Source organism: Rhopalosiphum maidis, chromosome 2, assembly GCF_003676215.2.
Source record: "Rhopalosiphum maidis isolate BTI-1 chromosome 2, ASM367621v3, whole genome shotgun sequence".
Lineage (NCBI taxonomy): Eukaryota > Metazoa > Arthropoda > Insecta > Hemiptera > Aphididae > Rhopalosiphum > Rhopalosiphum maidis.
Window position 1 is genome coordinate 71942429 of NC_040878.1, and position 128872 is coordinate 72071300.

At 24.9% G+C, this 128872-nt stretch overlaps 1 protein-coding gene across 3 annotated transcripts; it reads right to left on the reverse strand.

The window, feature by feature from the left end:
• Positions 1-215: 215 nt before the first annotated feature.
• Positions 216-74011, reverse strand: LOC113551129 (probable G-protein coupled receptor No18). 3 transcript variants are annotated; one of them, XM_026953173.1, is made up of 4 exons: positions 73545-74011; positions 58216-58284; positions 23924-24020; positions 216-3203 (listed from the first exon to the last, which is right to left on the reverse strand). In XM_026953173.1, exon 4 carries the CDS (start codon positions 3175-3177, stop codon positions 1867-1869), a length of 1311 nt encoding a protein of 436 aa, XP_026808974.1. In that variant the 5' UTR covers positions 3178-3203; positions 23924-24020; positions 58216-58284; positions 73545-74011; the 3' UTR covers positions 216-1866. The 3 variants fall into 3 exon arrangements, with proteins under 3 accessions (XP_026808974.1, XP_026808975.1, XP_026808976.1); XM_026953174.1 differs by lacking the exon at positions 58216-58284; XM_026953175.1 differs by lacking the exons at positions 23924-24020; positions 58216-58284.
• Between the last annotated feature and the right edge of the window lie 54861 nt (positions 74012-128872).

A 128872-nucleotide genomic window follows, 5' to 3' on the forward strand; every position in this document is an offset into this window, starting at 1 on the left:
TTTTCATATCCATTATATTTTGTATAATATAATAAAAATTACATAGTAACATAAATTATAACTTGTATAGAATATATTTTATTGAATAAATATTTTTTTAAGCACATGGTTTTATTCTTATCTTGTATAGGTATAATAATGTAAACAATTAACAAACATGATTTTAACAAAACAAAATATAATAATACTGTAAACATATATCGGTACGTATTCATTGTTGAATAATTATAAATAAATTAATAAAACAATTGTGTATTGTATATTGTAGTATACTAGTATGAAGAGAAATATAAGTTTGTTTTCGTGCAGATGACCTTATTATTTTTTATCACGAACAGATTGAATATATTATTATATTTTTCAACATTTCTTTAGTCGATCACTACATATTGCATGATATATATTTTCAACAAATATCTCATAGTATTCTGATATAAATATGTTTTTATAATAGGTATACAATAGTATTTGTAAATATGACGAAGGCAATTTTAAACAACATGACATAGGTACAGTGCTGTTTATCTGGTTAAAAATTCTATGTAAATATTGGTTTGAAATCGCTTTTAATCTACACGAAATAATTCATAATATTAAATAGATTTTTTTTTTTATCATATATGACATACCAAACTTCTGCATAAAACACAATCGCTGTGTATTTCCGGTCATTAATTCAGTTTGGTTTTGGTGAAAAGTATAATATTATTATAAATTTATATGTAGTCATCATAATATTATATTTATGGTATTTGATGTTTGGGACGAGACACTGTTCGCCCAGATATGATACATTTTATGCTTCCTTTATCGTCCGCGTAACTACAATTAATATTTTTGGAATCGTTTAGGTAATAATTCAAAAACTATATATATTTAACGTAAGTTGTACATCATTAAGTTTAACTTTCACGAAATGTTATACTCATATGGAACAAGTCAAATTTCACCTCAAAGAAAAATATATTAATATGTGTTTGATAAAAAAAACATTAGAGTTACAAATGCAAAATAAAATCGTTGCCGATTTATAGTTCCAGCAGAATTCATTATTATCTGTGGCGAAGGGTTTCATATTTTTTCCTTACACGATTGTTCGTTACTCAAAATATAATCATATGATATTTATTATTTCATATTTCTACAAAAAAAAAAGTATCAACTTTCATACAACCTTCACGCTTTCTGATGGCATTCATTATTTTAACGGTTTTAAACGTCTTTAAATATTTTGTTATTTAAAAAAAAATATAATGTGAAAATAAGAAAATACGCAATCCTTGAAGTGTTATATCGCTGGAACGCGGACGAAAAGAGAAAACAATTTTTGAGCGAAATGTACAACTATGACCTATATTTATATTTTGTAAAATGGAATCTCAAAAGTAAAAATACCTAAATTATACAAAAATTCACTAGGTGTTTTACGTCAAAAACAATCTGGATGTCAATACTTCGTATACATAGTTATATAGGTACATCGGAAATACGAGTCGGTGTATCGCCATTGTCACGTACGACGACGACAAATCAAAACAATTTATAAAAACCGATAACAAAACATTATTAAATACATCCGTAAACACCCACATACATAAAATATATTTACACGTCGACTTGTATCGCGTAATATAATATTATAAAGCAATGGATCGATCAAACTGTGTCCGGTGTTATACTTCCGATTACCGTCCCGGAGTTACAAACAGTATTTCCGGACACTTCTGTCAAAGATCCAAAGACTATCATAATATAATCGTTACAAGACCAGTGGAGGTTGATGGTGTCGGCGGGGGACGCAATCGTTGGCAGGTGGAGGCGACACGGTATCGCAGCACAGTCATTCGACCGGCGCGGTGCGTTGATTCAGCGGTGGTGGTTCTGTTGTGGTAGGTGTTGGTGTTGGTGTTGGCCGTCCATGTGCAATATCTTCTTGAACGATCGCCGGAAGTCCATGTTGCACCGCGTGTATATGATCGGGTTGACGGTCGAGTTCAGGTAACCGAGCCACGTGACCACGTTGACGAGCACCTTGGACGGTGGACAGCACGATTTGCAGAACGGAAAGAACAGGTAGATGACGAAGAACGGCAGCCAGCTGACGACGAACACCCCCATGATGACGCCGAGCGTCTTGGCCGCCTTGCGTTCCTTGGACAGCGATATGCGCTGCTTGTGCTCCAGCAGTTGGTTGACGTGCTTGCCCATCGACGGCGCCGCCCGCACCGCCACCGACGCGCCTCGCCCCGCCCGCTGCTTGTCGCTGCTGGCGCCCGTGCCGTTGGTGGCCGCGTCCACCTCGTCGCTGCTGCTGGCCGAGTCGGCGGTTGCCGCGTCCACCGTCATCTTGGCGTGGCCACCGCCACCGTCGGCGTCCGCGTCCTTCCGTTTGCACGACGAACCGGCCGTCGCCGGCAGCGCCGCGGACACCGCCGACCGCTGTGGCCGGCTGTCCTGCGACACGGCTACCTGCTTGGCCCGGCGCCTCAGCCGCCGCCTGGTGGCCACGTATATTCTGAGGTACGTGATGCTCATCACCACCAGCGGTATGTAAAACGATCCCATGGACGAGTACACCACGTAACCGGGGTGCGTGGTGAGCGTGCACGGCGTGCTCTCGTCGAACACGTCCGGCCAGTCGTTCCAGCCGATGAGCGGCGGCGAGCTGATGACCGCGCTGGCGATCCACACCAGCGCCACCGTCCACATGACCCGAGAAACGGTTCGCTTCTGCGCGTACGCTATCGGCTGCGTGATGGCCCGGTACCTGTCCAGCGCGATGGCGCACAGATTCAGTATGGACGCGGTGCAGCACAGCACGTCGCACGTCAGCCACAGCTTGCACACGACGCCGCCGAACAGCCAAACGCCCGTCACGTTGTACACGACGTTCAGCGGCAGCACGCCGATGGCCACGGTCAGGTCGGCCACGGCCAGCGACACGATGAATATGTTTGGCACGGACCGGAGCGGCGGGTACTGCACCACGCTCATGATGACCAGTATGTTGCCGAACACGGTGACCACGATCAGCGCCGTGGTCACCGCGATCACCGCGATCACCGTCACCATGGCGGCCGGACCGGTCATGGTCCCGTTGTTGCCGGCCGTACCGCAGCTGTCTGCGGCCGCAGTGGCCACCTCGATCGCCGCAGCCGCCGACGTTTTGTTGATCATTTGTCACGCCGCCGCCGCTAGAGATTCTGTAACACAACGTCATCGTATATTATGAATTGTATCACCGTAAATTACGTTCAATTTTCAATTTTTTCTGTAAATCGCGACCCGAGTATATTTTTTCATACGTAATTTTGAAGGTCACAGATCGAATATATTTCTTATGTCGTAGACGGATAGTAAAGTCAGGAATTTTACTATATGCCCAGGAAAATGGTCAAAGAATTTAATTTTTATGTAATTTTACTGTTCGCCTAGATATTTAGTTAAGCGCCTATTTCAAGTAAGATAAACAATAAAAACGAAAGATTTTGTATTACATTAAATATTTAACTAAATTTTCTTATTAATTATTTATTGCTATTCTCTCTCTCTCTCTATATATATATACACATAAATAAAGCTATGTATTATTATTAATCTGTAAAATATAAAATACATAGGTATACCTATATGAAATATTTTTAATTTCTTGTCTTTCGGTACTATTATTTCATAATTGAAAATTATAAACAAATATAGGTAATGATTACTAATTATTCGTGATAGTACAAGTATAAAAAATGAATAAAAAATTATATTATTATAACAAATTGTTGTTAATTTTTAGTTATTACCTGCTTTATATGTTATTGTTTGGTTGCAATGGGTGAACAATTAAAATATTTTTTTAAATAACTGACCCGTTTACTTAAATTTATTTATATATTTAAATAACACGTAGTTTTGTTTCTTATGGAATAGCGATAAATAGTTAATAAAAAAATATAGTTACATTTTTAAAGTACTCGTAATACAAAACTATTCATTTTTATTATTTGCCTGACTTAAAACCGGTATTTAACTAAATACCTATTGTATATGAATACTAAAATTACATAAAACTTAAATTCTTTAACTATTTGTCTAGGCATTTAGTAAAATGTCTGATTTGACTATATGCTTACTACATGTACACAAACCTACTATATAATTATATTGTTTCTTTATTATAATTACTAGGTAACAAACAATTATATTTATTTGTTATTTGTTTTAAATTCTATGTGTAATTTCAAAAACGTGGCTGTTAACTTTGGTAGCATGTAGAAACTCAAGCATTGCAAATTTCTTATAATTAAGTTTACGTCTTGAGAAGTTAAAGTTTCAATATTAGCATTAGTAAGTTGACTGTACACTGCACACGGGCTACGATCAAATACACGCTAGCCGCTATTATATAGTTATATTATATCAGTGAACATCGTAGATTATTATTCATCTTTAAATTGTTTTGTCGACTGAAAATAAACAAAATATACGTACATTTGAATAATAACCAAGCAAAAGTTTATGTAACTGTGACCTTTTTTTGTAGATATCATAAATACTTCACATAAATTAATATTATATTTGATCATAAATCATTGGCTTTTTATTATAGATCTTATATTCTTGAGTATAAATAGTTCGACTAAATAATCAACTAACAAAATTTGTTTTTATATTCTTCCTGTGTTGCAGTTTTATTCTAAACCTTTGGAATTGGTTTGAAAAATCATAAATTTGTTTTTTATGAATTAAAATGATTCATTTTAAATATATAAATTTGAGATCTGCAATTTAAATATTCCAGTGCATATGTTACTAATATAATAAAAAAATATATGCGCTGCAGTTATTACATTTCCATTTATATTCACTGTTATATGGTTATAAAAATACTTTTAAGATAGATATCATGTATATAGTGCAAAATGAAATACGCGTCCTATAATATAATTTTTTGTACATTTTACACGATGCATCTGTAACATTTATAAAAACGATTACAACAACTTATGTAAATTATTAAACTAAAAATTATAATAATTTGAATGATAATTTTTAACGACTAAAAATCCGGGTAAAAATATATAAACTTAAATTACATTAAATATAATATATTTTTAATTATAGTTATTACGATTTGTATTTTTTTATTATACCGTATTAAAAAAAAAAAAAATAACATTATACACAATGTTGAGTGATATCTAGATACATTATCTAAATACGAATCAAATACCTACAATCTACATATTATCTAGATAAATAAATAAATTAGTTTTTAAGATTTAAATAAGATGATGAAAATCTACATAAATAGCTAGATAAATTTCTTTGTGTAATTCACATGTATTTTTTTTCAATAATCATTTACTTATTGTATTTTATACGTTCATTTATTCTTCGATATATTTTTGACACAAAATACATTTTCCTGGTTATGCCAACCATAATCACATTACTCAGCTAAGAATCTAATAGCATGTCAAGCATTAATACAAATTAACTATTGTAAGATGAAAATCTAGATAAAAAAGTATTGTCTACATACGAGTACATACCGCAGATAAAAATTGAATATTCTATCTTCATATTGATCTAGATACTTATTTAGCTAGTAATCTAATATTTATCTAGATTTTTTTTTTTGCTATCTGAACTCAACACTGATTATACAGATTAAAAATATTGTAAAAAATCTACCTATTTGCACGTTTTGTTTAAAATCCTATTAAAACAAATCGTATAAACTCTTATATTTTGCCGAATTAAACTTAATTAATTTAAACCAATTTAAATTTATTTACACAGTAACATATTTCGTCTTCCGAATTGAATATTAATACGAATGACGTCATATGACTTCTTATCTAATTGAAACAATTTGGCTTTAACTCATGTACTATCCTGTTTTTGTTCTTAAATTAATAAACACAGTTACTTGTAATTATCCGTATCATATGATTTAAATATTACTAACGTTTGTTGTAATATAATCTGAATATAACGCGCCAAAACTTAAAGTAAATATTCAATTAACGCAAAAAGGAAATTTGAAATTATCCCGCTATCGAAAATACTCAATGTAGGTATGTACCAATACGAAAATTGTATGGTTTCAAAGGATATTAACCGTTTGCTGTGGATTTCTATAACTGATGAACGGATATATTACACTCAAAGAGCTTACCTTTTGAATCTTTTGATCTTTAATGGCGGTGATACTAAGAAATTAAATGTTGCAAATTAATTAGTAATTGATATTGTTGTATTATATTATAATTAATAGTCTTTACTTACTTGAATGTTACAATTATTTTTTCTTGCTTTATGTAATGTATGTAGTTCCAACTATATGATTCTACGATAAATAACTAGTATTATTCATTTTTTTATACAGAATTGAGATATTTCATTCTTCTCAATTAGCAATAAGAATTAGTATTTTATCATTCTAATTTTTATTTTACCCCCTTAAATTTTCTCTAGGTATGTTATATTGTACAACTATATATAATGAATTATGATAAACTTTCAACAGATACTCATTGATAAATCTTACAAACATGTATTATTTTGTTATTGTTATATTCTTTTAGATTGGTATTTTGTTTTTATGTTACCTTTATAATTTCACTCTATATGTTATTGTAAATAATAATTACTGTATTTTGTGCTTTGGGGCGTGAATTTAAAATAAATATGTCGAAATAATTAATTATGTTTTTGAAAAATGTATTAAATAATTAGACATATATTAGTTAATATAATTGGTTATTATAATTTATTAAAATCAATTTAAAATTGTTATCATTTTATTTTTCTTAAATGTATTCAATGTGTATTGAAATTTTTGATTTCACACATTGTGAACACGTTTTAATAATTTATCACGTACATCTGTAATGTTATATAAATTACGGTATGCATTTGTGGCACCCGTTGAGTAAGCGATCATGTCATAAAAATCTCATTGAGAACTGAAATGAAAAATTACTATACTAGGAAACGAGTTAAATTAGATTATAAATATTAGTAACAAACTGAATATTTTTTTTTAATATTTAAAATTTATTTAAGTTTTTTGTATGAAAGTTATCGCTACAATTGTAATTTTCCAAGAGAATGAAAATTATCTTTTATACAGTTTTTTTTTAAAAAAGTAATTTAAAACAAATGCTTAACCTTACATACACTGTGTTTTAATTAAAGTTGTTGCACAAAGATTTAAGGTGTTAATCAAAATAAACGTTTCGCATGGTTGTGCATAATAATTTTTTAGATATTTTAAATTATAATTGTCCATCTTCTTCAATCTCGGAAATCTTGGATTTGTCAACAAAATGGTTAACAATAGTATAATATTATAATATGACTTATTATGGTAATTTTGTTTTGTTTTTTTTCTTTCTCATGTATAGGAGCGTAGTATTTTATAAACGATAAGATATAAGTAACCGATTTTTAAAATAGGTATTATTTAAAACCTATTTTAATAAATAACTTATAGAAATATTTGATATTGAATTTTAATTTTTACGTCATCAAATTGCGAAACCAAATGAAATGCATGTTGGTGAATCAATAATGGTGACTTAAGGATTTAGGAAACCAATTTATATATTTTTATGTGTGTTTAGTTACGTTATAATAATTTAATTATTTAACTGATCTTCAATTAATTATAAATATCATATTTTAACTATATTACTATTTGTTTTTATTTGAAAGTTTTGTTTCGGTATACATAAAATGACTGATTACGATGGACTGTCACCTGATGGTTAGTCGATAAATCGTATATGGCTCAGTGACGCAGATAACAAAAAGTAGGTAGCACAAATAACTTTACCTAACTTTCATAATATAATCCAACAAAATCTTTGTGAATCCACCACATAAGAGTTCAATTTTTAATTGAAGGTCACTTTAAAAAGTATGTCGTATAAGCCATATAACTGATGTTGTGTATGATATAAATTGCATGACATAAACGCAATCTTTATTAATTCAGATGATAACTGACCATTCAGTTATTATATTAACAATTTTGCAAGAATGTGATACCTAGAAACTACGTTAGGTTAAGTTAAGTTAGGTAAGGCTCAAGCCTAACGAGTGGTCTAATACAATTATTGTCTTCCCTTAATAATGTACCTACTTGTAGTTGATTTTTTTACTTGTTTTTTACTGCATTCAAATCCATACACGGGAATATTGTTCTTTCATTCTATATAAACGAAAAAGGTTTAAATTCGTTATAAACCAAGTTAAAACAGACGTTTCAAGTATAGAAATTCACTATTTATTATACATTTTCTAATACTTATATAAAACGTTTGATATGTATATATATATATATATATATAAAGATTAATACTAATGGTTGGGAGGATGATTGTAGATTTATTCAGTGAATCCTAATGGATTAGTTTTGATTTAAAGACCACTGGGACTAAAGTACGAAAACTTATTTTCTTACATTAAATATATAAGTACAGATATTTGTATCAAAGTTCTCAGTCTACCAGTTGTGAAAATAAATAATAGGACTACCTGGAGTAATGTAAAATTTCTTAGAATTCTGTAATATACCAAAGAAAAATATATTAAAAGAAAAAAAAAATGAAAAAACTCTTAAATATAATATTATTATAATCTTTAAACTATCTATAATACGCACTTTGTCATATTTTAACTTGTCAATGTAAACTATTTATAATAATTAAACATCATTTATTTTGATTGAAAAAATCTTTTAATTAGTTATTTTTTTTATTTAAAGAGTTAATTGATACCTACGTTTAAATTTAACAAACTCATTGAAAAACTTTTATTCGTGTAACACCGTTTACAAATGTTCTACAAAGTAACTGCTAACTAGGTAATCCTATAAAATTAATTTCGAAAAGCTGAAGCTCTTTTTAATAGAAAATTACAATGGAAACTGTACCATAGTATTTTCTTTCTGGTGGAGACCAAGATACGACGTGTGAACTCTGATAACTATGAAGTTATCTTCAAGGACGTACGTACTAGGTTAAACGTAATCAGTTTGTTTGAATAAAATATGTAAACATATAGGTAATTTACAATATAATGGTGGCTATTGATGGTTTATAGTTTTGGAATAAAATGTATACATTTTCAAACCAACTTAGCATTATATTATAATCAGTCACAGGCATTAAGTATAGTATATGTTTAAAATAAAACCATCGCAAATTGATGATTTTAATTCCATGTCTATGTATATTTTATAGCTGTGAACCATTGAATTAAGTTGCATTTAGATTCATTTGGATTTAAATTCGACTTATTCAACTCTAATAAATTTTGGTTATTTGATAAAAATATAGGTAAACGTAAATAATATGGTTAATTTATCTTTGAATAAAGCATGAATAAATTTAGAGTAACTTAATATTTGAAAAAATGAGAGAGATTTTAAAGTAAAAACTATATACATTGGAAAATCATTTTTCTAGGATACATTAGTTTACTTTGTATTCTACTGGTAATTTCTATTGTGTATAAATTTAATGAGTAATGTAATTTTATAGTAAAGCTGTATAAATAATAGTATTTTTTCTGAATTTAAATTGATGTTTTAAGTTGATATTTTAAAATGTATTCAAAAACATTTTTTATTTTATTTTTTACATAGTTTGATACTTTTGCATACATAAATTTAAAATATTATATTTTTTCAATCTATTACCGTAATATTTTTTAAGATTTTAATTTTTTTATTGACAATAATCATTTTTAAATTCATATTTAAAGCATACGTTTTGGAATGTTTTAAATGTGTCAATACATAAAAAAATGTAAACGAGTAGTTAATTAGTTAGAAGTATTTTTACGTTTTATATAGCAGAGTAATACTATAAGGGTACTCTAAAAAATATTGATCCACTGCTCTGCTTGTTTAAAATAATAAAAATATTGTATGATAAAATTATTGAACAAAATAATAGATTATTTTTCTATATATATATATATTATTTCGATGTCCTACCGGTTACCTCTATATAGGTTAGGTTAATAGTTATTTTATGTTTAAATAATAATTATGTATTGTGTAATATATGCATTTGTAACAGTATCATTATGTCATAATAATTATAAAACAATAAACTGTTCATTTATAAAAATTTAATACAAAGAAAAAAACTGTGTTTGTCACAATTACGGACGCCATAAGACAGAAATTACCAATTCTATAATATTTGAAGTCCGATTATCAAGGTAAATATTGATCCTACAAAATATATTGTTAGTACATTTTTTATAGGTATTTTTCTTATAATCATATTAATAACCGTGTTATTTGAGAAAAACTGATTTTTCTTGCATAAAGCGCGCTCTAGCGGAGGTAGCGGTCATCAAATCTTAAGGGGCTTTTAGTATGTTACTAAGTACCCTTCAATAAAGGTGTATATCAAAATTCAGCTTTCCTGTTTTTTTTCCCCTATTTTATTTAATTTGCCTGGACTATATGTAATACATCCGTTGTAGTTGATTCACTAGATATCTACTATACAGCAGAGCGGTACCCGCCGTACCTACTTGCTGAAATTTGTATTTTATGAAATACTATATAGTACTTATATAAGTAAAATATATTACTTTTAAATATGAATTTAAAAATAAATATTACCATTTCAAGTTAAAATATTAAAAATAATAACCATGATCACCAAATCAAATAAGCTGTTTAGCGATATCAAAAAATTAGGTAAAAATAACATACTCAAAAAAGTTCAAACTTATTAAAATAAATGCGTGTAGTCTGTAGACTCTTACAAAAATGATTTAGTTAATGCGTATTATACATTCATTTTAAATAAAATGTACAGTTTCATTTAGTAATTATAAAATAAAAAAAAAGGATGAAAGCGATACCACTCTGCTGTATAATAGATATCAGTGAATTACTGAGATGGCTATTATATTAAATTTAAATTAAATTATGTACTACACGGAAAAAATTTCTAAGCATTAAGCGAAAATAGTAAATCAGTTTGTATTACTTAGTAAATTCTATGTTATGTTTTTGATATAGCTTTTAAAGAAATTTATTTAAAGAATTTAATACAGTATGTTGAATACACTTTTTCCAAAAAGATTGTATTTTTTAGTATCATTTTTAGCATACGTAACAGTTTTATGTCTTCATGAAAAATATTTTTGAACCGCGACAAAATAATAAATATAGTTATTTACAGTTTATATAAGTGATTTTGTTCAAATTTAAAATTAAAATTCTATAAAAAAAAAAAAAATAATAATATATTTTTATATTATTTGGTTTCATTGTGAGATACTCATAAGAAAACTACAATACAATTTGAAAATTTTTGTAATTTTGCAGAATTTTGTTATAAATTAAACTTTAAATACTTATAAAAATAAATTATATCAATGTATTTTCAATAATTTTTTACATCTCCAAGAATATATTTTTATATGAGATCTTGTATTTTAAAATATTTTGAAGATTATGACATTGTGGATAGAACATGACCAAATAAATATTTTTTGAAGATTTTTAGTATTTACATTTATTGGTTATTGAATTACGTCAGAAAAAAAATTGATTTTATTTAATTGGATTTTTATAAATTCTTGTGTTTCTTAAACATTTTTCCATTTTCCCTCATTACTTTGCATTTAACCAAGAATTTTTAATGATGACCTCTCTTAGTACAAATTAGATCCAATTTATTATTCGAAATTATAATATAAAATTGAATCATTATTTTGACTGCTAATCGTGTATGCACACACACACCACACAAAACACATATTATTGCAAAATCAATACATTCTTCACTCCACCCACAATCTAAAATATACATCCTGACGTGATAACTGATGTAGTGATGTATTATAATTTGTTTTATCGATAAAATATTATACAAAAACTGACGTTCGTATTAAAATAATCGTTACAAATTATAATCAAAAATCATTTCATACATTACCAACATTTCATAAATTGAAATTTTAAATATTCAGACGTTATAAATGATGTTATAATATGCAATATAATTACTTAATCTTATTTATGTTTACTCAATTATGTAGTGATTTGATGTAAGTAACCATAAAACTTAAAATGCCAGGCAATTGTATCTATAACATTAATGTACCTAACCTGTATACTTTACCTTTGTAAACCAATGTATAGATCATAATTTTATTACAGGATTGCAATAAACGGTTATTATAATATAAGATTGATTAAATAAAAAAAGTACTGAACCTGAGTTTCATACTTTATATTGAACAAAATTGTTTGTGAAAGTATGTACAACCGTATTTAATAATGAAGGATGTTATGTACCTATATTATATATATATATTAATTTAAATTCAATGTTTTACCTAAATAATTTCAAAATATATACTGAAATGGAAATAATGTACATACATTTTAGTATTAGAAAATATTCAGCATTAAGACATTTTTAATACCTAAATGATTTATATTTTTATTTATCGAGTTTTTTTTTTTTTTTACCTCAATATACGTTAGGTTCTTAAAATTACAAGCAATAGTCATAAATATTCTAATTGATATACGTATATAGTACAAAATATAGTTTAATATTTTATTATTATTATACAGTTATGCTTGTATAATAATATAATGTAATACCTTCATCAAACCAATATATTTTCCTTTTGTTAAATTTCCATAATAATAAAATTGATTCATTGGGTTATAAAATAAATTATGTTAAACCATATAACTATATATTATAACGTGCGTATAATGCGATTATTTTCACAGAAATAATTTTATTTGATATCAATATTGAACGTTTAACATAAATTGATGGTACTGTTCAAATGTAGACGTCGCAACAGGAAGGTAAATTGCCATTAATAACTTTAGTAGCTCAAAACGGTTCATTTAAATTAATGTTGATCTATGCGACAGATAAATCAGCAGCCAACAGTGTGAATTGTACTTAATTTCAGTGTTATTTTATAACAGGAGTGACACTAGTGTTTGAAAAAGACCATCTAGTATTTTTTCGGAAACAAACAAATAGGTTAAAGAAGGATACACAATGAGCATCCTATACAGAGCCACCATGGTATACATATTCTTTCGAGAACCTTAGCAAATAGCAATATATTTCTAACACAGTATATCAATCGACAATTGTCTGATTTTCTGAAGTAAATATTATAGACTGTGAGTCCCCTCATAATTTGCCTACGGTTAGCGATTATTGCTCATTGAGATAAAGAGACAGAGAGAGAGAGAGAGAGAGAGAGAGAGAGAGACAGAGAGACAGACATATCGACCATAAGTTAATTAACTGTAGGTATAATATATTATAATACATATAACAAACTAAATACCGTTTATATATTCGTATACATTATATATATTAGGTAGCTTATATGCTTTCAAACTAAGTTACATCAGTTAAATATTTGATTTAATTATCTACTTGTGTTAATATGTTTGAAATTATGGATAAAAAAGTTGTCAAACCGAATGCTATTAAATTCTATGTTGTCAATATATATTACTGCAAGCGTTCCCAAATTCAAATAACTCGAGAGTGGAATTTCGGTCCTTCTTTTATCTAACATTGTTAACGATATAACAATAATATTATGTTCTTCAAGCATGAATTGCAATATATATATATAAACAATGAGTAATTGATGAACGATAATCAAAATTAATAATAATTCTTGTAAAAATACTTCAATAGTACCAATTAATAGGCCAACAAACAATGTACAAGAATAGGTGTTTTATACCATGTAACGGCGTACAGAAGATTACTTATATACTTATGTAATATAAGTTTTTTACATGGATATTATATGATTTCTACGTATCGTGTTAAGGAGAAATTTAACGTTTTATAAATTTACATTTTTTTACGAGTAGTTAGTTATTTTAAAGTTTCTGTTGAAAAAAAAAAATTAAAAATGATATCATTATAATATACTTCACTATACGATGTATTATCTATGCAGTACTTATTTATATTTGAGTGAAATATATATGTATAAATATAATATTGTTATGGTTATATAATTGGTTATTGTTCGAAATCATTGTTGATGTGCTGCTACTGATTATTCCGGAGTGTTCGTTGTTAATTTTACCGTTTGGTATAGAAGACAAACTCGCCGATGTAAACACAGCTATTTTTTGCCGACAATAAGTGCATACTTATATCTCTAATGTGACGAGTTATAAAATAAAATACAACGACGTCGCGAAGAATTCTTTTCATATAAGCTATAATATATAGTTTTAAACGAGAAGAATAAAATAATATTATACTCTGAAAATATATTGGTTGAATTTTTTATTTTTTTTTTTTAGGTAAATATAAAATATTAGGAAACAAACTCGTTTTTTATTAAAAAAAAATAATATTTTACCTATGTTTAATAATAAATTATATTTTGTTTGATTTGTTTGTTGAAAATATTATATATTTTATGTTCATACGACCAAATGTATCCTACCTAACCTAAAGTTGTCCTTTAATGTCTTATTTATTTTGATCTATACTAGTTATTTTCACAAAATAATATATTATGCACATTTAAATTTTTTGTAGTTTACTTTGAGCATAAAAAAAAAATGTTAGATTTATTTAAAATACAAATAATTATAGCATATAAAAAACACTATTTAAGCATGCAAAGATGTGTTCTTAAAAATTCTGAAATTAAAACAAGGTTAAAAAAATATTGATAAAAAAAAATCTTAATATTTTTGTATTGAAATTGTAACGTATAACAAATTTCCCATTTGTGTAACTATTGTTTCTTACGTTTTAATTACTACTCATACTACTAACTACTTTATAATCTTGTTTTAAAGTTTAGCTAATACGCTTTTAGAAATACCTGTAAATTACCTCTTGAAAGTTTTAAAAACTGATTATTAAATTATTTTAGATTGATGAGCAATATAGTAGGTGTACGTAGATTATTCACTATAAATCTTAACAATGTAATCAAAATAAAATAAATTACTTTTCACTTGTTTTGCATTATTGCGTTACTTGCAGTAACCAAATAATAACTTTAAGGATATAAAAAAAAAAATATACGCTTACGAATTTGTTTACCAAAGACGTATTCCTATTCGACGATACTGATAACTTTCACGACGTTGAGTAACACTTGTATATAAGTTTCTCGTTATAATATATAATTTAATCTAATATATATTGCCATCAAAGCTAATTTTGATATGATTTAGATAAAGATAAATACTATAAATAAATGTACAAAATGCACAATATGATTAAAATTTAATCTATTAAATTAAATTTATTTAATAAATTATTATAGGTGTTTTTCAGTTAAAATATATTATATACATGAGATAAATTAGCAATTGTATTCATTATACAATAAATATATTAATTTATGTTCACGCAGGATGACTAGTTTTCAACTTTTTCGTTCTTTAATAAGGTGTTATTTAATAAAATATTTTAATATGTGAACATTAAATGTGTTTGAAAAAAATAAATTCAAATTCACTAATAACCAAAATTATACATTGGACCACAATCATGTGCATCAGATATAATAATAGTAATATTAGGTTTCTGTTAATTAAGATTATTTCAGTGAAATATAGCAATTTCAATAGCCTGGAGTAAGCAACAATAAAGTGTCTGAAATTCGTAGGCACCTAGTTAAATTATTAAAACCAGCATAACATGTTCCATCAAAACATTTCATCAATGATACCACTTGTATTTACTGTCTTAAAATGTTTATGTTGTTTATTAATGTTTCCCATTTTCTTTCTTTTTTTTTTGGTAAATTTTACTAAAACTTTATATTTAACTACCATACTTGTTTCGTTTTAAATTAAAACATTATAATTCTGAGTATTTTTATTCTATTATACTTACGTATACAATACGAACAATTGATTAATCTTTAATCAATAAAAATACTTGTGTGAATGTTAATTTAATTAAATAATTTTAAAATAAAATTTTAAATGCAAGTCATACTGACATTTGAGGGAAATATATATTAAGCAAATAAAACAATACACTACAAGCAGTATAGATATATAAAAGTAGCTTACAATTAAATCGATTTGAAAATATACATTTTGAGTATTATATTTATAATTCATTTATAATCCGTATTAATTAAAGTAACTGATTGCTCTTAGTGTGTTTATGTTCTTGCTATTATTTAAGGAGATTTAAATTTAAATTTTTAACTTATTTGAATTTTGTATGTTACAGGTGTTAAATGTTAACATATGTTTTGTCTTGGATTACAAAGAATATATATGGTGGGAAAACTATCTTATTCTAAGAGGACTATGTTCAATTTATTTTGTTGTAATTCTAACTTTAGAAAGCACGCTATATCTGTTAGTGTTGTTTCCGTTTTACTTGAATTAATTACTTAATTATGTGATTATCTCTAATATAACTAATAAAATAAAACTGGTTGTATTTAACTCAAATTTAATATGTTTCACATTTGTAAAACGGTGACTACATACGTGGGCGTGATATCTCTTCACTCTTATAAGAGAGGCCTACTTAGATTAAGCCGATTTAGGGCTAATAGAATCTCAACTGTCAAATTTCAATAAGTTCGTTTTAGGCTGAATAACCCGTGTAACAAAGTTACGTATTCGTCCTTCTTAAGTTAGTTGACATTTATATTGATTGTTATTTGTTGTCGTTATAATAATAATAATACCTATCTCATTGTTATTGTTGTCAGACATATACAATTACTGAGATATAAGTTTAATCTGAGTTGTGACTTATATAAAAGTGAAGTTTGGAGAACATTAATATTAATCTTCCATTAAACTCACATTCTTAGATTATATTTATTGTTATAATACAAAAATAGTAGGTATTGATTAAGAACCAGATTAAAAGTTTCTACAATATTAAATTAAATAGAATAATCTAAAATATATATTATAGAATCACATTGTTACTGCAATTAAACCATATTTGACTAATATTGAAATAACATATATTTCTCTATTTATTATATAGTCACGTTTAGCATTATTATGTTTAGTGTATATAAGTATAATAAATGTTATTAAATGTATTATTTTAGATTTCGATATGAATTTGTTAAATTTGTATGTATATATATATAGTAACCTGTATACCTGTATGTGTATATGTAATAAATTATAAAAATAAATATAGTAAATCAAACGTGAATTTTTTGTCAAAATAGCTTAGGCTTTTAAATTGAGAATATTATTATATCAAATTCGAGAATTTACGAAATATCCATATTTCTTACTCTTACATGATTGATATAAAATTTAAAAACATTGAATGGTATTGCGTTATAATAAATAAGCAACAACTAGATATTGCATAGTGATAAATAGAAAATATTTATTGTTTATTATTTTATAGTTATGCTATTTTATGTTGTTATCAATCATACTCAACAACCATAAGTAAATTTACCTAGGATATACCTATTATATTATCAGCAACGCGTTTAAAACAATTTTAGAGATGCTAATTTTTTAACGTTTTATTTAAATGGGGTGTAAAAACAACGTCAAATAAAACGAAGTGCCCAATATTCTAACGAGTTTTAGTGAAATCCCTAAAAAGAGAAAAAAGTTGAATTATCTAAGTAAGTTCATCGTATTCCGTAAATCGATTATCGTGTGCACCAGCATGAGTTTGCGGTGTCATCATTGGTCCCCACCACTCATCAATTTCACGAAGAGTATTAAATGACACTTACTCGACTATATTACAATATTGCATACATGCTCTTACACTATCATCGTAAGATGGATAAACGTTCCGTTTATTTTTTAAGTAGTACGTAATATCGTATATATAATATTAATAATAATAATAATATAATGTATGTCATATTTTTTATTTTATTTTTTTTTTTAAGTTCTTAAAAGAAAACTTGTTACATTAGTTATTTGTGGCTGACGCTAATACAGTTTACCAAGACAATTTCGTCTGTATCAGCTATCCAAAACCTCTTAAAACAATATTACTTGACGGCTTTTTCTGGTTTAACTCAATTTTTAAGGAAATTAGTAATGATTCCATGATTCCCCAATATGATATAACCTATATTGTAAATACGAAAAAATTCAAAATTGGAGTACCTACTTAGCTCGATTGCACAGTCTTCAATATATAGATTGGGGCATTTCGTAAAACTGTTGGACTATTTTAGTACACGAAAAAGTGTTGAAGCTTAAAAATATTTTACCCATGTTTGAATTCCTAATTCACTAAGTAATATATATATATATTTATTGTACCGTCAATGTATATCATAATGTAGGTAATAGCTTAATCATTTATTAATTTTGTACGTTTGGAATTTATTTTCAATTTTTTTTTTTTATGTAAAATTGTTTTTATTTTATGAGTTTCATCCTAACAGTTTGAACGTTTGGAACAAATTTAAATATTTTTGTAATTTATTGAGAGTCAGAACTAACGCAAATCAGTTTTACTGTATACATATAAAATAAACAAATATTATTCTGTAATCTATAATAAATAATTTATTTTTAATTTTATCGAAAGTATTAAAACAACGATTTCTCAACCATTATAAAATAGTAATAGTTATTATAAATAGTATATAGTTGGTATTTTAGTTATAAAAAAAATGAAGATTTTCGTTTATCGGACCTTGAATTTTGATAAGTAGGAGAAAACAAGGAGAAAATTTATAACTGAAAAACGAATGTATTAATTTATAATATTAAAATACATTAATTTTATAAATGAAACATTTCCCATTATATTATTTCAAATGTTTTTGACTATGTTACTATATTATTTAAACAAAAAATATATCTGTATTATAAATTATTCGTTTAGCTTTAAACTAGCTATCAATAAAAAAATATGGTCACAATTGATGATATATCAATCAAAACGATATTATGTTACATTTAGTATTAATTAATATAAAACTATATATTTAACATTAAATAAATTAGGCAATTGATATCGAAAATATAGGTATATATGTATGTATATAATTATTTTAATTGCACTTGTTGTATATAATTGTGTTTTAAAGTTTAGATATTCATTTTAACTGTTATTATTAAAAATCAAATTAAAACAAGTAAATTTCTTAAACATAATCATCATAATTTAATTAAAAATTGTTTCTTAACTAAAATTAATATTATGACATAGGTGGAAATTATCCAAATATCCCAGTTATTCTAATTTTTTTATTGCACAATTCAATAAAATTATTTGAAAAATACGATAATAATTATCTGTAATTAATTGTTTAGATTACATACTATTATATTATTTTACTACCTTATGAATTTTGTAAGCATGTATATAAATAAAAATATAAAACAGATTATGTGGTTATCAAATACTAGTAAAAGTTATATTGGTGAGTTAAACAGATTAAAAAATTATGTAACGAAAAAACATTTAGGTGAACACTTAGGTATATTAAACAACTACTAAGGTTTTTGACGATACTATGGATGTGAGACGAATTTTGTATTTATATGATAAAAAATAACTTAGACTATTATGAGACGATAATTGGAGTCGTGAAGGGTATAAACGTTTTAAATGTATCAAAAAAACTACAAAATAAAATATGTATTTTTGTTCATCAAGTAGATGACGAAAAAAAGATATCTTGAAAATGTGATTATACATCTCCATACAACAATAAATTAAATTATAAAATAAACCTTGATTGTTAAAAAATAAAAACTTAAATCATTATTTGAGTTTATTTAATATCATATTCGTTAGCAAGTATTAATAATGAAAGTAATGTTAAACACCTGTTTTCAATCATGTACAATAAAGACGTATTCTATTCAAACAAATGTTGATCTTTAGATATATTATATGTATTTTTTTAACGAAAATATTTTTGTTTAAAACATTTTTTACTAAATAATAGATTTGTGTTGAGTGAATACTGCGATAAAAATATTTCTAATTACTCTGTGATTTTAAAACACCTGTATACAATGAATGCGAGACCAATTTGTCACAGAGAAATTACTTCGAAACTATTAATTGTTTGATGGTGGGTATTAATCAAAAATATTAACTGTGAAAAAAAAAATGTGAAAAATGATAAAATGTGATTTTCTGTTTGAGCTATATGCCGATTGAAAGTTGTATTCATAATTTGAATTCAAATATTTATAACTATAGACATAATAATAATAATAATAATAATAATAATAATATTTATATCATTGGCTTTAAATAGTGTTTCAAAATTAATTTTCAGTGGGAACTGTATAAATATATTATTATACATTTTAAAGTTTTATTCACCAGCCAGTAATAATTCAAGAGCAATATAAACTGTTAAATACGATATTGGACTAAAAAAACACTCTCCTTCATACAACAAATCATAGTAAACCCATATAACTTATAGTTATTAATACTATCTAATTATTACAATTAGAACAACTACATATCATGTGAATTTATTTTGAGGTTATAAAACATTATAGTAGGTAATTACGTAAAAAAATGACTAATATTTAAACAAAAAATGTAATATTGACTCATTAATATTCACGGTTTATTATGAGTATCTCACCCTATTTTCTACGTATTATGATAAATAATACAATTTCATTAGTTTTGTTTTTCTTTTGTTTCTATGCTGATTTTGAGTTTTACATTTTACAAAGTATTAATCTTACATCAATGCGACATTTATGATAAAAAATATCCATAATAGGTGAAAAATATATTTTTAGTTTAAAAGAAATATGTATATTTTGCCGATCAAAAGACTCTTTTGAATCCAAAACCTGCATAAACGACTTAGCAATTTTAGGACATTATTGTGTGTGTAAATAGTATAACATGCATAGTATTTTATTAAAAAAAAAAAACATGCAAATTTGCTGACCCTTTGTTGAAAGTGACATTCCTTAATAGCATTTATCCGTTAGATGGAGTTTGTTTTAAAAGGGTTATTCTTCTTTTATATTAGTCCAGAGGTGAAATCGTAAAGTAGAGAGGAGCCTAATTTCGTTATAATCTCCCGTTAGTAATTATTGGCATTTTGTGAGAGACTTATTAATTACAATGATAACATAACGATGTATTTTATTTTATAATATTGGTGATGATTTAAATACCATTTTTTGGTCTATGCATTTTTTTTAAAAAAAACCGCTACCTACTTGATCCAGTACCCCGGAGACTTTCTATAATTTAAACATGTTACTTCTTTGCGAGTAGAAAAAAAAATATTATTTCTTAATGATAAGTTTTAAAATAAATTATTTCTTCAAATTTCAAATACGATTGTCAACTAGTAATAAATATATGGTTTTGTCATTACTGATAAGTTTATAACATTAAAATTCCATTAAAATATATAATATTATAATCGAAAATAATTGCGATTTTATTTTAAGTAAATATATTAAAACTAAAATTTAATTTTAATTGTATCTCAATACGTAATTTCTTGGTAAAATACATGAAACGATTTTCAATTCCAATAATAAATTTAATTTACAATTGCAATAAACTTTATTCTGTTTGGAATTGAATTATTGTTGGTATGATAACCACAATATATTTCTAAAAGATAATTTATGTTTTTTGATCAAGCTAAATTTTAAATTATTTTTATTTATAAAACATTATTGTTCAAAATAATTATGAAAAAAAAAAATATATAAATTATTTATAACTATTTTTAATTCAATATGTTAAATATAATATATCACAAGTTTATATTCCTTTAGTTTAAACATAAAGTAAATTTATTAAAATTGTATATTTATTAACTGTATTTAAACTGAGTTTTACAATTACGCGATTCTATAGTTATATATACTATTAATTATCTAATCTATTGTATTATGATGATTAAATGTATTATTTTTTGACGGCTATATAAAATAGACATTCAATAATGTCAAATAAAAATAAGAACAATTATTTTGAATTGATTAGCATATACGTATACCATTTTTAAAAAAATACTCGCTGCGAATTAAATATAATGAAACTGAAATATTACACAGTTATTTTAAATAAGCTTAGTGGTTAATATATAATTTATTAAATACAATATAATGGAACAGCCTTATTCTTTCAACGTTAAGGTTTTACAAAAAAAAAATGAACTATTTTTAAATCTAAAAAATATCTATATCACAAAAATATGATAAATTTACATTATTTTACTTGGATATGAAAGCTGATTAAAAAAAATAATTTTCATAGGACGGTTTCATGTAGTATTGTAGTAAGAAAAACGAACATAAAATTATTTTTACTTAAAGAAATAATAAAAACATGAAACATGTGCATTTTAATATATAGTATTAATTTCTTAGCTGAATATTTTTTTTTTAATCAAGTACAGAAATCTAGGAACCTAGAACGCTAACCTACTTGAACCGTGCGTTTCTTCTATTATGTATATTAAGCTTTATTTTATGTTAGACATTTTAAAATATTAATATCAAAATATTAATTTTTTTTTTTTTAATTACTAAAATTTATAAACAAGACTTCATAAACATTAATGATTCTATTACGTATTATGTTCTAACAGTACAATTAAAATCTTAATTGTTTTTTTAATACTATTTAAATATTATTTTAGTGTCTGTGAATATATTATATATTATATAAATATATTAGTGAATTTTCTAAAATATAATATAACGTTAACGTCTATTTAACTTATTAAATATGATAATGGTAACATCGTAAAACTAGTATTATAATTATCATTACTATAGTAATGTACACATAGTATGCACGACTTGAGATCTTATAGCTTTTACTGAAATCAAACATAATATCTTAGTGGGCGTTATTATGTAATTAGGTAACATATATTCTATGCGTAGCTTCATTTATTAGCAAATATACATTGTTATGCATCATATGCATGTGGTTAAAACATACTATAGTGAAGTTATACTAACTATAAAATACTTAATTTTTCATACTTTATTTTCATTAAGTACTTTTATTCATGATTTTGAAAGTATTTTTTTATTAGTAACAACTTTATTGTTTATTTAATATGTGTTTGCCATATTTTAGTTAAATATTATTCTTGGTTAGGTCGTGAGGAATAGAAAATAAATTAAATAGAATTGAGTCTGTAAACGTAATCTAATAATGTAGTATATATTATTATATAATTTATACACTAAAAAAAATTTAATTTAATGAAAAAAATTATATAATTTAATCAACTTTTAGGTTTTTAACCTTGTAATCATAACTTATGTTAAACTTGTATAAATTATTGTTGAATTTTTAGTGATTGAAATTTATTATTTTTATGAGATAGCTCAAAAGTAGTCATTATAATTTTTTAAATGTTTGATTCACAAGTATAAAATTAACCATTTTTCAATTGTATTTTTACGAAATCTTTAATGTAATTCCAATTCAATGCATATTATTATTAATAACTTTGAACATTCATAATATTATATTTAATTCAAATTAATAATTATATTTTGAATTATTATGACTTTTAGATATAGTTTATAATGTTTGAAATATTTGAAATACTTTTTTTTTAAGTATTCTCGAATAAATGTTTAAAAATATTTTATTCATTCGTAAAATAAACGAAATTCAATGTCAAATACAATAATTGTTTTATATAAAATATGTATATAAAATAAGTAGTTTAAATAAATAAAAAGAACTCGTTACTCTTACAAATGATAATATATACAATTTTTTAATTCTTAAGGAAAGAATAAAAATAATAGTAAAATATTTATGAGTTCCTATTAACATAGGATTAATACACAAAATATATTATTGAGAAATAATATTACGCCAATATCGTACTCAGGAACAATCAATCATATTATAATACTATTAACACTGCATAGGTGCATACTCACCTAATTTTAAGTACTTGGTGGAGATGCTAAAGACTTCGTTGTAAATTTTTTTTCATAACGAACATTTTCAATGCTTATTTAGTACGATTCGCAATTTCTGTAAAAATATAATAATATAAATATATAATTTGTGTCCTACATTTTAAAATAATTTTAAATTCATCAAAAATCTACGCAGAATCAAGTATTATGCAGTAAACGTTATCTATCTCTATTTATACTCATATTCAATGGATTTTAGTAAAGGTAAAATCTTCAAATTTATGTATTCAGTGCGTAGTATGTTTATGTATTAAAACTTGTAAAATCATAAAAACATTTTTTCTGTAATTTTGAGAAAACGTGCTTTTAATATTAACTCAATATTTTGATATAAAATATGATATTTGAGAATGTAATGAGTTTTTTTTGTATTATTAATACAACAAGTGATATAGTTGATATTTTTTATCATTTGGTGTTTCTTAGATTTTATCATGTAAAACTCAATAGCAAAAAAAAGCTTCTCTAAACTGTCTAATATATTGAGCTCCGATTGATCATTACAATATAATTTGTTGTATCTAATAAGTGATTAAATCAAAATACATACAATAAATTAAATAATTAATATATGTATATTCTATAATGATAAATTGCATTATGTATTTATGATCCTTTTAAACTGTATATATCTAAATCGAAGTAAATCGAACTAGAACTATGTAATAATCCCCGAAATCAAATTGGTTTCGTCAAATTAAATGTGAAGTACACAGTTAAACTATTAAAAGCGGAATCATAATTTAATTGACAATTTATGAAAATGATCCAAAATAATAAAAAATAATCGTAATTATATAAATAATAATTAATATAAATATTTTAAAATTATTTAACTGACATTTTGCACCATTAAAATAAAAATTACAGCACATTATGTCGTCTGTCATCTCTTTTTATTAACAAGGTATCGCGTACACCATCATACATTTTACTACAGCCGTATAAAATACTTAAAATATAGGAATATATTCGGTGTTTCGAGCCATCTTATTGATTTCTTTTTTATATGGGTTTTTTTTTTTTTTTTACTTGAAGTGTGCTTATGTTTAGCGTAGAACCAATTTTGTACGTGTCTGTCGAAATACGTTCTACTATAACGAATAGTGTAACTCATTTTTTTTTTTTAAATTGGCAATAGTATAGTCTTTTTTATATTTTACATTAAGAGCTATAAGAGGTATAAAGATATCAGTGGCAGTTCTGGTAGTATTTCCTGGTAAGGTGACATATTTATCACACCGTTTGAACGTACACATAAGACAAAAAAATAAGAAAAAAACATTTATCGTTCATAAATAATAAAATAGTTTATTTTGTTCTTTGTCAGTAAATACAATCAAAAAGAAATGATAGGCTTCACCTTCTTATTAGGTTTTATTAGTTGTTTTAATTATGATTCGTCCGACGTCGAAAGTATGACGTTTCTAATAGGTAACAAAAGAACTGCGTTCATAACAGCGACATAATAGCTTCGTTATTATGAAAACTTAACTGTGGCGAAACTGAAGTAACAGTCGCCCCGTTGTCACGTCATTCAAAATTTACGAGTTCGTCTTCTATCGGTATATTTGTTTGATAAACAAGTAGTCACGCGTGTCCTCACGGTTGGTTGGCACGTATTATAGTCATCGTAACAAAATAATACTCTCATCTTAAATTAAATTAATTTGTTAACGACAACGCAGGATGCGGTTCTAAAGCCAACTACACGGCAATGTTCTAAAATTGCCTATTCACCACGCCGGTCGACGGATATCGACAGTAAACGTTATCAATAGTAATATTTAATAAAACAAAATTTAACACGAAAAATAAAAATGACATACTTATACAATAATTTTATTTTTTTTATTTACGAATTCAGAATCCATTTATGTCAAACGTAGTTTTTTTTTATATATAATATAATAATTAATTTGCCATTATTATAGTTTTTACTCAATACTTCTCGTATTTTATGTTTAAACCAATATTGGAAAATTAATAATGATTTTTTTTTTTTAATAATTTTTATATAAATCAGAAGAATTTCAAATGAACAAACAAATCTGCAAATCAAACATTGATTTATTTACCTCATAAACAAGTCTATTTCAATAAATTATTTAAAATATTTTTGAAACTAGTATACTATTCATGTAACTTAAAACGCAGAATCTTTCATTTTTGAAGAAGTACATACATTATAAATACATTATAATTATAAAAAACATAATTTACTAAATATCTTATAATTCTATTCAGTATGTGAAATAATGTATTATTATTGTTTTATATCTAATTTAAAAACTTTACTATATTTACACAACACACTTGGAAAATATAGCAAAGTAATACCATTTCGAATAAATATAATAAAAAATGTTATGATTAAGTAAATAAATATATTTTAATAACTAACATATATTTTACAAACACACTTTTATTCTCTAAGTAGTATATCTACCGAATACTATTAATATCTGATCTATACGTCATAATATTATTTTAATCACTAAATGTTTGCTAAAATAATATATTATACCAATTTATACTATAAATGTTATAATATGATGACATATGCTACATTATTTATATTAATAAAGCAAACTAGTGACATTTATTAGTCACTAAATATTTTCGAAGAAATAAAAATTCAAGTTGTATACATAATTATGTGCTGTAAGCTTTTAAATCTATGCAAATTTGAAGAGACTATAATTCCAGCACATTTCCCTAATAAAGCCAAAATACAAATGATTTTGCATAATAATTAACACATATTTATTTGATTTGTATAAATAGGAAATAACTGAATATTTAACATTATTATCATTATACCATTTGTATCGTTGCAAATAAGCCATACCCACGTAATTTTGAACTATACACATTATGGTATATTATATTTGTGTATATTTCAATGTTATAACGTTTATATTAAAATCAACTATATGAAGATATTTATCACTAGCATTAATGCAAACTCAAAATATCGTTCATTTTTACATTTAATTATAATTTAAAAATATTCAACATACTAAAATTATACAACGACTTATTTTTATCAGAGATAATATATTATACTTATATTTATATAAAAATAGGTATCATATTATATCTAATAACAAAATATGATGGTTAGGTACTTAGATGCATTTTATAAAAAATAAATAAATAGATAACAATAAAGGATTTCCACAACTTTTCGTAGAACCGTAAATACACACCAATATAAAGGATTTTTTTTTGTTTTGAAACTCAAAATTATGAAATTATAGTTACTAACATTTTATTTCTTTTACAAGGATTTGACATCATTTTTTTTTTTTTTTTGTAGTGGTTTGTGTAACAAACTTTGGTACTTACCTATTACAAATTGTAACATAATATAACAAATGAAATATTTTTTAAGGCAAAAAATATATTTATATATCTAGATTTAGGGTGACAGGTGAGTGACCCAGACGTTACTCTGACGAAAACCCATTTCCCGGAAAAATAATGTGTACATTATTATATTTGTTTTTCTTATAATTGCTAATAATAACATAAAAAAAAAAAAAAAATAACCATTTTGCTGTACAGTAAGTGTTAAGTGAACCTCGCTATTGAGGAAAAAATCACTAAAAGTGATATGTTAAATATAATAGTATTTTAATTCAATATAAATCTTTGTATATGAAAAACGATTCTGAGCTAAGACCTTCTGACAGCCTATATTACTAAGCAATATTTATGATTTATTTTATATTGCAATTTAAATAATTTATTTTACTACTTAATAATTAATATTGTAGCTTGAATTAATTTTTGTCAAATGTATCTGTTTTGAAAATGTCATTGTTCGTTTAAATTTTAATAATTTATTAAATTAAAATTTTCCAGTACCTATAGATAATATTTTTAAATTACAAGAAAATACCTATAATTTTTATTTATCGTTTTAATATCTAATTTCGTATGAATTTAAATTTAAAATGTCTATAAATAAAATAATGTTTATATATTTTTAAGTTTTTCAGATCAAAGAGAATTTTAACGTTTTAGAAATTGAATATAAGAAAAAAAACAGATAGTTTTAAGATCAGTACATTCATTGTTCCATTAAGAATTTAAGAATATTCAGTAATTTAGAAAAAAACAATTTATTATTTTTTATTTTTTATTTAAATTTAGGCTGTAATATGATTTGTATAATATACAAAATTGATTTAGAACAACTGAACAACAACTGGGAAATTTAAAACAAGATATAGTTTTCACATCCATAATTTGTATTCCGATTTTATACGTACCGATCATGTAAATAATATATTTTTTAGTATTAATCTTAGTTTTTCAATGATGTTTATTCTAAACATGAAAAATTTATTCTTTGAAAAAAAAAATTATTTTTGAATTTGAATTGAGTAAGTATATTAATTTTATTTACACTTGATAAAAGTATTGAAATAGTTATTTTATATTGATTTTTATCAAGTTTTTAAATTTTTACAAAATATTTAACTAAACAACGAAAATGTATGCATATGAACTTCCTTTTAACATGTTATAACACGAGCCACACTCAATATAACACACTCTATATGTATATTGATATACATAGAGTATTGACTGTAGCCAAAAGAAATGACCTTTAATCTTTTAGCACAAAAAAAGTTATGTATTAATTAAAATACAAAACCTTGACAGAATTATGTTTTGTATGAACCAAATTTCCCCTTCAATTATTCTCAAGCTAAACATTTAAATAAACAAAACATATTGAAATCGTTCTATTTCCATTAAATAAAATACAAGAAACCATGTAAAATAAAAATCATTTAAAACCGAAAAGCTACATTTCATATATTGCGTGCTATGGTTATTCTATTCAATTATAAAATAGTAATGTTACAAATAATAAAGTATTTTTTTTTTTTTTTTAAGAAAAAATTTAGCTCGTTATTAGAGCACATTTATAATTTGTATATTTCATACTGACCATGTTTATAAGTGTATTATTTATCCACAATAATGTTTCTATCTATAAATAACAATTAAAAATGAATACTATCTTTAGATGATATAATTTACTATAAAATACGTATATACATTTGTGCACGATAAGTCAAAAGATAAAACATTCAAAAATTGATAATAAAAATATAATACAATATATTTATTTAGTTTTACTAATACATAGGTACATACTTTAAACATAATATAATATTTTTAATGCTGTATTTCAGGAATATATGCATATAGTAATCAATGAACAAAACATTTCTTGAAGTTGTAGATTAGCGTATACTACCTACATGATTCAAATTAAAATCTATCTAAAATTATCTTATTTTTATACAAACCTTCTAAATATTTATAGATAACTATTATTGAATACCAATTATCAAACACATATTTAAAATAATTTTAATATCTAATAAACTTTAATTTGATTAATTTGATTATTTATATTTTTTCCATTATTTATCTTAAAAAAATATTTAATTCTACAATAATTTAATTTAATCTACTAATTTATTTATAATTAATTTGAAAATAAAATGATTAATGATTTCAAAATTAATTATTTAAGAGGACATAAGACCTACGTATATCTTCTCAGCGACGAAAACATAAAATGCAGCTAATTAAACGTTTACTATTCAGAACAATTCATTTTTTTTTTAACATTTAACATTTCACACTAAATTTAAAGATAAGATTTTATTATTTAAGCGTTAGTGGTTCTATGAATTCTACTACAAACCTAGTTTTTTTTTATTCATGACTATTAACTATGCTAATTATTATATTAAAATAAATTCTTATATCTCTTTTTTAAATTTTAAGTTATGCCTTAAAAATGTGGTGTTTAAATTGTATAAGGGTCAAATTATTCCTATAGTATAAATAATAAACTAAAATAGATTACTTTGACGTTCTATGTTAAGAATCATGTATAAAATATACTTCAGTATAAAAAACATAACGTAATGTATGAAATAGTTAATTTTTGTTTCATGTTATTATAATAACAGTGTTTATCATTGTACATTCTTTAAACCACTTGTAACTTATACTCAATTTTTTTTTAAGATAAACCACAGTATTTTTAAAAATTTTATAACTTTTGTTTTTATTAACATATTTTAATTGTTTCACTACGGCCGTTTTACCGTTATTTTCTACAATAAATTAGTTGTTGCTCAGCATAAATTGTCAGGCACATTTTATTTGTAAATACAATTAAAAGCGAGATATTTGACTGAATGCGCTCGTAAAACCAACGAGAGCACGTAATTTTTATTATTTTTTATTTCTATATATTACCGTTTTAATTTATTTTATGCTATTATGTGTTATTTGATATAATTAACTAATATTGTACATTTTTATTTTTTGATCTCATGTTTGAATATATATATATAAAATAAGTTAATTTACATTTACACATACTATTATTAAGTAACTATAATTAAGTTGAAACTTGTACTCAAATTATTTTGTTACTTTGCTAAATGAATAAATGGGTTATATTTGTATATATAACCCATTTATTTGTATAAACAGATAATAATTATTATAGTGCGGAAAATTAGATATTAATTCGTTTCAAAAAGATTGCGGGAAATACTATTACGTACCACGGTGTAATATTGGTTTGTAAAATGTAACATGGATATATTTTTAAAATGGGTATATGAACGATTGGTATCTGAATTCCTGAAAAAGTAATTGGACTTTTAACTTTTATCGTAAACTTATTTGAACACGGACTAACTTAAAATTACTATTGAAAACTTAACTAAAGTATGTGTATTAGTAGGATTTTTAAGACTTGTACTTTTTCTAGCTATTAAACAATTTTCAAGCAATTAATAAAGTATTAAGCAAAACAAAAACATCGTATTTCATCACAAAACATTTTTATAATCGATCTTTGTGCGTAACACACGTTTAATTGAAAATATTATTGCAGCCCCATTACATAAATATATAATATATAATATATACATTTTAAACTTAAGCATGACAATTTTTATATTTTTATATTATGATTTAAATGGAACTCCCATTGAAGGCATTTCAGGACTTTAATACAATAATTAATACAAAAATATATATACATTTTTCATAGAAACAAAATAAATTATACCAATATAGAAATCATTGTGCAATATCCATTTTTTGTATAAAAACGTGCACTTTATAATCAACGATAATATTATTGCAAGCTGCGTATGACAACTTGATATCCATCGGTATATTGTATTTTAGACTATTTAGTGGTTAAGAGAATAGTAATAATACATATTATTGTAATTATCACAACGGCATTGTTTCGAAAGTATATAACTAAGAAATGATCATCTTTTTGAGACATTCGATGATGTCCTTGCCAGAAAACGTTTGCAACTGACACGTTTTGCTAATCCTTGCCAAGGGTATTAAATTATATCAAAGAGGACGGTTTCAGGTAAGCAGTAGAATATAAAGCCTTTTGAATTCGTATTCGATATCACCCAAACGTGTGCTACGTTATAATATAATAAACAAAATAGGTGTTACCCACATAGGAAACAGTAAATTATTATAATTTCTTAAATTATAAAAATGTGCTTTGTGCTTGTGTGGTTCCATTTTACGAGAACAATTGACAATGCTGAATGGTTCGATTTTACGCGACCACCGTGATCAAATGTTGGTAAATGCCATAAATGTTAATGTCATAAACGTTTAAGAAATAATAGATAATTTTCAAAAATTGTATAAATAATATTATTACTTACATTTAATTTCATGTTATTTAATATTTAATATTCTAAACATGTAAAAACCCACTAACAAATAAGCACGACAAGTATCAATGAGCCTAGTCTTCTACATCAGCATCTCCACCAATAAATTGAATAAGAAACTATAAAATGCTACGTATGATTATTATTATATTTATTTTTATTGATCATAAAATAACATCGGCAGCAGTGGCCATTAGTTTGTTAATTATTATTATTATTATTATTATATAATATATTCATTTGTAATATATAAAACTAAAACAACAATAATACAAATAATTATAAATGTATGAATAATATTTTACAGTAAAATGCTTATGCGTTATAATATTAACCTTTTTTGAGTGCGCTGATCGGATAATATTATGTCTCTACTCTATGGTATTTTAAATTTTACAGTACACAATGCTCTCATATAGTGGTGTGCGTGTGTTGAATTTTGAAACTTCACGTATCACAGTAGTAAAATATACACCACACAGCCATAATAGCTGTTTCGTTTCTATCGAGGGATTTTATTTATTTTTACAACGTCAACCAAACAGCAACATATATTTTTTAGCGTATAAAAGTATTTTCTATACACGCACTCAAAATATAATAATACACTATTATATAAATAATGATTTGTGAAACATATTTTAACTTTATGGGTATATGTATTATTCATATTTTATTTTTAATTCGTTGTAAAATTTTAAAGGTGCAATGATGATTAATAAATAAAACTATAATAATTAGAATTAATTATACACGTGATTAAAAGTGTCTTTGTTTTCGAAAATCGCTATTACTATGAGTGATTAAAAGCCAAAATAAAATGTTAAGCTATATATATTTTAACTATTTAATTATAAAATAAAATGTACTATTATAATACACATCGTATAAAAGGAACCATAATATTTTATGGAACCTTATACCGTTTCATTAATTGTTTTTCTTAATCTTTTTAAACAAATTTTAAAGATTATCTAGACCAATGTTGTTATAATGGTTAACATTAACTAAAATTATAGAAAGCATGTATGAAGTACTAAATATCATAAAATAAAATATCATGTACTTATTTTGTGCAGTTTTTTTTTCTTACTCTCTTCTTCCTCATTTAATAACTATATTCACTTGTTAATTTATACTTCACTATCTATATTATTTATTTAGAATTTTTTCTACTTACTATATAAATTATAAATATTCAACAGGGATATGAATATATAGTATTATATTCTACATAAAATACATTTTGTTCCATATTTTTTTGTCAAAAATGAAAAAAACAACACTCAGCTCTTTTGAGTAGCATTACGTATTAGTAATCATACTAAGATGTTGACATGGTTTGAAATGTAACAGGATATTTATTTGGAGTAATGAATCCGTTTAAATGTTTATGTGTTGTTTCAAATATAATATAATACTTATACAATATAAGTACTTATATTAAATATTTTCATTATTATTACATAGTATATAATATGTTAGATAGGGACAATAATAAGTTAGGATAAATAAAGACATACGTTAAATCTAAAAAAATCTATATCCATAACATAAAATATGGGTACATAAAAAAAAAAAAACATTATTGTGATATTGTAATTTGTAGTAACTGTACGACCCTTAAAAGCTTTAATTATATTAATCTAATAAATTATTATTCTATGCACAATTAGTTTTTTATTTCGAAAATTAAATTGATTTGAGAAATGATTGAAAATTCTTTCAACGTTTTTGTTATGTTTTAGGTTAGTATTTACTCCATTCACATAATATGTGGTTGTAATGTATAGTGTGTTTCATTTTTCATTCAATATGTGTTTGCCCTTTTCTGTTTTGTTAGTACGATCAAACAGTAACATTTTTAACCATTTTTCTCAATCCATTCACCGTTTTACAGTACTCGTTTGTTAGATTTCAACACTTGAATAAACCTGATAGTTTATTTTTGAAATGAAATTGGATAATCATTCGTTAATTGAATTAAAATATATGTGAGATGTATAATATTATCGTATTTATGTCACGCCATATTATTACTGTATGAGATATTTTTCTCAATTAAACATGTTTTTTGTATAGTTTCTAATTTAGGTATTGTGTTTGTGTTTAGTGGTTTAGTTGAACGTATACCCACTATTTGTAATGTAATATACACTATAAATATGTTATGTTTGGTATAAATACGATCATCACTAAATACGGTAATATAGATAGTTGGATACTGAACGGTATTAGGAAATTAAAAACAAGTTTATCATAAATTTAATATGTTTTGCATATAAATAGATTTAAACTCAAAAACTTCAGAAAACAGAATGTGGTGTGAAACCTAAATTTGAAATTCCAGGAATCTCGATTTATTTAGCATATTATGTAATTATGCAAATTATTCTATATACGCAGATTGTTGTGGGAACATCTTGTAAAATAATTCGAATAGCGAATCATCCGTGGCGAATGTGGGTTGGTCGGCCGGACGTGTCCACTATTTGCCCACATCCGTTTAATCCTTCACCGCCACTGTAATTATTATAGATACCTTAATCCGTGTTTGCTTAGTTCAAAGAAAACTTTATTCAGAGTTATTTGCTAAAGAATTTTAATATCTGTTATAAATCGAAACCTGGTTTTATTACAAAGAACTTTTAGTTGGAGTACATTAGCTATAAACAAACTGCAAAATGTAACTGAATAATAATTATTGGACATTGAGAAAGATTTATCTATTATATGAACCATAATAATAACCAGAAGGTTCAAGAAACAGTATTTTCGTTACCTAATTTAATAAACACCAAAAGCACATCAATTCACTCTGACGGCACTTGATGGTATTTCCTTCACACCTTCAATCTTTTTTAATGTAAGTAAATGAATAAACAAATAAATAAAACACTTAAAAACTGTTGTGCCGCATATATACAATTTGTATTATTTTAGAAATTAAAAAAAATAAATAAATAAATAAATAAACATATATTTATATATAAAATAATAATTAACATAAGTTTTGGTTAGTTCAAAACCCAAGTTCTGTACTATAAATTAAAATACTACGTGAAAATGATTAAATGGTAACGCATAAATAGTTTTTGCTTGCACAGAATTATTTTTGTTTAATTTTATTTGAAAACGTGAGCCAAATTAATATAAAATATAAGAGCGTAAAGGGTTGATTAAAAAAAATAAAATAAAAATAATTTAATTAATACAATTCAAGTGCAGCCGTGTAATTGTATCTAGATTATTGGTTAACAAACACATTAGCCATATATTTAAATTAGAGAATTTATTCTCAATGAAAACTTGAACGGTTGTCTACATAGGGTAATGTTCAGTCGGTACAACAGAATTGTTACGACGAAAATGATAAAGAGACTAAATGTACTAGGTAATCATTTTACCGTTGACGAATATTTAATATTTATAGCATCATAAAAATGTGCATCATTCTTTAAAAATTTAAAATATAAGATAATATAAGTTTTTATGGTATAAATATTTATTATGTATTATTATATCGTCAAAAGTAGTAAAATATTTGCGAATAACGCGGAGTTTATACCTACCAAGAGAAACGAATACGTACCGTCATTGGATCTGTTTATTTTGTTACTCTCCCTCTAAATCGTCATCATACTATCGCTTGCGATATACGGCGATAGAATGCTATCAAGAGATTTATCCGACGAGAATCGAATCTCCGTGACTGCGTTTAATTTACGATACAGATACAGCACAACGACGTTTGACAATTTTCTTGAATATGGCTGTGCTCCAGACACAAAAACTGTCGTAAAACTAATAGCGAGATATAATATTATGATCATCTTCGAGTCAATGAGATGACTGCATGAACGGATCGGAAACGGGCAATATTATTTTCATTTCGATTTATCAGATCGCTGCAGTGCACCCATGATGCGTGCCGGTAAAGAACTTCAAGGAATGATAATAATAGATTATAATTGATTATGAACAGCAGAATTTAAGGTTATTTGATCTAACCAAAGTTTTATAATGTATTTGAGGATCTATAACATTCACCACCATAATAATATATTCTAAACCAAGAATTCACCTTTAGGTCTAAAACGACTAAAAATAATACAAATGTCCGGGATGACTACTATTAATGTTTTTTCTCGTTATTGATCCTCTTATGTTGTAAAATACTAAAATTTACACATTAACGATTATTACATTTAAATAAAACAACTAACGTCCGTATCACTTTTTTTTTATCAAGTATAATACTAATTAGTTTATCCTTAATAACTTTCTTTAATATCGAGTATACGATATTCTGAAAATAAAAATTCATTTGCATCCTATTTTAATGTTATTGTTTATGCCTTTGATGTGTTACCTACCTGTTTTTCCTTCGCTGATAATTCTTACTCTATATTAATAAAAGGTACTTTTACGCGTTTATTATTAATTTTCAGGAAACTTTAATAATGTTACAGACACTTTAATATAGTATTATTATACCTAGCAGACAGCAGTCTTTTATTAATAACGATTTTAAATACATCACAAGGACACAAATCGAATGAATTTAACCGATTTTTGAATGCAATTTTATCAATTAATTATACGTAATTTGATTATTTTTTTTAATCTCAACGTTAATTTTTTGATGAGTGATAATATAAATAATTTTAAACTGATTATCAAATTATTGGAGTTGGTCTTCCACGAATATCTGGAAAGTGTTAATCTAACTATTCCACGGACCACAATATATTTAGTGTTATTACATTAAAAATGGCTTTTGTGTCATATATTGATATGCGAATGATATATTTTAATTTTTTAAGAAACACTGTATTTCAAAATAGATAATAATTTCAATTTATTATCTTATCGAAATATGTTTTGCACACTGCAGGTATATACGTATTACATCAATACACCTAGGAAATAATGAACATTTAATAGGTATATCTGATTTACATAATATTATTAACTATTAAAAGTAAAAATACTATTTTTAACATGTATATATATATATATGAATTTATGTGTGTTTAGTAGAGTTTAATTTAACTATAAAAAGATTATAATCAATTAAAAATCTCTCAAAAACAAACACTATTAACCAGATTATTGAACTATTTATTAGAAATTTATATAGTATTACATAAACAAAAGTTTAAAATTTTAAGTTCATTTTAAATATACTAAAATGTATAGTTAGTATTATGTTATGGTAAATCACTTAATCTTAAGATTAATAACATAAGATAATTTAGCTAATTCAGTTATTTCTATATCCCATTTACCTGCCTTAGCTTTAGTAATTGAAATTATACATAGTCAGCGAAGTTGGTTTGTAGTAATTAAAATTATTCGTATACGCATGACAGTAATAATGGAACATCAGGACCTCGATTTGAGTACAAGCATTATAAATATGTACTATATTTTATAATATAATTTGAGCACCGTGTTTTGTATTTCTTGTTAGATTCCGTCGTTGTATACACGAAACACATTTTTAAGAGAATTTTTGTCCAAAATGGTCAAATCATTAGTGAACAGAATGACAAGTGAACAAAAATGTATAAATAATGATAATAAGCGTATGAACTGTCAGTTGTGACCGCACCGATATAAATACACGACACGTGGTAATGTGGTATACGCTTATATTTGTCATATACAATATAAAAATAAATATAAATCGATAAAACACTTCCAATAAAGTATATAAAATATAATGATTTACTTTATTATACCTCTATAAGCTGCCCAAAGTTTAGACGTTCGGCAGATGTTGGGAGATTAAACGTAGTTATAATAAGAATAGTTTTTGCCTTTCATATCTGTATATAACGCATTTAAGATATATTATTATTATTATGACTATAACTATTATTATAATAGCCACGTCTACTTGATAACAACTATAATAATAATAATAATAATAATAATAATAATAATAATAGCAACATATATTGTACGTCAAAGGCTTGCGTGATCGGCAGTAGCAGCTTCCGCACGAGATGTATGAACTGTCGGACAACGTCATCAAGGTATCCATAAAAATTGAGTGTTATCAGACTCCCGGAGAGAGGATTAAATTTAGGGGTATTCTGTACATTGTATAATAATAGTGTAATAAGCGAGTGCGCCATGGGGATATACCCGACAATTTACGATAAATCTAAACCCTGTTGGGTGACGATAATATAATAACTATTCGACTCAAGATATGAAACGATGGCAAGAGAGTCAGTCAATTATTTTCGGTTTGGTTTGATATTTGAAGACTAAAACCTATCGTAATAATATCACACGTTCCAGAAGAATGACTTTTTCTCACGCATTGAAACGATTCATTTAACGTTGGTTAATGGTTTAGGGGTAGATAGAATAGATAAAATGTTCGACAATAAAGAATAAGTAAAAATATGGACGTACGTCTACGAGTGTAGCTGGACTTAATAATTTGTTAAGATTTACGTAATGTTTCATAATATTTTCACATACCTACGCATAATTGCAAATTATCATTATTTATTGCTTGTTAATGTTCTTAAACACGTACCACTCCCTCCTCCCATCGAATAGAATCCGACCATTATATTTTCACGAAGGTTATTTGAATGGTTTTTAGGAAGGAATTCATCCAGAAAAGTACATACCTGACTTGGTACGCAGTGGTGTGCGTACCTTTATTACTCGAGTAGCGATAATATAGCAAAATAATACTTCCGATGATTTTTGTTGATAACTGACACTATTTAAATTTTTCCGTTCAATAAGTATACGTAAATAATTTGCAAGTTCAAAAATAAATCCACGATCGTTGTGTTTTATATTTTATGATCTATAGCATATACGAAATAAGAAACGTGAAAACTTTTAAAGCACTTAGTTGAGCACGATAAAAAAAATTAAACAAATATTTAATAGTCATTGTAGAAAACTCACGCATATATAATAGGACGAGGAAACTAAACGGATAAGCTGGGCACATATACGTTAGAGTGTCCATTATTTTAATAGAGCCAATTTTTTTTTTTGCATTTTTGCTGGTCTGGTCTCATAGATTTTTGCATACCCATAAACAAATAAACTACAAAAAGTTTTGGGTCGATCTATCAAGGTTAACTCTTGCCAACTTGAATTTTAAATTCGAGAACATTAATTTACTCATTATAATATACGTTTAATATTTTTATAAATATCTCGTTAACGGATAGGGAAATTGTAATTTGTTGTTTTATATATTTAAAAAAAAAATACAATTTCTCATGTATCCTTTATTTTATTTTATTAATTTACAAGATATTATACTGACTTAAATGTATAAAACATTGTTTTCTCAAATTGTTATTATGAAAGTATAATAATGTATTGATACATACATATTACACATAATTTCTGAACACCTATAGACAATTAGAAAATAATAAAATATTATCGTGCTGCATAATATTATCTTATAATCTCTATAAAAGAATTCCTATTAATTAAGACTTTAAATTTAAATAGGCTTTTATTATTAATATCGTGATAGTCATGTACTCATGTTTATTGTGGTACGTGATTATTTTGTCTGATTTCAGATTTTATTTTTGTTATTACTATCAAATTTTGTAGAAATATGTCTACGAGCTGATGAAAAATTAGTTTTGATTGTTTTCGGTATTTTTTTAAAGTGAAAGAACAGTAGGACCTAACATGAGAGAAAGTGTTTCATTAACCGTTCACGAGTGCAATATTTTTTAAGAAAAATCTTGAATTACTGTCTAAGCAATTCAACAAAGTATAAATTAACTGTGCAATTTGTACCAAGAATGGTGTAATCTACAAAAAAATGCACACAAAATAGGTGATTTATTCAAATTAAAAGAAATGGAATTAATTAATAAACTCGACGATTTATTTGATATTGAACATGATAATGCTTAAAATATAAAATAATCAGTTTTTAATTATTCAAAAACTTCGGAAGTTGATGGTTGATGGTGGAGACAAAAAAATTACGAGAACAAGAAAATAAATAAAAAAAAAAAGATGTAAGTTTAGTGAAATAGAAAAACTACTAAGAAATAAAATAAAATCTACATCAAATTGTAATCTGACAAAAACTCCAAGTCAATCATCTGATATATTTTTAATAAGTTCGCCATAATTATAGTCAGATTCTAAATACATACCTTACAAAGCAAACGTATACCACTGTCAGAAAAAAAGATGGCCGAATGAATTTAATTTTGCCTAAGCTTGTTGCTGAATTGTATCGATGCAAATTAAGTATACTGGAATCATTTAATATTATTCACAAGCAACCATCAAAGTTTCAAGTCATAACGTTGATAGTCTGGTTATACATAAATTATCTATACATCGGTGTTGTGATACTATACGTATAGTATAAGTAGTAGTGAACACACCAACAAAATCAGAATCAATTTTCGAAGTTCTTCTCAAAATTATATCACTCTGCGCACTAAGATGGAAAAATACTACCAACGTTAAATGTTATGGACCAAGGTATTTAAAGATTACCAATTATTATAACGTGTTTAGGGATAATATAGATTTGATTATTAGTATCCCAACACTTGGGAAAATCAACGGTCAATAACAAGCTAATGTTACTTATTATGCGTTAGAAAATCGGAGTTCATACTCTACGATTATGATATTTTGTTGATCAAAAATAATAATAATAATGAGAATAAGAAATAGTTGATTCACGCTGTGACACGTGTCGATTCCGCATACGTTTCTTTTGATACGAGCATGAAAAAAAAAAAAAAAACATTTTTGGCAAATTTGTATTTTGGTCGCATATTTAAAAAAATGCCCCTCCCCCTAGCTTAATAATAGTATCATAAGTTATATATTAATATATTCAACATTAGTTGATAGTGCTGATACCGACTATGATCGTGATAATATTATACGTTTGCCATAAATGCTATTAGTATATAATACCGCAGTACAATCCACCTCTTATTATTATTATTATTATTATTAAATGTGCGTATGTCTCAAAAACGCATTATTTTTTGTACACATAACACAATGACGATAAAATATAACGTTATTGTTACGCACATACACAGTTATAATATATTATATTATATATTATGTAAATGTCTCGTCCGCAAAATACTAAAAATGTCATAGGTACTCGTGTGGAGACGATTTCCAAAAGAAACCTACAACTGTTATACAACCACCCGAATATTATACCATATGCCGGTATAATATATGTTATGAGTTCTGTTCCGCGGAGAGTAGCTTTGAAAGGTTTTCTTTGAATGACTGTTTGATGTAAAATTAATTTATTGATAAACGGAGTTCACGAACTACCGTACCGTACACATTTAACCTACGTCAAATGTACGTGTCAGAAACATGTTTTCAGTTTCATTATTTCTGGCGCGTTAGTGTATATTAAAAATTATTATTTCTATTATTTTAAGTGATATTATTTTATTATCAAATACAACAGCCAATAAATTATACGAAAACGAAATTGTGTTATCATTACACGTTTTCGACAAGCATACAAAGAATATGGTTTTAATGACGCTCGACCATGACGTTACCGTTAAAATATCCCTTTGGATTACCATTATAATAATATAATATTTTTCGTTTTAATAATTTTTTTTATTATTCGTTTCGTGCATAATAATAATCGAATAAACGGTAATAGGTTATAACAAAGTCAATAAATACAACAATTACATGCAACATAAATCAATTATTGTTGAATCCAGCTTAATTAATATTGTTTATAACATACAATATTATAAAAAACTTTTATTAATATTATTAAATAATCACGCCATAGCTAAATAAACCAATTTTAGTGTATAACAATAGAATCGAATCTGTATTATACACAAATAATAAAACCATACACATTTTAATTTATATATTATTTTATAAATAGTAAATTTAAAAATGTCAAAGATAATAAAGATACCACGGTTTCGTAAATACATTCTTGTCAGCAAGATTATAATATTTGTTAAGATGTATGTTTATGCACACCAAATGTGTTTGTAAATGACAATCAATTATATTATCTTACAGCCTAGAAATGGCACAATGATTATCATATTTACAATTATAAAATAATTAAATTAATTATAAATTATTTTTGATTAAACTTATTTATATCATTTATAATAAAGTAATTAAAAAAAAAATATTAATAATAAAAAAGTTTTATATACATTAAGGAAATAAGGAATAATTATTATTCGTATAGTAATTTTTTACGGAAAAATAAAAATAAATAAATAAATATTTCAGTAATAATCGATTCCGTTTAATAGTATATAAGAATATTTAATAAACGACAACAATAAATAGCTGAGCTTATGAATTTAATAAACCGAATAATTATAATTCCAAAATCGATCGAACTTTTCCCTCATTAATTCATCCTTGTCTTACCGACTTACTTTGCTATATCCTACAAAAAGTTCAAGATATTATTATAAATTCATATTTTCACCCTTGTTTTACATGTCGTATAATTTTAATTATTAACAGTTGTAAGCTCCAACTGATTTCATCATAGGATTTTGAACGTGTACCGAGAAAAGTGTATATTATATTTTATATACCTAGTATAAAATGATAATGACATAGAATACATACTAAATACTTCTTTGCTTCTATACTTTCATCATACTTTTTTCATTAAAACGTTTAGTTATTAATATGGCACATGGCGTCTTGGGCGCAAACGCAGTGATGTCGGCAGCGGCGTCGCATCCCGTCTTCCTCAGCGCTATTACTTCGTCCATACCAACGCTTTTCAAACCATTATAAGTTCAAACTTTTTATTAAGTTCTAAACGATGGAATAAACCTTGGCGGAATTATTCCTTACCAACGCGTACGTTTACAATTTTAACAATCAAACGTCAGGTTAAATCGTCAGCTATGAATGTATAGTATTATATCGAACAACATTTTATAAGAAAAAAAATATCATCATAATAGACCAAAGTCACGAGTATAAATATAAAATATTCGTGAAATTAATAAAATAATAAATGTCATTATTATATTACATATTAATTATTATAGGTGTCTTAGATACGCGGGGAGTGTTAAAGGTTTTACCCCTCCCCCAAAATCAAAAATAAAGTTCCGATTAAAAATAATGTAATGTAATAGAGGTACAATAGTATTATAAGTTTAACAAATAAAGATATATTAAATTATTGGAAATGATCTATGGTACAAACAGTCTGCGGTATTATTGATATTGTTAATGTTATTGAAATGTCGCATATTACATTTTACTGTATACAAATAGGCTATGAATAAAACAAAATAAATAACTATATTTTATATAATATACATAATATGCATAATAGATTAGACACGCGTTAATTTTATTTCCGGGACAAGATATTATAACCTCGTCATCCGTATGTTAGTCAGTGGTTACAGGCTTACAGAAAGAATGGAAAATACATAACACTAATAATTGTATTATAATTGAAATCTAACTTTATCTTGAGAATACACTTCAGACTTCAGATATATTGTACAATGACTGGTATCGTTGTATCAATTAGTTTATTTAAATTGGTTTACATGTATTTGCATTAACTAAACTAAACAATTAAATATAATCCAATAGTAAGTATGATTAAAAGAACAATATTTGATACATGTTATATTTTTTTTACATTTTTAAAAATAAAATTAATATTATTATGTTTTTAAAAACTTTAAATTGACTTTTATTAATATCTTCATTCACCAGTTAAAACACACAAATAAATAGGAATTGTTTTTGACTGGCTTACTATGATTTCCAATAAAATGAGTGAATAAATACTGATAATAATACTGCACATAATAAAATATACAATGCTATTATACAATACGCTACTAATTAATAACTCAATTTGTTATGTATTTTATGAAGAAATTAAATGTAAATTGTTAAATTTATTTTATTTATATATTTATGTTTTCTCTTTTATTTTGTTTAAATATATTATTAAATTTATTTAATTTAATTATATATTAATAGAAATGCTTAAATAAAATAAAATATAAGACAAATAATAAAAAATCGTATCTATATCACTGATTATTATCTATAAATCAATGCACGGACATCCTTGATAACCATCTAAATGCGCTATTTTTAATGCACTATAATCACTATTTCCTAATTATTATTATTATTATTATTATTTATAATAATTATTGTTATTAGCCGCGTATACAATTATTACCTACTTCAATTAATAATGTCTGGATAAATGTATCCAGCGACTCACGAAATGGTAATAATACTGACAAAATAACGGTTTGTCTTTCACAAAAGATGTACACTAAATCTAGACTAAAGTACAAACTAAGTCATCAATTGTAATAGTAAATAAATAAAATATATTTTGTACGCAACATAATTTCTTTCATCGTTTCTTTAGTGATGATAAATATCATAGTATTCTCGACTATATTTACATTGCAAGTAGTAAATAATGATAATGAAACATTCATACCCGGAAGCTGGCGTGCGACGTACTAAATCGTTCCTCACCTACCACACTACTCTACAAAAAAACGGAAACAGAAATCTACTTCATTTTGAATATGATTCTCAAGTGTTTTTAAAATATTCTCATTGGGTATAGAAAAAGAATGGTTTCGTAAATACGATGATCCATTTTTCCTCTATTTTCGGTAAATGTAGTTAGTTTAACGTATCATACGAACGTCTTGGAGCGTAATAACGTGTACCGTGATTTATTTTACGGACATTTTAAAATATAAATGTTTACAATACATACAGGTTGATGTGCTTCACGTGAGGTAGGAACGTGTTTTGGATTGAATAATTGTAAGGGCGCATAAGTTTATCCGTTACCCCGAAATCAGCTCACATTTGTACATTATATAGCAATAATTTAAGTACACATTTGGTAATAGTCCTTTTCAAAAATATGAAATCCAAGTATAATAATATGACTGTTTGATATCCACATGTATCCTATATATGTGTGTATTATGTATATAATATGTACGATGCCGATGAAACGCGATTCTCCTTCGATACAAATTTACCTAAGTCAACTTTGTGTTTACGTAGCGACTGCCTTTCGTTACAGACAGTATAGTTATTAATTGTTTATTCGTTATTCCATTGCAAAGTTTATATTATTATACGCATTTTTCAAACATTCTAACAAAGTCACTTTATATTTTACTCGTAAATTCTGTGGTGTTACGTGGTGTAGGAATTCAACGGGCACATACCACTCCATTCTATTCATAGCTCATACGGTATACCAATTGCAGTGGGTGATTGATCCATCACATCTGTCGGAAATGGGATCGTGGTTATTTTTCACCAAATACATACAACAAACCATAAGAATTGCATGCTACCAACAGAGTCTATAACTCTTTTCGGAGGGCTCCACTATGCATTATTATTATTATTATTATTATTATTGTTATTATGTATACTACTTGAACGGCGATGATGCAAATGTGTCTATTATAACTACAGCAGACGATTGAAATGCTACAGCATCTAATGCTAAACATCAGTTCGGTGGTTTCGTAAAATATATATCGACACGACTTTACCAAAATAATGTGTGGGCTGAGTAGAACGATCCCCAAATACCTATCTCTTTGTGTCCATTTGGAAAAGAAGAAAATAGGTACCCTAGTTGTGGATTTTTGTGTGATTGTATGTTATTGATTTCTATTATCACAATACACAGATATCAACGTAACATTGATCAATAATGACACTACGTATCCGTTATAATATTATATAGTTACACAATTTTATCAATTTACGTAATATTGCACAATATTGTAATATTTACCATTCGTAAAATGATTTTTTTGTTCAAAACATGAATATAATATTATCTAATATACAATAACACTGGTAGAAGATTAGAATATATAACAAAATATATACGTACTTGAACCAATTGAGTTTCACTTCATATAGACTCTATTCAGTTATGTAATACATCTTACTAAAACATTTCATATCAAACTAAAGAATTCATAAAATACTGTTATCACAACATCTGTATCCTAAAATCTAATATCGCATCGGTTATTTATTTATACAGTGAAAAAAATATATTTATATGTATAAAAACTATGATTAGAATTTCAGCAGAATATTACATAATTTAATTATTTATTTGAAGATTGATGTCAGAACGTTGCATTATTTATGTCAATAAATAGTAAATTAATCAACTGTAGGTTGTGTATTTCTGTTCACCTTCAAAATACGTTTACATTAACATGGATCAATACATATATCTCTAACTGTTCTTTAAAATTCAATTTTTAAGAATTCGAAGTTATGAACAGACGTTAGATAAATTGAATCACATGCAAGGCGTTAACATTTCTAAATCTGTGTATAAGTTGAATTCCCGAGGAAGTCATCAATCATATTATGTCTATAGAAAATCTTTATTTAAGATGGATTATGCATCGGATACAAGTTGGCGTGACTTGTTAAACCTGAACTAAATTTAATTGCTAAGGTATTATGAAATTCAATAACAGGTATTATTGAATGCTTAATAAAAATCATTTCCACCAAAAATTAATTCATAAATCAATAATAATAATGTTTGGGTACATATTTTTTTTTAGTTTTTACACTTCCTAAGGGAATTAAGAATATGTACATGAAGTTTAAATTTTTTTTCTGAAATTTTAATAAATATTATATAATTTTTAAATAAAAAAAAAAACAGATTTTTACATTACATTTAAACTTAACGTATACTAGTTAAGTATAATGTATTCATAATGCAATTTTATTGGTGATTATTGAAATCCACCGTATGAAATTCACTACAAGTTATAAAATAATATAACACTACTTTCATACATGGATTCATGGATTTTTCTAGCATTTTGGTCTCAGTGAAACCAAACTGGTAAGTAAAACTACCTACTATTTTATAGCCTGTCACCTTACATAAAATATCGCGTTCGGCGTGGCACGCTTATCGTCGACCAGTGGATAGGTGGATCGTTACCTTATCTTTCTTTATTTTCTTTTTTTAAGATAACAAAACTGTCGACTCAACACATAACCTTATCCACACACCTCCACATGCAAACAAAACAGTTAGGTACACTGTTAAAAATAAAAATAAACTAGAAACAATAAAACAAATGACGAAATAACTTTTATTCACCTCGAACACCTTATAATAAAAATAAATTGCCGGAACATTCCTTAAAAATATTCTTATAGCCAAATCGTTATTATTTACTACAATAACAAAGCTCTTTCGATTTTAACACAGAAAATTCTGAAAATATACAACGAATTATTGCACTATCACTAAGTTTATGCAAACGATCACGTCAGACAATACTTCAGAAAAAAATAAAATACCTTCAATTTTTATTTTAAATCATAATCTCAACTAAAATCTACTTTTTAAAACTATTATTAACATCGTCAGTGAAAACGGATTTATCTAAAAAAAAGTCACAAAAATACGTAAAAATGCAATCCAAAATCGACAACTACCATCAAATAATTAAATCCAATCCAATACACAATTTCAAACCTATCATCTTCAAAGTGAAACACCTTTCAGATGTAATCCACTGTCTACATACATCAATAACATACAATGACTATGTTGCAATGAAATAAAATGCGCTTTAGAAATCGTATACATTTCATTACTCCAAATAATTAACGTAATCCAACGGCAAACAAAAATAGCTCTACAATACCATAACCCACTTTATCTTCCTCCTCAAGCCTTCCTGCTTAAATAAATTCTTTAACTAGCAAAAAATTAGGCGCAGAAACATTATAGTTACACACCAAATATTAATGAGAGAAAACTTGTCTAAACAATTTAATTACAGATTTAAGAAATTTTACTATCTAAATATAGAAACGAATCATTCATCAACTAAAAAGCTCCACGGTCCTTCCACGATAGTTTTATCCGTAAAACCACAGAAAAAGCCTTTAAAGAAAAACCTCTACATACTCCTATAAAAACCCAACATTACGTGGACTATTGGCGATCTAGAAAAAGCAAAACATTTTAAAACTCATTTCACCGAAATTCTCAAGTGCATAACTAGATAAACACAACTCTGTATTCTCCAATCAAATAGAACATTTTTTGTCATCCTTTTTACAAATGAAACTACCTCCAAAATAATTTTCCCCGGCCAAAGTTCAATAGGGCATCCCTACATTAAAAAAAAAAAACTCCTGGATTTGATCTAATAATTATAATATACAGAGTAGCCATAAAAAAACCCAAGAAAAACTTTAATATTCCTAACAAATAAAAATAATATAGGTATTCTTAATGTTATTCAATTACCTTATTTTTCACTTTAGTGGAAATTCTTAGTCTTAATAATCATACCAAAACCAACCTGAAAAATACCTGACTATTCCTCTTCAGATAGATCAATAAGCCTTTTTTTTTTATTTTCGAAGGTATTCGAAAAAATAATCCTCAAAAGAATAACTCCAATAATAAACAGCTCTAAAATTATCCTGTACATTCAATTTAGTTTTTGCAACTTCCACTTATAGTTCACCATATTAACTGTACAAAAGATACAATTACTTTAGCTCTGAAAAAAAAACAATACAACACATTAATTTTTCTCGTACTGTAAGATTTGACTGAGTTTAGCACGGTGACCTTCTCTATAAATTAAAAATAATCTTATCCTCCCTCATTGTAAACTATTTTTTTTTAAATCCTGCATCAATAACTGTCAATTTATTTTCCATCCTATACTGCTATAGATGCTCTTCTATTGCAAACCATTGTTCTTTTAAGGCATCCATATTATTTAACATCTAAATTGTATATCAACCCACTTCTTCTAACATTTTGTCGCTGAATATACTGACGATAAAGCATTTATTTCAGTTTATGAAAATCCATTCACCGTATTTAACTAATTACAATCTCACTTTTCTTGAACAGAAACTTAGTGTCCAAACTGGACCTTTTTTAAAATAAATAATTTAATTAAATCCACCCACATCACTTTTACTCTCAAACATAAAAATTACCTCCAGATTAGTGATTATATTCAGAAATATTACAATTTCAACTTCATTGAACATAAAATACCTAGGAATACATTTTTACGATAAATTGAATTGGGCCAACCATACACATTATTACACCAAACTCAAGCTAAAATGTCGACTACGTATCCTTAACTATTTCAATAACGCAAAAAAAAAACTTACACTTCGGAATAAACTTAACAAAACTCTTTTGCAACTAATATAATATGGTGCTGCGTTAAAAAATTAAATCTAAATAAAATACAAATAACCCAAAATAAATTACTCCGTTTAGTGAGAAACGATTATTTCTATGATTTTAATTACACAGATTTAAAAATAACCAAGTGCCTGAACCAATTATAAAATTCTAATATTAGTCGATTAGAATATTTATGTTCGATATTCTAAAGTCATAAAATATTTAAACAACACATTTCATTCAAAACGATCCCACACACCCATTTACAATATTACGTGATTGTTATTAATATTAGCTTATAAATATTGTCTTTGTTGTTGTTATCATAAAAAACATAAATAGGCCGATATGTACTACTTTTACAACACACGAAATGGCGAATAATCGCTTATTTGGTGTGATCAAATATAAATATACGATATGATATTGTGATATTATTACAGTACCGTTATCATTATAAACTATTGCTGTAACCATACAATATTGTACGACTATCTACCTATTCATTGTATTTTTATATATCATATAACTTTATCAAGTGGTAATTTATTTTAAAAGTCTAAAACACTCGTTTAGTTAAATATCGTCTTGCCAACGTAGTCTACCTGAATTCATTTCTTGTTAAATTTGCATTGATAAATTATTGCGGTAAAAGTAATTTTATTATATTTATATCATAGTTATAATTTATAATAGGTAGTGTAGTTATTATTATTATTTTTTTATTTATTTATTTAGGTGATCAACAAAAATTATATGAGTATTTAATAAATTTTAGATTTGTATAATTTGATTTAGTGAATAATTGTGATATTATATCTAAATCTACATGATACTAGAATATCACAATAATCACAATAACTCATATAGCATCTAAACAAAATGGCGGATTTTCACAATTTTACCTGGAGTTGTGCATGAGACTAATAATTTGGAGTGGAATTATTATAGAAAAACGTATTCACGGAACAACCAATTAATTAAAATACCGCGAAATTGTCAAATAAATTTTTTTTTAACGTTGGTGGAATCCAAAACATAAACCAAAAATAAGGTCAATTTTTATATTTACAGGAAAAAGTTATCATAGGACTTGGTCGAGCGTACACGGTGCTCTTAAAAGAAAAAAAAAACATAATCTTGAATTACTATTTGGAGTAATGGGAACAGCTGCCTTTCAATTGGTTTAACATATATAGGGTATTATATTATACTACCATGACTGTAGTACAACAGAGACCACATATAAATATATATATATATATATAAATTATAGTAGTGTGAGTGTGTTTATATGTATAAAGGAAATTTGGTGGTTCGTTTATGGAACAATCGACAACAGATGTGAGTGGGTGTAAGTGAGAGAAGGTTTGTGTGTGAGAGAGAGAAATAGAGAGATAGAGAGAGAGATAGAAAAAGAAAGATATATAGTGATAAAGAAAGAGTGTGAGAGACAGAAATCGGGGATGAGGATGCGTGAGAATAAAGAAATAGAGGTAGGTAAAAAAAGGTAGTTTTATAATACGAAGGCACAACTGTGCCATGTTCGTGAATGTGCTCAATTTATCCCCGGAAAAAATTTAACCGATTGCACGCACATAAAAAAAAAAATTAACCCCTAGAACCGAGTTTTATTATTAAACGGGTTTTGCATTGTTATAATATTGTGTTGATTTATTCTTCTATTTACAAAATACGGTGGACATAGCAAATGCTTATTCTTGTGATTTTATACTATGCCTAAACCTATTATAGCTTATCTAGAAAAACAATTTACATTCCTAAAACTGAAGTTTACGTTAATTTATTAAACGAAGACGCGACTAAATAGTTGCTAACGACATAAATAAATTTATTTATGTAATATAATAATAATTCCTTATCAAATATTCAAATGGACATTTAAAATGAAAAACTAATATACAAAAAATCTATAACAATGGATGAATAAAAAATACCATATTATATATTATTATATTTAATTTAATAATTAATAAATAATAATATGCTATTATAGAAAAATATTCTCGAGATCTTCAGTAGTAAGAATATTTTATTCTCTTCCGGGTTGACTAAAAGCTTTTTTCTAATAAATTCAACGATATTAATAAGACGACAGAAATAAATGTAGTTTTACATTAAAAATATACAATATTGTTAATTTAAGGAATATTAAAAAATCATTAAATAAAATAATTTGACTTTACAATCAGAAGTGTAAGTAAATAATATTATTATTATTATACTTTTTATTTAAAATAAATAAATATAGTATGCTACAAGATATTTTTCTTCAGCGAGGAAAATTGAGAAATCATACATATATTTTTATATATAAACCATAAATCATATGAAATCTTGGTTACTAGTAGATATTAAATTCATGTTTAGATTGCTGCTAACTGCTAATTCTAATTTTTTTTTTATGGATATTCAGTCACTGTAATAAAAGTTTTTAAATTATGTTATATTATATCGGTTACGATTAGAAAATAAAAAAATTCGTTACTATCCTAAAAATATATTTGTGTTAATGTTAAAAAATTAAATGAATAAAAATTGAAAAAAGAATTTTTTTTTTCTTATTATATTTTCAGAACAGCGTTTATAAATATTTTAGAAGACGAAATTGAATGTTTTATTTATTGATTGCAGAGTTTTAAAAGTGGACATTTCATAACCCGGTAAATAAATTGTAAAAGACTTTGAAAAAAATTGTTGAATTGTTACTTAAAAAAATTAATACTATTTGTTTATAATTCATCGGTATTTCAATTTTTATAAAAACTAATATAATATTATTTTGTATTTACCTATTGTTTCTTTAGCTTTTATGTTAAAAAGTATTTTTTTTTTTTGCCAGTACCAGAAAATTTAAACATTTTATCTTATTAATATTAATATTATTTGTGCATAAAGGTTTAAAAAAGCTAATAGCTATGCAAATAAAATTAATTATTTATATTTAATTCATTGAATTTCTTTAATCCAACATTCAACAGGTGTTAATTAAATATGAAACTGTCTATAATTTTTAATAATATCAGCTTAATCATTATCATAAAAATGCAATTTCTTTTGTGTCTACGATAATATATTTGAAAAATTTAATTGATAATACCTTAAACGAAATTGTATAGTGTAAATCATAATAATAACCTTTCAAATAACAAGTACTCAATTAATAATATTATAAAATGCTCGTAATCGAATATTTCATGGTGATTTGTAGTTTGATTAATATTATTTTTACAAATTAATTAAACAAATACGTACTATAAAAATGAATTCATTGGGATGTTATGTTACATTATGTTTATTCATATACTATAATTATCGATGTACTTTGTTTATTGTTATTATTATTTATTGATACTTATTAACAGCGAGTTAAACTATTCATTAAATTAAATAACAGAACATCAAATCAAACTGTTTAAAAAAATAATTAGATAATGTTTAATTATCTGTAATATCTCTAAACATTAATATGAATACACCATTTATAAGGAAATGATCGTATATTTTTTTAACTATCAACAATAAAATGAATTTTACTATTCGTATATTTTTTATAAAATTATTTAATAATTAAATTGCATAAACATTTTATAAAAATTAAATTTTTATTTCGATGTAGAATCGTTTGTGTTGTATTTAAAATAAAAGACGTTTAGTTGTCAACATGTTTTTTCCTTCCTTTTATTTATATACTCGTATATATATATACATAAATCTCTGCGTCCGTTCCAGTAACATCATTTATTCGTCAATTAAATACAATCCACCTGTATACAACTTAAGTTATTTGATTTATTAATTTACCGAGAAATCAGACATTATGTATAATAAAACCTATTCAATTGTATTCAACAGAGATTGGAAAAGTAAAATATATATTTTAATCGCGTGGCTAAATATCGCAACTCATAGCAGGTTTATAACATATACCTGGTTCACAAAGCATTTGTATATCTACACGTTATGTCGTTATGTGTGTATGTGAAAAAAAAAGAGAGAGATGGTGTGTGTATGTGTGTGTGTGTGTGAGTGAGAGAGAGAGAGAGAGAGAGAGAAAGAGTATGAGAGAAAAAGGATTGATTGCGAGTCGGTGCACGATTTAATGTCTCCCGCAGAAGAGAATATTACGCGCGGAAAACGGTGCTCGATGTGCTACTAAGATTGTATCATTCGTACCATAGCCGCATAGAATTATACGTGATCTCAAATCGTTAAGGTTATGAGATTGCCTAACGGAAGATGTTTCAATTTTCTAGTTATGTATACAGTGTGATTCGTTTTACTCGTTGATCGGTATAGTACATTATACAGCTATTGGTCTCATGCGGTGTGATGCGTCGACTCTACGTAGAATTCGAAAACATTATTCGTTAGGCCTTTTCGTCTGTATCGGAGGTTTTATTTTGTACTCAAAATAAAATTCATCAAACTACGTAGAATCGTAAAAAAATATTCATTGGACTTTTATGTCTATATATCGGAGGGTTTTTTTTATACTCAAAATAAAATTCATCAAACGTTTTTGAAAAGGTCATTCATAAATTTTAAGAAAAAAATGTTATTATAAATGTTATCGAATAAGCAAATAAATAAAAAAAAAAAACATAATGATTTTACTTTCTTTTTTTTTCAGTCGATTACAGAATAAATGAACTATCGTCATTAGTGGTGAAATGGCCCGTAATAATATCTTTAACCATTCGGGTGTTAACCATTTTTATAAATAATTATTTTTTTTCTATTGAAAAATCCCTTGCAGACTTTACAATATTTTATAACTATAATTAACTAACCATACACACTCACATATTATATACATTATACATCCGTATTACATTATGATCTAGAAGATATTTATTATTGTTATACCTACGTTGTATAGAAAAATAAACAAGCATTTGTGCTTAGTAAGATACATAAACATTTTGTTATTAATGAACAGTAAATAGTAATGAAAAATTACGTAAGATTTAGTTACAAATAATGACCATCTTAAAGTTCGTTATACTTAAAAAAAACTATCGAGAGCAAACCCACAAGTTGTGCAAAAATTATACATTTTAACGATTACATAAACATCGTATTCAGATGTATGGCAATCTCATATTATAATCTCAACAGTATATGTAGAGCTTCTCAAAAAATTATTACTATAATTGCACAATAATCAGTATAAATTCGAAAATTATTATTATTATTAAAATATGTCTGTGAAAATCCCAACATATAATAATTTATTATATATTATATATCATCACAAAACATGAAGGGACCCATACGCATATCAGAACGACAATCTATTGTGATGCACATCGTATGCTATTAGGAAATTGTCAATTGCTGCGTGACCTATATGAGTTTATGATTGACAAAAAAATTGTACCTTGTATTCCTGTCCCCGTTTATGTAATATTTTACACATTTAAAAAAAAAAACTTTCAATTCTAGATGTGTCGCTTCTATATAGTTACAATCACTGTAATCGATGGCTCACAACTACCTAACATTTTTCGAACCCTTCAGCTAACCTTCAAGTAACAACAATATATCATGGTATGAATATTTTATTTATACATTTGTATACATTTTTTAGCTGACCAACGTAAACGATAGATAGTTTTAATAGAAAGAGTTCGGTTCTCTTGACTTTAATAAGTCGAATATAAAACAATAAAATATATTTTAACTACCTAACTATAATTATTATTTATTCATCATTTTTTTATTTTAATATCTTATTATATATATTATATAAATATATAATTTACAATTCCAGATTATATACACATAATTTAAAAATTCAAGAGGTAAAATGTGAGGAGATCATATTATACAATATATTATTATTGTCACATGTATTGGATAAAGATAGCAATCGCCAAACTATTATAACAGTATTCATTATATTAATTAATAACACTTTTTTCAATATTTTTAAAAAAAATCCAATAATGCAAATGTGTTTTTTATTCATCGTGAGTATACATTTATTGTTTATAATATGTATTTTTTATTATTATTATATTAATTTATAATTTTAATTTTGATTAAAAACTCATCTACTTCAAGAATACAAATGAAAAACCAAACATATTAAAAATTATTTTCATATGCTTTAATACGTATGTCATAAAATATAATAAATTCATGACGATTTTCTTTGAATTTTTCGAAAATTCGTTTTTATTGTAATTGTTATGTTATATCCGTTTAAAGAAAACCTTGATTAACATCATTAAGTATGAAATGTTAAAAATAAAAATACGTTAAAGTTTCAGTTGCACGCAATTATACCAAACACTTAAAGAGTTTTACTCTTTGCGGTCTATTTGTTGTGTATATTTAATAAGGATAATCTATATTTTTAACTATTTGAAATCAAAATTATATTATTGTATGTAGGTAATATTCAAATGAACAATTTGGCTATTTGCAACTACATGGCTATGTCCATGTAAAGAATATAACTGATTAATCTGAAATAATTCATACACGTCTCAAGTAATTTATAAATACTCTGTCATGGACATTATCACGACACACCGTTTTGATGATCGCGAGAATGCGACCGATAGCCGGTTTGGTTACTTGTCTCGCCAACGGGTCGGCAACTTTGCCATAATTGCCATCAGCGTTACATTATTATAATTACTTTATAAGAGACTCAAATAAATTATTTCAAATCTCCACCTCAATCACCTCAACACCTGCAATATTCATTGCATATATTACTTTAATGGAATTCAAGGCTATTTATTGTATTGAGCACTGACGAACAATATTTGTTTATGCATGTTTATTTCAATATAATTTTGATACAAATTATGTTTGTATTGTCAACAATAATTGTGTATACTTTTAAAAATTATAATAATGATAATCTCTATTGTATTATTTTTCTAATTGACTATGAAATTGAATATGATATATAATTATGAATTATAACTTTATTACTAATTTTATGTTAATATAATTTTTACATTAATCACGATAGTAAAGAAATATTTTATTTTATTTTGTTTTTCTTTCTAGAACAGTGATGGTCGGCAACCCTTTTGGACTCTCGGGTCACATTAACAAAATTAAAAAGATTTCACGGACCAGACACAAATAAAAATTTTATATTCTTGAATTCTTTACTAAAAAAAAAAAAAAAAAAATTGTCTTAAAAAACTTTAAAATAATAAAATGTATAAAAAAAAATTCGTTCTAGAATTTAAAACGGGCCACCAGTTTCCGACCACTGTTTTAGAATGTAATAAGTCGTTACTATAAATCGTAAAATGAAGAAACAAAGTACATATTGTTTATTGTTTTAATATTTATATACTGTAATATGTAATTGTACAAAACAAATTTAATTTCTGTATTTTTTTTCAGAATTTGCAAATAACTTAAAATGTTAAGATGCAGGATCAACGGTTATATACAATATATTAATATGAAAATGAGTAAGTTTCTTCTCGAAGGATAAAAACAATATTTTTATAAATCATCGGTAACTTCTAAAGTCCGACTTACCTTAGAGAAAATTTGTTCAAACATTCACTGTTTATACAGTTTATTTTATTTTTAATCGATTTCATCATACACTCAACATAATTTATCACAAAAAATGTATATTTTTTATCAATTAGGTTATATTTATATCACTAAACTTAAGTGGAAATATATAACACAGTATAGAACTTTTAATAAATTGTAATACGGTAGCTATATGAAATAATTAAGAACATTTGTCATATATAAATAGGACTAAGATAGGTTTAATTATTCACAAAAAAAATGTGCCTCTAAATGTTAAGCTTTTGTAGATAGAAAAATTAATAAATGGATTTGCACATTTCCATGGCCATATATTATATTGTAATTTTATATTATTAGTTAATTGGTAATAAATATATTTGTATTATGCATAAATCGCTTGTAATTATTATTCGCCAATTTCCGATGTTCCAATAAAAAATTCTTAAATTCACTTTTCAAATTGTTTTATTCTAAACACTGAAATTGTATGGGAAGGATTGTTAGCCCTACCTCAACCTCCAACATTGAGAGATGGAGATGCCACTTTCCAATGCTTAATTTTAGGAATTAGCAATAATAATAATATGTTAACATAGATATTGGATACTAACAAAATAAATACATTTGAGAAAAACATAGCTGTCAAAAACATTAATTATTTATATTGTGTTGTATTTAGTAAATGAAAGCGTCTGATATTTTTGTTAAAATGAATCGATCAAAGAGTGGCAAGGAAAAGGTGGAATTGGTTTTAAATTTGTAAAAGGATCAACTTTTGAAATTAATTATATTTTGAATTTTAGCAGATTCCAAAAACTAAATTAGAATTTATTTAAAATTACATGAATTATTCAACGAATGGATAGTTGTATAGATAAAATATTAAATCATAAAAAAATAAATGTGTACGATATTAAATGTACACAAATTAATTATATGTAAAAAAAATATTATAAATTAAAATTGCTGAGTTGTCTACGTTGTATATTGGACTTTTTATAAATTCTGATTAAAAAAGCTTACTTAATTTCATGTCTATAATTAAATATTAGTATTATATATACATCTATAATATAATGGTTATTTGAATACGATTTTAATAGTGTAGAGTTGTATCATTGTCATTTTCTTTTCGGAAAATGTTAATACACACAAAAGACTAAACCTTTTTACATAATAGATTAGGTAAAAAGCGTTTAATTCTTTTCTATTAAAAATTAACAAAATACACAAGACACAGTAATTCGTTAATGTAACGATGTATTACTGTGTGATTAACAATGCATAATTATACTAAAAAAACATTATATAATGTTAAAATCCCCTTTTTTAAATTTATTTTTATTTTTTGTTTTTGTTACTAGTGTATTATCTAACTGGCAATAAAAGAAATCCATATTTTTATTAATTTGGGAGTATGTGACGTTTCAGTTATTGAATTGTAGCCAAGAAATTGGTAAAGTATCAGTTAAATAAAACATAATATTAGAATGAAGTTGTATTTACATAATTTACTACGATTAATATGACCTACGGTTATTGGGTAATAAGATATACATTTTAAATACGATTTTAATACATTTTGATAGCATATTTAACCATTTAAAATTGAGTTTATGTATTAAAACAAAGTGAGTACTTACGTAAGAAACTTGGGTTGAATTGATACTTGCAGGTATGTGGTAGACTTGATTTCCACTCAACCTTGCAAGCTGTCAAATAATATTACAATTTTATATTTAATAGAATAATAGTAAATTATAATATTTATAAACAATTTTCAAAGCTATGAACGTCCATAAAAAGAATCTACAATAATAAATATTGTATAAATGTATTTCAAATAGAAAAAAAAATCTTTTTTATTCTTGATCCAGCATCAACTACAAAGTTATAAGCTTAAAATACCAAAAAAAAAAAAAAATAATAATAAAGAATATCAAACTATAAATATTAATAGAGTTAAGAAAATAAAATATAATAAATAAATATTTATTAATATAAAAATAAGAATTTTACATTGATTCTTGTTTGGTTTATACTCGTATAGGTAGGTTATTCAAAATTTAAAAGTTTTCTTTGGTTCAGCGTGGTTTCAGAAATGAATAAGAAGGTATTTTGGTATAATGATTATGAACAGAATAATAAGTTTCGTCGTAACTACAGTCGACATTTTAAGTCTGACTGAAGTCTTAAAATGTATTTTAAATAATCTAGCTGAAAAATTTATAATCCTATTCTAGCTACCATGACTGAGCGCATAGTTTAGAAAGGTTATTTTTAAATTATTTTTTACGAAAAAAAAACATTTATTTTATTAGAATATTATAATGGAAAATAAGAAAACTACGATTTGTTCGATTAGATTGTATAAAGTCTCAGTGGATTTTACGTGGGGTCACAATTTAATTATTATTTTAATTATTTATTAAAACAGATACGCGTCGTCATTTGTAAAATCTTACGTGTAGTTATCGAATTATCCACCAGGTTTAAAGCAATTGAAGCAAGTAGCTTTTATGCATGACAGTTGTATTATTTTTGGATAACCGAGAACAATTTTAATAACGCTGGTCAAAGGACAATGCACTTCGTCTCCGTCTGAGAGAAATACGCTGAGTAAACACACCCTTTGTCTTTTCTATTTCTAAACATGACGTAATAATTATAAAATATATTGTTTTAAACCGGCGATGTATAAATGTATTTTACCCAACGGTTTTACACAATATACATATTGCATAAATAGTATATAGGTATATGTAGACCACCCGCATTGGTTTCGTGCAAGTAAGCACCGAGACTTCGAAATAATTATAGTTGGTGAATTCCGTCCAGTGCTCCTTTTGCCACCCTAGAAGGCTTTTGTTTGCAGTAGGAGAGAAAATTGAACGATATTTATTTTGTCTAATAAAACTGATTAATTAAAAATAAATACGGTTAAAGAAAAAATACACTTCATTATTTTGTACTTGTTAAATACTAAATTATAGAATATTTCAATGTAACAAAATTTCAATAATTTTTGGTGAAATGTAAATCTAGCAGAAAAAAGTTAAGTTCTACAAAAAAAAAAAAAAGATTAAACAGTTAATGAACCGACAGCTCGTCGACTACCTGTACACTATCCTTCGTCTCAAGATTCCTGATTACGTCAAAATATTTTGATCGATTTTCTTTTGACAATTGACCGGTACATTATGTTTTTATGATCGACAATGTGTGAAACTCTCTGGCGAGTGAAATAATGAAATGTACACGCTCGGAAAGCTAGAATAGTATTTCTGTAACGATCTGCCATTTAGAAGGTAAAGTTATCCGATCACAAACCTCGATACGACGATTTGCTAACCACGAATTACTCTATAAATAGAATATGTATAATTATCCGGTAATATTAACAACCGCGGATAGTTTAAAATACTTAACTTCAAACAGTTCAAGCAGATGTCACGGTGTAACTCGGTTGTTGAGTTCAATTGTACGCATCTTTAATACTGTGTCGGTGGAAGAATTATTCCTAAATAATTAGAAATAGCTAAAATCCATTGCAATACGATTAGCTACGTACCCGGTAGGCATATCCACGATATAGGTTAAAGACTATCCGGCACTGGGGTATTGAATAATTATGGTACAACGCGTTTCCGCGCATCTGTCTAATCATATTTGTAGTAATCACTACATTTTTAATAAGAAATTATAGTTATTTATTTTATGCTACTATATAATGCTATGCTGAATATTATATTGATTTGTGAAATAAAAATATTAAAAACCACGTAAAATTAAATTCTGTTGCTAAACGCTTGAAAAATGTGACTTCTCTGCAACTGTTTTAATTGAACATCTACGATACATTATCCTGTAGGTGCTCATCACAGTTTTAATACGGATCATGAACCATTGTGGTTGTGACATTTACATACTATCATTCAATACAACGTTTTTCAATTCGTACGTTTTTTACGCGCTGCTTGTAAAAAAAAAAAAATGAAAAAAATACATTCATTATTGCTAACTCTATACGACGTGGTACATTACAGCATCGCCTACTCCGACACTACCTGAATATAATATTTTTTTACATAACATGTTATTATATGTATATACTTGCGGGAGACGTTGACAAATTGTGTGGCACGTGCCGACGGGGGCTGTTCGATATTATATACGATCTCGGAGTGCTGCTGAAATATGTAATTTAATTCGTTGTCGAGGTGGTCTTTATATTGTACGTTGCATCGTCGTCGAAATCGTCATATTTGTATATTTGTATGTAATACATTTTTGTATAAAAATATAGTGAACAACCTAAATTGCGATTAGATAGAAATTTATTAAGTGAAATTTGGTAGAACCTCATCCGTCTTGAATCTTTATAGCACACGGCGCACAATTGTCCTGCCAAAACGATCAAATCCCAGACAGTTTGCTAAACGTGAGCTATTTTTCGTTATAAAATCAAACAACAATAATATAATAAAACTTATCAATATAATCAAATATTAATCAATATCAAATCGTTTCATTTCTGTTCAATAAAATACATAATATATATAAAGTTCAAAAGTAACGTTAATTTAAAACTGTGTTTTAACACAACCCGTACGCTGAGGCATCATTGAATATTACATTTCTTATTTAGTTCTTTTGATAATAATAAGTGATTATTTTAAATCTAACATTTTAGATTTACAATATTATGGTTTTCAATTTTTTTTTTTTTTGTAAGTAGAATAAGAAAATTGTCTATTACTATCATATAATTTTTATATAATCATAATGTTATCACGTTTACTATTATAATATACGTTTTACAAAAAAAATATCGGTATTGTTTGAATATACCGATTATAAAAATGACTGGTGATATTATTAAAGTCTTATAGTTTATAAAATATTATGTAATTGTAACACTAAAGCGATATTAACCAATTCTGAATTAATCATATTGAGTAATCAAGTATTTATTAAGAATTTTCATTTATTTATACGGTTTTCTTTTGGAAACCAAAAAAAATTAAAAAAAATTATTTTGTGTGTATTTATAATTATTTATAACAACAAAAATGTGCGTTGGTACCTGTTGCTTAGATTTTTGACATTTTTGTTTTTAAATACATAAAAAGTGGTAAAAAAAACCTTGAATGTTTCAAATATCACATGTGGAGTCGGTTTTCAAATATACTTCTTGGATTAGCTTATTCTTAGAACTGCGTCATGTCGTATTAAACATAAACAATCTCTTTCCCACTATTAAAAATATAAAAGACAAACAAACAAACAATTTCCATTAATACTACAGCCTGTATAAACCACTTATGGCGAGAGAACTAAAAAGCAACAAAAAAAGTGGCAAAGAAATGGTCCTGGAAACAAAAAAAAATTCAATAAAAACACGAGAAGAGGAAAAATATGAATCAAATAGTACATGTTTTTTTTTTTTTTTTTTGAAAAAATATAAGATATTTACTGTACAAATTATTTGAATCTGTGTAAAACCTAAACTTGATGATTCTTCACTTAACACAAGTATTATATTTAAAATTATTACCATTTTTGAGAATATTGTTTACATAATTTTAAGACATAATTATATTTTCAAAAAAAAAAAAAAAAAACTATTATATTTTTCATTATTTTCTATTATTTTTATTTTTTATTAAATTTTGTACTTTTTTAAATTACATTATGTATTTATTTTTTCAAAAATGTTAATATTTTTCGTGATATTGAAAATGTACCTACTGTTAAAAGGTTTATTATTGTACTATAATGTATACATTTAAAGGTGAATGAGAATAAAGTGCTATACAGTAATTCGTACAGTTTTTTTTCAAAAATGAATGATATAACATTTGTCATATATTAAATTAGTTGTAGTTATGTTATTTTAAAATTTTGAAATAATAATTTACTGTGATCAAAAATTAAATTTAACTTAATTGTATAAAATTATATGTAAAATAATGTTAACATCTTACTACTATGTTGTTAACGACTATGTGCCTATAGATATTTAATAGATAAATAAATGTAGTTTAAAATAATTAATTAATTAATATTTGAAATAAATATTAAGTATTTTTTTTTTCTTACAATATTTGTTATATTAGTAAATTAAATAATATTTACTTGTTAACTGCCGGCATATTTTATATATTATAAATTACGTGATAGTATTGGTTTTAAAATTATATCTTATATACCTGTGTAGTTTATTTTTTTTGGCTGTAGAACAACGGTCTCCAAAAGTTTCAAGTACCTATTATTGATCGGTTGAAAATTGAGTCTTGTTGGTATTTTAGTGAAGTATTCTTTCAATGTTGTTTTTATCGACCATATAAGAAAAAAACTGTGAATAGCCATTGAAATATTTTAAAAATATGTCCACAAGAACATAGGTTAGGTCATAACAACCTTTGTGTAATACTCGGATATTGTTATAATATATAATATAAGCTTAATTTATTTAGTTTATCTTTTTAAGATTATAATTTAACCAATTATTGATATTTTTAATATGATATTGATTAAATTACCAAATTTCCAAAATATTGGCTTACGAAACTTCATTAAGAAATATAAATTCAAACAAACGAATAAATATTAAACTGTAAATTATAATTATTACTCAATATTATATATTTTGTAATCTTTTTTATTATTTAATTATTATCTATACCTATAAATAATATTAATATTACTTAATAGTTGTTAACTCGCTTAAATTAATTTTTTGCGCTAAAATTCCATAAAACACGATATATTTTTCCCATATGATTAAACAATTTAGACTAAGTTAGGTAGAGTTTACAACATTTTAATTTAATGAAATAAATTTTGTTTTTTTAACACTTTCAAGTTTTTGAATAGTATCACTTATAATAATAGAATCAATATAATTTGTATTGTTATTTACATTTTCTTAGTATCAATGATATGATAGATTTTTTAATTTTTAGTTGAGATTTTGGCTGTATTATTATTTTGTACAGTGATAATTTATTACATTTTACTTGAAAAACATCACATTATTTTAATATTGTTGCTCAAATAGAACAAAAAATTGAATTATAAGAATATTGAGAAGCACTTATGGGTATACGTGATTTCAAATCATCATTATACTTTTTATCCATAACATAATAATGCTAGAAAACCATTTCGTTTCAAGCATAACACGGTTATTATATTTTCTGAGTATTATTTGAAAATATTGGTTATTCATATTTAAATAATAACTTATTTGAGTCTATAAATAGTTAAAAAAAAAAAAAAAAAAATACATTTTCTAGCATATCCATCGTAGATACTATACTCGTATTACTACGATTTGTTGAATTCCTATTCACGAGCTTTTAACGCATTTACATAGGTTTTACAATGCGTGTTATTAAAAAATATATATTTTGAAGAGCAATTTACTTTGATAACATTATGAAGGGTTATTAAATATTGCATATTATAGTATAATATTCGTACAACAACTAAAAAGTGTCGAGACTTGCTAACGCCCATTTATTATATGAAATGGTCGGCATATTTTAATAACGTTACATTTAATAATAAAAATAAATACATACAATAAAGTAAAATAAATAAATAAGGTCATATTGTATACGCAACGAACACAAACCATAATATGAACTAATATTGATATAATTTATATTTATTTTATAACGGAAAATGAACCTTATTGCTTCTGTGTTAAAGTTATCACTTTGTCGTAACTCATCCAAAACAAAAAAAAACTCTTAAACCATATATATACTATGCATGAACCTGCTGAATATTATTTTATTACATACTATAATATATAATTTAAATCACTTGGTCATGTTATGAGGAGAGTGACCTGTATGTGTTGTTTTCGTATTGTATATGTACAATAGAGACAATTTATGAATTTACTAATTGTTAAATTTCTCGGCGAGATTGTGGTCTAGAGTATCTCGGTAGCTTTTATTATTATTTTAATTTTTAATTAAATTATGATAGTTTTAACATTTATAGAACTCTCCGAATTACCGTAGATAATAATCTTCTTTCACCTTTTTATAATCGGTCGATTAACTGTATTATTAAAAATATTATAGTAAAATGGTTTATCGTTAATATAAAATTTGTAATGTTATGTTTGTAAAATGGGGACAAGACGTGTCATGTTCGCACCGTCCTCGTAAATATTAGTAAAATATTCATTAGTCGCTAAATTATACATATAATCCCAATAATATTGCTAAGATACCATTTGACAATATAAATGTATGTGTTAGTCGATAAATCATTTCCTAATGTCTTGTGACGTGATAAGACTGTAATAACTTTATAAAAGTGATTAAATATTTTATTATTGACATACTATAATTAGTTATATTTCATATGCTTGTATTACCGATCCGAAGATAGAAAAGCTATTTAAAATATATAAATATAAAATACGTTTGTGATATTGTGTTTTTGTTTGAACTGTTGTATAATAACAGAAGGGTTATTCGTTTTTCAATACATATAGATAGCACACCTATTTGTATTTAACAGTAATATATGTTATATATTAAAATGAAAGTAATAAGAATTGGTTTGTGGAAACATAAAACATAGCGAAAATTTCTTGTTATTTGATAACATTATAATACCTGATATTATTATACTAAATAATGATAATAATAATAACAAATAAAAAATAAAAATGGTATGATTAATAGCTTACTACAACATTATTATTATTGTTATAGCTTCAAACGATATATCTTTATTAACGTGAATTCAGTTTGAAAAAATAAATCAAAATTGGATGTAATTATATATAAAAAAATAAAAAATATAAGCTTTATATTTATAGTATTTTTATAGTACGATACCGAATGCATTTATGCTTTAGTTATTTATTGGAAAGTTCCGTAGTTGTATATCTTATCGTCAACGTAACAATTATTTACAATTCATTAATATCATTTATTTTAGTCTCACGTTAGAAGTTAATATTAAAGGCATATTAAATATATCAGGTAGATGTAAAAAAATATAAAGATTAACTATTTTGCTATTTTTTATTTTTTTTTTAAATCTGTCCTTAGTACATTTCAAGTTAAAAAACACTTATCCTGTATGTACATTGAAAAAATACGAAACCGACGGACTAAAAACTTTTGACAAAACCTAAATGATTTGGGTGAAAAACAAATCCCGTACAACTTTATTGCAGGTAATCAATCGTTATATAAAATGAAACAATATAGGTAATATCAGTACTTATTAAGATTTGGGTAAGAAGTTTAATAAAATGTCATAAAATTAAAACAAATTTTTATTGCTTGAAAATTAGTAGTAACTTGATTACTATTACCTAATGTATAGTCATTTATTAACCTATAAAAAAAAAAGTCGATTTATACCCTACATGAATTCAAACTCTTAGAAATTCTAATCATTTTTTTTTCAATTTTATTATTTTCATTATCCGTCACACGTATTTATGTTAAAAATAGTGTGAAGTGTACCTTGTTATTATATTGAACATTATGATAAATTTATTAAATTTTAATGCAATGTTAAATCATTATTGCATAATAAAACGATTATGATCGGAAACAATGTATACAATTTTATTTCTCAGGATGTTCTATAATTTATTTATATTGTTGGGTATTAGTAAGATGGAAATTGTATTTGATTTTACCAAAAGCTTAGCATTTAAAATAATTATCAAAATATTATATATTTACATCATAATATTTATTATCTTTGTTATTAACTTATAATTTCATAGTTACATACCATAAAATGGTGCTTATATATTCATGCTATAAATAGTCTAACTGATTTATTTATTTTTTTTTTTACTTAGTAAATAATAATAATAATATGTCTAATTGTCAAAAGTTTTAGGTTCCTACACATTTTGTTTTTGAATTATAATGAAATAATATTTTTATAACGAAAAATTCATACAAAAAAATCTTACATTAAATAGTCAACTTATTGTTTCAATATTATCGTTCGTGAAAATTTTCAATTATTTACAATTATTCTTTTTAAATTAAAACCAAATAACAAAATCATTTCTATCAAAAATGTGTACCTATTTCGTAACTTAATCTCCGGTTTTTTGTAATTTTAAGTTTTTCTCGGTTGTTTAAAAAGTATATAGACCCACACCCCATAGAGTAATGTATATGTCTAACTTTTTATAGAGAACCAATTTTAAGTTGACGATCATAACAGTTTTACTGCTTCCAAAGGTGACGACAGTCATATACAATTAAATTAAAAACACATTGTCGTAAAATGAATAGATAGGTATGCAATGTTTGTTTTTCCACTCAGAATAGAATCGTTTAGATGATTAGTAATTTATACACGAATACAGAACAACAATCATATTATTATGCATATGATACAGTGGCATATATCACACATATTATGTAAGCGTATAAGAAATTATTATGCATTAAAGCGATCGTGATAGTGTACGTGTTATTGAACACAATTTATTGTATAGGTACGAAAACACGTCTTACAAGTTATATGTTATATTATTAATGTAACTGTATAATATATTGTGTTTATAAGAAGTATAATGTGTTTATATTTTGTAGTAAATTATTTTGCTTTTAACAAGTACCGCGTATATCATTTTATTATTGTTATTTATGGAACATAAACATTGATTTCACACATGTACGTAATTTTATGAATAATAAACGAACCATTAACTACAATAAAAAAAAAAAACAAATTTGAAATGTATAATAGTCCCTAAGTAAAAAATAAATATATTATACCGTTTTTTCAGATACTCAGAATAAATGTATCATAATTATTATTAATTATACGTTGTCGATTTCCTATCGAATCACCACCAGCTGCATGTATAACACGAGCGGAATAATAATTTTCAAAACATATTAAATTATTAATACTGTGTTCAAAAAGCATGTACGCATCCGTATCGTAATAAACACGTATATGTCACTATTCTATCCATATAACTCGTATATTCAACAATAATTAGTCGAGAACAATCACACCTGTACAAAAATACTAATTCGGATTGGTCATAATTTATGGTGTACGACGATTCGGACGTTTCGGCGACGAGGATTGGGTGATTTAACAACAATGTACTCCACTAGGCTGCTATAATGATACAATAATATTGAACACATTCAAACAACAAACATGATTTTTGTTTTCCGAAATAATAATAACGTGCTATATACACGTATAAAGGTTGAGAGATATAGAAATAATCTAGAGTATTGTTTGCTTAGGGTACACTGAAGTCATAAAAAAAAAAGAAGGTTAAACGGAGAATGATGGTCATATTTCGTTCCTCAAAATCGTCGTTATAGTAATATAGACATCAACAGACCGTATAAAGTTGTCACCGTGTATGCGATTCATCCTAAAGATATTTCTATGGATGAAAAATTGTTTCTACTCAAAAAACTCGTTTGCAGGACTTGCTCGCATTTCAACTGGTTAATAATGTGGTTTCATTCCCTATCCTTAATTATTTTCAATATACACTTCCCTGAAATGTTTTCAAACAAACATTTTGTAAACAAGTTAATATTATTATTATTGTACATACACTTAAACTTCATTGAATTGAGTGTTTCTTATAATAATAATATGCCAATAAATTACGATTATTATTATTATTATTATTATAACACGGTACTTCATCATTGCAATATTTTTTATGAAAACTTTTTTTTCATTGTTATTTCAAAACCTTTTTTAATATGAGACTGACCATTTAGCAGTTGCGGAAAATAAACTTTGTTATGATTTATTTATCGATTTTAATATTAAATGGTTTTTTGACGGAAAGTAGTTTACAGTTTAAATACGTACCGACAACACGCGTTATATAATACGATTTATCTGTTTAATTATTATTGCTTACGGAATTTGTGGAAAAAACAAAAAAGTAAATAAAATATACTAAAATATTAACTGAACCTAACCTAACCTTGGAGTATATAGTATAATATAAGTATTAACATCTATATTGGAGATTAATAAAAAAAAAAAAACATGGTATGAATATAATTGAAATTATACTAATAATATTTATGGCTCAAAACAATATACGATCAATGCTCAAGATCATACTTTATAAATTACTCCTTATATATTAGACAATTATTGTAGAAATATAAATACACATTGTGTTCGTTATCAACATAAGTACAACATAAGACTCTAACCTAACCATTTTAAATGCATACTTTTGAAAAAAACCAAAAACTAAAAATGTAATAATATATTTAATTTAGAATTAAAATGATACATTTACATGTAAAAACCAACAATTTATATAAATATAAAATAGTCAATTATATAGTCACAGATTTTTGTACGTTTGTTTATGTTTTCAGTGAAGTATTTTTTCAAAAAATATTTTATAAACCGTATAAGTCATATAAATGTATGCTTTAACACGTCCTTGCATCATTTGATTTGCAATAAGCACCGAAGATTTAATCATCATAGTTAACGAATAATTAATTGTCATATCTTCAAATAATATTCAATTATTATGGTAATTAATATTTTTAGAAAATCAATAACTATGTTTGAAAAATAATGTATTTTATATTATTTTATTATAATATGTTTGTTAATGGGTTTATCGCAAATATAGTCTATATGACATTTAATATAATATACAAGAAATAATAAATTCCAAAATGCACAATCGATTTCGATTAAAGTATAACACCCGACTGCCGATCGGGTTTCTGGTACAATATATTACCGATTTAACGCAAATAGGGTGTAACCCACGAGTAGTTGTCACTTATTGTACGTTTACACTACTAAAGTACCGTCGCGTCTACGAATAGCACGTACTGTACCCACTATGATATATCCACTGACGTTTTATTTATTGTATATAATATTCCGGTCGTGGTTCGGGTGGAAACGGTGTACAAAATTAAATCACTTTTTGCGGGAAAAACACAAATAAAATAAAAACAAACAATAAGAATAAACGTTTGAACGCGTTTACATATGGACGGGTAGGTATCTTCCTAGCTCGGTGATGACGTCCACATATATCTATATAACATGTATAGGTGTGTGCAGTATTGTAGTGCTTACTTTTTATTTGCATTGTATTTTGACCACAAATCCTCAAATGCACTAGAGAATGAGGAATAACAATTTTGCATTTATGTTCACTTAAATCAATATATCATTTCGATAAATCCGCGAAATTCCGCACACAACGAGTCCGAACCAGTGATGTGATTAAGGAGCGTGTAGTTGCGGTCTGGTTAACAGAACCATCACGCAACGGAGATTTTGAATGTTTAAACGCTTTACAAAAATAAGACACGTATGTCCGTCGCACGCCCATTTCTATCTCCGTCATTGTGGACCACATGGCGACGATTTATAATCCTTTAGAATCGTAATTATTTTTGTACATTATAGATTCGGATTCCCGGAAAAAATGCACGTCGAAAGTCCATATACTTGGAAGTATTTATATTATAATGTATAAAGGTATATACATTTTGCGACACTCCATTTATGGAAAAATAAATATATAAGATAATATTATAATCGAGAATGTTACAGAGAAAGTATAATACAATTCATATTTTTTTTAATTTCGGAAACATACAAAATGCTTCTCCAAATTGTTCAGCACTGTATGTTCTCGTATAACTATAAAACCAATATCTACCCGAGCACGGTCCAATTTTTTTGCATAAGACGTATGAAATTTGTGTAAAAGTAAAAGTATTTGATTATTAAATTATATTTCTTATCATCGAAATCAAAACAGCCCTACTTAAGTTTATATTAATGAGTTTAACGAAAACAAATTATTTACATGTTAAATATGTACATCACAAAACTTATGGTGGGTTCTATAGTAACTCAAAAATGAACATCATTATGTTGCCCACCTAACCGACCATTAACATGCATAAAATGTAATATTACAACGTTTCGCATTTAAATCGTGATTGTTATATGATGTATGCCAATACAATGCTGTTTTGAAGTCAAAATTAATAATTTTATAACTATAGTATACACATTCTTAAGTTGCATGTATCAAAGTTATTTATGTTTCGATACAGATAATTATAAAAGCTGAAAATGCGACAACGTATCGTACAAAATATTAATTTTGTCAAAAGTTTTCTAATGAATAACGACGACGACACCGTAAATCAATATTTTACACGCTCGTGAACCTATGATATATTATTATTTGTCAAAATTAAACGTATTTTATGTGCGTACATTACATACAGAGTGATTATTTTAACAAATATTATCTTGAAAAGTATAACGTTTTAAAAACATATTTTTTTTTTTTACAGGATTTGAATCTATTATAAATTATGAAATTAAAAATCCAAGTTAAAATACAAAACAGTAAGAAACTTAAAAAATAACAGTCAAAAATATAATGTTATTTTTTAATGACTTAAAACTTAAGTAATACAAATATTTTTTATAAACATCTAATTTTTTTCGAGGTAATGATTGTTTACTTAAAAAAAAAATCATCATGTATTTTAAATAAGAACTTTGTTTTGTTGAAACTTTTGTACACTAACTGAACTTTTGTCAACTTGCTATATATTTGACGGGATAGGTTTTTTTTTGTACAAAACTTTTACAGGCCTTAAGCAACGTAAAAAATGATTTTCCTATATGAACATATTATTATAATATATTACTATAATATAATGATTACTTATTGCATAGTAAAACTGCAAAGTTCATACAAGTACATACAGAATAACATCAGTTATAAAAATTTTAAATCTATAACATTTAATGAGATATAAACACAAAACAAAAATACATATTATAATTGAATCTAGAATTAATAATTTTGAAAGTCAAATAGGCACAAAAAGCAATATATATATATATTATTATGTTTTGATATACCTTACTATAAAATAATACCGTTTTGTCGTTAATAGAAATGTCATTTCATAATAATGTTATTTTTGTGATATTATCATGTCATTATTTCAATTGTATTATAATTATACAATATAAATATTTAATAATGTATTACAATGTACATACTATTATAATATTATAATAGTAACAAGTCATGGTCCTGTACGCTCAAAAGCATCAATATTGCATATTCAATGCGCCGTGTTAATGTTTTAATATTTTATTAATAATAATTGTATTATTGTCTTGTGGATACATCTGAGTGTAATGTTTAGTCATTTATAAGTTTGAAATATTTTACAAAATCGTGCAGAATGTATATATACATATATATCATACTTCAATTATTCAGAGAATAAAATTAAATTTGCTTTATGTGGAAATATCAGTTATGTTTAGTATAATATATCAGCAGTATGTATTAAATGTTCAAGAGGAAATTTTCATACTCTGTATTAGTAAACTGCAAAAACAAATTAAAATAATTTAGATTTGGTTATAAATAATAAATACTATTCATGTATTATTTTAATGTGCATTATTAAATAATATAAATACGAAATGTGAATTATTATATATGATATAAATCGTATGGAATACGTTATATACAGGTTTCCATAATATTCAAATAGAACAATCACTTCCAAGAATTAATTTAAATTTGAAAATGTGGCTTAATTTATATCTTATAATATAAATCATGTACTTTATATTTTTAATTGTATTTCACCTTGTTGTTTTTAAATTGAATGTGTGGTTATGATATTTTAATACAATTTTAGTTTTAGTTTTAATATAGTTATAACATTAATAATATTAATTACAACAAATCTATATTGAATTTTTTCAAAATGCATATAAGTAAATTAATTTTCTATGTCATCTAATTTATTATTGCCTTTTGTTTCTACTTTTTAATGACTAATGGCTAATAAACATGCAGTGTAATTAATAAATAAAAATTAATTTTATAAAAAAAAATAATCTATAATTAATAATAATATTTTACTTGATATTTATAGATCAATAAAATATCAATATATTTCGTTATTGATTAAACGTCATCTCAGTAAAATTATTGATAAACGAATATGAAGTTTAAAAATTGTTATTATATTTGGGACACTAAAGAAGAAAAAAAATATTAATTTTCAATAATAAAAAAGAATATGTAAAACTTTTGGTATTTAAAATATTTAAAACTTCTTAAAAGTTTTTATAACGAATAATGAATAATTTTATTCACTGAACTATATTAAAATTAATGGAAATAAAAATTAAGTTAATAAAAGTGCACTTCAATACAAAAAGAAAACTTTAATTTTATTGCTATTTTCTTCTATATGATCCCAAGTAATATAATTTACCTGTTATTTTTAATAATTATTCTCTTTAATATCTCAATGACTTTCATTTGTATAAATGGTAATTTTTATACCTAAAATAGTTGTAATAAGATTGTTCTTCAAACATGAAATTGATAATTAGGTTATAACGCGTTTTAGGAATTAAATTATTTTAATAATTATCATAAGTTTAAATATCACAAAAACAAATTTAAAAAAAAATACAAAGTATAGATCTTTTCTTATTTTGAAACATTGATAGTGTGTTTATATATTATCATATATTACGATTATGTTTAAAATAATATTACCTATAATTGTAATGAATCAATTAATACATGTATTCCGAAATATATTTGGAAAGAAGATCAATTTTTAAAATCCTGATTTTTTAAGACACCACAATACTGACGATTAGTTTAAAACGTCCAAGCATAAAATGTATCTACACGTCACTATATTAAATGTGTTCATTTTGAGTCATTGGAGGTTCGAGTGAAGAATAAACCAGTTGTTAAATTTGGACAAAGAATAACGACAGTAAACAATTACAAAAAAAAAAAAAAAAATGGAGGAGAAGCACATATATATGTGTCCGTAACAGGTCTTACGTTGTCGTGACCAGTAAATCATAACAAAATAAAATATTGAGCATCACTCACCCGAGGCGTGGTTGAACGCTCAAGGAGGCTCAAGAATACCGATCCCGACTAGGCAGGGCTACCACCGCTAACTGTTCGTCCAAGAACGGTAGACGCATACTGAAGGCACCACCCGTATACGTACTATGTTATCACGATTACAAGTTTATAAGTTTTGCTATTGAAAATCGGTATTGCGATCACGAGACGAGGACGTTTGCTTTTTTTTGTTTTTGCTTTTATTCGCCTCTCGTCGAGACGCGCACTCCTCCGCGAAATTACCGAAAACACACGGTCGACGCACTCAAATGCTATGTATTTATTGAACTTATATACGTGACTACTTGCTCAATAGGCGGGTACGTACTCATTCGTGTGATTAGAGGTACAGCGCGGTCGGGGGATAACGAGTCCGTCGACGAACACGCGCGAGTCACCCCGCCCCCCGGTCCGGAAAAACTGGTCGTTTTACGGCGGCGTATGAACGACGACTGATGCGAACGGACAAGCGGCGGCAACGGTGGTAACGGTGACAGTCGTGTAGTCTCGCCCGCCGCCAACGTCAAATCTCGCGCGCGCCTCCCCGCGGGCGAGTCCTGAAAATGACCATCGTGGCGTCACGCCACCGTAATAATAATAATACCATTAAAACGCCGAGACAACTGCAGCTGCTATTGCTCGACCTCCGACCCCCGTCACTCGGACGCGGATATTATTAATAATCGCACGGCGGTGATGATGGCCAGAAATTTAATTATTTAAATTACCGGACACGCGTTTTGTCGTCGTCGTCGAATATTATCGTTTTCGTCAAACGACCACCACTACCGCATCATAACCTAACCGTGACCACTATAATATCTATAATTCCACACATAACGAATCGTCGTATGATTATCTTGTTCAATGTGACATATTCCCCGACGTCATATATATTAAAATTACCCTCATGAATGTAACTCGTTGCATGGTTACGACGACAGATGGTGATAACTGATAATGCATACGTCTTATTTATTGCAAAAGTTTACAAAGGTATTGGAACTGTGTTACTACATAATATCATGTTAAATTTCGAATCACATAAGAGCAACGATTCAAAGGGACCTGATTCTTAGATCCCCAATTTTGAAACCAGATATCGCATGATTCATGTCATTTATAATACATCGATGTTAACATTGAACATGCAATATAAATAAGTTATTAATCATTTTGTAATTATCAAAATAATACTGTTGGATTTACGGTTAAGAAATGTCGACATAATACGAGTATGGTCGTGATTCGTAAAACTAATTATCAATATCGAAACTTTCAAAAAATATACATTGTTTTTTATTAAAATAATCATTTATTAAAAATATTTAATTACAAGTATTTTGAAAACATTACGGCTGCTTTATCTTCTATTAGCAAAGCTTGAGTTGAAGGTAGACAGTTATGTTCTTAAAATGTACACACTTTATACTTTTATAATGAAGTACAAACTATATAAAAATAATGACAAAATACAAAGTAATTTATCGAGTTTACAATTTAGATATAAAAAAAACTAATAAAAATGCATTTATAATAATATTATTTTATTTACTCTATGATATTTTTTGAAATTATTATTTAAATAATTAAATTGTGAAGGTCTGAATTAATCAAAAAATTGCTGACCTATACCTTTTTTTTGTATAATTTACATTTATGTTTAAATTAAAATGTCTTAAAGACTCACGTTTACTTATATATGAATTAAGTTTAGAGTGATTGTTTGATATAAATGATAAAGAATATTTTGTATACAACAAATTAAAAAGGAAGTACAAACATATATCTTTTAAATTAAATATAATAACATACATTACCTAATATTTCTAAATAGTCACTACAAATTCTTTATGCAGGTTTATTTCCGAAACATTATAAGGGACACGTCATACTAAACTCTGATGAGATATCGTCACATACGTGATCTGTAGGATTAAAATAACTTACTTGGGTATTAAACATTTATCCTGATTATTAGACCATTTATGAATTATGATAGGGAAAAAGTAGAAAGTAGTAAAAAAATTCTTTTATTTTAGCTGTAATATTACCTATCTATATGTTTTTTTCTTTTTTGAGTGAGCTTGCTTGTCTGTCATTATTTTTAAGATCTATACAAATGTAAGTTAAACTTAAATTTATTATTGAGTCACTAGAAGACCTCCTTCCTCACGTATACCATTGTTTTTTTTTTTTCTATATAATGTATCTAATATATTTATTATGCATTGAAGTATATTAAGTATAGACCGTGAATACTTTTTTTGATAAAAAAAAATTTAATTTAAAAGTGATTTCTGATAGATAATTTTGATCTTGTATTTATTTTGGGGGCAAAACTACATAAACATTAAATAAATATAAAAGATTCATAAAAGTAGAGGCTGATATCTCGTCTTCACTCAAAATCTTTTATCGTATGCAGTTATGTATATATATATATACATATACACACACACAATACATTTAACACACCCATTACCTACTCAACGTTGAAGTACATTCAAAATTTACTACTTCAGAACAACTACCTTAAATTTGTTATTATTACAGATCATATATAATATTTTTATTTATGTATATACGAATATATTAAATATTTCAAATTAATTTAAAAATCTTAATGATTTTTGTATAAGCTAAAGTAAAAGTATAGTTTGTCCTGATGGCAGAAGCTTTCTATTGTTAATATTGTTGCTAAAATAATGTTACAATTAAATCATCTATAAATATAAATTTTAAATAAATAATTATTATAATACAATTGCCCAATAATAAAACTAAGTTTCAGAGTTATTATAGCACTTTAAGCACTTTAGCATTTTAAGAAGAGTCGATATTATTTTTTTATTTACAAGAAAGTTATATATTCATAATTATTTTTATGACATTTATAAATATTATAGTTTAATAGTTAATTGTTCAATCATTTTATGTATCATAACATATCGCCATTGGTACATTCAGTGTAATATAATAATATATCAACGTTTATATTTCTACGTTTATTATTCTGTTACATAGATGATATTAAATATATTTAAATAAAGATAACTATGAATTATGATTTGTTATAGACTCAACACAATAATAATAACGTTATAAAATAAACTGCGTGATTTACCAAGCACGCTCACCCTTCATTTTTCATTTAATAATGACTTTGCTCAAATTTTGATTCGTAGTATTTTTAAGTTTATTTAAAAATCATGTATTAAATACTTTGATTTATTTATATTTTTAAGTTTTAAACAGTGTTCTGTGGAGATATAAACGTTATTTTTTCTAACCTTCTTCACTCCGGTTTGTTAAGCGGATGATTTATTGAATATTTTGTTGTATCCAAATCAAAATGTGAATAAATAGTTTCTAGGTTATTATTAATAACTTATTACCCTTTTTATATAAATTTAGGAAAATTAATAGACTATAATTTTTTTTTTACTAATTATAAAATATATTATGTAATATTGAATCTAATCCTTACTCTTCCATTTTTTTTTCAAATTATATAATATTGATATATTGATATCAATTACTATAATTTTCATATCATAATAGTAACTATATCATTCAAATCTATAGTATTATGAACCTATTATCTTTGATACACATAGTAAAATAGCTCAGGTACTATTTGTTTGAATTTAAATTTAGATACATCAACATTTTCAAAAATGTAATCTGATTAATAGTTTACGAGAAAAATAATTTTGATTATCATTTGAAAAAATTAAAACACTTCTTAATTTGTATAAAATTCTAATTATTTGAAAGTAATATAGTCCTTAAATCAACTTAAAAATTCCCAAATAAACATTAATACAGTTTGTATCAAATGTAAACTGTAGTTGATGGAAGCAAGTGACCATGAAGCATAGTATTTATATCTTTAAATACGTATCTTAGAAAATTATTATTTTATAATATTTTATGTAATACTAATAAATCATATAGGCATTATAATATACGTAATATAATAATAGTATTTTATAGGTAAGTTGTTTTTAACTTAGTCCATAGTAATATAGTTGTCTAACGAAAAATAGTTGCTTCAAAATTAAATTGAATTTTACCCCGATATACATTTATTTTGGAACTTATATTTTCTTTTAATTATTTGTTTTTCCATCGTAGTATAATATATTACATAAGAAAACTTCCCAAAATCGGGAAATACAATTAAAAATTTTACGTGTATAATTTAAAGTACACGAAACTAAACTATAACAATAATGCTTTCAATCAAAAAATTTCAAAGATTTAACAGCATGAATAAAACATTAAAACCAAATTAATATTCAAAATTTAACGATAAAAATGTACAAACAAGATTAAGTGACGTAATATTACATTTTAGTGAGATAATCATTTTTATAACTATTACACAAAACAAGGAATATTACATTTATTTAAAAAAAAAAAAAAAACAGGAATGTCACTCTTCTGTATTGTAGTTTTCGAGTGTACCTTGCTATGGAGTAGATAATTGTACACAATATGCTAAGTTTTAATTTAATGTTAAATCATTAAATATAAAAATAATCCTGAACAGAGGCCATCTGTTGTTAGACAATAATATTTCTAAAGATATTTTATAATCTATAAATATTTATATTTATCTTCTACTAATAATACAATAAGTTGTAGAATTTTTTTTCCGTAAAAAAGGATCACTTATAGTATATGATATAGTATTTATTATTAAAATATTATTTGTTAGCTGTTATCAACCTATAAGTTATTATTGATGTAGGGAAATTTAGGATAAATAAATGATATGAATATCTTAAAATTAAACTAACTATTTTAAAATTTAAAGCTTTAAGTTCTTACGAATAATCTTTTTTGAATTTCAGAAGTTTTACAAAAATCCTTTTTTTATTTAAATATTCAACTTTGTTAACTTCTAAAATTAAATATCTGTAGAAAAAAATTGTAATCATGCATATATTTGTATATCATATCAATTATCATCATCATCTTTTATTTATTTATCAATATTTCATTCTGTAATAAACAATTATAATTTAAGTAATACTAGTAATAGTAGAATTATCTAAAATGTATATGAAATGATATATTTTTATTATATATTATCATTTTTATTGTCATTCAATGATAATTAATTTTTGAATACCAATACTAAATAACAAAAATTATAATAAGATGAATCGTTATTAATTTGAATACTCTCGTAATAAAAATTTGAATTTAAATCACTTGCAAAAATTGTATGACTACGCTATTTTTATTATTATTTTTTATTTTTCTCTATTATAACTTAATCACAGTATGTCTCGAATCGCTGTTTGTTTTTAGATTTTTTTATATTATCATGATACATCATATTAACATTGTACCCGTCTAGTGGCGTCTACCAGAAAAGTACACACAACCTTTAGTTTTGTCTAATCGTACTGGTGCATCATCTAAATATTTTTTTAAGACTACTTTTAAGAAATGTATTATTGGTTATTTATATTTACAACTGACTCAGTTGCTTGAAACACGCTTTACGTCAAACTATGCAAAACTACCAGTACGACTAACATCTCACCCTTATGTCATAACTACGCTTCGCACAAAACTCTTTAAAGTCTCATTTAAATCCATTAGGGTTGTCAATCTGCGGGTATATGCTTTTAGAAATGTCACAAAATTGTACCAAAATGTGTTTTATATAAAAATACTGTATTTGAAAAGAATCTCCTTAAATTAACTAATGTATGCAAAATACTTTGGTTATAATTGCCGTGCACTGTTATCAGATATCGAGAAAAATTAAAAATATTAAGACAACAACTTGTTATGAGAAATATATTTGAACTTAATAAAGTATTAAATTGATCATTGTACGTAAAAAAGGTAATTCATTCTTTATGTGACTATAATTAAAATATACTATGGTAAATAAAAAAAATATTAAATACTAAATTATATTTTATTATAATAAAGCTAATTTTTATTTAACTGAATTTTATATTTCCAAAAATAACTTAACATGTAGTTTATTAAAAAAATACCGAAGAAAATAATTAAGTAACGTCCGTGTTCATTATTAAAATAATATTTATATATATATACATACATAATTTTGTCTTATATGGTTACCGAATTGTTTGTTTTTGTTTTTAATTAAATTATTAAATTATTAAATAATTATTATAGCTAAGTTGTCTAACAATAAGCAAGAATAATATTAAAAATTGGAATTAAATTCATCTACAATTCTTGAAAAAATAAACTACCCACTAACGACCCTCCTGATTTATTTGTATTAAAATAAAATATTTATTATTTAAAATATTAAAGACAGGCACTAGTTAGTGTTAAATGATTTTGATTGTATTTATTTTATAATTTGTATTCATCAGTTTTACCTTTTTTTGGTATTTTTTTTCATATTTTGAAATAAAATGCTCTTCAATATGGTTTGAACAATTAGTAAAAAACAACCAGTAAAGTTAGGTTTACTTAAAACTAGTTAGCCATCAGGATCCTGGAAGAAACGGCTAGACTGAATACATAAATCATGTTTATAAACTTTTGAAAGTAGTGAATGTTGACCAGTAACTCTCAACAGGATTTTATGGCATTTTAAAAATATACCAGTTGCTTTCAACCGAATTTGCCAGTTAACCTCAAAATATATAATAATTATAGTTATAATTATTGTAATATTCATAATATTTTTATAAATTTTACCGATCATTTTATACTACTTTTTTTATTATATGCATTTTTTATATTACATAATAAAATACCTACATACGTAGGTCCTTCATATTATCTTTATATATATATATTATTAAAATTTTAATTTTATTTTTTTGAAAAATAACATTGTATACCACTTATATTTATTGTATTTATCCTTTTATTATAAATATTATTATTATTTAACTTATATACAAATTTATCTCTACTTTTTATGGATTGGTATTATATACTTATTGGTTATTATAACCATGTATATAATAAATGAAGGCATCTTCGTACATTTAGTTGAGGGCAGATGGTGCATTTTGCTCTAGGTAGTATAAGCCGTTTGAGGAGAATTAGTATAAAAAAAGGTACTTTTAAGGGAAACTGATACACGCCCATCCTTTTTACCTATAACAAACACATTGTGAAAAATAATATATATTAATATTATTATATGTGTATAATAACACAATGATTCACTCAAATTCCTCAACATGATATATTATAACTTATAATTTATAAGCAAGATAAAGTCAATATAATACATTTTTACCTTAAATTACAAAATTGCCTAATTTATAAAATATATTGAGTTTTTTTATCGCAACTTCAAGTACATATATACGTATAGTTCTATACCAAGTTAATCTTGTCAATTATAATACTATAAATATTATGTATTTACAGGGTAATAAATTACAGATAAGTTATGTTAGGTAATAGGTACAAAATCACTCGTATTCAAAGTAAAATGAATTTTAATTAACACCATCTAATAACATAGTCACAACTATAAGTTAAATTATAGTTCTTATATGTAGGTATACTTATACATAATTAATAACTATAAACTAATTTAAATACATTAAAATGTAAAATGTTTATGAAAATTCGTTATTGGAATATATAGTCCGTAAAATATTAATATATTAGGTATAATAATATATTATGTATTATGTGGTTAACATCATGTTTTGGATTTATTATTTCCAACATAGATTTATCTTCTTATTGTGTTTATCCAAAGAAGTTTTCACCCAATTTTATACTTGTATAAGAGTTTTCATAGGATCAAAAGTTATAGCAAATTGTTAATGAATCAAACCACGGGTAAGTTTTAATTTCGTTACCTTCTACACGGCGTTATATATCATACTTCCGTTCTTCAGGTCAACCCTATATTACGCAGTATGCATGCAATATTTACTCGTTAAAACTGGCAATCAACGGCCTAGGGCGTAATATACAAGTGATTCATTAGACGTCAGAGTTGACAAGCGAAAAACACAATGTTATAAAAAACATCAAAGTGATGTAATGGAATGAGATCAAGTATAACAATTAAATATGTTTCGAATAGAATAATATGTTTTAGGTACTAAAATGTAATTGGGATGTATTTATTGAGATACACAATAAATAATAAATAATACGTAATAGAATATTAATATTATATCAATATGTTATATGTATATATTATATTAATATGTTATTGCATGATAGAAATAGCTGTATACTGTCTATAATATCATGATAAAAATTCGCTTTTTTTAAATTAAAAGACAAAAATATAATAGAAAAATAAAACTTCAATAATTATGTTCGACTAATATCTACAAACGTTACATTATAAAGTAATTTAACAAGTTAAGATATAGGTAAATTTATTTATTTTTGTAAAATTATTTTGTAATGATGCAATTGTTTTATTATTATTTTTTTTTCATATTAATTTTATTCGAATGAAAATAATGTAAAAAAAAGTTCAATAACAATAATAGATTTTGAAATAATAAGCGTTGTTTCATAAAAAAATCTTGCAGTATATGGCATATCGCATATGATAAATGCACAATAGTAAAATAAATGTAGAGCATATCAGATTTACGTCTTCTTTCATTTAAATTCTTATTAGGTTAAGTATGGATCATAATTAGCAACAATATTAAACCGATAATTGATATGTTTATAATACCGTGATTGTAAATTTCATTCGTTATCTATTAAAAACCAAGATTTAAAATTAAAATTAAAAATTACATTTTTATTGTTTTCCAGCTTGCAAAATTAAGTCAAAATTATAATACATTTATCTGTATTATAATATTTACTAGCAAATTGGATGTTTCAAAATGGTTTGTATAATATAACGAGTGGTAATTTTAATTGGGCTTCCGAAACGTATCCTTTTAATTGACTACAAAGTGACTATGTCTCAAAGTTAACCAAGACTCGCAATTAGAAGTAAGTAGTGGGATTGATTGTCAAATTACTGAAGAACGTTATACGAGTCTTAATACCATAGTTGATGGACGTAGTTACCATAGTTTGTTATTTTTTGACATTTGATGCTAGTAAACATTGATTAAATGGCGTATGTCCAAGTATAAGGTGTGACGTAGATCTATGGTTATATATTAGGTATAACTTATAGTGTAAGTACTTGGACTTTGACGTTTTTGTTCGTAAAATACATAAGCCTGAGTATTTCAAGTAGGTATACTGATATAACCCTCAAAAACCTTATCTTATATTACCTAATTGTCACTAATAAACAGTGAAACCCCTTAGAATAGTTAGCGCAGCTATTTAAGTTGTCTTACTCTCGTACGCGTTTCTAGGTAAACGCGGACCAATGGTGATTTACAATTATAAAAATATTTAGTCGCCGTTATAACATTCATTGTATTGGTAAAAAAAAATAGCTAATTATCGAATAATATTATTATTAATAAAATAATACAACAGATCTATATCATAAGCTAACAAACTGTATAAGACAATTTCGATAAATATCATGTCACCATTAGTTATCTTACCACACCAGTAATTGAGACGTTGAACGCAGTTTATTAGTTGTTATACGGCAATAAACTCAAATATAAAAGGATACAATTATATTTACATTTGATAAACCTGGTAACAATTTAATAATGTATAATATGTAAAAAATATAAATATTGTTATTTAATAAAAACTTAACAAATTTCATTTTGGAGGAAATAAATTAGACAAATAATTTAAAAAATATTTAATTATATTGTAAGCTATAGGAAATAATTTATGAGAGCTAACATTATGAAGCAACCTAAAAATTAATTAGTCGAGTCTAATAGTCCACATTGTAATATAAAAAAATAAAGAGACGGAAACCAAAAACATGCAATTAAAAAAATAAATACATTCTTTTATACGTTTAGTTTTACTAGGATATAAAACAAAAATCTTAACTAAGATGTTTGTCGGTAATGAAGTACAAACATATAATAATAATTTATAGATCATACTATTGTTGTGTGTATACTGTATTATCATAAATTTGTATTTTCATATAGCTATTATTATTACCTTACCAATTTAGTGGTTTTATGGCACGTACTACGTAGTGTGTACTGTGTAGTGTGTACGACAAATTAAGATCACGACTAATGACCAACTAGACCAACGTTTTTTTTTTTTATTATGACTACCTATGAACAATAATTAATATTGACTATCATTTTGATATTGTCTAGTAAGTTAGGAACGTCAATTTTCTAAATAATAAAAAGCGAAAATAATTGTATGTACAAGCTATTTTTTAATATTGAATTGTTTGATTTACGTGTTTGTTGTCTTATCGATACCCTGAGTGTATCTAGGTCTAATAATTAAATCTAAAAATATAAATAATGGTCTAAACACCAATAATAGTACTTTATGTTTATTTTTGAAAATTTCAATGGATAAAACAAAAGTAGTTGTAGATGTTATATTGCTGTATTCGTTATATACACGAGGATATGAAGAAATAACGAAATAATATATTCTTAAAAACAAAATAATTGTCAAACATATTTTGTTCATTTTTCAATATTATAATATTTTCAATACAATTTGTAATTTAATTAAATATCGATTTATTAAATTTATTTCTAATACAGCGTTCTGTGCACGATACTCGTCTTTTTAGACATATGAATAAGTATATGATACATACCACGTTAGAAATGACAGTTATGTTTAGGATAATAAAATAAATATGTAAATAAAAATAGTCGGGACTTCAATGTGTTAAAAATAATAAACAATTATATTATATTATTATATATATAATAATTATAACGTATGTTGTTTTCGTTGAGAAAATAGACAAAATGAATATTCAAAAATAAACACAGAAAATATTTTTTTGTTCACAACGTTTGACGTGTTTAGTTTTCTTTTTATTTTTGAGTTCGCAATAATTATAGAATTTCGAACTTTGTATTTGAGTTCGTTTGGTTAGGTTTTTTAAAAACTAAGTTTAGTTTGATTTTTTAACTTTGAACAGTTTGACACATCTCTAGTAAATGTTACTGGAAATTATTTTATTTTCAAAATGTACAATAATCTTTTCCTTTCAAAAGTTCAATAATATTATACCAGTGTTACAGGTAATTATTACCCACATAAATTATTATCAGTGGAAGGGAGTTATGATCGTCTACAGTAACAGGTAATTATTACTATTGTATATTATTACCAAGGGAATATTAATTGCCTGTGATACACCGATACGGTGGTACGGTAAAAAAGAATATCCCAGGTTCAGTCAGTATATTATACTGGTTTTGTATTATTTTTTTTGTTTTACAATTATTGTTTTATTCCAAACCAACGCAGAAAGGGGAGGGTGTTTGGGGATTCAACCGCGGGCTACTTGACATATTTTCATGTTTTGTGTGTGTATAATATAGTAGGGCACTAAAGAAAGTTGCCTTTAGAGGATTTCATTGAGTTTATTGAATTATTGTTTATTAATAATACATAACAAATTTTTATGATACAGTTAGGTATCTATAACAAATAATTAGGTAATTACATTATTTATAAAACGTTTTCTATCGATGATATGATGTAATAGTGACAGATTAATATCAAAAGGGTAAACCACAAGGTTTTGATGTTAATAACTAGATAAGACACTTAATTATACAAAGTACGATTTAATGTATACCAAAGTAAAATGTTGATATAATATAATACTTTATGATACTGGTGATCTGTTCACAATTTGAAGGCGAACAATTACACAAGACTAATTCGGCTCACGTATATTACGTGAGTAGACCTAAAGATTATAATTATGCATTTCGTAAAACAATCAAAAATCAACGAATGTAAAATCATACAAACATCTTATACATCATAAATCATTTATTATACATTAGTGTATAATAATTAAATTTAAATATTTCATACTTTATTCTTATCGCACACTTTTTAGTTTCATATTACTCGTAGTATACAGTAAAATTAATACACATAGCTTCTATATATATATATATATATATATATATATTCAGGCATGAAATATTATAAGAGCAAGAGATTTTTAATATTATAACATAATTTTGAACACAGAAACACAAAAGTTTGACTAATTTGAAAAGTCCATAAAAAGACACAAATAATAATTAAGCAATAATTGTTATTTAGCATAATCAGAAAATTATCATAGTGATATTCAATTTTTGTATGTAAAAAAATTAAAAAGTGTTGACACAGGATGGCCGACTAGCTTGTAATATGTTATAATATCACTTATGACACATGAGGCTATTTAAAAAAATGTCATGGTTTTTTTTATAATATATCAGCCGTTTCCTGAATAATAAAAATTACACCCCGACCTCAAGTCATTCACATTTTCGTTATGCTGTTTTCCAAAACTAAGTGGCGCTCTCCCATCGCGTAGACGATCCTGAGGACTCTTGACAGTTTGTCGGAGACCTCGAAATGTTGGGTCATCGACCGCCGTGATGCCGTCATAAAATCACGTGATTAAATTTCCACAGGAAGAGCCATCACACGTAATTTCTACAGATGTGTTGAGACAGCCATCTATCAGGTTTCTCTTTTTGACATCGAAATTAACCATTATTGCTCAAGTATAGGCAATTGAATTGGCTCTGAAAGTTGCTGAATTTTAACTTAAGGCTATCACTGGACAAAATGGTTCAGATATTATGCCACAAAAGTGGAGTATCAACAGACCTCGGAGGCGATGTCTTGTACGGCCACAAAGGCGCAGAGGTAACTAAGCTACAAAAGCGCAATAAAAATAGAGTTAGTTCCAAGGAAAGCCGGAGAATTGATGATAAAGAACGAGGTTTTGTGGTGGGCCGAAGAAAAGACTCCTTTATGGAGAGCAGAGATTTTTTTAGTAAGACGTGGATAGAATACCACAGGACAATTATTTGTCCGTTTTAACTTGTTAGGTTAGGGTAAGAAAAAATGCCAAACGCATCTGTTTACAACAACGCTTGTACAGACCATCATGTTTAAACAATTTCTAACGAGAGAAATGCATAGAACAGCAAATAACGATATGTCAGGGCAAAATATAAATTGGGAATGACGTTAAAACGAAAGTGTTATGTTTAAAACCAATTATTTTATTGTGTTGAGTTTCCGTAGAGTTGTTTTAAGTGGTTTTAGATAATATATAATAAGTTGTTTGATGAAAATATTGATATATCGTATAAAAAGTAGTTTTAAAAAGTTTATCCTGTGTAATTTTCAAGTGTAAAATTGTTTTATTTTTTTTTTATAGATTTATTAAAATTACAATTAGTTGATAAATATTTTATTCTATAAACATAGATCAGTAACACTACTAAAAGGTGTTTATTATATTTGATGCAAAAGGCAGTATTAACAGTAATGTATTATTATTATTATATATAATATATGTGAATAATTTTTCTTATTTTCAAGTTATTCAAATAATTACACTACTTCCAATAATTCAATATTTAAAATAGTATAATAACCTTTATAGCTTTTTTGATAGTAATTAATTCAAATAATCGTCATTAAGGATTAAGAAGATTTGTAACGAAGATTTATGTTAGCCTTAAATATTAATTTAGAATATAATAACTTCAAAAACATTACCCAATTAATTAAATATTCGGCAGTTTATAGGACGAAGTTATCTTTAATGTTGTCAAAATAAATGAAAGTGATTATTTACTAAAGCGATTTTTTTGATAAATATATCAATTATTATCTTGATGAATTCATCTAGAAATAATTGTTTCAAAACTTTTTTTTTTTTAAATGATTCTTAATTCATTTTAAATTGATTTATTTTCAATATTTTCTATATTTCACAATCGTTTATATTATACTTTTTTATGTGGTATTTTATATTTTATCTAAACTCATCATTAACTTTCTCTTTATGTAAATATATTTGATATATGGGTCTTATTAAAAATATTATTTTTAATATAGGTTTTCTTAAGCACAAAACATGGTTATTAATGATACGTTTTGTTGTATGCATATTTGTATGCCATCGCCTTTCAAGTACAAACGAAAAATCACATTTATCACACTATTCCAAGTTCAATCTGCCACGTAAACATACTAAAGTGATTTTTAATATTTTTATGTGCACATCCTAATGATTTGTTGTTTACTTAAAAAGATTTAAATCTCTTCACGACTCCTGTGTCCAAAATTGCAATAAATAATGTTTTTCACTTACAACGCGAATTGTATAATGTACACGTAAATTATATGTAGTTTAAAAGTGTTGGTGAGTACAAAGAATAACATTTTAACGTACTATGAGAATTTTTAACGTGATACTTATTTAATGCATAAAACAATCATGTGTTACGTGATTAAAGTTTGTCAAAACCATTTCAAATCATATAAATCATTAAAAAAATAACATAGCTGAGTAGGTGGCACTTTGCTTTATGACAGTATTTACCGCAAAAAACCAACAATGTCATTGTCTTCTCGTGTATAATAAAAAAACGGTTTCGCTGAATATTCCTCAGTTTTTCGTAGAATTCCTTGCATAAAACAGGTCTTAGGATTTTTTTTTGAGTAGCACTTTGAAAAGGTCACGAATATGTTTAAAGTTTGAATAAAAGATACAATGAAACGTGGTATTTCTATAAACCTGGGTAGAAAAATAATAACTTTTTGCAATATTATATTTTCTTCTCGTCCAAGTATTATTAAATATTTGATTATAATCAATTGAGTTACATACTGGTTTATTTTTACTTTTCCTAAATGAGTAACTGTTAGATAAATTGAATGCAAATATGCTAACCATTATATATTGTTTTTTAATATGTTTCTATTGTTCTAATATAATTAAAGTGACGGTAAACAAATAATATGATTAAAAAAATATATGTAATGTATTAAAATATGGATATCACTCAACTATTACTTTAAAGTTATTACTTATTTAAAAAATATTTTAAATTTATTATGAGATCTGAAATAATTAATACTTATATTAAAAATTATGCATTTGTGTGAAAATACTTGTATACAATACTCATCATGCGATGTAATTATAATTTTAATTACGTGGATATAATAAAATAGATAAGTGTGGAAATAAATAAAATTGTATTATATAAAAATATAGAACACCGAAAAAATTAAATGGTAACGACTATTTTTTTGTGAATTAGAGATAATATTACGTACCTTTTGTGACTAAAAGAGCACGTCGAGTAAAAGAACCATTTCATAGATAATATAACTAGTAATAAATGGCAAAAAAAAAATTCTTTACAAAGTCCCTTAGAATGACAAAGAGAATGGACAGACAACGTTAATAGAAGAGAATAATGTTATGAGGACAGACACAGGAATGTATGTTAATCTGATCATTTAAAAGTTTGTATTTATATAGTGTTTGTAAAACGATAATATTCATTTTAAATGTTTATTCATTTACGTACAGGTACGTTACGAATCATGTAGATCGTAGATCTAAAATTCACAAAAAAAACAATAATAATTTTTAAACAGAAAAAATAAAATAAATATGTGTCCAACTTATGTAGTATTATAATTATTAATTACTATGTGTAGTAATCAATAACTGAATTATACACGCTAGCCATGAATTTACTGACGTAGTCATCGAGTAATCTAAGTAAAATTTATAACCGTCCATAGTTAGTAGAATTTATAATATAACCTTAATACTTAATACATTTTAAAATGTCTTTAATCAAAATGCATGCAGGAAATTGATTTGTAAATTTATTATACTATGCCAATAATTGATGAAATTAATTAAATCGTGAATAATGATGGAATAGTTTAATAAAAACTTAAAAACAAATATATATTCATGTAGAACTATAACATGACGTATGTAAATTAATTAAACTTTACCAATGAAATTATTTTCACAAATATAAAAACATATAAATATTCGATGTAAAAATTGTGATTTGTTACATTTGATTGTAAAGAAAATTCCGTATATAAATGCGGACAATCATCGATATTTGTGGTCTATAATAATCATGGTTGTAATATTTTTATGTGTTTTAACCGTATTAAACAAGTGTCAAAAACATTTTATACATAAACGTTTAAAATAACATAAAATTATATCGTCATTTTTCTATGAAATAAACATTTTGTTTCTAGATTCACGGTATATACAGCTATGGTATAGATAATATAAGAATGATGTTTCTTTATAATATACCTAGAGTTCTAAATTTGAAATATTTCAAAATTGAAAATTTTACTCTTTTTGAAATATTGAAAAATATTTTTTCTTCTTTTAAACATGATCGGTTATAGTTGATTAGAAATAATATATTTATTAAACACAGAAAATATTCATAGTAAATATGCAAAAATATGCACTATAATTTGTTGATATTTTTTTTATTCATCACTTGTATTATTAATTGGATCCTTATTGGTTATTATTATTATTATTATTATTATTATTTATAATACATAACTTCTTTGTTTCACACAATAAACCAACTTTTGAAAATTTTTACTTGCAAGTTGACGTGATTATAAACTTTAAGATATAATAATTTATATTTTATTTTTCATTGCAATGAAATATTTTATGAAAATTTTATGAAATTTTAAAACCCTAAATACACCTATATTACTTTTGAAACAAAGCATTGTTATAAATTAGTTAATTTTTTTTTTTAATTGTTTAAACATTAAACCATTAAAAAAAAAAAAACAATTTAAACGAATAAAACGTTTGTTTTGTATTATTTAAAAACAAACTGTTTTTCCAACTCTGCATGTAATGTATGATAACATAGTCGATATTAGACTAAATAGTAAATATTGACACGTAATTCGTAGTCTTAAATAGAGACAATTATCCAAGATATAATTTAAATACCTACGTTATATTATTATATCTTAATATGTTTTTTTATCAACTTCCTTTGGGTATACAAAATGAGAAAAAACACAATGCAGTACATCATAACATCATACCGTCAATTAGCTCCATTATCAATATAAAATACTAAATGTTGATTTACTAGAAGATGAATTATCTATGCTTTTTACAAAACGACAGCCTACAATAATAAATACTTTCAAGAATTAAAAGATTTTGAAAAATATGTTATCATTTAATATATATTTTCCTATCAATAATATCTTATTAACATAAGGTATGTGTATATATAAATTATTATATATTAACAAATATTTGTAAAATGTGCGTTGGGGTTTAATGGGTTTATAATTAACGTTTAAAGATTGTGCTGGCAATTTGATAAACATTTGAAAAAGCACAAATTATATAAGAATTTTCACTAAATTCAAGTGTTAGTTCGTTTAACATAAAATCGATAAAATATCACCATACCTAATTACTATATGTGAATTTTGATTAATTAGTAATATTATTTCAATTAATTCACACATACACTTATAAATCTAAAATTATATAAAATATATTTAAAAAATATAAACAAGTGGGTTTCGCTCTGCTATGCATTTGTTTTATAGTGGATTATAAGAGTGTTAAATTTGAATTCTATGATATTTAATTGTTTATGAAAAACCATTTTAAGCAGAGACAATCATTTTATATCATTAAGTATATTTCATGATATTTGTTTGATATAGTACTCAATTTTACTTTTAGAATTACAGTAGGTTAATCATTTTTTTACCGAAAATATTTTATTTATTATATTATAAGTATTTAATTATTAATTAGTTATTATAATAATATATATTTTATCAACTTATATTATAATTCAAATTCAATAATATCGTTTTGTAAGTACCGTAAATCAGTAAAAATTGATTAATAGTATAAATAAATAATAAAATCTTAAAAAATTAAAAATGTCATTACGTATTGTAAAATTAATAATAATATATTAAATTTAAATTTTTTAAATTCCCATGAATGTTTTTAAATTATAACAAAATATTGTTGAAAATTATTCATGAACTTTTAACTACAAAATAGTAAGCTATTTTTGCAATTTTAGTTACAATTATAATTTCAAATATAGATTTGAAAAAAATGTTAACAATTTATTTTTAATATTTTATAAAGATATAAGAACAACTTATATAAAACCCTAAAGTACCAATTAAGTCCAAAACGTCCAATTTTCTATCAGATATCAGCTTTATTTTTGAAAATAAAAGTATTTTTACTGTCCCAAAAAGTGTTTACAGACACACGAAAAAAAAATACATATAATTGTACAATTAATACATTCATCGCTCTGCTCAGAGTCTAATAGCCTTAAAAGTTAACACTAACAATATTTTTATAATGTGAAATTTAAATATTAACCTATAATAAATATACAAGTATAACTTTAAGTAGTATGTGTTAATTTTATTAAATTCAGTTGAGTAAAATTAAAATCTGATAAGGTTTTCGATCTTAAATAATAAAATTAAATACTAAAATGTTAAAAATTAAAAATAATTAAGATAAAACTACACGCAATAAATCGTTTTTAGTAATTTTACGAGTATATAATCTATAATGTAGTTATGAGGTTTGTGTTCAGAATTTTTTTTCTTTTTTGTGAGTGTTTTTAGTATTTTCTGAAATAGAAATATAAGGTATAACAGTATTATATTCTATAAATGAATAACATAATTGTTAGTAATCTAGATTTTAAAAATTATAAAATAAATCAAATTTAAAATCACACAAATGTTACTAATAAAATATAAGGTATAAATTAAATACAAAAGCAAAAAAGAATTGTTTCACGTAAAAAACACTGTTAGTAACAAACCATTAGCAAAAAAAATATCGTTAATTTAAACAAAGTGCCATTTTGTTACCGAAATTGACTAATTTAAATCACAATTTAAGACCTATATTGAATATTTGTCTTAACAGCGGCTTAACCGGGATATTGGATTGAATGGGGATGTTTTTCTTTGTTAAAAAGCTTTAAATTTAAAATGTTACATAATATTATTTTTAATAAACTGTTCTTTTAACAAACTAAAATTTTTAAAATAAAATATCTAAAATATTTTTTTATAAGCTTTTGAAGTTAAAATACTCATAATATCGTCAAAATCACCAACCGTGTAAATTAATTTTTAGTTAATACATAAAGTTTTCTATTATACTATCTACCTTAGCTTTGAATATTTAGTCAAGTTTCATCTTAAACAGTTCTTGCAAAAATGTAATTATATCGATTTCAGATAGGTACATTTTTTTATACACTTTAAGTCTAAAATGAAAAATAACATTATAATTTATTGTTTTAAAATAATATAAATCGTAGTTTTGAAACTTTTTTTCATTATTTTAGAAATTAATGACAATATGTCTTTACTCTTTACTTTTCATTTATTCAACAAAACTTTTAAGATATGAGTGAATAACAATGCATTATAATTAGTCATTAGTAATGATATAATGTATGCAAGAGATTTTTGACAATTAGTTTAAACTTCAAGTTTATCTATCACATTACTATAGAAAAATAAATATCTTATATTAATAATGTAATATTATAAAATACTTTGAGAATTAGAGTTAGACTCCTAATTAGTAATTGCACTGTCTGCACTCATAATATATATTTTTACATACAATGATTTATTACTGAATTTTCGTTTAACACATACAATACAGTGACCTACTCGATACCTAAGTTCACTCAAAATAATTAATTTAAGAAATTTAGAATCTTTTTTTCCATCGAAAATCCTGAAGAAAATCTGTACATAAATAATTTATAGTGATGATTTTTTTTCAGATTTTTATATATTTTATAACTAGACTATTAATAATTTACTCAGTCAATATATTTATCGTAAAATTAAAAATTAATTATTCAAATGTCTTCTTAATAAATTTGTTATAATAATACAAAACATCGTGTTTAATAAATACGGATTATATTTGTATTTATTTTAGTAAGCTTTATACTCAGATGAGTATATATAACTAGTTCACAACGGTATTAATCACTAAAAATATTATTAAAACTCGTTTTTGAATCTTTAATATTTTTAGTATAAGTGTATAGTTGGGCGTGAACATGTACTAAGACATACATAGGTATAACTTAGTCCATGACTACGAAGCAGAATTAATTTTATATCTATATATCTTCACGAATATACATGGCAGGGTTAAATTTAAAGCATTTCGAACAACTCTGCTCATGTTACAGTTATATTTATACACTTACTTTTGGAAATATAGCATAAGTTAGCAGTTTAATGATATTAAATATATATGTATATATATATATATATATATTGATAATAAGTAAATTATAGTTTATAAATAATCGCATACATTTTCAGAACATTGCCTTTAAATTAAAATATCTTCTTAAACTATTCATCACTTTGTAAATAACTTAATATTACGCATAGAGTTAAAACTTTCTTTATAGTGATTGATTGTTTGTTAATGTATCTATTTTGAAAAACACAATAATACATTTAGCCATGAAATCATACTTGAAATTCCATCTAAAAATATAGGTAACTGCTGTTTGATTTTAATTAATTGTTGTTATTTAATTAAACCATTATATAAATATTGAAATACAAATAATTATCAATAATAATACCAATTTTTTCGTTATATAAATCGTATTGACTGCCATAAGATTCCATTTGCACATATGTGAATTTGAAAACCGAGTGACTGAAGTACACGGTGAAAAAAAGTTTTCGTCTGATACAAAAATAGAGTTGATGATGGATATGATTCATATTTTTGAAAACTTTCCATTTTACAATTTTTTCTCAAATGTATCGTTATTCGTTTGAATAGTATTGCCTATATTGAGTATTGTTGATAATATCGAAATATTGAGTGGTTTGCACTTATATAAATTTTACATAAAAAAAAATATTATAATTTATATATATATTGATTCCGCTTAGTTACTTTAGTTAGTATGTAGTTTATATAATGGTTATTTACAAATTTGCACTCGAGGTTTACATTACAGTGTATCAATAAAATATGTTAGTTTTTTTTTTTTAATATTTAAATGTGTAAGTTAAAAATGTTTTTTTAAGTTGTCGACCATATAATAGTATATCTAAATTAAAAAATAATAAATATTTAGTCGTTATATTAAATATTGAATTATTGTTTCGTCTTCAATTATGTTCGTATACAGTTAGTAATATGTCCATACCCATATTTGTGTCATTAGTTTTTTTCGGAATCATCTTTAGAACTTTTCATTGTACCTGGATTGATTGACTACCCTTATAGCAAATGCAATGCATAATATTTTCAAAATGCTCATAATGTGTTATAAATTATTATATATTATTTAAACTATAATTGAATAAATCATATGACGTGATTTGTTATCTTTCGAATTGTATACTAGAAAAAAATAATTTTCAATGTATATTTTTATTTTTATTATTTATTTATTTATCATTGTTTTGTGATCATTTTACCATATAAATGTAAAAACAATTAATAAAAAAATTTATTTACTGTGTCTGACATGTCTAGTGAATAAAATTAATAAATTACCATAATATGTATTTTCTAAATGAAGATGTATTTATTAAAGAACAGTTTTGAATCTTAAAATATCTAGTAGAAGGAATGGCTTGAAAAAATTGTGTATCACTGTTTTTAATGCCAAAAATGTATTATAATTGTACACACGTCTTATATATCGGAAAAAGACTCCCAATTTTTTATTAATCGTCAGTGATGATACCATGATTGTTTTGATTTCTGACTTAAATAAAACAAAAATGACAGAGATAGCTACTGCAACATAAATTAAACTCTGTATCAAATGTGTTAAATACACAATTATTATCATTTTTTGTTGCTTGTCTAACAGTTGACTTCTATGTTATTCAGCTATTAATGTTGTAATATTCATTTATAATCATTACTTACTTTTAAGGCGATACACTGAATATGAATTTAATCATCGGATTATCACTTTATTTTATATCAATGGTCAATGAATGGACTATCCAATAAAAAAATGTGTATCTTGTTCATGAAGACATTTAAAAACGATTAGTTTGCATAATAATTCTAACAACGCAGAAATACAAATAAATATATCGTCAGTACACGATAATGCATATACGATAATATTGGCAATAACATGGTCATAGAAAAGTTTGAAAAAATTAAGCAAAATAATTTTATAATAAGGTTTAGGTTGATGGAATTAGAAATGAATTGTTTTACATCTTATGATGGTTAATATGAATATTATCGTATACCTATCAAGAAAATATCCTATATAATTAATGTTATATAAATATGAGCAGATGTGGTGATCAGATAAAAATATCTTCAAGTACTTATTACTACTATAAATAATTTTAAATTTTAATGAACGGGAATATGATCAGTGATAAATTAGTGTATACAGTGTTATATTATGTATTTTTTGGATAATATAGATTCAAATTTAAATTGATTAATATTTAATGATGTACCTATATAAGTACATAAAATAATATTGATATTTTTGAAAATAAAAATTTCTAAAACTTCCTTGTATTTATGATAAAAAAATGTACAATCATGAATTTTACTTTTTTTTTTATAATTACTATTATTACTAAAGCTTAAAATGTATAATATGTAAATATATTTGAATAAAAATAATTACATTTAATTTTTTTAATACCATAGGACTATTTTTATGGTGCATAATTCATGAAAATATATTTAAAATGATATTTTTGTCTAATTCATGACTTTTAAAAAGATAAAGTCATAACATTTAAATATGTTCGTTCTACTTTTTTCCTATAAATTGTACATTTAACATTATATTACTCATTTTTTTTTAAATAAAAATCATTGTGTTCGAAGTGAAAATCTTATTCAATGCATAATATTTAAACTAAAATAAACAAACTGAATAATTTTAATATAAACAAAATGAAACACTCGTTTTGTTAACATATTGTTAGCCGTCAACATGAATGTGAAATAGTGAATTCACTTAAACATTATTGCGGAACATTTGTAACGACTAATGAGTAATGACAAATATATAACATAAATCTTTATGTATACACAATATTGTAACATAACGAAATATTTAACAAGATTTCGCATTCGCCAGCCACAGATCACAAAAATGAATACTAATAATTAGTGTTGGTATTAGGTAATTTAGGTATACGTATACGTATTTTTTTTTTATTTTACTAATTTATGTTGAAATGTTGTGACTTTAAATAATTAATGTTCTTTATTTAACGCAATAAATAAAATATTTTTCACGCTTAACATTATAGTAAAATTGTGTTTTGCATTTTATATTTTGAATTTTAATATTTATTGTATTGGTTTGTGTGGTATAATAATAATGATGAATATTTGTACAACTATGTTGGTTTATGTATATTGTAAATAATTATTATTAAAATATTAATTATATTGACTGTCATATTATTATGGATTTCCATTTATCTCGTTGTACAGTATTTATAAGTAGCGAAAAAGGTTTTATTATCAAAATAATTTGAAAGGATACAAAATGATATTAAAAACCTTAATAATTATTAAAAAAAAAATATTGTTCCCCCCTCCCAATATGCTATTAGCATACTATATATTTTATTGTTTTATTTTATTATTCCAACATTCGACTTAAGCTGGCTGATATAATTTAAGTTAAAATTTAATTCTTAATGCAATCCTATTTTAAATGATAAATGAATTATGCTGGACGATAGTACGCACTGCATACGTTTAAATGCATATTATAACAATATTAATGAGAAACGAAATACTAACCACTATGTTATCATATTATACTATACCTATGGAACGCAGTTAGTAAAATGTAGGTGGTGTTGTCGTAAGCCTAATGGACTGGAGAAAATTTAAAGTGACTTGGCGCGCGCGTACCTGGAGATAATGGAAAATGATGGGCAAATTTGGAGGCAACAACGTTATTATTGTTATACAACATCGGTGCGTATGTCTAGACAGTTTGGAATCAATATATACCTATGCATATTAGGAGTAGACATATTATTATACTTGTATATCCGACACGATTGGCCGGTAATTTGATATGACTGGATAACCATTAAACTGACGTCCAAATCACAGAATGCGTGTTTCCATACAATTGTGTAAATAATCATCGAAATCGGAACTTTCCGCGCGGGGACGCCTTTGTGGCACAATAACTTGTATCTGAATCACAATAATGTAATAAAGGTCAGATCAATCGATCGGCATAATATTATATGACGTGGACAGTGAGATAGGTAAAATCTAATAATAAAAATTCTAAATCAAAAGTTATAAGCCCGGAATAAACCCCGCGACTAGGAGTTGGAAAGGTTGGGGATCAAACAATTCTCTAAATAATTATTTTTTGAAAACGAAGAAAAATATACAGAGTTCAAGTTTTATTAATAAATTATTTTTTAAATTATTAGTGATATTATATTCCTTGGTCATACAATATTCATGTCCACGTTACTATGGATAAGTATATTAACAACACTTCAACTTGAAAATACACCGTAGTTCATAAGAGCCACATTATTATAACACGCCACAAACTAGGGTTTTAATTAAGACGATTAATTTGTAATATCGATAACTGTTATACATTATACGATATACATATACCTATGATGTAGGATCTTATAAAGTGTTAATATTTAGTGTAATTATTAATAAAATGGCCATTGAATATTTATACGTAAATATTAATTTACTTAAATCACTAACAACGATCATAATATAAAGCTTTATTTTTCCATGATAATTATTTAAAAATATCCAAGACACTTTGTATGGAGATAACCAGTAAACTTTGGATAATTTGTTATAGGCATGTTGTCATTTCAAATTTAAAAGATATAAATCATTAACTCTATAAACGATTCCGAGAAGAGCTCTTTTGTTGATGAATAAATCATATTATTATACTGCTATATTAAAAAAAAAAAAAAAAAAAAAACTATAAACTTGTGGACAATAAAACTTTCTATTATGATTATCAACATATTACGAGGGAAATGAGAATAATGCTCAAGTAAAATTTTAAAGTTTAATTTAAAAAATATATTTATACTTAGTAAACCAAATTATTATAACTATAAAATAAATAAACAAATTTTAAATCCAAAATGTTAATAAGATCGTCAACTTAAAAAAAAAAAAAATATTATAAAACAATGGGAATAATAAAATATTATCATTATCTTAAAAAAAATCGTTACAGATAATTTTTTCGTTTAAAAAAAAAAAAAAACAAATCAGAATTCTAAAATATTGTTGACCATAATTCAATTATTTGAGCGATTATGAATACCATTAAAAAAATATAAATATACTCATGTATATTAAGAGTTATTATAATCTGAGGTTATTATTATTATAAAATGAAGTATAGCATGGTAGGTATGTAATACGTATTTATATGTATTTCTTTAAGAGCTTACTACATTCTATACCTCAATACCAGATATTAACAAAAACTAATTATTATTTCAGAGTTTTGTATATCTTTCGTTATTAGGTGTATTGCTTTCCAACCATCTGAGATTTACACAACCAACACATTTCTTATTAATTATTACCGGCATCATAATATGACTTGAAGTTACATTATATTTATAACTTGATATAATTCTATTATTTCTTTTGAACTATCTATCTATTCAGTATTTTAAACATTACATGTGCACTGGCAAAGTTTATTTATCAAAATCCACAGAAAGATTAAATTCCCTTTATAAGAAAAAATTGAAACTTTAAGGATATTTTAAATTTAAAGGATATATCTGTGACTATCCGTTTGATCATATTCTTTAAATCTAATGAACGCCAGTTCTTAACGATAGTCCTCGCTTCAGTTTAGGAAAAAAGGAAAAACTCACTAAGCCTTTTTTTTCTCATACAATGCGGAAAAACACTGCAGTTTCCACAATTGAATTCGGAACAAAAGATACTTTTCAACATAAATAATTAAACTACACGATAAATGTGTGTAAGAAATAATTTAGAACAGACAATGCGCGAGATAGCCACGTAAACGCATTATCATTTATCACATATCGTGCATGACAGGCCAGAGTAAAACCTACATTTAATGGAACTATACACAGTAAAATTACGCTTTGCAACTAAATCGTGGGTCAATTTATTTTAAGTTTGAGCCATATATATTTTAATATTACATAAAACTAACATGTATAGGTGTATAAGAAAATAATGGTTTCCGAGTACAGGAAATTGAATACTAAGTATATACAAAACACTCTTATTTAATTAAAAACAACAAATCTTACTGATGTAAACTGATAAAGAAACACAACGAAAAAGTTTGAATTTGGTGTATAAGCAACTTAATATAGTTGTAACTTTTTTTTTATATATAATTTAATATATATTAGTAAAACCTATCTGAAATACTTTTTAGATCACTATATTAATTTTTCTTTTCGTATAATCTATCAATATATATATATATATATAAATTAAAATATTAACAATTTTTTTTTTAAATTTTATGATTTCTAATTCAATGATTAGTTCAGTGTGTACCCGAAACACATAATATGTTACTATACAACGAATGAGAATAATACAAAAGTATTCGATACGTCGATTAATATATGCATTGATTTTAATCATCATAATAGTAATGATCACTAAGAATGATCAAATGATCAAATTTTTGGTTTCACTAATCTATATGAGAAATTTAACGAACTACAATAAATTGAAAGGCACATTAGTACGAGTCACGAGTAGTTACACACATCAAACTTTAAAGGATGTTCAAACTACAAATGCCAACTCAAATTCCAAAAAAAATAATCATTTAAACCGTAATAATACTAATTAAAAGACACGCAGTTTCTATTTTCAATTATATCTCTCTTATGGCCGACTCGTCAATTAACCAACATTTCTCATTTTACCATTGTGTGACTAGAAAAAATATAAATTGATTAAAGTAATTATTTATCTGCATTTTTGTACTTTGTATTATCAACATATTAACGTCATCAAAATATTTAAATATTACACCTACATTCATAACTTATCTGAAATTATTTTCAATGTTTAGGTTATATAATATTAATAACAATTACTCAAGCTTATAGTATCAATAACGAGTTATGTGCCGTTTTTTTAGAGACGTTATCCAATCTATATATGTAAGCCCAAAAATTCAAAATAAAATATTAAATATTTTTAATATTTACGTTAGTCAAAATTTAGAATAAATTTAATTTTATCGTTAAAGCATAAATATTAAAAATGTATATTATTAATTTGAAAACAAATTAATTTATAACAAAAAAGTTTAGTATCTATATATTTATTTTATTTTATTTATCGACATCATTTGAAGTATATTATACATAATACAATCTTTTTTTTTAATTTATTAAAAGTGATTTATCATTTCATCCACCGAATAATTACTGTAGATATGACTAAGGTGACAAACAAGTTTTTGAGAACAGTATTTTCATTTAAATCTCAGAGGAAAATGTTGATAAGAAATGTTTTAATGCGTGAATCTACTATAAAGTTGCTCTAACGCTCTAAATGTATCCTACTGTATGTAGTTCAATTTAAAAACGAATTATTTATTTCAGTTAATTAACTATAATTCTATTAATTAATGTCCTAAATAATTATTAATTATACTATATAGATATATCATTATTATCATCAAATCAAATGCTATTTTTACAACAAATTAATACTTATTATTTACACTGAAAGTTCTTATATACAAATGCTGGTTTGCATTAAGTTAGTAAGATAATGGTACAAAACAATTTTTTTTTTAACACCTAATACTCATTATCTCGAAAAGTATTAATGGTTTTAGAAATCATCTTTTTACATACTTAAAAGTTAGGTATCACATAACAATATTTTTCTAAAAAATGCATGCGCTATTACATTTTTTTATCCAGTCCAGTTACTTCAAGGAATAGAATAATATTGTTTGTTATATCTGGTTCAATGGATTCATATAAGTTTTTAGGTATGTTGGATTTTATTCTGCCGAATAAAGGCATTCTACTATCCATGGAGATGTGTAATACACTTGAAGCAACTTCACTTGAAGTGCAATTTTTCGATTCTTTATTTTCCCATAAGTAGTCGTGAGTTAGAAGGTATGTTGGACTCTTAAGCTGAATATTATCGTTTTTATTTCCCAAGATTACAGAAGACTACGTAAGAGTTAAATATTTTGTTTAATTACATTCTATTTAATTATTTGATTTGACCGTTGGTTTTATCAAAAATTATATGAGCATGGTTTTATTTATATTTTTATATATTTTTTTTGTATCTGTAATTGTTGTTGTTTAATTAACTGTTGGAACTGCTGATGATATCACTGAATTTTTCACAATCCAGTAGGTTTGCTAATTTTTGTAAATTGTACAGTGTAAATAAACAAAAAAAAAAAATTAAATTAAATATTTTTTCATAAATACCAATGTATTTAATGTAATAAAAAAGGTATAATATGACTTAATTTTATTCACTTGGATAATAAAATATTAATCAAATATTATCTTATAAAATAATACCTACAAATCTATAAACAATTTACATAGCAAAAGGAGAAAATTGTAAGTTCAAGTTTGTATGATATGTTTATATTTTAATGAAAAACATTTACCACTATATTCATCGCAAAATCATATAACTCTTCAAATGGAATGTCCATTACCGACAGAAGCACAAGAATTTAATTAATATCACTGTAGGCAATACCATAAGTACTACAATAGCTTCGGAAATATTGCATTTAAATGGTATTTTTCATAATATTGTTTGTTCTGTGAATTATACATATATATATAAAAAAAAGGGATAATATCACTGGTATAAATCTGTATGGACTATATGTCTGTATAATGATATAACACGTTGTCTAAATTAATTATGTTATTATATATTATCAAGTATTATTAAGATTTTGAAGACATTTAATTAACATGATTTGAAGTCAATAGGAAATTAAATTTTAAAGAAAAAAATGTATTTCTGCTATTTATTATATTTATGATTTTTGTTTCAATTATTTTACTTTTTTGGACTACATATTACATTTTTATTTCATAATCCAAAACAAAATAATTTCTGTTCTAAGAATTTTTATGCAAACAAATATAGTGTAGTTCACTAAAAAAAATTTACCGCTATGCTTTACAGAAGGTATCGAGTCGGTCGCTATAATGGGTGTATTAAATGCATAAATTCTTGTATACGAAAAACGATTCTCGACGAAGACGGTCTATCAGCTTACATAGCTTATACTACTAAGTACATTTCATGATATATTTTTTTAATTGCTATTAAAACAATTTATTTTGTAATTGTATTATTAATAGTTAACACAGCAAAACAATAACTTGATTTAATTTTTAACGAAAACACTGCAATAACATATTTTATTATATCATAAATATTTAATTATTATAATAATACATATTTGTACTAAACTATAATATTATAGTTATTGATTTTTTATTTAATATTACTTTTGGTTATGTCTTTAAAAAAAAAAAAAGTTTGCCCATCCATTTTTAACATTTATAATTAGATATGAAAAATGCGTATGTGGGATTTTGTATTATAGGCAAAATTGACGCTCCAGTGATAACGGAATTGATGACGGTAGTGGTAGATCCAAAAGTATAGATGGAGCTGTTAGTAATGTCACAGTCAAATGGTTCAGCCAAGTGTCTGGTGAATCAAGATTTATTGAAATGCGAGTAAACTACAAGTCCAAATCTTTGTAGTCTGACTAGTCCCGACATCAGATAGGAATGATCCATTTGAATGATGAATGTTGAGTTCTTGATTACCTCTCCTGTACACACTTAATCACATAAAATTATGTTCAGTAAAATCATATTTTATACCTCGCCTAAATTGCAACATTACGTTGTTTAGATATATTACTTTTAAGGATTTCAACCTTAGTTTAAGTGTTCCATACTTTTCACGGGCTTTTATATATTTTCTAAACAAACAAAAACGAGTAGCTCCTATTTCATTCGTGTTTTTTATGAAAAAAAATTATTTATATTATAATATATCACTTTTTAAGGAAACAAATTGTTTTTCATTCTTTCAAGGATTTGCATATTTATGTTCAATATATTATACGTATTTTACTCTTAAGCATTTCTTCGTCTGTAACAATAAAAGTTTTAAGTTCAACACCGTTCTTGTTCATAAATCACGGTTCATTATCCAATAATGTTTTTCAATTATTTTTCAACGTATGTAATTCAATCAGCAATAGTTTGCCGGGCATCAGGTTATCCGCTAATAAAAATAACTCTACAAAGCTTACATTTTACTTTTCAAGACCCTATTGTGTTCCTTGTAAAATTTGTCCATTAAGATTACAACATTAATATCATACTCAATGTCGCACTATCGGTTGTTGAACGTTTAGCACGATTGCAGCATTGTTCAAAATCTCATATAAATTCCCCTGAAATATAAAAATAAGTAAATTATATCCTTGTTTTAAATTTGTGATTGGTTACTAATTATAACTATTGTTATTTTTTTTTATTATTATTATTCAAACCATAAAACTAAATATTATTATTATGATGGTAAAAAAAAATAACGATCGGATCCTTTTACAGATCTTTTTATTATTAGCACTGCACCATATGTCAATAATTATCTATAAACTTTGGTTAAATGATATTACTACTTTTACGTGTAGTTTGAGAGACAGCAAGATTTCCAGGAATAACAAAACTTAGTCTTATGTATACTACCGTCGTCTTCCTTTCACACTCTAAAATCGAATCAGATCACAGCTTGTTTTGACCGAAAACATTTATTTCCTGCTGCTGCAACGATATTCTAAGTTTAACGCTACTGTTATTTGAACTGGAATAGCAATTTCGAAATTATTTTAAAAACGATTCATCTTAGTATACTCGTAGTATAATATTATTATTAACCTTCACATCACCAAAACTAGTTGAGCTCTTCTGCTATATCTGTTTAATATTTATTTGTAAATGGCTTGTGAATAAATTTAATATAATGTCATATAACATCTTTTTCCTTGGTGGATTTTTACAGTGAGACGAACTATATTGTACTTTGTGTGCGAAATTTTACGTCAACAATCGAAGTTAAGTATTGTCGAATTTGTGATGTGTGCATATATCTAAACTCCAGATACTCGAATCGTGTTTACTTCGCAGATATGCTCAAATACTGCATTTACAGATCTACTCAAATAATATATTTATATTATTCATCTCTATTGTACATAGATATAATATATATATATATATATAATATATAAATTTATTTTAGTATTTTGTATTATTGTAAATATATTTTATAGTAATATAATAGTTACACTTGAGAAAGTTTTTTTATTGTGTCGTTGATATTTATTGCTAGGGAACTTTTTTTTTTCATAATTTTTTTAATTCATTTTTTATCCGTTATCGTTACTGTCTGTACGTTTTATAGTTAACTCATTTTTTTATTGTCTTTACTAAAGGTTAAAATGCATACTCTTTTTTATCTCATCGAAAATATATTGTGATCAATTATATGTGTAAAAGTCTAATCAATATTGGTCAATCATAAATTTTTAAAGTGGAAAGACGCATTACAATAAATTAGTTTGTTGGAAATGCTCATACATTGCTTTTATAAAATGCTATGTAAGATTAAAGTTTTGTTTAACACACCTGTTTTATTATTTCTCCTTAAAAATTAAAAAAAAACCCTAACTTAAAATTATATAGCACAGTGTCAACCTGTGTGGTAGTCATAATAACATAATTGGATTAAGCACATATATATATATATTATAAAATAAGTTAATATTTAACTAAATATTATGGTTATTTGAGATAAACTATCTAGATACATTTATATGAAAAGATATTCAACTATATGTATATATACATGTATCTTTTTGTTTTGACAGTTGAGTTTTAAATTGTTGTATGATATTGTCGAATCTATTATTTTATCTTATTTTCAAGAAATTAGTTATTTTATGTATATTTACTACGTTTACTTTGTATTTATTTTGTACTATGTTGTTTGTTCTTTGTAAACACCGATAGTTATTTAATATAAGCGTATTAACGAGTTTAAAATTTAAACTTATATAATACTATCGAACAAATTCTATTTCACACAAATACGAAATTAAAAAGTATTTTTCGTTTCATTAAGCATCTTTTGACAAACAAAAATAATTTTATGAAGCGTCTTAAAAGGTCAGCAATCAAGTATAAACGTTGTACTTTGCAGAGGTAATTTTCTGATTTACTGAATGATTGGTTTTTTCGAGTGCAAACAAAATAATAATAATACGACTCATCAAAAACTATTGAATAAATGCAAACAAACGTAATTTGGCTTCGCTTAGATTCTATTTTCAGAACATTAATTTATTATCGATCACTAATTAATCGTCATAACACACTATATAAATATGCTGTCTTACAGTTCAAACACTGTGAACGAAGTATAATGAGTATATCGCTTGTTTTTCTTATTCGTCCAGTTTCTCATCGCATTATCATAAATTTGTAAAGTACTGTAATATATTTTACATTTTATATTTAAAGAAATCTCAAACTTTTATAATGTTTTTCTTTGACAACTATTAGCTAGAATATATTTTATAAATTCTATAGTAGGTATATTTATATTAAATATTAAAAATTGTTGTTAGGGGAGACCCCTAGTAGGTTTAATACCTACTTAATAAGTCACAACACAAAAAAATACATTTTTAGTTAACAACACACCCATTTGTGCATAATATAATCGAATCGGTGTACGTTATGTACCAAAAATATATTCTTGCAACACATAATAACTAATGTATATTATAGTTGCGTTTTAAAATAACTACTTATAAAAATCGTTAAGTATGTGATTATAGTTGTTTTTTACATGTTATATTATAAATTATAATAAAACTAACAAGCTATATATATAAATGAGTGTTAATTTTCATTTTTGTTTAAACCCAAAAACATTGCTTTTGTCATATGCGTTACACTACATATGTGATAAACCAATTTTAATAACAAAGATATCTTTATTTTTATCATTACACGTAAATACATCTTATTAAATTATAATTTAATTTAAAACGTTAGTAAAAAATTAAAATTATAATATAATTGCTCAATACACAAACTTTAATTACTGATATTCGTGAAAATTAGAACATTTTTAACTGCTTGCTAGAATGACTGAAACGATGGTACAAGCATATTATGGCTTTTGGGGCAGTATAAAAACAAGTTCTCGTAAAATAGACGAAATAGGTTGGTGATAGTAAAAAACTATATAGATTTTAGATACTTAAATAATTTATTAGAATTAAATACCTAATTATTTATTTATTTTAAACGGCCAAGATAAATAAATATAAATAATGATCTAAAAATTGTAGTTTACGGTAAAATATTTTATAAAATTAATTTATATATATCGTAGGCCGTATGGAAAATTAGTTTTTTTGCAAAAAGACTAGACTCTTTAATAAAGAGTATAAAATACTTTATAAGATAAAATGTCTTGAGCATAATTATAAGAATGTATTAATTATTTAAGTACTATTCAAATATTATGACTAAATAAACATTGGAATAAATAATTAAAAATAATAATATAATAATAATAATTAAATTATTATTTACTAATATGCCCAGTACCATTTAAAAAATATTTAGATTAATCATAAGTTTTTTTACCACAAATTTATTTACGTTCTACGGTACATTGATATCGACTTAGAAGCTAACAACAATAATAAATAATATCATTATAATTTATTAATACAATAATAAACACAATTTTTTGTGATTTAATTTACTGTATTATAAATAAAGTAATATAAACAAATTATTAAATATACTTAGAAATAAAGACTGATACATCATATTATCTTATTAGAACCATTTATTGCTATTTATTTACTACGTTAAAACAATACATTTTATTTAGGTAAACGATAAAATTAATTATATTGTCAAAATATAAATTTTAATTAAAATATATATATATATATATGTCGTAAGCATAAAATATTAGTTTTTTTTGCAAAAAGACTAGGTTCTTTGCAATGAGGTAGCCCGTTTGCGAACTACTTATTATTTTTCCAAACAGTCTGCTGTTTTCAGGCTCATTGCATACAGACTAACAGCAGTTAGGCCTCTTAAGAACTACAATCATTTTATGGTATAAAGCATTTTAATTATTTTTGATGCTTCTGCAAATTTTCAATAATTTCAAAAATGTTTTTTTTTTATATATATATATAAAGCACTATCTTTCATCAAATTGGTTAAGAATGTGCTTTCTTTTGTCCATAATTGATGTACTTTTTTATATGAGAGAACGGACGAGAATGATGACTAATATAAAAGAGACAATGCCAAATAAACTAATTTTTGCAATTATTCCAAGTAAATTTTTGATTAATTGCAAATTTTACAATGAATTTAAAGACTCACAATTTTTTTACATGCAATACATATTTATGATAAATACTCTATCATCGTATCTAAATGTTTAAGTCTCTTTAGTTTAGAAGACAGAAGTATAAAATCGCAACATGTTTGCATAAATTTGCTTGCTACGACATATAATTTTTAGTTTGTAAAAACTTATTGCTGTAATCAAATATCAATACTATAAAATGTTTTGTATTGAAAATAACAATTAATTTCCATAACAAAGGCAAAAAAATTATCATCAAAATTATCAAAAATCGCTTATTTAGCGCTACCCCATTCAATATTTCGTGATGTATGACATTACGATGAAAAGTCTTAATATAAATATAGCTCCATAAAACCTATGGATGTAATTTAAACCAAATTATATCATTATATCGATGGATATCTAAATCACCATTAACAAAATAAACAAATTTATTTACTTAGGTTTTAAATTTTCAGCAAAATTACTATGATAATATTATTTCCTAGTTCTATACAGACGTAGATATATCAGGATTAAGACAATTGAATATATTTTACGAAATTACTATATTAAACCATTTAGAGGAGTATTAAAAAAATTTTTCTAAAATTTCGTTTGTCATAAACGTAACAATAAGCTAAATTGTATTAAGCCATTAAAAATTCTGAACAAGGTATAAATATCAACTTTAATAGTAACGACAGTATTTAGGTATTAGCTATACATCTTATGTAAAAGTGAAATTATATGAATATTATACTATTCATGCTTTTAGACTTATCTTTTTACTTTGTTTTTTCTACATTATTATTTCATTTATAAACGTTTAGTTAAATTAAGTTTAATAATTATATACTTTTTTACCTGATTGATTAGTAATGAATTTTTTTTTAATAGACTTAATATTTTTTCTAGTTTAAGTATCTAAATTTTTAAAAAAATTAAGACAATACGTTATATTAAAATGACGGTTCATGTTTATTCATATCCATAATTATAACTAATTAAATTATTATCGCTTTGTTTTATCCAAGATGTATACGTTAATATTAAATACAAATAGACAGATTAAATTTCCTCGATCTAACAATTTAGGTGACACAGATGTGTAATTACCTAAACCCCACTACAACTACATAATGAGCAATAAATAAAAATAGCAGGATGAAATGTTGACAAATAATTAGTTGTGGTTTAAAGTTTTAAAGTTTTTGAAAGATGCACAAATTGCTTAGCTAGGTGATATTTAAGAAACTTTTTTTTTAAGTATATATATTTAACTTTATATATTTATCAACATTAAATGTAATCTTTTAAAGTTAAATTTATTGTTTGTTAACTACTATTAACTTAGAACTCAACTTAATTTACTACTATACATTTGTTTAATTAATTCATCCACCTTCGAGAAAATAAATTATTTTGTGTATTTAGATATCTACGGTGATTAAAAGTAGCTAAGGAGTTGGACATAGTAAGTATACTATGTTATTATATAGTTCTCAAGGTTGGGTATTATAAATGCATATACATAATAATATTATGTTTTAAAATCGTTATTATCGGATCCGGGGAACAGATGACAATTATTATTAAATCAAGTTGTTTACATGTGACTGACAATTATTAATTTGACACTTGACACACGTATGAAGTAAATTCGAAATAATTTCCTTCAACATTAAGTATTTTGTAATGATGTTTACGATCGATATCTGTAGAAAGTATGTTCACGTACAACTACAAACTATATTGTACACGTTACTCTGTTAAAATTATATTATATAAAAGCTAGTTAATGTTTGAGTCAAAGAGATTTGGCAAAACTACTTTAAAAGATCTCGCATCACGTGTTAAATAAATGTAAAACTCTGTACCTGTTCTTTTTTCTTTAAAATAATTAACACGTTTTCAGCAAGTTTCCCAAAAGTGGGCGTTTAAAGCTCCCGCGGGTATACCTAAAAAATTGAATTCAAAAAATTATTTTGCTCTTTCGCTGACACGCCTATTCAATATTCAATTTCTTTTAGTTTTATTTAAATGCCTCTACACTTATATGTAAAATAATAGTAATATATAATTTTAAAGGCCTCTTTAATCAAATAATTGCTTAATTATTTATCTATTTAGTATCTGTTTTCCAATTATAGGCAATGGAAAATATGATCGTAGTAAAAACTTGTTTTTGCAAAGTACTTACATATAGAATAGATTAATTATCTATTTGTTAACTGAAAATTGAAAAAGAACCAATGATCAACATAACCATAGTATATGGTATCTATACAAAATAAAATTAAAGTGAAACTATAGTAAAATTAAAAATAAATTACAATACAAATATTTATAAGTTTAAAATAATCACATCAGGACAAGGATTATGTAAAAATTAAAGTAAAGGACAGTTTGTAAATTCATATTTTTATAGAAAATAAACGATTTTCTCTAAACATTTCATTATTAAAATTAATTTTAAAAACCACCAAGAGAATTTTTATAATTTTTATAGTAAAAAAAAATTTTATTATTATTTTAAAATCACAAAAATTAATTTTAGACGTCTATATTAAATTAAATAATTTATATATAAAATATATATTTATTATTTATATTTTATAGATACATTTACCTAAAGATATTTTCGAATTGTAAATTTAAGACGTTTAAGCGCGATGGAAAAGTCCTACAGTGATTCCGTAAATCTTTTTACCGGACAAGACTTTTTATATTTGTTTATTGAAATTGGATATTTGGTATTAAAACTTCAATAAACAGCAGCTGACGTGCACATATTATATAGTATAATAATATGTTAATCTATTATGCCTATCTAAAATAATTGCAATCTGCTGATAACACAATGGTTATTGATTATTATAACTAGGGAACGGATTTTAATTTAATATAAAGTTAAAAATAATATTTGTTTATTACTTAAAAGATATTTATTTATAATATTTAAATATTTAAATTGAAAATAAGATAGAATTTATTATAAGTAATACATAATACAAATTACATTTTTTCATTATAAATCATCCAGATGAAGAGGGGAAGCGCAAGGGAAACCATTAGAAAGAACATATAGTTTTAAATTTTCAAATAACTTTATATTTTAACGTAATTTGTATGTATTGGTACTAAAAATTTAAGATTTACGGCAAATCAATTAAAATTACTAGAAACTATTTATAACTTTTTTCCAAAATTCAAAATAAATTGGTTATATCACTATTAAAGTAAAGTACATATACTATGTATATCTTTAATCATGGTAAAGTATTTATAGGGCTTACAAAATTCGTCACTAAATATTTATTTCTACTTATTGTATAAAATATTTTTACTTCGGTTTCGTAAAAAAATATACGACCCACATAGATGTTAGGCCAAATGTTAAAGCCATTTTAAAAATCAACGTTATCACCTCGGACGTAGACAAACGTTGCAACAGCAGTTGACAGGAAACGAGAATACTACTATAATACCCACTATATTATATTATACCTATAGAGCTGACATCCGAAATTTGTGATCCAACGAAACGCTATTTTGCTTTTACTCAGTGACTGCTACAAGTCGACGTTGTTTTCCACTGCTAGTTGAGGACGGAGGAGTGTTTTTGGTTATCGGACTTGACGTTTAATGGCAGAAGGCACATAGGGAATAAAGTGTCATGACATCCAAAATTCACGACCTACCTACTTAAAACGAAATAGAAATTATTGTCCAACCCGTGACGTTAATTTTTACTGCAATAAGTTTATGAAATCATATATTCATAAACCAAAACCAACGGATAATTAAAATTACAATATAAGCAAAAAGCACGCATAATGATGTAGAACCGTTATTTAAACTATCTAATAGTATTATTTACGTTATAACAAATAGATTTTCTTTTATGATTTTTAGCAGTTTCTTGCCAAATGTAAAATTATAATTTTATTATCCAAATCTCAATATAAAAATGCTAAGTTTTTTTGGAATTTATTTTTGGAATAAGATTTAAAATGCATTACTTTTGTTATAATTCGGGAACTATTGTCTACTGTGAAAATAAAAATATATTTTGGTATTCACTCGGTAAATGTGAAAATAATACTTGAATTGTACGAAAGGAAACAAATATGGTTGCCTTCCAAAATGTTTAGTCTTAATTTTTAACACATATGAATGTATCAAATTTATTTTAATACAGAGACAGTAAACACTACTAATATAATTCATCTGAAGATAGCATCAAGGAGATTATTTACGTATATAAATCGTAAAATTTGAAAACAATATATTATGTAATAAAATATATTTATTTTTAGTATAATAAAAGTGTTTTACTTTTAAATAATGTTTTTAAAATCGGCCAATAACCAATAAATCACTAATCGCAATTTATTTTAACTTTGTGGTTTGCTATATGTATAAAAAGCTCCTTGAATATTGTGCCAAAATGTGTAGTGAAATAACGTATTACTAAGACACGTCATGTTACAAGTATTAGCACAATCGAAATTTTTCCACTTCGTGGTATCCTACCATAATTTTTTTTTTATATTTATAAGTTTGTCGATATTTCGTTCTAGATTAACAAACTTTTGTCAAACTTGGACACGTTTACTAAAGTTTCAAAGCGTGTGATGATTATATCGGTCTATTTATAATAATATAATAATATTATTATAGTACCTGTACAACTATTATGGTAGTTCTTACAACGCAGGCGTGTTTTGCGTTAGTGGACAAAAACCGATTTTGACTGCCGATTATATACACACACCTATACACCTATATACCTATACATACATACATATATATATAATGTGTGTATGTGTGTGTGTGTTAGACGTTACACACTATCCACCTGATCGTTCGGCATTATACCTGTATAATATTATATTTGTCTATAAGTGCTTCAAAAATTTACAACGATGATGATTTATATAGTGTCCCTGTCATTCGAACCTCGGTCCAAACCGCTGTCTATTTTCCTCCCATTAAAGTACTTCGATACTATAAACTATAGGTATTAGGTATACACATTTATCAGAAATTATTTTACCAAATAACGATGTACTGTACAGTAACAATATAGTGCGTTATATCATAATAATGTTAACCATATCGGCCACACCTGTCGGTAGGTATATTATATACATACCATTATTTATTCGATATAGACTATCTATAGTTCTTGAACGGCTGATAGATGCGATTAACGCATAAAATTATGAATATCACGTGATCTATTTGTGAAAAACATTTTACAAGGAGATTCGTGTGACATCTGCGGATTTTTCAAGGGAATTTACGAAGTGTGGCTAATTTCTTGGATTTATAAAATATATAGTTTAACAGTACCACCCACCCACCAACTATCCACAATCGGACTTATTATATTGAAATTTCAGTATATCTAATTATAACTATACATAGTCGTGTACCAAATTTTTAAATTTAAAAAAACCCGCCCTCCTATTAAAAAAAAAAAAAAAAAAAAAAAAAAACATTTGATAAAAAACATAATACCGCACGATTACAGTACATCAGTGTGCCTACATCAGCGATAAGTAACAGACACTTACACAGACGGACAAGTCGTTGAATTCAAACAACTACGGTTGACAGAAACCCAATTTCAATTGAATATGTTTCAAAAAACAAAAAAAAAATCCATTTATTAGAATATCTCAGTACACGTAAACACGCACACCGTTGTCCTTTTATTTTAGTGGCGAACGCGATATAACGCACTCGAGAAGCCATTGCAAACGGTGATTTATTAAGGAGTAACGTATAGGCAATTCGTCTTATTCGTTATCTAGCGGCAGATCTTCGTGCGAAAAGTATATTAATGTCAGCGTGTGCCTTTAGTCGTATCCAAATCGTATACAGAGCAATTCAATTAACTCAGAACTATGGTGTTTTGATAACCAATTATCATTTTATTATTGATTTATTTTGATAGTTTTTAAATTTTTCAAATAATATGGCTCCTCGTGCTTTTATTTTAACATTCAAACCGTTACTTCATTAAATTATTATTTTGCTTAAAATTACAATTAAAAAATTTTTCAGAACACATTATATCTTAATTAAATAAAACATTCAATTTCAAAAACATACCCTTCAAATCACTCCAAATCATAAAATAGTTATTTTTATTAAAAAATAGTGTTTGTCCTACAATATTATGCTTCCCAATAAATTAACTTATTTATAATACCTGAAATTAAAATTATAAATTTCCATTCATATTTGCTACTATAATGATTGAAAATAAATGCAAAAAAAAAAAGCAATTTTGAAGTAACAAAAAAGTTATTGAAATACGCGGTGTTTTTGTGTCGAGTTTTGTTGGAGACTAGAATCTTTTACTTATAATAATATTATATTTTACATACACAATAATATTTTCAAATTAACGACTAACGAGTATAATATATACCAAAAATATGAATAACATTATAGTTAGAAATAAAATAAATTCGACGTTCTTGGCACAAATAATTCAACATACCGTATAACTAATACTAAAATAAATGGCTCCACAGTGGTACCGTTTGTTTTTTTTATTGAATTTGCTTTGGATATATTATTACATTGTATAAATTAAAACTCTTTTGATAAATAACTTCAAACTGTGTGTATATGTTCACCAAAACTATGAACCACAATAAACTCTTTATCAAAAAAAGTATATAAAGCATACGAATGATTTGATTATTTAGGAACAATATGTAAAGTCAGAGCAATTGAATCAATATAGAACTTTTTCACTTTTGAAAACTCAACTACAAATATAATACATATACTTTGATCAACATTTCATTAGTATTTGTAAACGTCTTTTGGCTGTAGATAGTCATATTGATTATTAAAAAAACAATATTTCATGATACACGATTAGCATGACGAGTTAGAACATCGAGTACGATTATTCATATTTTATTTTGTCACTCATAACTGAGATATAATAATATTGTTTAAAATACCTTCAACTTTTTTTCATATAAAAAAAAAGCGATTTTAATAAATTTTTACCATAATAAGTATTCGTTATTAATTAAATTGTTTTTATTAATATACAATAACTACATAATGAAGATAATAAATACTATATATAATAAATGATACATTTTTAAAATTTATTTAAAATGTTAGTTATGGAAAGTAAATTGACTAATTCTAGTGACAAAATTCTCACCAAGTATTTTTTTTCCTAAATGTTATGATCTGAATGATTTTGAAATTAAAAAAAAATAGTAATTCATTACCTTCATAATATACTTGTATTTAACAAAGATATTTTATATATAAGAAATTGAAGTGATAATTCCCATTGTGTACATTAAAATAAAATATTTCAATATCTACAAATTAAATAATTAAATACATTTTTTATTCATGTAATAGAGTTATCGATTTAATTTACAAGCCCGTGGTAAGTATTTCAGCATACATTAAATTCAACTTTAATTACAAGGTTCGTAATTTTCCATTTTTTAGAAGATGCTCATTTTGATGCCCAGTTATATTCAACACACGAATATTCAACATGACATTCTACAATGATCTTTGACTCCTATTGTTGTGTTAAGTAGGCTCCACAAGTAAAATTTCTGACATTTTTCTAAAGTAGAATGTAAAAATTGATCGAAAAAAAGGCATTCAAATAAATAATTCATTTGTATTTACATTTTCCATTACTGTCAAGTCTGCTCAAGGTGTTTCTATTTTATTACATTCAGCCAAGTGAAAAATTGTTCCAGGTGTTATTTGTCACAGTTCAAAATTGACTATTTTTTTTTCATAGTTGTAAAAAAATGACAATTTCCATTAAATGATCTTTTTTCATGCTTTGTACGTTCATATTATTATCAATATATTGTGCCTGCTAACTCATTTCCAATGTAAAGTTAAATAAAATATGTAATTAACCTAATTGATAAGAACAGAAAAATTTTTTTAAAAAAATCATAAATTTATAATTAAATAAATAGTATGTAAACTCGGTTTCATTTAAAAAAAGGTATTTATCTTGTAAATTGAAAAAATAACTGCCTAATTTATGTATAAAAAGTACAGTATTACGATAGTACACATATTAATAATAATTTTTATTCAACACTATTTTAAGTGAAAATAGTTTTAAAAATAGTATCATTATATAGCATATTATTTATGCATTAGATTCTAATTATTCTTATTATCTTGCTTTAAAATTAAAATATCATAAAAAACCCATGTATCGATACGGATAATGTTTCAACAGTAAGTTTGATAGTAGTTAAATGCCTTATAAATCCTTATATTTACGTTAATAAATCGACATTTATCAATCTTATTAATTTTAAACATTTTATTTTACATTTACGATTATTTTCATATAGCACTCAAGTCTCAAACTGATACTATTTTTACTAATTTTGAATAGGCGTTCGATAGTATTGATCATAGTTTATTAATTTAAAAATTAAAAAAAATTTACTTCTATAATCCCTTATTATATTGATTTTCATCATATCATCCTTTATTTCTCCACGTGCATTATGTAAGATTCAATAAATTGTTATGTATTTGAAGATATTGAAGTCATTTCAGGCATTCCACGAGGCGATCACCTGTCTCTTTTTTCTGTTTTTTTTTTTTATTTACTAATAATATCATTTTTTCCTTTGACAACTCTAATATCTTACTTTTTTTTGATGATGAGGAACATTTTTCTGTCCGATACTGAGGATCTTCATAGTGATTTAATAGACTTTAACAACTGATGCTTACAAAACGGCCTTTCCTTAAATATTAATACATTTCTAACTATTACTATTTCTAAGTAACCCACAAACTTGGATTTTAATTATAATTTAAATGTTATTACTCTCACTCGTTCCTTGATATATGTATATCTTATAGCTAGGGTCATTCTATAAATGTGTACTACACGGAGAACCCGAAAGTGTTTCCATGTCGTCATAGACCACCTGCAGGTTAGTTTTAGTTTAAGTTAGTAGTCCGTTTCCAAAAAAATCCGCGTTTATCTTTAACGATTATTGATGCCGCGTTATGCGAATCGTCAGCCGAAATTTGTATTTCTATTTCGATAGGTGTCACGCTTATCGAAATATTCGGCAATGAAACAGATTGCCTCATCACCAATGACTTCAACGGAGCTCACCACATCCGACGGACCTTCGTTATACGTATCATCATCGGAATGCTGGCCTAACGACGACAAGGGAGCCGGTGGTTTAACAGCGTTTACGATCGTGATCATTCGCCGCATCTGCGGTCCTGCGTAATTGACAAGCAGGATTGACGATGTTCAAGTGGCGCGTCACATAGCTTAAAAAATTCAAAATATTTTTAAAATTTAATCGTAAATAAATAACACTCATATAAAAATTTGGTGAACATTTCAAGTATATATTTAAAATGATTCGTTTTTGAGTTACAGCAAAATAAAAAAATCAATTTTGTCTAAAACTGGTTATGCGTAAAATTCCCGTTTTCTGTTACTTGTTAGAGTTTTTCTTGACGCTTTTGAAAATTACTGGACATTTTTAACTTTTGACCCCCCCAAGTACCAACTAGATAAATTTTCCTTTTCAAAGAGGGGCTGAAGAATTTTTGAATTAAAGCATTATTTCTACTCCAAAACGTGACGACAAACATAAAAATAAAACATACATCAATGTAAAATCAATACATTCTTCACTCCGTTCAGAATCTAAAATTTAACAAACTGTGATATTATCCGATCATTAAATAAAAGTTTTTTTTATGAACGAAAATTAAAATACATTTTTTTAATTTTAAATGTAATATCATAACTTAGCCGTATAGTGAAATGATCGTAAGAGGAAATTAATTCTAACCCTTATATAGATCTTTATACAAAGTGATTTTCCAAGCATAATCACCCACATTTTTACATTTTATAATGAATTAATTCAATTTTTTGAAATCGTTAATATACTTATAATCTATTTTTTGAAAATTCTTGAAATTGATTGTACTCTTAAGTAGTGTTACAAATTTCTGTTTTTCAAATGAAAAACATTCTTTTTTACAGTACATCATTCTATGAATATTTATTTATTTATTTATTATTTTTTTTTTTTTTTGATAATGTTAATATAGATAATAGTTACCTTAGTAAATTTAAAGACTGAAAATAATATGGTCTTAAGACGTATGTTTAAAAAAAAAAAAATCATATTTTGATGTATTATTGAAAAATAAAAGGGCAGCGAGCATGTTTGATGACTTATTCTGTGTATTGTTTTTATTTGGTTTACCGTAAGCTGAAAGAAGCATTTCTGCAGTCTGCGTCGTCTGTGATTGACCGCTTTTAGTTTTCTACTTTGATATATAAGCAATAAGCATGTAATCAAAATAACAGATGTATGTTATCTTATAATAAAAAAATACTGCGACTAGTAGAAAATTAATTACATATATTATATTACTTCTGGACCAATTTGTATATTTATTTTTTAATTTTTTCGATGACTCTAGAACTGTTTACAGGCGTGTAGTGATAATAGCACCGTTGAAACCAAGTGGATTCCGGCAAATCCATTTCAATATGCATTATCATTTAGTGTTATGTTCAAGAAATGTAGTGGACGTTTTACTTTCCATTTCTTGAAAACTAATTAAAAACAGTCAACTCTAAGTAAATAAGAAAGGCTGCAATTCAATTATTTTCTGCTGCTATATAAATTAATTTTAAAAAAAGATTGGTTTTAATTAACAAATTCTATAACTAAAATATGAAAACTTTATCAAGGATAATCTAAATTGTAGATTATACTACCTATATCATTGTTATAAGAAATACAACAATACATTATTCTTTATACAATGAAACTTAAAAGTTAATATTCTAAATGAATAAATTTAAATTGCAATCACAAAATATCTTACACGTCATGCATTACGATATATAAATATATATATAAGTCTTAAACTAAAAATAATTGATACAACGAAATATTTATTGTAAAGCTTAGTTATGAAAAATGATATTTTTTAAGAACGTGATTTTTTTAAACTTATTTTGAATTCTGTAGCTTACACCTTGAAATATAAATTTAACTATTACTAAAAATGATTGAAGGATATATTCTTATAATACCTAAAAGTCATTTTATATAATATATTAACTATTTATAAAACACAGATGTCAATAGATTTGTTTTTGATTTGTTAATGTTCTATAAAATATATATTATATGTTTTTAAAATATTAACTATAATATAATAATATTTTGAATGACATTTTAAGTTGTTTTTTTTTACGAATAGTAAACTGTTTAGTAACTGCTAGTCACATTAAGCCCATAACTAATTATATTTTTCTTAATATCTGATTTTTGAAGTAATTCGATACTTGATATGTTAATTATCTTAATCGATTTAGCTGTATCATCAACTTCGATAAAAATTCCAAATTATTTACCATAAACTATAGAGTATTTAAAATTAAATGTTTTAATAAACTGTTTGGAGAACCACAATATTTTCCTATTTTTTTTTATTCGTCGTGGGATTTTTATAGACAGCAGCATTTTCTAGACTACTATGAATAAGTCATTTGGTATTTAATATTAGACATAAATTCAAGTTTTATTAAATGTTTATTAAATTATGTAAGTTGTATTATAGTTTTGTGATCGAACTTATTCATATTAAATCTTGTTAACTTATGTACTTTTAAATATAATTCATATTGAAGTCGACTTAAAAATTCCTTATTGATACGATTAATAATGATCGATAAAATGTTATCAGTTGTAAATAAAGATATAGAATGTATTTTATACTTCCATAAAGTTTGACTAGCATACCAAAAAATAAACCAAAGACACAATATTATAATATATCAAAACGGTGAATATTCAAGCTTTATCTAAACATTCTAATGGAGTGTAATCAGTATAGATCATAAATTATATTCATCAATTTAATTGAATCCATTGTTACAAGGTCAAAATTCAATTATTTTGCTTCCAACACCAATGCTTTACATAAATTATTATATTATATTAAGTTGTTATATTATGTAAAATAAAATATATCAACATTATTTTAATAATACAGTTATATTTAAATCATTATTTTAACTACTAAATTCTTAGTAGTTAACAAACTTTTATCAAAACATGCAATTCCATAAAAATTGTTGTTATGGTTTATTAGGTTTTCCAAGATCAAATTAGATTATGAACAAATAGGCAACTTAGTGTTAAGTAGGTAAATTATAATTACATTTACGAAACACCCTTATAATATTAAATACTTATTATATCTTGATTTATATATAACTCATAAGTAAGTACCTATTATATAATAATACTGGATTACTGAAAAGAGATTTTTATCTTTTTTCAGTGCGCTCAACGAAACAATAATCATAAGAATTTATAATCTATTAAAAGCTTATATTTTCTAATCGATTAATTAAACTTTTTCAATTTAAACTACAAAATAATATAAGTATTCGTACAACAATGCAAAAGGTATTACATTCTGTTAAAATACATATACTATTATTTGTTTCTTAAATGTTTAAGTTATTAAATTTCATCGTATAATATTATAGAGCGAAGCTATAGAATGTATACTGTATTTACTATACACGTAAAATATCATAGTATCTTTATATTTTAAGAGGAAAATATTACATGAGTCCAATTAACTTTTGGAAGAAATTTACGTCTAAGGTAAATTAAACCACAAAAACAGTATGGACTAATTGTATCTAATTTAATAAATACATGGAATAAATTTTTTAATTATTTAGTTGACGTTTTCATAAAAACTCGAAATTATTGTTTTTAGGTATATTTACCTAAAAGAACAGTCATATATTTTTAATTATATGTTCAATTTTAGTTATTATTTCATCGAAGTATTTCATTATATATATATGTGTGTGTGTGTGTGTGTGTGTGTGTGTGTGTGTGTATTCAGTCGTATATCATATATTATTTATTAATTATACATAAATCATCTTAAGTAATGCATTGTAAAGTTTGTAAATTTAGATATCGAGATAAAAACAGTTTTATTAAAAATTTTAATCAACAGTAGTCGTAACTAATGATTAATAGTCACCACTGATATGGATTAAAGCAACAATGATACATGGTGTAGAATACAGCTAGATCAAGTTATTTGGTGTGCCTTATATTATATTTTAAATTTAGTTATAAAAATAACTGTTGTCACTAAATTGAATAAAATATTCCAAAACTCCAAAATTAAAAAACTTTACACCATAAATACTTCATGAATAGTAATATGAACTCATTGACCATTGTATATAGTAAATATAGATGGTAGTGAGCTCTTCCGATTGAATGGTAAACTTTTCGATGGTAAACTCTCCAGAGTCAACACTTCGTGTTAAGTTGAAGAAGATATGTGAACTATCCTCTCGAGTCAACATTATCTTTACTTAAAGTACCTATTGTATTGTATATTCAAAATTAATTACAAAATTAGAAGTTTTAAATAAAATTTTAGCCTAAACATTTTTTAAGTATTTCCAACTGTGGAACAGTGCAATTTATATACTTTATTTTTTTTTTAAATATTCATATTCATGTTATTATTATAAATTTATAAATATTAAATTATAATATACAAAAAAAATTATTACGAACTTGGAATAAATTAATAGCGATACCAAAAATCAGAAATTGTGTATTTTTTCCAATAGCCCAAAATCATACAAATACATTTTATTACCTGGTAAAATATTGTTCCTGCTGTATTATATAAGTTTCAGTATAAAATTTGAGGATTATTACACTTAGTTTTTGGTATATTTGATAACTATATAGCTATATAATTTAATTTTAAATGATAGCAGACATCGTCTAAGAATATGGGCTGAGTTATATTTGAACAAACGAAGGACTACCAATGGTTCAGATTATACTACCATAAATTAATTTGAAAGATCAAATTTTCAATCTACTTCTATCAATTTATAATTTTATTAGAATATCAACTACCAAGAAGAAGTAAAATTGAAATTAAAATGAAACAAATGAAATACGAAACAATGTATTCACGTTTATGGGCTGTTAAAAAGGTAATTTTTTTCTTTTATGGTATGTTAATTTTTACACACATTTAGGTTTAGCATTTGGATCTTAAAAGCTACAGTCACGAATAAATAAACTCATTAGGTAGTCTGAAGTAAACCCAGGGAGAGTTCACTGTCGGGAGAATTTACGATTTATTTAAATTGGAAGAGTTTACAATTGTTTTAAATATATTATTATATGTAATACACATAATAGCACAACACGAACACAATATATTTTATCTAATACACAAACCATTTTAAAGATATAATTTAGAAAGCTAATAAAATATACACATTATACATACAAATATTACATACAAAATATATACACATATAAAGTATAAAAATTAATTTAATGCAACTAATTTCCTAGTAAAAAAAAATAGTAATAGGCAATATAAGTTAATCATTTAAACAACATTTTATGTCAGAACAAAATAGTATGTCTAAAAAAAATGATAAAGACGACAAGTATTTATTAATGAAAATTAAAACGAATAAAGAATACTAAAATTAAATTCACTCATAAATATATAAATATCAATTACTTTATGTTCAAAAATAAGTTTCTTATAATTATTATGTTTTGGTTAACTGTTTATGAAGTATAAATAGGTAAGGTTTGGTATTTTTCGTTGAATAACGAAAAAAGAATAATTATAAGTGTATAAATTGTTATCAGACACACTTAAATATAATTTTTATTCTTATTATTATTATTAAGTTAAGATACCAAAATATTGTTTGATCTATAGCTTAACAGTAATAGTAAAATTATGTTGCAAAATATATCCAAGTTTTTGCACGTGCACAATTTAAATAATAATTGATAAGCAATTTCGTTTCACTAAATATTCAAATATATGAACATATTATGCATAATATTATTATGATATTAAAGCTTTATATTAGTGCTAATATATGATGTATGATCAATAATCAATTATGATCAACACGTATTTCTTCAAAAAAGATTTTTACAACAACATTGTTAATCAACATTAAATCAAACTTTGAAATTAAAAAGTATCTTGTTAATTTAAAACAATTATTCTTACTAATACATAAATATTAACGTTTTTTCTTACAATATTATACAATGAATTTCATAAAATTGTCTTTAGTAAGTAAAGCTTTAATTATTATTATGATATTTATAATTTTCTTATAGTTTATACAAGTATATGTCATAAATAATGCAAATAAAAGCTATTTCATTGTATATTTCACTTATCTCTTTTAGTTTTAAATTTAATACATACTAGCAATCAAAAAAAACATCTATATATTACTTAACTCAGATAAATAAATATGTTATTCATGAAGGGATATTATATGATTTTATATTTAAACTTATGCTGCAATGGGGACTTACAGTTGTGATCATTGCATGATGAAACGCATACGGAGAGACTTATTATAAAAAACTTATGATTTTTTCTTGCAAGTATATTTTTCAAATTTCTACACAAATCTGAACTAAATATCTTGAAAATTCATCGAAAGTCACAAATTGTAATTATTATAAAGTTTTCTATTTTGTTTAAAAAATAATTACCTATCCTAAAACAAAATAATTTTGTATTACATTTCAAACTTCTAGTTTTTGTAATTTTTATTAAATAGAATCTAACTCGTGACAAAATCATGGATAATACTTACTTTCAATAACTGGAAATATTATTTTATAATATATTTCTCTTTAATAAATAATTTAACTTTATTTCAATTTTAAAGTAAATCCTGAATAAAATGTTTAAGTTTTCTTTAAGACTCAGTATCACCTTTGAAAAATAAATTTGGTATCAAAATAATTATATAATATGATAATTTTGCGAGCTCGCATTTTATGTCACAGTTCGAAATATAAAATATGGAAAAATATATATGAGTATGTGTAAGTATATGTAAATATTTCGTAAACTGTAACCATAATATACTGTGGAATTCGAAGTCTTATGACGGTAAAAAAAAAACTAATTTCCGTAGGTGTACCGTGTACCTCTTATACTAAAATATGCTAACACCAGATTTAAACGAATTTTTCTTCATTATTCTGTATTCGTATTGTCGGCTATCGTATGTATTGCAGATAGCATCGAATTTATTCAACATTTTAGGATTTCATTTTATCAAATATCGTAAATCGAAAAATGCATTTTTTCTTTCTAGACTTCTTAGGATAAAAACACCTGTGCGTGGCACCTTATAATAATGGCAATATTACATTACTACATTTTTTATATAATAATATAATAAAATATAAAATAGATATAATATTAGATCAGGTGTTCATTATGCTAGGGTAATTTTTAAAAATTTTAAAAGTTTATTTATCAATATTAATTGATACAACTTTCAATTTACCATAGCCTTTATATCTTCCAAATCCAAAATCATGGACCTATTATGTTTAGTACTACTCATTTAAATTTAATTTTTTATACGCCAATTCCTAGTTAACAATATTATCTTCTAAATAATTTAAAGTAAAAAAGAGGGGTTCTTAAATAGTATACAACTTAAATGTTTGAAAATATAGTCCAAAAATCATGTTTTGTTTTGTAAAAATCATGTTCTGTAACTTCATTATTGAAAAAAAATAGGGGTAAGCCAGTTTGGTGAATAATCCTGTGTACATAATTCATAAATAAATAAATAAAATATAAGCTTTTTAGCTTAAATATATTACTGCAAATTTATGCAAACAATGATTAATTAACGCATATTATATATATATATATATGTAACTGTTATAAATTAAACAGTTGAAATAATATTTTATTAACACCTAATGACCTCTGATTCCACAAATGTATTATATATATATAAATATTTTGTAAAGTTATTCTGTCGTTATAAAATAAAATAATGATTATATCATTACACATACAACAAAATAAATATTGACAGTTGCAATTACAAGCGACCTACCCCTTGAACATCATTGGTTTTTTCCAAGCTATCCCAAGTTTTGTATACTTAAGTAATAAGCAATTAAATACAGTATATGTGTAGCTACTTAATATGAACATACATTTCAAAAAACAATTATGTTGCTCTAAAATGGATTCTCACAGAGTGATAAATATTGTTACTCGGCAAAAACTTTCTGAGTTGTCAGTGGCCACATTAATTCTATGTAGCGTATGTCGACCAGATAATCTGTAAATACAAACTTCAACTCCAGTATAACTGTATAAGTAATACGTGTCGTTCTAAGTTCTTAGAGACATAAATGTTGTATAAAACTGTCTTGTAGTTTCATTTTTAATGATAGATACCTACCTGTTTAAAATATGTTTTTTAAATAATGCTTATAAAAATTATACTTAAAACATAATATAATTCCAACTTCTATATGCAATACTACTGTTAGGTATAAGCATGTTATACGAATTAAAAGATACATTTTTTTATTCTATACAGATTTATGTTACATCCTTCGCCTTTGGATGAAAATATTTTTTAAATAATAGCGTAAAATTAAATTTATCAGACAAAGAATAAAATAAATTGCGTTCGACTTTTAGATTATACTATTAATACTCATTACGTTTAATGTATTAATCTGCAAATGTAGTGTAAGTGACATTTTTTTGACCCGTTTTATTACACATATTAATAATAGTGAAATATTTTATAGATTACAGATACAATTTGTATTGATACATTTTGTATATAAATATATACATATATTTTACAATTTTGTGTCAAATATTTTCTATTGATATTTTTATTATACGAAGATAATATTCGCTGGGGTCGTGTAATATAATCTACAACATGTATGAAAGATATTATATTGTTAATAGGTACTCTATTAAATTTAAGATACACTATTTTGTATTTTACTTCTTAGTGTATATTTGTTTGCTTTTTTAAGATTCTCAATGAATAATCGATGATTCAAAACTCGCCATTAAAAAAAAAAAAAAAAAAAAAAAAAAATACTTTATAAAAATTAAATTTATAAACCTAAATTTAATTTAACTTATATAAATAAAAAAAAACCATTGCATTTTTTAAATGTTATATATTATGTATTTTTGCCTGAATACTACGTTTGTAGTTTAGTTTATACACAGAACGAAATACTACTACATAACTTAGAAAAATAAAAATCAACAATTAGAAGTTAGTATTTACAACATGTATGGAAGATATTATTTTGCTAATCTAAAAAAAAATAATAAACGAAAAAAAATGAAAATAAACAAATTAAATAATTTATAAAATTATAAATATACTTCGTTAATTGTTCTTAGAATTTTCGAAATAATAATAAATTAGTTGAAACAATACACGGTTATATGAAATTATTCATAATCAGAAGAAATAACTTTGATATTTTATGGAAAAATTTGTTGACTGAATAACAAATATGTTTTTTAAATTAAGTGGAATTCCTTCAAGTGTTTTTTTTAAACTTTTATTTTATACAATGTATGTATCATTATATGTCACTGACCACAACTTGTTCAATAAATTAATTACCACGTAACTCATAACAAGACTCATGATTGTTTACTTAGGTTACTTGTTAAAATTAATTGTTTTGGTATCGAAATAATAAATAATAATATTAAATTAAAATATATTCATCTGTAGACTATTTTTCATCCTTATGGACAAAATAGTTAAATTATATTGAATCGATATACTATGCAATTTTAAATATTATATTACAATATGATAATACAATATAATAATTAACTATTAATGAATAATAAAATAAAATTAACTCATGATAAATAATCTATCGATTGTCGCCATATTAACCTAATCATAAAGACTAATTTGTTACGTTAACTTTAAAAAATAAATATATCTGTCTACGTCAGTAAAAAATTATTTCATATTTATTTTTATAACTAACACTATAATGGTACATAATGCATTCATTAAAAAAAATATAGGTATATATATTTCGTCATAATCTTAAAAATAAATCTTATAATGAATTAAAAAATATTTAAAAAAATAAACACAGAGTTTTGATTAAACATTCGAATTTGATTTTTTTTTTCATTATAATAATTACTCGATAATATTTAATTAAAAAAAAAAATTCCAATTTATTAAATCAACACCAGATAATAATATTTTATTGATCATAAAGGTTAAATATTAAAACCACGCAAATTTGTTGAAATATCTGTTTATTAAATTTATTTCATTAAATTTACTAGATACCTTAAGGATTTATAAATCTCTATACTCTGTAGTTTTCACCATCTAATAGAAATATAATTTATTCCTATTACATTTCAATAAGCAGCTTTGAATATTTTTAGTACTTTTCCAATCGGATGTTAAAACTAAATATAAATTAAATAGTAAATATTTCGATATTTTAATTCGTAAGAACTTCATTAACATGAATCGAGACCAAAAATAATTTATTATGTCAAAAAACCTTTTTCTATATTCATCAATAATAAGGGCTTAATAAAACAAACTAATTTAATCATTGATGCTTTAAAAACCTAAGACCTTTGATAATAAAAATCTTCGCTTGCACGGTAATTCAACTGTAACATTACATTAGAGTCCAATATTACCACACACATATGATGCATCTAGCGTAGGGCAATAACTGGATTATCTGGAAAATTCTTTTTTTTCTTTTAACGACACATTTAGAAGGGAAAAAAATATAAAATGATTTGTTTCACTAAAATAATCACTTTAATGAGTATTCGTCAAATATCTAAATTAATATTATCTTTAACACCTAGTATATAAATGATATACTAAAGGGTATATAACAGTATATATTACTAGTATATAATCGAAATATATGATTTAAAAAATTTTTATTTGAATACATTGGATACTTGTTTGTTTCATGAGCCGTAATAACAGTTGTACTTCATATAATATTGTTAGTTGATAAAATTTATTTTACTTCTATTAAGTTTGCATGCGTAAATTATTGTAATTATTTTTAAATACAAAAATTATTCAATTTTTGCGATTTTAATTTGTATGTATTTTACAGACTCCAAATATACTTCAAAAGTAATTACTAACATTTTTTTTATTAAAATATATTGACATTAAGCTAAATGGTTGTATACATTTTAAATATTGATTATTTGTTATGTTGGTCTAAATTTAATTATGTAACGTTTAAAATTAAAATTAAAATACAAAAAATAATGGTTAATTAAATATAAAATTAAACTTTGAAAAACTATTCACGAAGGTACAATGAATGGAAAGCAGTAAAATAATATTGTGTATAGTAATATATAATTAATAAAAAAATATATATCATCTATTATTTTTAATTATTTGTGAATAATTAAGAAATTATAATACAATTTTACAATATACTGAAGTACCAACTACTAATAAAACGTAATATAAAATAGACAAGTTAATTCATTTAATATTAAAAATAAATTATTTTTATAATATGATAACTATATAAACATATTATGGAGGAATTGATTTTTACAAAACAAAATATACAGTTATTTCACAAATATAAATACATGGTTAAGCAGAAATGTATTACAGACAACCGATGCAGAATTTCTTGACGAAGTACCAAATACAATTATGATATTAAGAGAAATAGCGAAGAGACATTCTCAGTTTGGATGGCAGGGTTATCAAAAATGTTTTTGCAAAATATCGTGCAAAACAAATATATGCGCTTGTCTAAAAAACAATGTACTGTGTAGATCATGATGC

What these genes read in the sequence shown, in the direction of transcription:
- LOC113551129 (XM_026953175.1), bottom strand. Translation starts at nt 3,177, where the DNA reads ATGATCAACAAAACGTCGGCGGCTGCGGCGATCGAGGTGGCCACTGCG.